The sequence below is a fragment of the Cololabis saira genome, chromosome 11, assembly GCF_033807715.1.
Source record: "Cololabis saira isolate AMF1-May2022 chromosome 11, fColSai1.1, whole genome shotgun sequence".
NCBI lineage: Eukaryota > Metazoa > Chordata > Actinopteri > Beloniformes > Belonidae > Cololabis > Cololabis saira.
Window position 1 is genome coordinate 9,018,104 of NC_084597.1, and position 137,322 is coordinate 9,155,425.

Sequence of the window (137,322 nt, forward strand, 5' to 3'; positions counted from 1 at the left end):
TGAGGGGGGATGGCATCCCCCCCTGAAATAAAAACGGTCAAAATCATCCCCCCTGTAAAACTGCCATCCCCCCTTTCTATCCCTTATGTCATTTCATCAATGAATTTGGTTTTACTGCTATTTCAACATTTAGAGTCATCACCAGAAAAATAACACCAGAAAAATAACTTATTTGACAATTTTCACCTGTTTCAAGTAAATTTTCACTTGAAATAAGTAGAAAAATCTGCCAGTCGGACAAGATTTATCTTCTTATTACAAGCTAAAAAATCTTGTTCCAAGTGAAAATCTACTTGAAACAGGGGAAAATTGTTGTTTTTTCCAGTGATGAGTCTTTTTTTAAGTGTAATGAGACTTTTTTTACTAAAGTGAGACATTTTAACTAGAAATAAGACAAATATTCTTGTTAAGATTTGGGGTTTTTGCAGTGATCCATTTCACTTATCCTGTGAAGGACAGAATCATATTGATAAGTTCAGAAAACAGTTTTTTATTGTTGTGTTTTGATGTATTTGATGTAAGCCCAGTGGATATTTAAAGCTTACAGAAGGCTGCATTTAACTGCTGCTATGTCATTCCTGCAGTATTTCTGCAGGTGTTTTGGTCACTGCTATTATTTGTAATATATTATATTATTTGTAATCAGCACAAATTATCTGTCCCCATATGATAAAATCCACCATCCCCCCCGGCCTTTTTTTTTTACAACTCGAGTACTGCATATGAGGTCACCTGCATTTCCATAACTTTTAAAATCCTATTTTGTTTTGTTGTCTCTGTTTGCGTTACAATATCAGGCAGCTAAAAGAGGAAGCGGGTTGTCAAAGCTTTTGTTTTTCAGCTGGAAAAGGGAGAAACAACCTCAGTTAAACAGATTCCACTTGTGTCTTTCCATGCAGCACAATTTGATAGTATTTAAACCCCCCTCCTCCCAGAGGTGTGCAAGGATCCTAGCGTTTACTGATTAGCTGTCTTTGCTTTGCTCTCTCTCCACACTTGACCAGTCTCCCTCGGCAGCTGCTTACACCTTGACCACCCCCGGCCTGCCCCCCGGATGGGAGGAGAGGAAGGATGCCAAGGGAAGAACTTATTACGTCAACCATAACAGCCGCACCACTACTTGGACTAGGCCCATTGTGCAGGTACAGCAGGTCCGAGGGCCGGCTGCGTGCATGGGACCGCACATTATCTTGGTTCCTGTCTTGGTGATGGCCTGTGTGTTGGACCTCTTGTCCCTCTATTCCTTCCTGTATTTCTCCCTGTGTATCCATAAAGAATGGCGGAAAGAGACGCAGCTGTAGCGTCTCTTGTTTCTGTCTTTTCCCACGTCCCAGTTTTCTGCTCCGTCCAACCTGATACTTCCTTCCCTTATCTAGAATTTTGCTTTTATATTAGGATGAAGTGCATCTGTGTGTTGGTAACACCAGTTTTAAACCCTGGCATGGATCTGCAACTATCACTCATCCCTTTTCCTTACGTCTGAAAACGAGGCAGCTGAACAAAGCCGCTACGTGAGACGTAGTGATTCTTGTCGTCGAAAATTCACCTCTTCTTCATTTCTCTGATCCTCGCCAGTTGTGTTTTACCTGTTCGTTGCAACGTTGTCTTCTCTTTTTCTGCTTCCCGTCTGTTTGAGTTGTTACTCAGATGCAATATGAGGCTTTGCCTTTGGTAGACGCGGCTGCAATAACACATCATCTATGTGGGTTTAGGTACAAAATCAACAGTAACTCTTAAAAGTGGCTATATGATTGTATTTAAAGAGATGTACATCTTTTTTTTTTTTTTTTCTCCCTTCGTGGGCCAGAATGATCCCTTACTTTTTGAAATTTCAGGAAATCATTTCCTGACAGAAAAGCTGCCATCCAGACCGTCCCAGTGCTGACAAGCATCTTTTTTTTCGACAAAATGGCTCATCATGATGCAACAAATGCTTAATTCCTACCCCGCGTAACTTCAAAAGTGCTGTTTTCACTGACAGCTCACCGAAGACGGACCCAGCACCTCGGCCGCGGCGTCAAGAGGAGCCTCTGCCCTGACACCCGCCTCCACCCCTCCCTCCTCCTCCAATGCCTCCAACAACCACCTCCATGAGCCCCAAGTCCGACGACCTCGTAGCCTCAGCTCCCCCACCGTCACCCTTTCCACCCCCTTGGAGGTGAGAATTGGTCACCTGTACAGTCCTGCTCTGCCTCGCCCGACTCATTTACCCACCGTCACCCCCCCCTGAGCCGGACTACCTGCTCCTGTCCTCTTCCTCCTCCAATCTTCATCCTGCCATCCTCTCTTTTTTTTCTCTCTTTTTTTCCTGCAATCTAAGATGGGTCATAAATAGTTTTTACATCTTTATTTACTAATCGCACACTTGTATCTGTTCCCATTTTCAGGTTAACTCTGTCTTGATGCTGCATTTCTCTCTTTGTGTCCCTGCCTGCTGTAAAATGTAAATCTTTAACAAATCCTTTTTCTTTAAATTTTAAAGGAAATATGCACTTTGTTTACACTCTAATTATGTAAAATATATTTCTTCAGGGTCTTTTTTTGAAATTTATCGTTTTTTCCAAATTATGTAAGATACTTTTAATTAGGGCTGTTTTTTTTTTTTTGGGCGATTTTGCCCAAAAATAAAATCTCAATTTTTTTCTCTCAAAATCCGATTTTCGATTACGATTATTTTGTGAATTGACAAAAGGCAAAGAAATGATTTCAAATATGCTGTTTTTTAATTGAACATTTGCCCCATTGGGCTTTAAGTGCAAACTTTGCTCTTATTAAACCAAAAATGAATGAATAAACTGCAAAACTCTGTAAAATAAGTTGAAAAAAAGTTTTAAAAAATATAATAAAATATAAAGTTTTATCTCTGAAAAAAAAAATCAGCAAATCAGCACTTGCAAACAGACAGTAAGTTATATTTCCAATTAAATAAAACAAGACATTTTCTAATTAAACTAAACTGGGTCTTTGCATGCTAAATAATAATCAACCCATGAAGGAGGTAGAGGTGTGTAATGTCAGTCATTACATTTGCTATTCACATTTGCAAGTTTTTTTGCAAGGAACACGAGGTATTTCCATCAATCATTAATATGGTATCAATCATTAATATGGTCATTAATATGGACAGACAAGGTAAAAAAAAAATTTAAAAAAATTTGTAAAATATATTTCTTCAGGGTCTTTTTTTTGAAATTTCTCGTTTTTTCCAAATTATGTAAGATACTTTTAATATTATTTTACAAAGATAAACAGAAACAAGTATGTTTTTTTTATATTTCGCTTTTTTATAGGAAATTTAGTTAAAAGCAACATCTTTCTTATTACATCCGAGAGTGTTTATTTGTGATTTAGAGATTTTTCCAGTACAATTAAATGTATTTATTTTTAAAAATTGGCACGGATATTTACGCCGAAAAAGTCAGCACTTCTTTTTTAACTGTTTTACTTTGTCACTATCCTCGTATTCAAAACTGAAATTCTCTGAACAAATATCTTCTATCATCTTTTTTAGCAGTGATATTTTTCCTGCGAAAATATATAATAGTAGTCAGTTAATAAAAATAAATGACCGTCTACAAAGAAATAAAATCAGCAAATGCATTCTAGAAAACTTAAAAAAATGTCGAAAACTGCTCTATTTGTGTAATAACGATGGATTTGTAGAAGAAACATATTATCGGATATGCTGCGATTCATGGCAATTATTTATGCCTTCCTTTTTAGTAAATTAACATTTCATTTTTTTGCGTTGGAAACTTCTCGCGGGCCGCATGAAAATCTAATCGCACACTTGTATCTGTTCCCATTTTCAGGTTAACTCTGTCTTGATGCTGCATTTCTCTCTTTGTGTCCCTGCCTGCTGTAAAATGTAAATCTTTAACAAATCCTTTTTTTTTCTTGTTTTTTTACCCTCATCTCCTGTCTTTCTTTCTTTCTGCATCAGAGATGATTTACTTCCCCTAATGCTCCTGTCTCTTTATTCTCCACAATGAATAATGAGCTGATCTTTTGTAATTTGTTATTGCGTGGTATGTGTCAAAGTTGCATCCGATGCACCGATGCCAGGAAGCAAAGATTACTGGCAGAGCATCGCATTATCACCACACGATTAATGAGCAATGCTACCACAGTTGTCGAAACCAGCTCAATCAATGCAGGGATTTTATCGTTGATCAGTTACACCAACCGTTGACAGGCGTCATCTTACGGACTATTTTGAGTAAGCCGTTGAGCCCCGACAGCCTGCTGGTATTTATCATCAGTATTCCTGGTTGTGTGTTCGCAACATTATGGTTTTCATTAAGCCAGCCTCTTACTCACCGGTTAAAGATTGTTAAAACTCTTACTTAACGCCTGAGCTGTGTACATTTACAGGTAAACTATTGAAATTTCACCTTCGCGTTTTGACCTTTTTTGAGCATGTAGTTTCTTGTTGTTTCAGGTTAGGGCTGGGCGATATATCAAGATTTTAATATATATCGATATATTTTCAAACGCGATATGGTACGAGACAATATCGTTTATATCGATTTAAAAAAAATAAATAAATAATGATTTTGATATAGCTTATTTTGTGACAAATTGACTTGAATGTTTTATTTGAGATTTGCACAAACGTTTTGTTATTTGCACAACTGTCAACCTCAGTGGAAAAGTCTGCCTGTTACTGTCTACGTTGTATTAATTGCACAGTGTATTTTAATTTAATTGTTATGCAGGAAAGGGATATTTGTTTTATTTTATTCAAGAAGCATTTTTATTCTATATATGCAGGCAGTTTATTTTTATTTCATTTGTTTTATACATTTTGATATTGTGCAGACCTCTGTTAATAAATGAACCTGTGTGACATTTGGCACGAGGCTTTGTATTAAAACTGACTGTTTTTTAAGGGTTTGCCTCAGAAAAAAATGAAGCTAACAGAAATGCTATGCTATAATGCTTTGGGGGAAACCGCAATTATGGCACAGAAAAAATATCCATATATATCGAGTATCACCATTCAGTTAGAAAATATCGAGATATGACTTTTGCTCCATATCGCCCAGCCCTACTTTAGGTTAAAACTTTGTGTGCAATGTTTTAAGAAAAGTTGTAAAAATAGATCCGGTTTATCTTTATGGTGGTTATGTTTAACTCTATACAATCCTCTTTGTCCATGAGGATACCAAAAGGTCAGCTGACTGAGACTAACCCGTTGTTTCTAAAAATGGACCTTTTAATAACTTGGCTCTGCTGCCAAGGGAACACACCTGAGGGGATTTAATTAAAGTGTGTGAGAGCATGTGTGTATTATAACAAGTGTGTGCAAATGAAGTGCTCACATCAGAAATGGTGTAATTACAACTTTTCAGTGGAGGTCGAAGGTCTGTGGTTAATTAATCCAGTGGTTTCTCCTGCTAAAAGAGGGCTCGGCCGGTCATAATTGCTCCTGGGACGCAGTAACACTCATTAGTGCGGGCAACTTGGGTCTGATTAAGGTACCTTAAAAGTCCAGAAGATGCCAGATACAAAGTTTCCAGTGTATTAATGGTTTCTGGGTTATTATTATGGGTTGTTTTATTATTTGTGCTTTGACTAAAGCCTCCAGCCACCGCAAAACATTACTTGGAGGCTGGTAGTTTAGTCTTGAATGGGGAAACCAGGTGTTCCATCGTTACCTTGGAAAGATTTTCCAGGAAATTTGTTAAAGCTGCCGTCTTTTATTAGGGCCCGAGCACTGACAGTGCAAAGGCCCGATTGTATCTGTAGGAGATGTTCTCGTTCTCGTTTTCCTCATTTTTATTTTCCTCGTATTTCTTCCGACGAAAGGAGGGCCTTTTTGTCCCCCTAAACGTGCCCCAAAAGTCACCAAATTTTGCACGCAAGCCAGGGATGGTGAAAAATTTGATATTTAATGGTTTGCATTAATGTGCGTGGCCTAATGGCTCAACAGCGCCCCCTAGAAAACTTTGTTCCTCAAGCTCCACAATACGGTTTGACATACATGCACGGAAATCGGTACACACCTGTATCATGTCGCAACTTAAAGAAAAGTCTCTTGGCGCCATGGCCGAAACCGAACAGGACGTCGGCCATATTGAAATAATTGTGTAATTTTGGCGCAATTTATGCCATTCCTTCGGCCGTTAATACGGCCCGAACCGTAACGTGCACCCAGGTGTATTATACATCAAAATGTGCGTCTCCATCCTGCAACGACGCGCATTACTTTTCTCTTTCAAAAGCGTTACCGCGGCGACGATAGACGCCAAAAAGCGCGCCCCCCTTCATCTGATTGGTCCATATTTGATAGTTCCTATTTTCTGCCATAACTTTTGAATGGTTCGACATAAAGAGTCGTGGGTGGTGTCATCGGACTTAGTTTTCAGTCCTTGACCTGTTATTGGTGAAAATTACACGCGCGAGGGCCCGTTCATCGCTGCTTGCCGCTTTAATTTCTGTTTATATTTCCAATAACGTATATTACAGCGTTGGGTTTTCTGTGTTACACTGGAGTTTCTTTCACAGGTAGGATAATGGTGATGATGCACTTGATCACGAAGAGGAAAAATAATTGCATTGGTTTTCTTTAGTAGTAGATATTAGCAAGTCTCAGAGGCCAGGAGTCTGAGCTTCTTGTTGTCACGTTGTTACTTGTTTTTCATTTTTCTTTTCTCCTCCAGGGAGCCAACAACATCCAGGTGCGAAGGGCGGTGAAAGACACGCTCTCCAATCCGCAGTCTCCCCAGCTGTCTCCGTACAGCTCCCCGAAGTCCAAGCACAAGACGCAACAGAGCTTCCTGCCCCCGGGCTGGGAGATGAGGATAGCCCCGAACGGAAGACCTTTCTTCATCGACCACAACAGCAGAACCACCACCTGGGTGAGCCCACACGCCGGGGTTACGGGGAAATGGATGGATTTCTTTTTTTTTTTTATATATATATGTTTTTATTGGCAGATTGTTTCCACAATACAGAGCAAAACGGATGAACATACCTTTTTTTTTTTTTTTTTTTTTTTGTCTCCCTCTGCCCATCCCTCCCCCCACGGTTATCATCATTCATTTTCCTTTGGGAATAGCAAAAAAATAAAATAAAAATTAAAAATAAAACAAATAATAATAAAAATTAAAAGAATAGTAAATAAATACAAATTTAAAGATACTAATATAGTGACATAACAAAAAATTAGTAGTAGTGCAATGAATGTAAACCCAAATAAGAAAACAAAACGAAAACGAAACCGAAATGGGTCATCTAGAGATGAACAATTATTTCTTAGATCAATAATTAGCAATTCCAGTAGTAGTCACAAGTTATACTAGTAAACACTTGAGTCGGAATGTTGTCATATATCACCCCCAGAGTTATATACCAATTGGGCTGTTACTATTTTTAGGGATAGAAAAACGAAAAAGTTTGGAAGTACCCTCAAATTTTCAAAATAGGTAATAAGTGGTTGCCAGCTCAAATGGCTGGATTTCTAAGACAAATAAAATCTAATTTATCTCCTTGTGTCCATGTTTCACATTGTGAGAGATCCAATAAGAGAAAAAGGGCAGTGGTTGTCCGTGTTCATACGGGATCTTCTAGTGACACCTGCTGGTGCAAATGTTCATCATACCCTCGTCGTTGTTGGGGTTTGTTTTATTGGAGAGAGCACCTGCTTCATCCTTCAGAAGAGAAGAATATACAACTCATTGTTTTGTTTGAAGTCCCTTTTAAGTCTTTTCTGTCTTTCCCTTCTCTCTGACGCAGGAGGACCCCAGGTTGAAATATCCTGTGCACATGAGGAATAAGAACTCCATAGAGCCCGGCGAACTCGGCCCTCTCCCTGTAAGTACAGACACGGTTGGATAGACATCTTTTCGGCCCCCGAACCACCATTAGCTATATTTTATTTCCAACAGATGTAACAGATCAACTTTTTAGTATAAACATATCTTATGTGTTTTCAAATGTGAATATAACAAAAGTATTTATTCATCTTTGTTTCCACTTGTAATTGTTTATCTTTATCCTCTTGATTCTTTGGTCCACTTATGTTGAGGTTCAAGTATGAATCATTTTTTTCAGTAAAATATAAAGCATTATTAGTCATTTGAGTCTGAGAGCTCTAAAAAAAATCTTTATTACGGGTTGAAAACTCCCAAAAAATGTGGATTTATGGTTTGATGTCATCAGTCCAGACTGCTGCTCTGTTGTGGCGCCGTATCCTGACTAACTGCATGTAAACTACAACCATGACGACTAGGGCTGGGCGATATGGACCAAAAGTCATATCTCGATATTTTCTAGCTGAATGGCGATACTCGATATATATCGATATTTTTTCTGTGCCATAATTGGGGTTTCCCCTAAAGCATTATAGCATAGCATCTCTGTTAGCTTCATTTTTTTCTGAGGCAAACCCTTAAAAAAACTGTCTTGTTTTAATACAAAGCCTCGTGCCAAATGTCACACAGGTTCCTTTGTTAACAGAGGTCTGCACAATATCAAAATGTATAAAACAAATGAAATAAAAATAAACTGCCTGCATATATAGGATAAAAATGCTTCTTGAAGAAAATAAAACAAATATCCCTTTCCTGCATAACAATTTAATTAAAATACACTGTGCAATTAATACAATGTAGACAGTAACAGGCAGACTTTTCCACTGAGGTTGACAGTTGTGCAAATAACAAAAAATGTGTGCAAATCTCAAATAAAACATTCAAGTCAATTTGTCACAAAATAAGCTATATCAAAATCATAAAAAAAAATATATATATGTATTTTTTTAATAATCAATATAAACGATATTGTCTCGTACCATATCGCGTTTGAAAATATATCGATATATATCAAAATCTCGATATATCGCCCAGCCCTAATGATGACTGTGAATGCTGCACCCACTGTTGCATTTTAACATGGCGTCATGTAAAAAAAATATAACTTTTTAAACAAAAATGCAAAATCTAACCTAGCTGACTTGAAATACTAGAGCTACACTGAGAAAAACGTGCATAAACGCCATGTGGTAGACAGAGAACCCACAGTGACTGCTCGCTGCAGCATGCGATTCCCGAGAAGAGTGCAGCCCCTTTTCTTTTTTCTGTTCATCTAACGATGAAGCGTAAATCGAGCTTTATCTGCTAACGCAGTCAAGGTCCCGACGAATGGGCCAGACGTTACTGTAAATGGATGTTTTAATAAACCGAATGTGATGTAGAGTTTGTGCATCTCACAGGCTTGTGTGCTGTGTGCATGTGTGTGTGTTCTTTCTCTCTCTCCTTCTTTTTCTTCTCTCCGTTTCTGATGGATATTATGTATGCTACTTCTTCTTCTACACCTGGCCATGTCTGTTTAGCAGAACCTACCAGAGGAGGTTGGTTGGTGCCTCCCTCCCTCTGCCTGCCTGCCTCCCCGTCTGATCCAGTCTGTTCTGGTCAAATGCCTGCAGACAGCCTTGTGTTTCTTTTTTTTTTTTTTATCCCTCTCTCTCCTTCTCTCTCTCTCTATTCTCTTTTTCTCTCATAACAAGCATGGGTGGATTGTACAACTCCCCTCCTTTTAGGAATGGGCGATATTTTACTGTTCACGATATACCGTCAAAAAAAATCCTCACGATAAGAATTTGTCATCTCGCGGTAAAAACGATAAATTCCCCTTGATGACGTTTTTGTGTAAAGCTGATTTATAGTTCTGTGTTAAATCCATGCACAACGTACGTGAAGGAAGGAAGGAAGGAAGGAAGGAAGGAAGGAAGGAAGGAAGGAAGGAAGGAAGGAAGGAAGGAAGGAAGGAAGGAAGGAAGGAAGGAAGGAAGGAAGGAAGGAAGGAAGGAAGGAAGGAAGGGAGGAAGGGAGGAAGGAGATAGCAGGAGGAAGGAAGGAAGGAAGGAAGGAAGGAAGGAAGGAAGGAAGGAAGGAAGGAAGGAAGGAAGGAAGGAAGGAAGGAAGGAAGGAAGGAAGGAAGGAAGGAAGGAAGGGAAGAAGGAAGGAGAGAGCAGGAGGAAGGAAGGAAGGAAGGAGAGAGCAGGAGGAAGGAAGGAAGGAAGGAAGGAAGGAAGGAAGGAAGGGAGAAAACAGGAAGGGAAGAAGGAAGGAAGGAAGGAAGGAAGGAAGGAAGGAAGGAAGGGGGAGAAGGAAGGGAAGAAGGAAGAAGAGAGCAGGAGGAAGGAAGGAAGGAAGGAGAGAGCGGAAGGAAGGAAGGGAGGGAGGAAGGAAGGAAGGAAGGAAGGAAGGAAGGAAGGAAGGAAGGGAGGAAGGGAGGAAGGAGATAGCAGGAGGAAGGAAGGAAGGAAGGAAGGAAGGAAGGAAGGAAGGAAGGAAGGAAGGAAGGAAGGAAGGAAGGGAAGAAGGAAGGAGAGAGCAGGAGGAAGGAAGGAGAGAGCAGGAGGAAGGAAGGAAGGAAGGAGAGAGCAGGAGGAAGGAAGGAAGGAAGGAAGGAAGGAAGGAAGGGAGAAAACAGGAAGGGAAGAAGGAAGGAAGGAAGGAAGGAAGGAAGGAAGGAAGGAAGGAAGGAAGGGGGAGAAGGAAGGGAAGAAGGAAGAAGAGAGCAGGAGGAAGGAAGGAAGGAAGGAGAGAGCGGAAGGAAGGAAGGGAGGGAGGAAGGAAGGAAGGAAGGAAGGAAGGAAGGAAGGAAGGAAGGAAGGGAGGGAGGGAGGGAGGAAGGAAGGAAGGAAGGAAGGAAGGAAGGAAGGGAAGAAGGAAGGAGAGAGCAGGAGGAAGGAAGGAGAGAGCAGGAGGAAGGAAGGAAGGAGAGAGCAGGAGGAAGGAAGGAAGGAAGGAAGGAAGGAAGGGAGAAAACAGGAAGGGAAGAAGGAAGGAAGGAAGGAAGGAAGGAAGGAAGGAAGGAAGGAAGGAAGGAAGGAAGGAAGGAAGGAAGGAAGGAAGGAAGGGAGGGAGGGAGGGAGGGAGGGAGGGAGGGAGGGAGGAAGGAAGGAAGGAAGGAAGGAAGGAAGGAAGGAAGGGAGGGAGGGAGGGAGGGAGGGAGGGAGGAAGGAAGGAAGGAAGGAAGGAAGGAAGGAAGGAAGGAAGGAAGGAAGGGAAGAAGGAAGGAGAGAGCAGGAGGAAGGAAGGGAGAAAAGAGGAAGGAAGGAAGGAAGGAAGGAAGGAAGGAAGGAAGGAAGGAAGGAAGGAAGGAAGGAAGGAAGGAAGGAAGGAAGGAAGGAAGGAAGGAAGGAAGGAAGGAAGGAAGGGGGAGAAGAAAGAAAGAAAGAAAGAAAGAAAGAAAGAAAGAAAGAAAGAAAGAAAGAAAGAAAGAAAGAAAGAAAGAAAGAAAGAAAGAAAGAAAGAAAGAAAGAAAGAAAGAAAGGTGGAGTTAAATTGGTATTTTTTTAATTGTCATTTTTATCGTTATCGGGATAAATGCCAGAAATTATCGTGATACATTTTTTAGTCCATACCGCCCATCCCTACCTCCTTTCAATATTTGACCCCTGCTTTCCCTCCGAGCATCCTCTTCGTACCACGACCACTCCCTCTGTTAACGATCGGACTGCCCCACGTTTGTTGTTCCTCCATCAGTGTCTGAGGCGCAGTATGAAAAGTTTGGCAAGTAGAGCAAAACGAGATGCTGATGTTTTGTTTAGCGAGGAAAAAGGAAACTTAAGAAAAGATGAACCGATGGAGGAGGTGGGGCTAACAAAGAGCCGAAGGAGAGTGAAAGAAGGAGGGGGGTTTCAAATGGAGCAAAAAGGAGCAGTAAACGTTTATGTGAGAGGAATGAACTGGCTGTTATGCTGCATGTGTTATCAGCTTTTTAAACTGGTCTCCACTCATGCAGCAGTAGCGTACTTGGAAACAGAGGTGTCAAGAAACGAAGTACAAATACTTTGTTACCTTACTTAAGTAGAAATTTTGGTTATCTATACTTCACTAGAGTAATTATTTTTCAGACGACTTTTTACTTTTACTCCTTACATTTTCACGCAATTATCTGTACTTTTTACTCCTTACATTTTAAAAACAGCCTCGTTACTCTATTTCATTTCGGCCTTTAATAAAAACTATCCAGTTAAATTGCTCCATCCGGATAGAGTGAATTTGGTTGTGGTTGTTTCAGATGTTCTTGTCCAGTTTTGTTCTTACATCCGTTCCCTCAGATTCTTGCAACTAAACTTGGATGTACATTCCAATAAAGGTTAGGATAAATGATAACATGCCTCTGAAGTTTGACTTTTTGCACCATTACAATACTTATAGGCAACTAGTCATCATATCTCCTGCTCTCTGAAACACATGTTAATGCTCAATAGTACACATATATGGTTCTTTAATATATTTGCATTATACTAAGATACATTCATTTTCAATGGCTTTTGTCCTTAATGGCTTTTTTCCCCCTTACATTACTTTTACTTTTATACTTTAAATAGTTTTGAAACCAGTCATTTTATACTTTTACTTGAGTAAAAAACTTGAGGTGATACTTCAACTTCTACAGGAGTATTTTTAAACTCTAGTATCTATACTTCTACCTGAGTAATGAATGTGAATACTTTTGACACCTCTGCTTGGAAACAAACATACTGTAAACACACCCCGTGTGACACATTGTTGGACCGTGTTACTTCCCCCCCACCCCTTTTTTAAATCGGCTGTAATTATTTTGACTTGCTTGATTGATTGATTGATCGATTGATTGATTGATGGTGCTGTACCGGTTGTGGCCGTGTGACTGTACTGAGTGGTCACTTAGTGGCGTGATACTGGTTTCAACAAGTCTCGTCTCAAATAGGACAGAAAATCTATTCATTTCCTTTGCGGTGTTTGATTGAGCTTGCCTCGCCTACAGTTGTGGGACGTCTGTGTTTGGACCATTTAATGGTTAGTCAAGTTCAATTGAACATATATGTATATGTATATATGTATAATTTTTTATTTTTTTTTTTACAAAGGAAAAAAAAATGAATGGATGGATTTGAATCACTATTTGAGCACAAGGTTTTTAACGGTATTTAGCAGTTTTCTTACATTTATCACCTTTTGCTTCTTTTTCAGCCTGGATGGGAGGAAAGAGTTCACTCAGACGGACGCACCTTTTACATTGACCACAGTAAGATGACTCGCGTTGGATGTCTTTGCATTCGCACCATCAAAATCAGTGTCTTTAAGAGAGTGAAGTGATTAAAACAATGTGATTACGCTGTATTTCACGCAGATACAAAGACCACACAGTGGGAGGACCCTCGTCTCCAGAGTCCAGCCATCACCGGCCCTGTGAGTAGCTCCCTGCATGAAAACATCAGTCACTTACTGTAACTCGTATGAACATCCTCAGTTTAGTGTCTACACTGCAACGGGGGACCCCCTAACTTATAACAGTCCTGCATCTTGTTTGTCGTCTGTACAGGCGGTTCCCTACTCCAGAGAGTTCAAGCAGAAATACGACTACTTCAGGAAGAAGTTAAAGAAACCGGTGAGAAAGGATTTCTGCCCCTGCACTTCTGGTTGTTCCCCAAGGGGCTCCCCCCCCCTAATTACAACTTACAACTTCCTCTTGCATAAGAAGTTGATTTAGTCCACTTCTTTTCTGAGTTCACAGTACAGTATTTGTGTTGTAGAAAGTTAGCTGCAGTTTGTTTTGGTCATACACACACCTACCTCCCTTCCTGGTACTAGTTGATTATTATGGGCTTGCCAGTAGTGGCGATTGTGCAAAATGGCCCTTTGGGCTTCATTATGCCAATTATTACAGATATTTAACTTTCAATAAAAAAAATAAAAAAAATTCAATTTTATTTTGGACGCTTGTTGCTAGGGAACAAGTTATCGTGGAGAAACCTTTACAACACTGACAAACGCGGGGAGGCGTTGTACTACGACATATTTCTGTCTCATGATTCTGGCTATTACGGTTTTTGAGATATTTTGATGCTAACGGAACTTTCGATGCTTGTTGCTCGGCAACGCGATATCGTAGAGGCATCAATCCAACTTTTAAAGACTCTGGTTACTGTGGACTACAACATACTGAGATCTCATTGGGCTGTTGTTTACAGTTTTTGAGAAATTAAAAGCCAAATGGCCCCATTCTATCCTATGGGGCTTGTTGCTATAGCAACAAAAACCTATGCATTTCAATGGTGGAGCACATGAATGAATCGTACGTTAAAGCGACCCGTACCGCAACGTGCACCGAGGCAAGGCATACATCAACACATGCATCACCATGATGCCTCGATGGGCATTTCTTTTCTCAGTCAAAAGTGTTACCGTGGCAACGCTGAATGCCAAAAAGCCCAAAAAATTACGAAAATTCTAACGTTGCTGAGGCCGAACTTTATCGTAGAGACATCATTCCAATTTTTAAAGACACGGTTGGCTTCGGACTAAATGGTAATTAAACCTCGCTAATTATTATAGTTTTTGCAATATTTAACTTTAGATTTTAAAAGAGTTTCAATTTTATTTTGGACGCTCGTTGCTAGGCAACAGGTTCTTGTAGAGACATCATTACAACGTTGACAAACCCTGGTCGTGTTGTATTACAACATATTTTAGTTTCATGATCCTGCCTATTACGGTTTTTGAGATATTCACCTATGCTCATTTTGATGCTAACGGAACTTTGGACGCTTGTTGCTCGGCAACGCGATACAACCCTTATTGAACCGCGCCCCCAAGGCCGCGTTCAGACTGCAGGCAAATCTGATTCATATCTGATTCCTTCTCATATCCGATTTTCAGGGCTGACTGTCCACACAGTTTTTAGCAAGTGTCCATATCGGATCTGGCTCTGTTCAGACTGGGCCACATCACTGACTGATCTGACGGGTTGCCGTAGCAACGATGTCGGAGCGGAGGCGTCACCCAGCGCGTGTATTGTGTGAACAATATGGAGCCAGCTCACATGCTGTTCCATACCTGTAAAGCTGGGCATACACTGTGCAATATTTTAAATCATTTGACACTGCCCCATCTCTTTTTTTATAATTTTATAATTTTATTTTTTTATATATATAAAAAAATCCCAAAATATCTGTACCGTTTCTGATTGGGTCGGCACTGCACATCATTTTTAGACATAACAATGAACGCATACCGCAAAAGTTGTGTCTCAGCGGAGGGACCCGACGTCCCAGCAAAGTGAGGACAACAGAGAAGAGAAGTGTTCAGAACAAAACCACCAGCAAACTAACAAACCAACCAACAAAGCTCAGAGTTAACAAAACGAACCAGCAATGAACAACTGGCAGCCCCGCTCCATAACCTCTCCTCCTGATGAGCTGACGGGCTGCAGGTTCAGGCTCTCAGCGCGACTGATAGGAAGATATGAAGGCTGGTTTATGGTTCCGCGTTACACCAATGCAGAGCCTACGGCGTAGGGTACGCGGCGACCGTACGTGGAAATGCGGTCTTTTTTTCTGCTATTAAAACATGTTGTAATGTGAATTTGCAACACTTAAACTACAAATAATAGTTTTTGACGTGACATCAGAGATTATGCTCTCTGTGAAAGGATGAGAGAGCTGCTGAGAGGACTGTTCAGACTTCAAAAGAGTCATCCAGTTTCAATCTGGATGGGCTAAAAATCGGATATTTGCCTGCAGTCTGAACGCGGCCCAAGAAGCCATTATTAACTACCCCAAACACAACCAGAACCACCCCAAACAAAAGCAGCAAGATGGCACTAATGGGCATTAGGGCATGCCCATATCAAAATTTCCTGACATTTTCTAGTTTTGTATATTATCGTTGTCTTATTGTGTAATTTCTAATCTCTAGATAACTTGAGAAGGACTGTGTTGAAAACTGTTTTGCCTTAATTTGTAAAAAAAAAAAAAAGAAGCAGTTTCCGCATATTTTCCTCTGATCTACTGCAGGCTGACATCCCAAACCGATTTGAGATGAAACTGCACAGGAACAACATCTTCGAGGAGTCGTACCGTCGAATTATGTCCCTGAAGAGGCCGGATGTTCTGAAGGCCCGGCTGTGGATCGAGTTTGAATCGGAGAAAGGACTGGACTACGGCGGTGTGGCCAGAGAGTGGTTCTTCCTCTTATCTAAGGAGATGTTCAACCCCTACTACGGCCTGTTTGAGTACAGCGCCACGTAAGTCTCTGCTTGTTTGTGTGTGTTCCTGCTTTAAATTCACGGATGAAAGAGGCTTAGACCTCTGAGACATTTAACAGCTTACAGGACAAAGGGGTGATGCAGAGCCAAAGCAGTAAACGGCACCGACCTTGATGACGGCAGCCGTCTGTGCCCGAGTCTCTGGCGAGAGGCTGCTCTGTTGTTTCCCCAGTGAGACTTTGAAGGTTTCCTTTTGCTTTAATTAACTTTTCCTCTTATTCAAAAAGCCATCCTGCAACAAAAGTTTCTTACATATGCTGATGAAAATGTGGGGAAACCTTTATTTGGCACCACTACGAACACATCGTGACTGTTCTCCCTAAGTTTTGCCTATAGAAGATGTAAAAGTAGCACATGAAAATAAATACCGTATTTTCACGACCATACGGCGCGCCGTACGAAAATGCGCCGTCCTCACACACAAATGGCGCACCGCCTTACAACAACACACACACAAGCATACAAGTGTGCGTATTTAAAAATAGAGCAGCGCTTCCTCCTCTACGTCGCTTACGTCAGACTCATTGTCAGCTGCAGTTCCCCTCTTGTGTTTAGTGTCAAAATAACATGTGAAATGATCAACCGGTAATAATGTGCTAATAATTTCACACATACGTCGCTCCAGAGCATAAGTTGCACCCCTGGCCAAACTATGAAAGAAAACGTGACTTAAAGTCCGGATAATACGGTAATAGGAGTTTAAGTTAAAGGGGACCTATTATGGCATCTAATGTCTATTTTAAACAGGCCTTGAATGTCTTAAAAACAAGCTTTTGATTGTTTTTGCTAAATAAATTAGAAATTCAGCCTTTGAGCCATGTCTTTATCTTCCCATTCTCTAACCTCATTATCTATGAGGGATTCTGAGTGGGCGGGGCTATGATAATGAGGCTCTGTGCTGATTGGCTGCCTGAATGACACAATACACCGCTACAAAAAAATGGCGGAAGCTCTGGGCGACGGAGTTGCTTATGGGCGTGGTTTCACGCATCGCTCCCGTCGTTACGTAACGACGGGAGCAGAATCTTATTGGCTCGTAGATCCACATCACACTGGACGGCTCATCCGGGCGGCTGTACAGACACTGCAGAATTTGGTTACTTTCCTCCTTCTCTGAGTTGGCAGGCTGAGGGGAGACCACTTTATATATGTTAAAGCATAAAGAGCATCAAAGAAAAAAATTGTTTTTCATAATAGATCAAGACTCTTAAACGTTTATTTTACAGTATGTTAGATGTGGATTATTACGCTACATACTGTCATGCTTTTGTTTTTTGCGTTCCCTGCTCCTTGTTTATTTTGTGAATACCAGTATTATTGCTGTTGATTTATTTGTCAATTCTTTTATTTCCTTGGGGAGGTGCTTTTTATAAGCCCGTACAGGGTTTTTTAACCTCTCCCGTACATATTACTTTTGTCTGTAATTGTTGTTTTTGTTTTTCTCTTTTATGGTGCAAATAAAAAAAGTAAAAGTAAAGTACTTGTAGACGGGCTCTGGATCATTGGGCTGGTCCCTTAGGAGGATGATGAAAACACTTCACTCTGAAATTGAAGCCATGTACATGCCTGCTTGTTAAGTTTTAATATTATCACGCATAAGTAGTTAAATGACAAACCAACTGGGTTTTCCCACTCGGTGGTTGTCTGTGCACAGAGACTGGACCTCTGCAATATATTACGCAGAACATCTGCAGTCAAAAAGACAAAAAGAGAGAGAAATAACTCCCGTTCACTGGTGCTACTGTGTGGTCTGAGCATAAGCTGGAAGTGAATTTTCTTCCTCTGTGCTCTCTTCCTTCCTCTCTTCAGGGACAACTACACTCTCCAAATCAATCCCAACTCAGGCCTCTGCAACGAGGATCACCTTTCTTATTTCAAGTTCATCGGGCGTGTGGCGGGAATGGCCGTGTTTCATGGAAAACTGCTGGATGGTGAGTTGTTTCATGCTCTCAAAACGTCGTCTCATACAGTCTCCGTGCGTAAGTTCCTGTTCCATCATAGTCAGTGTGGTTTTAACGTTCCTTGTTTGTTTTTTTCCCCACACATGATTGTGTATCACAATGTTTTCTTGTTGTTTTTGTAGGTTTTTTCATTCGACCGTTCTACAAAATGATGCTGGGAAAACAGATCTCTCTAAAAGACATGGAGTCCGTGGTAAGAACCAATACCAACAATGTATTTATTTTTTACTTGATGTCCCCACGATCCAACCTCAGATAAGCAGTGAAAGACGGATGGTTTGATCGATGGATCCAATAGTCCAGAGTCCAGAGTAGCTGAGTTTGATGCTGTGATGCTTTTCACATGTGTGCAGTGATTTGTTGCTGTCAACTGATCAGATATGTATTTTCTTCATTTGTATGATTCTGTATACACGAATCCGGCGACCGGTTTGTGTGTGCCGCCATCTTGCGGCGGGACCATTGCTGCGGTGGCAGGTGTCAATCAATTCATGATGCTGTTATTGTAACCTCTACACAGCATCATGAATAGCTGGATTGATGATGTTAGACAGTGGCCTCCCATAACTAATGAAGGTATCTTAAATTAATGCTGATGTTAATTTATAAATAATGATTTGTTTGAGCGATAAGCAGGAAAGAATAGAGGAATAGGGAGATAAGGGAGTGTATGATTAAACACTGTGCTGACGTTAGCAAGCTAGCAGCGCAACATTTAATCATTATGGAAAGGCTACGTGAATTAAAAAAAACAACAACAACACCTGTTTATGTTTTGTTTTATTTTAGGTATCCAAGAATATTTTATTGATCGCCTGGCGTCCGATGACCAAAAAAAACACAATTACAGGTCTCTAATTGAAGGGCAGAACTATCTCAGCTCCGGATGATACAGAATACATACATACATAACCCCAATCTTCAGATAAAACTAGTTTGTTGAGGAAAAAATATCAACTCTATTTGTAGCTGCAGAAGAAAAAAATAATCTCACGAGGAAAAGAAAAATATTGCTCACGCCTCGGAGCCTCTTCAGCATAATATAGCAGTCAAAAAAAAAGAAAAGGGAAGTAAGAGTAATACAAAACATGTACTGTATGTTGTACTATTATACTAATTTATTGAAACACATGTTGAGTCAAACATTTACCAAAGCAGCTGCCAAACACTCCTAAACAAGGTAGTAAGACTTGGGTTGTGCAGAACTGCGGCAGTAAATCCTCATCGGAGCTTCACTCTTTTAGGGATTTCATATGGATCCAGACCGTTAATAATCATTATTTTCTCCATATACCGCTCCCTGGCTTCCTTGTTTAAGGTATCCCGGTAAATTCCACTTCCTTTCCAGCAGTTTAACATCTTTTTTTTTGCGTTCCATATGTTCATTTGGTGAAACAGAAAAGTAGTTTTGAAAGTCCGTCCCGTCTTCATTCGCTATCAAAACAAATGCACGTGACGGGGACAGGAGTTTTGCGATGATACAATTACATTAAGAGAGCCTGGCAGGGAGCCGCCACCGCAGTAATGGCGGCCGCTCGACTTTTTTTTCGACGTTTTTGCTGGATTCGTGTATAAACAAAGATTTGACCAACCGGACAAAAGCACTATAAGGTCACAAAAAAGCAGATGAAACTCTGAAATTTCTTTGTGTTTCACCTCTGCAGGACAGTGAGTACTACAACTCTCTTAAGTGGATCCTGGAGAACGATCCCACTGAGCTTGACCTGAGGTTTTGTATTGACGAGGACAACTTTGGACAGGTTTGCTGCCGTCACATCAGTCATTTTTCAGCAATGGTAGCAGCTTTGCTTTCATTTGTAATAATGAATTCATTTATGTATCTAATTTTCTCTTTAGACTTACCAGGTGGACCTGAAGCCCAGGGGCTCAGACATGGTGGTAACCAACGACAACAAGAAGGAATACATAGAGTAAAGATTTGTTCTCTTATTTCTTTATTTGACTTAACAGAAAGTGCTTCAGAATTGACAAAGAAAACATTTTTCTAAACAAATCTGCATCATTTCTCTTCTATTAGCCTGGTGATCCAGTGGAGGTTTGTCAACCGGGTCCAGAAGCAGATGAACGCCTTTTTGGAGGTAGTTATGGTTAATGATTACAGTCGCCACCAGGGGGCAGTGTAACTGCAATGTTTGTATTCATGTCAGAGATGAACGCTGTCTCTCTAAGGTGAACATATTGTTCATGTTTTCAGTCGTCACTAACATCCTCAGTAGGCTTTGAAAAGTTTACTATTCATGCTTTGACTGTTACTTAACAAGACACATGACTGTTTGAATTTCAGGGCTTCACTGAGCTCATTCTTGTTGATCTGATCAAGATCTTCGATGAAAACGAACTTGAGGTATGGATAAGTCGTTCATAGTAGCTGAAACAATTGGTTTATTTTATTGTATTTCATTTTGGGTTTTTTTTGCATTAATCATTTGGAAAAAGGCATATTAGTCTCTTGGACTAACCCAGTGGTTCCCAAACTGTTTTTGCCAGGCCCCCCTTTTGTACATAACAGAATTTTCGAGCCCCCGACACAGACACAAAACATCTTTTGCATTCAAATGCGACTGCAATTTATTTCATATATTAAACATATGTGCGAAAAAACTGTCCATCTCTGTAAAAATAGATTTTCAACCTGACCAGCTCACAGAAATTGAAACAACAACAATACAAACAGGAGCCAAAATCTGAACATTTGCTCTACAAAAATGACACCTTTAATCCCCACATGTTTTCAGTGATGTGAGTGGGCTTGCTTCATGTGTGCAACACATTTCTTTTTTTTCCTTTTTACTGTACAATACAGTATGCATTAATCTTCAACAAATAATCAAAATTTCAACAATTGCTCTGCAAAAATGTCAGCTTTAATCCCCACACCTTTTCAGTGAGTGGGGTGGACTTGCTTCATGTTACAGATCCTCTCAAACCGGGGTTGCAGGTGAGAGATTTCCACTTGCATCTTCCTTCCAGTAGCACCGGGTAGTTGTGGGACCTGAAGCAGCAGGTCCCCGGTTAGATTCCCGCCGGCCAGACCATAACTTCATGACATTCCCCTTCTCTCTTCCCCCTATTTCCTGTCTCTCTCTCACTGCACATATGTGTTGAAGGCAAAATCTTAAAGAAATAAAAAATCTTAAAAATGTTTTTAAAAAATCTTTTTTTTTTTTTAAATTAATCTACCTTCCAACCTCGCCGCGCCCCCCCTAGGGGGTGCGCCCCCAAGGGAACCACTGACTTAATGTATCTCCACTTCCCAACCGTTAACCCTTGTACCGTCTTTGGGTCAAAATGACCTAATTATCCTGCCCTTTTTTCCTCCTGCTCTCTCCTTCCTTCCTTCCTTCCTTCCTTCCTTCCTTCCTTCCTTCCTTCCTTCCTTCCTTCCTTCCTTCCTTCCTTCCTTCCTTCCTTCCTTCTTTCCTCCTGCTTTCTCCTTCCTTCTGCTCTTCATCTTTTCTTCCTTCCTTCCTTCCATCCTCCCTCCCTTCCTTCCTTCCTTCCTTCCTTCCTTCCTTCCTTCCTTCCTTCCTTCCTTCCTTCCTTCCTTCCTTCCTTCCTTCCTTCCTTCCTTCCTTCCTCCCTTCCTCCCTTCCTTCCTTTCTTCTTTCATCCTGCTCTCTCCTTCCTTCTGCTCTTCATCTTTTCTTCCTTCCTTCCTTCCTTCCATCCTTCCTTCCTTCCTTCCTTCCTTCCTTCCTTCCTTCCTTCCTTCAATCCTTCCTTCCTTCCATCCATCCATCCTTCCTTCCTTCCTTCCTTCCTTCCTTCCTTCCTTCCTTCCTTCCTTCCTTCCTTCCTTCCTTCCTTCCTCCTGCTTTCTCCTTCCTCCTTCAATTCCTCTTTTTGCCCTTCCTTCCTTCCTTCCTTCCTTCCTTCCTTCCTTCCTTCCTTCCTTCCTTCCTTCCTTCCTTCCTTCCTTCCTTCCTTCCTTCCTTCCTTCCTCCTGCTCTCTCCTTCCTCCTTCCCTTCCTCTTTTCGCCCTTCCTTCCTTCCTTCTTTCCTTTTTTCCTTTTTTTGTCCCCCAGTTTGGGAACCACTGGACTAACCGATGGATCAAAAACGTAATAAAACAGATTTGAGCAGTTACAGCTCTACTAGTAACTGTCGTTATAAGGTCTTTTTTTTCCTCTTTTTTTTTTTTTAGATAAATTTAGATAAAATGCAGCACTGGCTGTAAATGCATTGTTTGTGTCCCTGTGTTTCTGTGCAGCTGCTCATGTGTGGTCTGGGTGACGTTGATGTAAACGACTGGAGGCAACACACTGTTTACAAGAACGGCTACTGTCCCAACCATCCGGTGATCCAGTGGTTCTGGAAGGTTCGTTCACACACACTATATATACGATCAGGCTTCTAGGGTGGGAATATGATCTTGGAATATGACACCAGCTAGACCTCGGAATCAGTTATTTTAACAATATTTGAAGAAATGAGGAGACCAGGGGATATATGTGCTGAAATAAGCAAGTCTTTCCCCGATATTGACACGTGTGAAGCAACAGTTGTGGATGTAACCGACACCACATGAACTCTTGAACCGGCACACATCCCACATGCTGGCTGTTTATCTGCGCTGTGATAGCAAGACAGATGGTTCCTCTGTTCCTTATCTAAGAGGAGACGGTGTGGACAATTTTCAGATGGAATTTCACAGTTTGCTTGATTTAAAATCGGTGAAGAGTTTTTGGTTTTAAATGTTTAGTTTAGTTTATTTTGCACATAAAACATAACAGTAAAAAACAAAGGTCAAATGAAGTATTGTGCTGGAGAGGTGGAAGCCAAAATGGCTTATGAAAATGCCTCCCCTTTATAAAACAAACATAAACAACAATAACAACAGCAAAAGCAAAAAGACAATATAGAAATAGATAATATAAGACAGAAAAAGACAATTTAACATGAAAAAGAAAAACACTACTGAACTATTGAAAGATGGGGAAAAAAATGAAGGAAATGTAGTATAATTGCATGAAAAAAAGTACAATTTAAAAACTCCATATGTGTTTCTAATCTTAACTAAAAAATGATTTTTTTCAAGTGTTTTTTGAACAAAGCCAGTGAAGATATTGTGAAGAGAAACAACCCACCCTTTGATGCCTGGGAATGTTTGCCAGGAGTTTTCTTAAACTTGCAGAGATGCTCGAGGTCCGGGAGATCGGGACTGTTTAGTAACGTTCTTTACATCTGAAGATTTCTTTATTTTTTTTTACTCCAGATCCATACATTAGTTTTTTCCAAAACTCAGTTCCTCTACGTTTAGGATTTAGCTAGTTCCAGTCATGTTTCCATCCGTGCGGCCCGTGACCAGTTTACTGGCCTCACTTTTGAAGATCAAAGTCTGTTTGGAAGAACAGGCTTGTTTGCTCTGATGAAAGAGCCTGAAGTATCACCTGCCCCGGCCACTATCTTGACTGGAGCGTTAACACAACCGCACACATCAAATACACTTCTGTTTGTATGTGTGCTGCTCTTTTTTTTTTTTTTTTGTAAATGATTTTTGTTTTCCATAAGGGCACAGTGACATACACGTCCTAGCTCCGTTACCAGACTAAATACCTCGAACTGACCTTACGATAACTTTAATATCTTTCTATTGTCAACACTAAAGCTAAAGCTGAACCCCGACAGTCTTTGAAACTGCGTCCTCTCATAAATGGCCATTCAAGAGCCTAAATTGTTTGCAAAAGCTTTAAAATTATTCATTGATATGAAAAAAAAACAATTTCTAATCCATTTAAGATGTGCTTGATATCATTGTTTAGTTTGGAAGGTTTACGTGTGCTCTCTCCTCAGGTCGTCCTTTTGATGGATGCTGAGAAGAGAATTCGACTCCTCCAGTTTGTGACGGGGACGTCACGAGTTCCCATGAACGGCTTTGCTGAGCTTTACGGTACGTGCTCCGTTACGTTACTCCATTTGTCTCGGTATTTGCAGTGGATTGGTCCAGACGTTGAGCAAAATTGTGAAAATTGTTCCTCGCTTTTGCACTACAACAACGTTTTCTGGGGAATGGCATCTCAATCTATTGTTTTTTGTTCGTTCGTTTTCGTTTATTTCGAACATGTAAAAAAAAACAAGAAAACTAATACAGGTGGGCATTCCACCACATAAAGAAAAACACCAACATCAAAACACACATTTCAAGTTACATGTAAGAAAAGGAGTGGGAGTATAGTATACACTTATTTAATCCCACCTCCTTTCCACAACTAAACACAACATAACACAACATAACACAACATAACACAACATAACACAACATAACATAACATAACTGTCCTAACTGGCCGCTGCGTCGCTGCGTCGCTGTGGCCAGTTAGGACAGTCCAATAGAAAATAAAGCAATGGAATTGATTTTGCCGCTGACGCTCGCTCGCATCGCATGCAGTTATGACTAGGGCTGGGGATCGATTCAAATGTCAAGAATCGATTCGATTCCAATTCTTAAGATTCAGAATCGATTATCAAGATTTGATTCGATCCGATTCGATTCCGATATTGATTTGGGTTAGTGTTATTGAAACTGTTTTTTGAGCTGTTGCATGAATTATATGACTGTAGTTATGCAAAATATTACTACTAGTATTATATTGAGATTAAACGGCAAGTATTGGCAGCTAATGATGCTGTAAGGACCAATCAGCTCCCAGAATGCTGATAGAACTGCTTTCAAAAACATCATGGGTCAGAATTACCAAACAGATCCAGGGCAGCAAACAGAGACAGATGAAATTCCTTTTTTGGGGATAAACAAAAAAATAACCAAAAGTTGTTATGTAATGATAAAAATACATAAATTTAAAAAAAAAAAAAAAAAAAAAAAAAAAAATTAAATAATCGATCTTTAGACATATGAATCGATTTTTAGGAATTAATATGAGAATCGATTTAGAATTGGGAAATCGATTTTTTTCAACACAGGCCTAGTTATAACACGGTGTTAGGACACGGTAACTCCGCCGGCCGGAGCTTCCACCATTTTTCTGTAGCTGTGTATCGCGTCATTCAGGCAGCCAATCAGCACAGAGCCTCATTATCATAGCCCCGCCCACTCAGAATCCCGCATAGATAATGAGGTTAGAGAATGGGAAGATAAAGACATGGCTCAGAGGCTGAATTTCTAATTTATTTAGCAAAAACAATCAAAAGCTTGTTTTTAAGACATTCAAGGCCTGTTTAAAATAGGTATTAGATGCCATAATAGGTCCCCTTTAAATTATAACGCCCTTCCCTCCCAATGAATAATTTCTGAATGTTATCGGGTATCGAATGATTTTTTGCTTTAAACATTACTTTTGCAGATTGAAATGCCCCTAGATCCATGAGTTTTAGTACCGTATTTTCCGCATTATAAGGTGCACCTAAAAGCCTTTAATTTTCTCAGAAACCGGCAGTGCGCCTTATATATGATCATTACGGTAATTTCTGTTACTGTTGTCAGGGGGATTGTGGGTAATGTAGTTGGTGTCGCAGAAGTAATGGCGCTAAAAACGTCAGGGATCGTCACAGACGTTCAAGACAACAGCAGCGACGCTGACTCGCATAATGGCGACTTTGACGAGACTGAGCAAAGCTGGTTTTTATTTTGTTAATAAAGTTTCACATACGGTATTTTTCTTGTTTTTTTTTTGCATTTGCTGCAGTATTTGGTGTATATGGTGTTTGGACTGTAAGAATAGTAGGGGTGTAACAATATATCGTGCCACGAAATTTCGCGATACAAAAACGTCACGAAACGTGTCGTGGAGGTGACAAACTGTATCGCGATATTGGGTTATTAATATTAATCTATTGTGTTGACTAGTAATGCGCATCCGAGCACGCGTGCCGACCGCGCCTTGACCCGCGGACCAAAATCTTACTCCGCTCAGGAGAAACTAGTAGCGTTTTGCAGTCCCGTTTTGAGCTCTGAACCTTTACTTATGTAAGACTGGTATTAGAGTTAAGCCTTACCTTATTAAATTAAACCTTTTTCGGGTCGGGGAAAACTTCTGCTGAGTTCCAGTGTACTTTAATGTCCGCTCAACAGTGTAGGATTTTAGAACATCAACACAGCACCTAGTGCCGTACTGTGGCGTATCACTCCGCCCAATCTAAAACAGACTAATCACTACAGATAAACTGACTAGTGTCATTATAGTCCCTGATTTACATCAGAATATAAAGAATATATTTATAAAATAATGAACCCTGAATTACCAAAATAACCTTCTTAACAAAAACAAATCTCCTCTTACACTTATAAGGTGAGCATGAATCAATCTTTTTTATGATGTAAAATTGTATGTATTTATTTAATTCTATTTATTTATTTACTTAATTTTAGTTACATTTCTGGAAAAGAAAAAAGTAAAATCATACATGAGAGAAACTATTCAGTTTGTGGCAAAATATTTGTACTTGTATGAAACTGAAGATGCATAATGCAAACCTGACATTTACTTTTAGTTCAGTTTGTGGAAAATGGTTGGCCTGGCTTTCTCTTTAAAACTTAAAACAGTTATAAAGCATTACAAACTGTAACAATAGGGCAAATGCTCAGCATTGTTTTGTATTTTGTGTCTTTCAAATAAAATTTATAATAAAAAATGTATAATAATAATAAAACATTTTTTCCAGTCATATGTTCCTCATTCAAGGTTGTTAAAAAAATACTGCTATAATATCGTATCGTATCGTTATCGTGACCTCAATATCGTGTATCGTACCGTATCGTGATTACTGAATCGTTACACCCCTAAAGAATAGTGAGTTAGCGTGATCTCGATATCCAGCCTTATGAATGTATCGTATTGCTCTCTTTTCCCCCTGCGACAGGATCTAATGGACCTCAGCTGTTCACGATCGAGCAGTGGGGAACGCCAGATAAACTGCCACGAGCCCACACATGGTATGCAGCGAGCGTCTCCACCACTGTCTTGTACCAGTATTTACTGTAATGTTCTTAACTTGCTCATCCTCTGTTCATCTTAGTTTCAACCGCTTGGATCTGCCCGCCTACGAATCATTTGACGACCTGAGGGAGAAGCTCCTCATGGCTGTGGAGAACGCCCAGGGCTTCGAGGGCGTGGATTAAAACGGCAGCTGACAGTAAAAAACAAAACGACAAACGCCACAGGGACGTCAAACCAGCTGCTGTAGCAGTTCTGTGCAAGCATGTTGTACTGTAATGCCCGACTGCGAATCCCCTTCCCTCCCCGATAGCACGGCGGTTTGAGACTGTACAGCGACCTGTTGAGCCAACATGCCTACGATTTTCTATCTTCTCAGTGTGGGCAGTTCCCTCCTTTTATACCGAAGGTGCTGGGGAAGAAAAAAGGAGTTGTTGGGCTGTTTGGAATGCTGAAATCTTCTCATCCACAGGCATAAACGACAAATGACAGGAGCTGGCCCTCTGATCCGCTGTTTCTTTCCCCCCTCCGCCCTCATCATGTGAAAATCTACAGTGCTGGAAAAACACAGGTGCATTTCAATAGCTCCTTTATGTACACTATAGTATTTGAGCACCCTTTACTGCAGGGGGGGTCATAGCATGGCCTTAATCTGGCTCCTACGTGCACTATTTCTCTGCAACGGCAGCGCGATCACTGCTTTTTTCAAATCTTTAGACCAACACCAGTTTACCTTAGGAATGCTAGCCAGTCACATTTCAGGAAATCGGCCGCGCCCCTTTCTGTCAAGCCTTCTCTGTCTTCAGCGGTCAGATATTCAGCCTTTGGAGAACGAGGTTAATGATTCAAGAGTGTGAAATGGATTCCCCCATGTTTTTTTCGTTTCTTTTAATACATATACATAGTTTTGTTGTCACGGAAGAGATTTCCTTTCAATAATTATTTCTTTTATTCTCTTAGTGCTCCAAGTTTATTTTTACTGATGAAGGTGTTGTTTACTGTTTTGATAACAATATAACGACATGGTTGTTTGAAGTGCAAGAATCTGGCTAGTCTGAAACCCGGTGAATCCATATCATTTGTTACAATGATGGAAAACGTGTTCAATTCAATGTTTTTGTTCATTATTATTATTATTATTTTAGTGCTTTGAAAGCTACGACGGAGTATTAGGGCCAAACAAAAAAACAAAAAAAGGAAATTACGAGAATAAAGTCATAATGTAATGAGAATAAAGTCGTAAAATTACGAGAATAAAGTCATAATATTACGAGAATAAAGTTGTAATATATTATAATTTATTCTCGTAATTTTACGACTTTATTCTCGTAATTTTACGACTTTATTCTCGTAATATTACGACTTTATTTTCGCAACATTACGACTTTATTCTCGTAATTTTACGACTTTATTCTCATTATATTATGACTTTATTCTCGTAATTTCCAATGTTTTTTGTCTTAGTTTGGCCCTAGTACTCCGTCGTAGAAAGCAGCATGAAACAGTATCTTTTTTTTTTTAAAGATATTTTAAAGATTTTTTGGGCTCTAGTGGCCCTAAATTCACAGGAAGGGAGAAGAGGAGAGAATGGGGATGACATGCAAAGGTGTGCAGGCGGGATTTGAACCTGCGACCGCTGCAGGAGGAATGTAGCCTCAGTATATGAGCTGCTGCTTAACCCACTACGCCACCGAGCAGCTCATGAAACTCGTGTTTATATCTTGTGTTTTGCTTTGACTACATACTAATTTGAAACTTTGGTCGGTCTCGAGGTTGTGAAGGGAACCTGCCTGTTGCTGTTCATAATGCTGTAAATTGTTCCCGAGGAAGGGAAAAAAAATGTTTAAGTTCTTTCATGATATATAAATATATGTATGTATTACATTTAACAGAAGTATTACTGATCAACATTAAAATGAAGCTGTCCGTGTGCGTGAATGTTTGTCTGAGAGAAAAGCTGTGATTGTCACTGAATATAAAAGCAGCACGTTTCTTACAAAGGAAAGAAATGTGTTCATCTTTTTTTATGTTCTTTCTCTCCTTTTTTTAACACTATTGAACCTAAAGGGCACTTTATAGATCACTCTGAGGTCATGTCGCCTGATGTATGTCTTCTTATTTACTTGAATGTGATGCTTTTTTTTTTTTTTTTGGTTTTGTTCTTTCCTCCCCTTTCAGTGCACTTACTTGGTGCAATATAAATAGTCTCTAAATCTGGGCTGCTGCTACGGTAGAAAAAGAAGTGAAACTGAGATTTCTTTATCTTTTAATTTTCTCCCTTTCATCTCCTATATATTTTCCCTCTCGTGTTTTTTTTCCTTCTTTGATCTCACCCTTCTTATCTGCACAGTTTCTTTTTAAAGCAGGTTTTTGTTTTTTTTGTAAAGATTTTTGTCCACTAATTTCTGCAACTCTTTGTGGTTCAAATAAAAGCAAAACTTCTCAGAATGTGTCGTTCTAAATTAATTGAAATTTTTTTACTTGTCTCGGGTGCATAATTGGAACACAAATAAAATAAGTGTTAAAGATACAAGCAACTATTGACTCCCTGAACGTGTGACTGGAGGAACAAGGTCTTCAGATTGGTAAACGGGTATACTGACTTGCTCCTGAACTAATGTATTTATGGATTTACTATCATTAATTTTACTTCTGTAATGAATGCTTACAAGAAAAAAGAGCCATAAGAATAATCAGTAGAAAACATATATAGAGATATAGAGATCCAACAAATCCATTATTCCTTCAGTTAAAATTGTTGAAATTTCATGAACTAGTAGACTATAGTATTCTGCAAATTATGTTTAAAGCTCATAAAAAAACTTTACCAATCAACGTTCAGAAAAGATTTGAAAAAAGAGAAAGCAAGTATAACTTAAAAGGAACAGAGATTTAAAAAAAACCAAGATGCAGGACAAAATTGATGGAACGTTGTGTTTCTGTGAAAGGAATCAATTTATGCAACAATCTGAATAGACCCCTTTCCGTGTTTGTAAACAAGCAAGCTGCGCGCGCATTGTTGCGGCAGAAAGACGGAGTTCATCACAGTTTACACCAGCCGATTGACGGAAAAAGATCGTGGAAATTACGTTACTAAACTAACTTTGGCGGATGGAAAGCAACTTCCTTCCCGGAGGAAGATATCACAAAGTGGCCCGATGTCCAATGGCCGGATATTCATCCGTATTTGGTTGAGAAACCTAGTGTTTACACTCAGGAGAAGCTGCGACACTGTCAGCAGCTGTCACAGCTGAAGTTTGTAAAGAATTATGACAGTCAACTGAATGTATTTTATACACTAGACATTTTAAGTTATTATATTATTTCATATTTATTTATCTTATTATTTTTGTTAATTTACTGTGTCCCCTTTGTTTCTTAATGAGTTTCATTAAGCATTGCCTTTCAATGAAAGCCATGTCATGTGTACCTTTGTCTGTGCTGGCTGAATGAAGTTGATAGTTATTTAAAAAAATAAAAATAAATAAAAATTATATGAGCTTTATTGTCCATCCTGCATCTCACATTATCACCATTAATTTACAGAAACCTATTCCCACTAATATGATAAAAAGAAAAACATTAAAAGGCATATAATGCAAAATAGTTTTTTAAAACTTAGTTCATTATTTTTAGGTAAATTCATTATTTTTATTTGAGGGTTTGTGGGGATTAATATATCTATAATATACCTGAGTTTGATATACAACACATATAGTGAATATATGTATATTTGTGCAGCATATTTACAGCTGTGGAAGTTGGATGTTTGTAGCTTTAAAAAGAGGAAAATCAATACATTTACACAATCAGTGAGGAAAAAACAAATAACTCCGGTAGTTTATTAGCAAAACTTTAATAGTCAAGTAAATCATTAATGGCTGATATTCAATTCATAGTCACAGCTCCAAATCACTGATGAGAAAATAAAAAAATGTCAAGACTTGATGTTATTATTCAGAACCCTTATTTCTTAGATTTTTTCGGAACAACACTTTTGCTAAGGTTTGTGAGACTAGCACACACAATAACAATATCATCTAGAAGGTCAGCCTGTGACAGTGGAATTCTTGTCTGCAAAATTCTGAAGTTCTTCCATCTCCCTATAACACGTTCGACATGTATCCTGACACGTGACAGTTGTCTTGATGTGTCGACCTCCTGTGCAGAAAGTTGCCGTTTGCCTTTGGTGAAAGCTGGAATGCGAAGGGTGGCAGCATGAGCTGCAACCTTAATTTCATTAACACTATCAAAAGATGATCCTGTAGAGAGAGCTTCTTGCTGAATATTTTTACACTTCCTGCAATTTTGGTGCACAACCAGTCAAAGAGCACAGATGTTATTCTAGTGATAAACAACAGTTGTACCATGTTGCACTTAATATTTGAGTATGAAAATGTAGACTTCTTCAGCTCCTCTTTAAGTCTCTCATTTTCATCTCGCAGCTGTTGATACTTTTCCTGCAGGTTGACGTAGTCACTCTTCAGCTCGGTGTACCTCAGGTTCAGGTCATTGTATTCTGTCCTCGTGACTGGGATGTCCTCTTCAGCTTTAGCAGAAAAGAGAACAGCTGAGAATTGAAGACGAGATGGATGGATGGATGGATATAGAGGTGTATAGAGAACATAAGAGGGGCATTGGAATCAGTAGAGGACAGTTGTGAATAGGAGAGGAGAAAAGGACAGGGACAAGGAGATTTTATTTGTCACATACATAGACATAAGATTAATTGCAACTGTGTTAGTCTACACTGTGCATAAATATGGGTTGTAAAGAAAAGAATGGATGTGGAGATCAGCATAGGGGGAGAATACTCAACATGGTTGAACCATTATACAATGCAATGAGACTTGAAATGACACAACAGTGGCTACACTTACTAGGACTGTGATCCATGCCAGTGACTTCCTCTGGAGTTCCAGGAGCAGGAGCAGGTGGATTTGGTGGAGCAACCAGAAGTCTTTCACTCCATTTTTTCCCTTTTTTCTTTGGTACCTTCACATAAAAAAACTCAAATGAACAAAAATACTGATCTCAAGCTGTAATACAATACATTCCCATCTTAATTATCGGTTATGGTTTGCTTAATACCAAAATAAGTAAACCCTTAATATTCATGAGTTAATCATGTCATTAGGTTAAGGGTCAAAGACGTGACGCTTACTTTTTCTGTCCGATGGAACTTTCTACCTAATAATAAACATAAAAATGAATAAAAAATATAACATGTATGTCTAATACGTTCCTTCTACATGTGCCCACTCTTATTTTATTTAAACATGTTGGTTATTGGTCATTTTCTGCCATCTGAAGTGTGAAAATATCATGTGGGGTGACCGTCCGGCCTTGACTTCTGTTTGGACAACTGGTTTTAAATCACATTAAAACAATTTAAAAATAATGCTTGCCCTATTGGGCATACTTTCAAACTTGTTTTAGATTTATTGACAAAGTTATGGAACATTTGTACACACATTTCAATCATAATACACAAACTAATCTTGTCCGAATATGTTCATTGTCTGAATTATCATCTGGGGTGACCATGAAAAAAATACAATTGAGGGACTTTTATATTGACAATCATCTCAAAGAGGATGTTGCATCAGCCAGTTACTCCATGAGGGTCCCAGAGAGACAACCTGCAGGTCAGTAGTCTCTCTCTCCTTTACAAATAAATCCTCTTTCTACCTGCTGCAGTGTATACGTCACATTTTGATATCATGTGGGGTGACCACCCTATTCATTTTGAGATAAATGGTCGCCCCAAATGACGGTTTAAAGGTTTAAAAACACTAAAATACCTTTGTTTGAAGTTTTCACATACATGTATGTGTACACTACATTTCAAATGTTTGGAAAATGGCCAAAAATATCTTTATTTTAAGTATTTTAAAAATGGGCTACTCAAAGGCCTTATACGTCTTTGACCCTTAAGCTAAAAACACAAACAGCTAGGTCTCATTTATTGTATTTTACCTTTTGATCTTTGCATCAGGGTTTTGGTTTTGTTTAGTGTATGAAAAAATAGAGGGCACAAAATCAGGACTCTCGTGGTCCAGTGACATCTCACCTGTAAAAAGAAAGAAACACATTAGCCAAATAACACCAGATAACCACTTTTCAAGTTTCTTAAGTGTTCTGAGATGCTCAAATCAGAGAAAAGACAACCAGGGCACACATCCTAAACAACAATGATGCTAGAGCGTTACAGCTGTTAAGTTACGTGGAGCTGCTGTACACCCATGGATCTATAATATTAATAATATTAATAATTATTATGTACACCACACTGAAGCTCTCAGCTGTATGAGTTAGCTACTAGCTAGCACCAGTAGTAAACTTACAGTCTATGGTAGCAAACACTTACAATACACTTACTCTACCTACAGCTACTCAATTAAAGGCATTCAAGTAAAGCTAAACCAGATAGCCACGATAACTCACCAGATATGAAATGAGCACTGCAAACGCGGGCATGCTTGATGATCCTCGGTCCAGTCGGTGCTTTTGAAATGGCCTGTTTCCTCTGGGAATTGCAAAAAAATTATGTTCCTCGGGATTTCGATTTGTACACCCGTACACACAACAGCTGGTGGGCATGTTGTTCTTCTATAACGTTACTGCAACTCCAAAAACGCAACTTAAGAAAAAAATCTTCCCTCGCTCTATTCAAACTCATACAACTTCTTCAGCACTTCCGCCGCAACAATGCGCGCGCATCCTGTGATGACGTGGGCTGGAAAGGGGTCTATAAAGAAAACAAAGAATCCAAATCAAACATTACATTCAAAAGAACAATTAAAGCCTGTATGTTAAGCAAATATAATGAAAAAAAAAAAAAAGCAAATATAATGAAATATGTTAGTTAAGTTTGATTGACATACCCATAGACAGCTGTAATTTTATTTTATTTTAGTTTTTTATTCACTCAGTTGGTTTTTTTTTTAATTTTTAATTTATGATATTTGTGAAGTTATTTCTTGGAAAAAGGGGCAGATCAGATAAGATTCTTCTTCTTTCTGCTCCCTTTTCATTCACAATTTAAGAACATTTGTATTTGTATTGAATTGTTTTATTTTTTTGAATGAAATAAAGAAAAAAAAATGCTTCACGGTCCATGTCTTAGGAACCAGAGTTATTAATGAAAATTAAGACTAAAACTGAAACTAATAGCGAAAAAATAATCTTGTTAACTGAAATAGAAATCAAAATAGATAAAAACTAAAATTAACAATGCAAAACTAACGGGAACTGACTGTATTTGCAGGTAAAATTAACAGTTTTGGTTTTTGGTGTCATTTTTGTAATGATCCAAATTAAAGTGAATAATTTTTGTAATTTTTAATCTAAAAGTACCTATGTGCTTGTTAAACTAAATATAAACTGAAATAAACAAACAAAAGTTTCCTCATATGGTCCACTAACTTAATTAAAATGCATGGGAGGACGATATCGACACTTGTATTGACTGCGGTCCATGATGGCTGTAATACGTATAACTAAGACTGGTGTTGCTCTGTAGGAGTGGATTTATTGATTTTGTAAAGCTATTGTATTACATTTCATAAGTGTTTCCTACCTGATAACGTGGTCAGCGGTTGAGTTCGATTAAATAAGTGAAGTGGGAAATAGAGTCTGACAATATGCAAAATCACAGGACTTTTGACAGAGTAACACAGCAATTACTGTATAAGTTTATTATGTCAGGAAATAAAATGGTCTTTTGGAAAATAAACCCTCAAAGTACTTTGAAATGTGGTGAAACAACACTTGGTTGGATCCCTGGCAGTATGTCATCTCAGACCTGACAACTTTTTGATACGACAGAAGTATCAATCAATCAATTAATCAATCATTTATTTCAAACCAACAAAACCACAACTCTCGTACTACAGAACAAGAACAGAAAGTTACAGGACACCATTGAACAGAACAAACAACAATAGCAACAACAGACACTATAACAAAACAAAAACACTGTTTGAAAAGGTGATGGCAGAAGCAAAGCTTATTCATGTCCATCCCCCGCCAACACGCATATAACAAAGACAACCATAACACAAAGTTACTCCCTTAAACCCATCTTCCCCTCAATCATTTCATTTCTTTACATCAGTTTATCTCCTCATCCCTTTTATACATTTCAAAGACTGCTTTTCTGTACTTACTTTTAAATTGACTTAATTCCATCTTCTAAGCTGTTCCACAGAATAACCTCTCCGACAGAAACACACATACTTTTAAGAGTTGATCTTACACTTTGTTGTTGCAATTTAAGTTTTCCTCTTAAGTCATACCTTTTACAACCTTCCCTGTCATGAAATAATTTTTGAATTATACTTGGAAGAAGATAGTTTTTCGCTTTATACATGATTAGTGCAGTTTTCAATTTTACCAAGTCAAAAAACTTTAATGCAGAGGCCTTAAGAAAAAGTAAATTAGTGTGATCATTGAACCTGACATTGAAAACTGTTTGTATGGCTCTTTTTTGTAGTATGTATAGAGGCAACAGGTTGGTTTTATACGCATTACCCCAGACTTCCACACAGTGACTCAAATATGGCAAAACAAAAGAATAATATAGAATAAGTAGAGACTGTTGGTTAAGTATGAACCTAGATCGCCTCATAACACCCACACTCTTTGCAATCTTGGGACATTTACACAAGTAATGTAAAACTTTTTTTATTTTTACTCATAATGATTAAAATAATATATTTTTCACAAACCTTAAAATTTCATGATGAAAAAAATTTGAAATGGAGTATAAATATGTGTAATTTGCATCAATTATGATCATGAAATTATGCAAAAATCATGTAAATGTATCATAATTAGTTTCAGCACCGCTTACTGAAATGTAATTTTGATAATAGTACTTTAAGTGCACACTGAAGATACATTTAAATATTAGATAAAGTTGCCTGGATGTAAACATAATTAAGCTTTCATTTTGACTTATTCTTGTTTTTCCTTATCCAACTTTATTTCATCATGTGGACACACATGATGAAATAAATTAATCATCATTTCCTCTAATTCTTCTTTCCTAAATGTTGTAATTGGGTTAAAGGCCGGTGCTGCTTCAGGAGGAGATTCATTCATCAACGTAAATCCCGCGGGGAAACTTGGATTCCACTCATCTGAATAGTTTCTCGATTCTTCTGTGCCTCTGTGTTTAGACTTTATTGAAATGTACAGCCCCCTGTCTCTGTTTCTGGTGTGTGTGTGTGTGTGTGTGTGTGTGTGTGTGTGTGTGTGTGTGTGTGTGTGTGTGTGTGTGCACACGGTGCGGTTATGGTGAAGGGACCTCAGTTCATTCACACAGGCAATCTAAGAGTTATCAGCTCCAAGGACGAGCAAATAGAAGCCACCCGGCCTGTCCGGGGACATTTTATCACCTACCCTCCATCTGGTCACAAACAAATCAAGAGCCAACTCGTCTCTACATTTTAAATATTCCATTTGTTTATATCGTCGAGACAATTAATAAAATAAAATGGGAGAAAGTACAATAAAATAAAACAGACGTTTCATTTGCTGGAGTGGATTCTTGTCCGTGTCTCTGTGGGTCTGTCCGTCTGGGTTTGACCTCTGTCTGCGTTACATCACAGCCACAGTGACCTCAAAACTCTGAGGACACGTTTGAGTAATCCGCTGAAAGAAAAGGAGAACATGAGGCTTTTCGAAGGTTATAATTAGTTCTGTTTTTTTCAGGTTTCACATGATCAACAAATCTTCAAGAATTAACCTGGAAGGTTTTTGTGGCAATAATATTCACGTACAATCAAAAATAAAAATGGGACTTCTTTGCATTCACGTCACAACTGTTTTGAATTTGCATTAGCCCCTTGATGCCTGATTAATGAAATAATACACTGAAAATGGTAATTTTCTGTGTTTTTTTGTCTTAAAAAGTTTTCTGATTAATATTTTTTTGTTTCTAAGACTATATTCGGTAATGTTTTATTTTAGTCATATTTTATATATTTTTTTCAATCATACAAGACTTATTTAATTGTTTTTTATTCTGCAAGGGAGTGCAGAAATCGTGAATTATAACAGTTATTACAAAAGTCAAGTGTAAATAAACCAAACATTCATATTTATTGTGATGGACATTTGCAGCTTTGATTAACAGCATTTGCTGTATTGAATCCAGTACCTAACAGTTTGAAACTTAGAGTCAAGTTTAAAATTTAACAAGTGACATTCTTTACTGGTGTCTAATTTGAGAGCAGAGGTGTCAAAAGTATTCACATTTTGAAGGTAACATGTAGACTGCACCTTTATTTTAAAAGTCTTTTTTATTTTTTGAGGAATGTTTGTTATCCCCACAGAGGCAATTTGTTTTACTGGCAGTCTTTCTCTTACTTTTTGCTTTTATTTCATTAATTTAATTAATCTTTTTGAGGGTAGGCAAATAATAAGCTTTGCTTCAGCCTACACCTTTTTCGGTCTAGATGTTATTTGTTTATTTGTATATTTGAAAATTTTTTGTTATGCTTTGAACAGTGTATTCGTTTTCTTGTTGTCAGTTTTATTCTTGTTTTTTTTTTTTTTTTTTTTTTTTGTGTCATGACCGAAAATAAACTAAATAAACTAAAAAAAAAAAAAAAAATAAAAAAAAACTAAACATTCATTACTCAGGTAGAAGTATAGATACTAGAGTTTAAAAATACTCCTGTAGAAGTTGAAGTATCAACTCAAGTTTTTTACTCAAGTAAAAGTATAAAAGTAATTTCAAAACTACTTAAAGTATAAAAGTAAAAGTAATGTAAGGGGGAAAAAGCCATTAAGGACAAAAGCCATTGAAAATGAATGTATCTTAGTATAATGCAAATATATTAAAGAACCATATATGTGTACTATTGAGCATTAACATGTGTTTCAGAGAGCAGGAGATATGATGACTAGTTGCCTATAAGTATTGTAATGGTGCAAAAAGTCAAACTTCAGAGGCATGTTATCATTTATCCTAACCTTTATTGGAATGTACATCCAAGTTTAGTTGCAGGAATCTGAGGGAACGGATGTAAGAACAAAACTGGACAAGAACATCTGAAACAACCACAACCAAATTCACTCTATCCGGATGGAGCAATTTAACTGGATAGTTTTTTTTAAAGGCCAAAATGAAATAGAGTAACGAGGCTGTTTTTAAAATGTAAGGAGTAAAAAGTACAGATAATTGCGTAAAAATGTAAGAAGTAAAAGTAAAAAGTCGTCTGAAAAATAATTACTCCAGTGAAGTATAGATAACCAAAATTTCTACTTAAGTTAGGTAACTAAGTATTTATACTTCGTTACTTGACACCTCTGTTTGAGAGCATTCCCTTTTTGGCATGTTTCCCCCCCTCTTTAAATCCTCCAAACTTCACATTGTATCACCATCACCTACATAATTCCAGCTCACAGAGACTCTCGGTGAAACTTCAGGTTTTAGGCCCTGACCGGTGCAGCCATCCCGTCTCCCCCTCCTCCACCCTTCACCCTCTTACTGGTGGTCAGGGTCGATCAATACTTCCCCCGTAGCTTATCGCTGATGTGCAACTGGCTGTTTGTCCTGACTCTGCTCTGTCTACATAAGGACCTGGATGGGACGGCGCCTAACCCAAATGCACCAGGTATCAGCACGGGAACCCTGCGGTTGTTGGACATGCTACCGGACATAAACTGACATTTACAGAGACGATGCAGAGAGCAGAGTAACAGCGGGAAGGAGAGCAGGAGAATGACTGCAGAGGATGAATGAATGAGTGAATGAATGAGTGTGGAGAGGACTCCTGAACGTGAGGTGAGTTGGTATCATCCTACAACAGGCTTGTGTTATTCAGTTTGCATGTCCTTTTTTTAAAAAATATAACAAAATGATTTCCTTTGGGACGTTATCAGCTCAAAATTGTGATGAAAGTATCATTGAAAGTAGAAACGACACAAAAAGCCTCCAGTATTGTGTGACTTTAGTCTGGATTATATATTTGTCACTGTGATTTTATAAAACATGCATTGTTTTGTGACCTTTAACAAATGTGTTATTTGACTTTGCTTCTGTCGCACACACACACACACACACACACACACATGTTCACAGCTGCAGTTATCCCACAATCAGTAAAAACCTGACGAGACTGGACTTTAGACACAAGGATAAGCCTCAAGTATTTATTTGGCACTTTTTTTCTCTGTAGTTATCTGCTTTTTTCACTCATTTTTCCCTTGTTTAATCCTACCCAATGTGCTTTTATCTTCCACAAAATGTAAGAACTAAGTTTTACTGTTTTATATCAGTTTTTATAAATATTAAAGGAGCATGAGGCTCCTTTTAAGAAATGAGACTCTCTAGCGCCACCCTTCACCACGACGGCCGTCGGGGGTACTGCAGCCAACAGCGAAGCCGGCACGGGAGAACGGGGAGAACGTGCATGCAGTGTCATGTGACGTCACATCCGCAGGACAGCGCGGGAAATTTGGGCCCGAATTGCAGCACATTTTGCAGCACACAGCCTGTTCAAGGCAAAGGAGAGATACACTAGAGGGCTCATTCTTTTTGATTTGGAACGCTTCATCTGACATTATTACTAGAAAACTTAAAACGTATACTAATTTTTTTCATAAATCCTGCCTCTATCCTGCCTCATGCTCCTGTATTTGCTTATCTTTCTCCACACATTGGACAATCCTTCCCGCTTTCTTTCTCCAGGTCATCCATCCATCCATCCATCCATCCATCCATCCATCCATCCATCCATCCATCCATCTCCAGAACCCCCTGTCCTCCAGAGCTCTGGAGTGTGACAATGGTGTTTGTTTCCTCTCTATCAAACGCCATTATCACACTAAATAGTTCCAGTGTGAAAAGGACTTCAGGTTATCCCTTCGGTGCTGCGCAGGTCTGGGATGGGTTTGCTAGCTCCTGCATAATCCTTCCTTTCCCCTCAGTCGCACCGTTGAGCACGAACACACGTCCAGATGTGTCACAGGCGGCGACAGCTTGAGACACTTTACACCACTGCAGGAGAGGCAGGGATGGAAATAGACGTAAAGAGTGTTGTAACACGATGTAGAGCTTACTGGATGCGTGTGACCTACTTCTTTTTGCAATCGAGGTGGTAATTTGCGGCAGGAGACCCTCTCCCTTATGAACAGGTTTTTAAAAAAGGGGACACAGAAGATTTATTTCATAGTCATGTCATTGTTTAACACTTGTAATTTGTCATTATGCATGCCATAAATAAATAAATAAAGAGCTTGTTTGAACCTTTTTGCTATTGAGATTCATACAAATTCTAAGAACACACAATGTTCACATTTCCCAGATCAGTCAAGAAATACTTAATGTTTCATCGGCAAATATATATAATTAAAATTAATCTATGCGAAAACAAAGTATTTGCAACCATGTGACAACTATTCAGCAGCACAAATCTGCTGCCTACACTGTCAGAATAATGGCTCAGGGAGTTAAAAAGCAGCAGTACAGAGACTTTAGTGACATAACTGGAACACTTCATAGATCATACTGGTGTCAGGTCATGGGAGGGATTGAATGAACATTTCACTTTCCATACATTCATTGGCCTCAGGCTGTTTTTCAAATCATGCCATTCAGCCAAAATTATGTGTGGGGACGACATGAGCTAAAAAATGGGCCGAAAAATGGGCTTCGCGTTGATTTGTCTGCAGGTCAGAGGTGGGTAGTAACGAGTTACATTTACTCCGTTACATTTACTTGAGTAAGTTTTGGGAAATTTTGTACTTTTAGGAGTAGTTTTGAATCACTATACTTTTTACTTTTACTTGAGTAGATTTGTGAAGAAGAAACTGTTCCTCTTACTCCGCTACATTAGGCTACGTTGAGCTGTTACTTTTCTTTTATCCCTTTTATCCGCGTACGCGTCAATCTCATGACATCACTGGGTGATTCTTTGGGAAAAATGTTTGTTTTTGAATGGTTTTGAACATTTACACAGACTCAAACACACACAGAGTTTATCTGGTTAAAAAATAAAATTAAAAAAGGCTTGAAATTTTGTGCTACTTGTGCTTAATTTATTTTTTTATTTATTAAAGTACTTGAATTTACTTTGAGATTATTCTAATTTAAGCTATTTTTTATTAATTTTAATTTATTTTATTATTTTATTGATTTAATTTGCCTGAAGATGATTATTTTATACTTTTGTCTGTTTGAATGGTTGTGTTAAAAAAATAAATCAGACGTTACTCAGTACTTGAGTAGTTTTTTCACCAAGTAGTTTTTTACTTTTACTCAAGTAATTATTTGGATGACTACTTTTTACTTCTACTTGAGTCATATTATTCTGAAGTTACAGTACTTTTACTTGAGTACAATTTTTGGCTACTCTACCCACCTCTGCTGCAGGTTATGGTCTTTTAAAAGACTCTACTTTTGTTTTTGGTGAGGCTAAATTGGTCAATTTTCTAATAAAGGGCATATGTGTAACTAAAAAGATGTGGGACTCACACGACCCCCCCTCTTCTTAGTCCATTTAGTCCGCTTGTATCACACAAGCTTCCAATCTCTCCAAACTGGCTGAGAGACATTTAAAATCAATGTTACAGTAAAGAAAAACTAAAAGCAATCAAGAAATCGTCACATTTTTCATCAAATACGGTCAAAGTTTCCATAAGCTCTAAGTGTACACAATGTCCTTGTGTTGTTTCCAAAATATATAAAAGTGAGCTCATCCAGGGCCTCACTAAATCAATAAACTATTGTAATAATTTATCTTCTTTGCCACCTGGCAAACCAATCACACCAGGAGCACCCGCTCGCTCTACTTCAGGGCCCCTTTTTCTAATCAATCAAATAATACGTCCATTAATGTAATGAACCAAGCTTTTGAAAACATCACAGAAGTAAAAAAAAAATGAAAGCAAATCATTGCAACTCATCAATCAAGCTAAGACATTATAGTTCACCACCTGGGACAAACTTGTTCTGCGTTCCTTAAAGTGATCGCAAGGTTTTCCTTGAACTTTTGAAGAAAAAGGATGAATTCTAACCAAGGCCTTCAGTACAGATCAAACATCTGCTGGTTGTGTCCAGAGTAGGTAAAGACAGTCCCCACCAATCAAATGAAAAATAAAACCATAAATCCAACATTCTTCTTCCATTAGGATTTGCCTTTGATTGGTGGCCCACATGTTTTCTTCTTGGGTGCAGCAGAGGGCGGTGGTTTCTTTTTTGGAGCAGAGGGCTTTTTGGCCTTGGGCTGCATGGATGTGAGCCCCAGGATCTCACAGTACTTGTTGCACTGATGCAATGCCTTGAACTGGTCAATGAAGGAAGTGGAGCAGTTGCCTTTGAATCCCTTATATCTGCAAGGAAAAGCAAAATTATTAATTCACTTTGAGTGAATCAGTTTGCATGTACAGTGGACCTATGACGCTCCCAGACCCCTGATTTCATCTGGATCAGGGGCCGGATTCACAAAACAATGTTAAGAAAAAAAATCTTCTTAAGTGTCATTTTTTTCTTAAGTTCAGTCTTAAGAAGAAAAAAAGAGAAGAAGTAATATTCTCCAAAAAAGTTCTTAAGTATTTTCTCAACTTTCTTCTTAAAGGAGCTTGAGGCTCCTTTTAAGAAATGAGACTCTCTAGCGCCACCCTTCACCACGACGGCCGTTGGGGGTACTGCAGCCAACAGTGAAGCCGGCACGGGAGAACGGGGAGAGCGCACATGCAGCGTCATGTGACGTCACATCCACAGCCCAGCGCGGGAAAATCGGGACCGAATTGCAGCACATTTTGCAGCACACAGCCTGTTCAAGGCAAAGGAGAGATACACTAGAGGAATCATTCTTTTGGGTTTGGAACGCTTCATCTGACATTATTACTAGAAAACTTAAAATGTATACGGATTTTTTTCATAAATCTTGCCACAATCCGGCCTCAAGCTCCTTGTTTCTTCTTAAGAAAAAACTTAAGAATAAATGGTATTCTTGAAATAAAAATTCTCAAATTTGTTTTTTTCTTAACTTTAAGACAACCTTGACCTGTCTTAAAATTTCTTCTGTGAAAAGTTTAGCCTCTAATATCACCTTTTTCAACACATTTTAGACAAGTTTAGACTAGTAGGTCATAGTTTGAGGATATACTTTGTAATTAATTACACAAGGAGCCTGTTAACTGTTTGTTAGCATGTTAGTTAGCGTGCTAGTTAATTATTATTAATTTTCCCCAATAGTATTTTTTTTTCGCACATTAATCTCATCCACCATAACCTCAAGCTCCTGGCTTCTCCATGTTTAATGAGTGACTTACTAAGACGCAAACTACCTGTATAAATGTTGTTTGTGGGCGCGTGCAATGCAATGACATATTTTAAGAAATTCTTAAGTAAGAAAAATAAGAAATTCGTAAGAAATTACAGTTCTTAAGACGGTTCTTAAGAAAATATTGAGGAATTGCACTTAAGAACTTTCTTTTGAACTTCTTAATTTTAGGTCTTAAGACATTTCTTAAGATCGTTCTTAAGAACATGGTGAATCCGGCCCCATTTTATTTGTTATCTACTGTTTAATTGTGTCTTGCTGCTTTTAATGTTGATGTAAAGCACTTTGAATTACCTTGTGTTGAATTGTGCTATACAAATAAACTTGCCTTGGCTATAGTTAAAAAAAAAAAATAAAATAATCTCACCCTTTCTTGCAGGTGGAAATCCCCACATCAGTAAGCCTCATCCCGACTCCTTACAAAGAAAAAACCAAAACACAGTCATACATGATAATCTGAAAAGCAATCACTTGCAGGTAAAGGTGCTGCTTGTACCTTGCATGTCAGTGACCAGCAGGTTTCCCTCTGTGTTCTCGTAGACCCAGTGCTGGAAAGCACAACACTTCTGTCCCGCCTCCGAGTCCCGTCTCCTCAGGTTGATCTCTTTGCCATCCTTGACTGAATACTTAACAAAGTCGCCAATCAGCTCCTCTTCCAGTGTGGCGTAGGGGATGTCGTTGGATGGGCGGTGAACCAGGTAGATGGGAATGATCCTGGTGGGAACATGAAACAAAGTAGTGTTTGGTAAAAGGGCATCAGTGACTACGTTTACATGCAGTCAAAATTCGGGTTATTGCTAATATTCCGGTTACTGAAACATTCGGAATATTCCGTTTACATGCGAGAGCAAACAGGGTTATCCTTGTTTACATGGTGATTAATCATTTGGGATATCTGGATCAAACCAGCGATGCGCGGAGAACGTGATTAGCGTCATTTCCGCTTCTTCTTCCTGTATCCAAATTCAAAACAAATACTGCTTCGCGCAACTTTTCGCTCACCTTCTTGTAAATCTGGCTATTCCGGTACTTTCTACCGTCTACAAATGCCAAAATGTTCATATCCTTCATTACATTTATAAAATGATTAGTCTCCTTTTCACTCCAAAAGTGTGGCGTGGTCTTGCGTTTCCCCGTGTTTATAAGAACTTCCTGGACTCAAAAGACCAGGATTCCTTGTGAACAGAGCATGCGCAGAAAACAAATTCATGTTTTTAGTTTAATCGGGAAATTCCGTTTGGCGTTTACATGACTGAATATTCCGGTTTTAAAATGAGTAACCCAGGGATCATATTCGGGTTTTTAAAAACCGGGATATGAGCAAATTCAGGTTATTCAAAAGGGTTATTGGTGTTTACATGGCCGTGCAAATTCGGGTTATTGCCAATATTCAGGTTTTAAAAGGGTTATTGAGTTCATGTAAACGCAGTCGAGTTAATGTGAGTTAAAAAATGCGAAAAAAGAAGAAAAAGAATGTGAGTTAAAAGGTTGTTGAACGGGTCACTCACTCCGGGATGTGTCCGAAGGCTTCGACAGACTGAGCTGCAGCGGTGTACGCTTGGATGTACTCCCTCGCAGTATTCTGAACCTGACACTCCTGCAGGGCACAAGTCAATCATGTCAAACTTTCTGGTGATAATTCATATACAAGAATTGATTTATAAAACATCATTCACCCTTCATTGTTCTTTTTTGAATGAAGTGTAATTTATAGTCAAAACAGCAACATCTGAAGATAAATAAATTACATCTGGTTTTAAAGTGGAAAACTAATAAAAATAAATGCCTGATATATGGGGATGATTGAAGGAGCAATGCGTAAGTAGGTTAAAATATCCCCAAATAATAATCCCCAAATAATAATTTTACCCATTTAGAGTGCTAAATAACTAGCTTAGGCATATGTTTACTTTTTAATTCTCATTAATATATGTCATTAATATATATATATATATATATATATATATATATATATATATATATATATATATATATATATATATATATATATATATATATATGTATATATATATATATATATATATATATATATATAAACATACATATATTAATGAGAATTAAAAAGTATTGAATTAAAAAGTAAATACAGAAATGAATGAAAACATTTAGAATGCGATTGTTATATCTGTCCTAAAATAAAATGTATTTAATTTGCATATTTGTATGCATTCATTTGTCTTTATAGGTCAATGTATTATTATTATTATTATTATTATTATTATTATTATTATTATTATTATTATTATTATTATTATTATTATTATTATTTATTAGTTTACTCATGTTTTATTTCTGCTTTTATTTTTATTCATTTACACCCAAAAATATTATGGCACTCAATTTTACATCAGAATAATTTTGAAAACGTATCAAGTGCATCAAGTTCAGGGACACTAGTTTCATAAATTTGGTGTTCATGATACCTTTTTTTTCTTCTGGTCCTAAAACTGCAGTCTTCATTAACTGCAGTACCTCAAAAACTGAAGCCATGATTCTCTATTTTTCCCTTTAATCTTTATTTTTTCAAATCATTCCACACATATCATATCTTGTGGGCTCAATGTCTGAGATACCTACTGTACATTTCCATGTACTCAGGTTCAAGATTCATAGATCGCTCAACTCTCAAACAGCAGAGTTTGTGTTAAAATATTGTGTACTTTGGTGTTCTTACCTCCACAGCCAAACTGAAGTTCTTCTGAATGAGCTCGTCATTGTTTTTGGTCCCGTAGCTGATAGAGTTGTGCACCTTGAGCACACACGAGTGTCCTGACACTAACAGGGGCATCTGACCCGTCTGCAGCTTGGTCCGGAAAGCCCGCCGATGCATCCCCTCTCCAAAGTGAATCTTTTCAGTGAGGATGCTGATGGGATGTTTCTCTCCAAAGTATTGGTCTGACAGGAAATCCTTTCTGAACAGGAGCCTGGAACAGTGGACATCCTCTTCTTCCCTGCACACGTCTTCAGGGGCAGCTGGGAGAAAAAGAGACAATCAGTCCACTGCGGTTGAGCCCGATTTTGCAGATAGAAGACCACGCTCCTGGAACTGCTGCTTACATGAAACGTTGTTCGGAGACTGGGGGATGACAATCTCACTGAGAACTGAAAAAGAGTCACAACAGACGGACACTTACATTTTTGCTACTGATGCTTTTTTCCTGTGCTGCCATTTTTCTTTTTGGTACCTTCATACGTGAGCAGGTAATCCAGGCTGACAGAGCCGTGTGAGCTGCTGAGCCGACACTGGTACTTGCCCAGATCTTTACAAGCAGCCTTGCTGATGGTCAGAGACACTCTGCTCTCATCTCCTCCACTTTAAAGAAAGGCAAAGTGCCACCAATTCAACAATGAAATGATCACATTGAGAGAAATAAAAGGATTTTAGATGAAATTCTGTGATTTTTGTGCAAAACGAGGTGAAAAAATGGTATGATGGTAGGAACTGCAATAGTGTCCCTTGACTTCTGTTTGGCAGAGGTGTCAAAAGTATTCACATTCATTACTCAGGTAGAAGTATAGATACTAGAGTTTAAAAATTCTCCTGTAGAAGTTGAAGTATCAACTCAAGTTTTTTACTCAAGTAAAAGTATAAAAGTACCGGTTTTAAAACTGCTTAAAGTATAAAAGTAAAAGTAATGTAAGGGGGAAAAAGCCATTAAGGACAAAAGCCATTGAAAATGAATGCATTTTAGTATAATGCAAATATATTAAAGAACCATATATGTGTACTATTGAGCATTAACATGTGTTTCAGAGAGCAGGAGATATGATGACTAGTTGCCTATAAGTATTGTAATGGTGCAAAAAGTCAAACTTCAGAGGCATGTTATCATTTATCCTAACCTTTATTGGAATGTACATCCAAGTTTAGTTGCAGGAATCTGAGGGAACGGATGTAAGAACAAAACTGGACAAGAACATCTGAAACAACCACAACCAAATTCACTCTATCCGGATGGAGCAATTTAACTGGATAGTTTTTTTTTTAAAGGCCGAAATGAAATAGAGTAACGAGGCTGTTTTTAAAATGTAAGGAGTAAAAAGTACAGATAATTGCGTGAAAATGTAAGGAGTAAAAGTAAAAAGTCGTCTGAAAAATAATTACTCCAGTGAAGTATAGATAACCAAAATTTCTACTTAAGTAAGGTAACAAAGTATTTGTACTTCGTTACTTGACACCTCTGCTGTTTGGATAATTGTATATTTAACCTACTAGGGTGCAATTCATTTTGTTGTTGATTTGGGTCCCATTAAGAAATTAGATATTATGACACGGACAACAAAACATGTGACGCCAGGTCCCAAGAGGTTAAAGATATACTGAACTCAAAAGAAAAATGCTGGTGGCTTGAAAAAAGTTAAAAAACCTTTTTTTGGACTGGGTTACATTCTAAAAAACACCAACGCGTGTCGGCTTACGCCTTCCTCAGGGTGTATGGATATGTTGTGGGGACACCAGCAGCGCTCCTGTTATTCTGTTTTTTAGGTAAAAGATATAGTTTGACATTTGGAAAATTGTTAACTTTAAATTGAATCTAGTATCTTATATCATAATTAGTTAAAATATAATATATTGATATACTTCAATATATTGAAGTATATCTTCACGACTATTATTCACTAGTCTGATTAGGAATCAGATACAGCAGATTCATTTGTTTGTGACTAATTTGATGTTTTAAGTGAAGTTTTTTTATTTTATTCTCACTTCTCTCTCACACAGACACACTTCCTCAGCCCCCCATGCCAATAACCAAACTTGTTTTTCATCCAGTTTTTTTCATTTTTTAGGGGGGGGGGGTAGCTTGAGACCTCAAGGAAGGGAAGGTCCAAATCTATGGAGCCAAATTAAGGCCAAAAGTTTTGCTAATTTGAAAATAAAATTTGAACCTGAAAATTCTTTTTTACAGTTTACATTTTTTTTTATCAGATCTTTTTTTCAGTTTCAGAACTTTTTATTTCAGTTTTAAAAAGCTGTTTTAGTCCGTACTTGGTAGTATGTGGAAGTGGGAATTGTCAAACTTTAAAGTGTGGCTGTTGCCAAGTACGGTCTAAAACAGCTTTTTAAACAGAAATGTGTCACTAGTATCCGTTTTTTCCACTGCCAATCACGTGAATATGGTGTATATAAAGTGTTGAATCATACTTCTACTGATAACTTCTGCAACCTACGTTTCCTGAAGGCAACATGACTGAGGAACGTCCCCCGCCTTCTTTCTTATTATTATGCTGTCACTCATGATGCCACGCCCCCCACGCCAAATCGGGGCCGAAAGTCTGAAACTGAAAAAAAAAATTGAAACTGAAAAAAAAAGATTTGAAACTGAAAAAAAAGAAGTGAAACTGAAAAAAAAGATGTGAAACTGGAAAAAAAGATCTGAAACTGATACCGAAAAAAAAAAATTAAACTGTAAAAAAGAATTTTCAGGTTCAAATTTTATTTTCAAATTAGCAAAACTTCTGGCCTTGATTTGGCTCCATACAAATCCACCTGTCCCTGCTCTTGTACGAAAGGCAGCAGTGAATGAAGGTCACTGCTGCATCAAGGTAAAACATTTGAAATCTAATGTAGGTGCAGTTATACATAAAGTATTGATATGTCTCTTTTTCTGGTATGAAAAGGGACCACTGAGTGATTCATAACAGGGATCTTTGTAAATACTTGGTAAAAATGAAGTATACAGTAATGTAATGTAATATAATTCAAGGACTGGATAGCTAATGGTATAACAGCCTTATGTGGTGTAGTTTTGAAATGCTTAAAAGGACACACGTTTTAGAAAATCAAGATTCCTTTCGATGTTTGCAACTGCAGCATTATGTTGATATCAAGGCGAAAAATGCAACAAAGACAAGCACATGTTTGATTGAACTGTTTACAAAAGCTTATAAGTCAGAAAATATGGATTGTTTCATACTTGTATAAGGGTCTGTTGAATCTGAAACCAAACTCAATTTCATACATTAAGAAGGAAGGATAACTCTATCGGAGGAAGAATGGACAATGATATGGAGGTGTCAATGGACTTGTAGCCTACTAGCTTACAGAAGTGGTGGGAGTTTGGATGGAAAAGTTCGATGAGGTATTTTATTACACCCTCCCAGAAGTCTCATTATGGTAATAACTCCTCTGTCTGTTGGAGAAACTGTGGTAATCAAAATGCAAATCCATACCGTGTTTTCTGGGACTGCCCTGTCATGAAGAATTACTGGAAAGAGACACAAAGCCCTACACGATATCTTCAAATGCGAAATATCCCTCGAGAGTAAGACCATGTTTTTTGGACACATACCCCAGGACTGGCCAAGAAGAGATAAACATTTAATGAATATCCTGCTAGTGGCCTGTAAAAAGACTATTACAAGGAAAGGGTTATCTCAGGAGAGCCCAACTTTAAAGGTGTTGATAGAAATTACAATGGACATTTATAAAATGGAGAAGATAACGGCATTTATTAATTATGAATTGGAGAAATTCACGTTGGCTTAGTGTTTAGCACTGTTGCCTCACAGCAAGAAGGTCCCCGGTTCGACTCCCAGGCCCGGCAGGACCTTTCTGTGTGGAGTTTGCATGTTCTCCCCGTGCTTGCGTGGGTTTCCTCCGGGTACTCCGGTTTCCTCCCACAGTCCAAAAACATGCTATTAGGTTAATTGATCATTCTAAATTGCCCGTAGGTGTGAGTGTGAGTGTGTCTGGTTGTTTGTGGGGACTGCGGGTGGAAACTAGCATTTCTGCTAAAGCCGGTGTATTTACACTGCTTAATGTAGTGTTAATTAATAGGCATTGTCCCATCTAAATAAACTTTGAACCTCATACTGGGTTAACTACGTCACGCTCCATAGGCCTGATTTTATTTTCGCAAGTCAATGACTGTGTTATGTTGAAAAGATCACTCCCAACTTGTACATAGTAGTTTTTGGTGGTTTGTCTTTCTTTTCATTGTTTGGACATAAAACAAAAACATTATTCTGACATTTAAGACAGACAACAGATGCAAAATGTATGCATACAGTACATGATGTATTGGATGTGAATGTCTAATGCTGAATGTCAATAAAAAGAAGTATAATGAAGGTACCTTCTCTTGGTCTCTGCAAGGACGGCCCCCTCTCTGCTCCAGGTCACAGTGTAGTCCGAGGATCCTGCAGCAAACTGACACCACAGGCAAAGACTCTGGGGGTCTCCGCTCACAGACTCTGCCTGAATAGGCTGCAGCACCTTGATATCTGAAGAAATTGATGCCATTATGATGAATATTATGAAATGTTGTAGGACAATGAGCGGTTGTATGAAGATCACCTCACCTTCTCTTGGTGGGATTTTCTGTTTGACCGCCTCACTGTAGGCTTTCTTGCGAGCTGCTCCAACATTTGCTTGGCTCTCCTCTCCTTTTGCCGTTATGGAGGCATCCGTCTTTGGGAGTTTAGTCTCCAAGTTGCTGATAATCTTCCCGAACGTATCCCCAAACAGGCGCCGCCTTTTGATAACGTCGTCATTCAGAGGCTTGGTGAGATTTTTTGACTGGTCTTTGTGATCTGCGTGACGCTGACCTTGTTCCTCCTGTGGCGCTTTAGCCTCTGGTTTATCATTCCTTTTCTCAGTGCCATCAGTCTGATCACTATCCTTGTGAACTTTCCCAGCTTTAGTGCCCAGCTTGGCCTCAAACATGTCAACCTTTCCCTTTGCAGTCTTTGGCTTTGTCCCATTGTCCACATCAATCAATGACTCCCCTCCACTCTTTACTGTTGTGTTTTGTCCATGTTTCTTTTTCTTTTTGCCATGGTACTTGCTTGTACTCTTTTCATTCCTCACAGCAGTTTCAATCACCTGTTGTACATCCTTGGACTCAAGCCCAGGAGGACAGTTGTCACTGGTATGATTTTCTCCAGTGGTAGCAAGACTTTCTTGCTGTTTGCTTATCTGCTGAGGAGAAACATGATGAGGACTTTCTGGCATTTTGGAACTTTGTACATGATGATGATGATGATGATGACCAGCTGATTTCTCTTTTTTGGAGCGCGCTTTGCTGTCCTTGTGCGTTCTGTGAGGCATGTTCAGCTCTACCTTCTTAGGTTTTGTAGCTGTCTTGACCGGTTTTGCAGGCCTGGGGACAAATGGGTCATTCAAATCTAAAGTGATGTATGCAACACGGTTCTCCTTGGATATAAATAAATTGTCAGCAGGGTCAAGAGTGAAGTCTGCCGGTTGTCCACTGAGATTGCTGCTCCTCTCAGTTGGCGTTTGTCTTGCAGGGAGGAAAAACTTTGTGGCGTCACCAGTGTGGATCTCCTGCAGTGGGTCCAGTGAAGATTCCTTTGTGGTGTTTATTATATTCTGCCTTTTATGAATCAACTTCTCACGACCTCTCAAAAATGACTCCATAGTAATTCCATCTGGGGTTGGGGAAAGTGTGTTGTGTAGTATGTGATGACAACTGATACTGTCATTGACAGACCGTTTTGTATGGATTTGATTTGCCTCCAAATTGCTGTTTGTCCGACAAACAAAGGAAGCACCCGTACAGAGTGGAGCTAAGGGCACAATAAACTCAGGACTCCCCAAATGTCGCTCCTCGAGTAATGCTCCATCAAAGCCTCCTAAAGTGTTAGATCGCGGGTGTGTTTGCAGGTCAGGTTGTTTGCCCACACCAGGCAGGTCAGACTTTATCTCGCGGTCTCTGGTGAGGAAACTGAGATCTGCTGTCGTCTTGTTTCCCCTACAATCAAGCTGCTGCAGGGCCACAGAGTCCAGCTGGAGGGGGCCACATTCATCTGTCACTTGACACAGTAGATCTCCAAATGGCTGGCAGTGAAAATGGAAACATCAGGATTACAAAATCACACATTGATGTGCAAGACAATATATTTCATTGTATGTTCCTTAAAAGCAAAGGTGCATAAATCAAAATAAAGCCAATTCACTGGCATGCATTGGGTTAAAAGACTAATTATTTTTTCCAAAACAAACCTTTCAATTGAGCCACAAAGCAGATGTTTATGAAACACCATGCTTCTACATCCAGTCCAACAGTCCATACGTCCTGCATGCAACCTGTTACAGTCACAGTCCAGATCTGCTTTGGAAAAGCAGTCGCCTCTGTCTCAGGACCTTTCTGCGTTCTGATCTTGGGTTTTTAAAGGAGATGGGGTTGGAATGGATGTTTTAAAGGGCGCAAAAGTGCGGCAGAGCAGCGGGGGGTCATATTTCAGTCCTCAGCTGTGCTGTCCTCTCACCTCTCCACCCTGACAAGCCACAGATGCATGCTATTATCACTGAACTCCCAGCTATTATTAGATGCCATTTCAGTCTGTCTGAAGCCTCTCTGTCGGTCTTTGAGATGTAAGCCAACTGACTTATCTAGTAACTCACGATCAATGCTGGGTGCTAGTCCTGAGTGGCTCCAACCCGAGCGAGCCTACAATACTCATGAGTCTCACACGAGATGACATACATGGGTTTGTTTTCATGTTCACCTTCTAGCTGGCTACCAGCACTGAAGGAAATGGCAGCAGTCACAAGGACAGCGGGAGTGTTTCTTAACATGTTGGCTCTGTTTCCGTTCGACGTGACGGATTTGTCTGTTTGTAGACAATGTAAGGTGATCGCTGTTCCGAGTATTTCCACTTTCTCTCCCACATACTCATTGAGATTGGTGTGTTTGTAATAATTGATTGATTGAAATTCTTTATTCAGTCACTTCACCAAACAAACATTGAACACAAACATCATCAAAATAAAATAGTGACTGAAAAGGCACAGGCAGAAGAATAAGAATATTTCATGTTTTTTTCATAGAAACTAGAGAGTGAACCTTCTCGGTTTCGCAAGAACAGAGATTATAACCAGGGAAGTCTATGAAAAAAAAACCTCTTACCTTTTCAAAACCAAGCTCTGCAGGTGTGTTCAAGTCTGCATCCTCTGTTATATTCAGGATAATTTGATCGTCTTCACTGTGGTCGGAAATATCTGTCTCCAAGAACTTGATGTATCCACTAAACTGAGAAGGATCTGCATCACCAGAAGAAGTAGATCCAGCGGTCAGTGGAATCTCATTTCCGTCAACACTGTATAATCCAGGAGGGATGCCAGGTTGATCTCCATTTCCAGAGGATGGACCCATGGATGAAGAGCACTCTGCCTGGCAGCTTGGAAGATCACCTGCCTCCCATTCATAAGGGCATTCGGTCCTCTGGGAGCCTCCGTCAAGGAGTTCTGGTCCTGCAGCTTTGAGGCACAAAGAGAGACCGCTTTGCTCAGCTTGGATGGAGCTCTCTGAGATGTTTTGAGTCTTTAGATGCTGATCCTGTACACCCATAGTTTGCTGGCGTTCTTCCTCCACTGTTGTTTCCGGACCTTCTCGCAGTGCGTCTGACTCTATGTTGGTATTTGCCTCTTCTAAAGCCTGTGTTAGAGCATCTATCCCTGCCCCTATCTCTGCAAAGACAGTTGTGATGTCTTCTGGTGAAGCCTCAATGATTCCAGTCCAGTCTGATAGTGCCGTTGCCCAGCTGTCTACTGATGGCCACCTTTCAAATGGTGGCCCCCGACCTCTAGTGTCATCGCTGGACCAGCCAATCCCCTTGCTACTAATAGGGTTGTAATCCGACACTTTTCTCTCTTCTGCAGTAATGAAGGGGACACTTGAAGCTGAATGATCTCCTTGCATCAAAGAGTAACCTGTCTTGTCCAAAACATCCCAATCTTCTGCATCTTCATCCGTCAGATACTGGCATGCGTCCAACCAGATCTCAATAGGGCTGTTGTGCCGCATTCGGAGGGTTACATCATTGACCTCTGGTTTCCCTGATCCAGCATTGTTTACTGACATTGAATCCACCTTCCCGGTATCCACAGCAGGTGCTCGTAACTCCTCATGTTGGCTTACATCTGACACATCATTCTCTTTATGTCTTTCTTCACTGGAGCTGCCATGACATTGTGTTACAATGCCAGCTGAATTACTCATTAGGACGTGCACGTCACAGTTCGCCTTCTCCACACCTGCCTGTGATGATGGCAGGTATTCAGGACATGTAATCTTGTTGGCATCTGCAGCTTGACTTAGGGTGAAGTCATGTGTACCACTTTCAAAAATATAAAGGTCTGGCATTGGTTCTACAGCTGTATCACTGTCTAAACTATCTGATAATGACCCAAATACAGTTTTGTATTGACTGTGTTCAGACTCAGTAAAAGAGGGCTCCATTAAATTGTCTGATCTGGATTCAGGTGTAGACATTGCTTGCGAGCGAGAGAAATAGACAGACCCTGTGAAAATGGATCGGGGTGAAATAAAGGCACGAGAGACTTGAGGTAAAATGGGTAATTTAGACTCTGATGGACCCAAACAGCTGTGAATCCTGACGCCATCATCCTTCGGTGACTGGTCTGAGATAAGTGAGCAACGCTGTGATGATCTGCAGCCCGGCGTCAAAGAATTCACACCGTCTGGGTCTCGGCCGTGAGAGGAAACATTTCGTGCGAAGTCCACCTTGGAGTCAGAGAGCTCAGACACGGCGTCTATCCCTGACAATTCAGAAACTGTGTCTGAATCCTTAATTTGACAGTCTGTGAGTGTTGGCACTGACCAGTTTTCATCGTCTGTGGAGAGAAGATCCATTGAGATCCCTTCTTTTCCCTTTGTCAGAAAGCTGAACTCAGCTGTCAGACAAGAAGTTGAGTCTGGGGACTAGATTCTTTGTGCAGTGATGAATTGTTTTCCCCTCTTGTTTCTGGCTTCATTTCAACTTTGAATGCAAGTTGTGTTGTGAGAGTCAGTACCTGCAAACCAAATGAATTAACAGTGAATATAAATATTTTGCGAGTGAACTGCACATTTAATCTGTCACCCACTATCTACTTCTGGCTGTCTCTTTGTGAAACATTTTTATCTAAGCTTTCGGAGATGGCCTCTATTTTAGGAAGCTTCAATGGACCATTCGCCCACCTCATCAACAGGAAACTTTCCCTTTGCCTTTACTTTGTTGGAGATAAAACTAAGTGTTATGTGGCAGCCTCTCTGCTCAAGTTTAATCTCTCTTCTACAGTAATGCATCACTCTGAAATTGAAAAATTCCCATTAACTATTATGCTACTTATAGATTTCACTTTTGGAGGATGAAAATATTATTTCCATCCAAGCTGAATTGTTGCAAAAGGGAATCATTTTTATTGCACTTTGACATGCCTGATTTAAGATGAATATATCTCAGCAACCACATGGTGTATTTCAATAAATTTGGTATCAAAGGCTTGAATCAAGACAACTGGACTCTTTTCACTTTGTTCATAAAGATGTTTCAGCTTCCATCCAGACAGCACCATTAGCTGATTATTTTCCAGTTGTGCAACAAAAAGTTTTTTAATGAACATTTTGAAGAGGATAAACAAACGGCTTGAACGATGTCTGTGTTTACTTTCCTTAGATTATGGAGTTCTCTAGGAATTATGTGCTATGTATCAGGATATTTGAGCTATAGTTATCTATCATGAAAGAAAGAAAGAAAGAAAGAAAGAAAAAATAACATAAAGAAAGAAAGAAAGAAAGAAAGAAAAAATAACATAAAGAAAGAAAGAAAGAAAGAAAGAAAGAAAGAAAGAAAGAAAGAAAGAAAGAAAGAAAGAAAGAAAGAAAGAAAGAAAGAAAGAAAGAAAGAAAGAAAGAAAGAAAGAAAGAATAACATAAAGAAAGAAAGAAAGAAAGAAAGAAAGAAAGATAAGCAAATTCAAAACATTTCTTAATTTAAACAAAATGTTCCTTCATGCTTCTGGTTTGAGGCATCAAATAATTGAAAAACTTCCATGATGTGTAATGCTAATAAAAGATGGTGCATGACTCAGGATAAAATGATGAAGAGTCATTCACTACTCTATTAAAGACTCGTTGGAGAATTGACACAGCATCATGTTCTCCGTGGCGTTGCATCACAACGGTCTCAGGAGCTCTAGGGAAACCAATAGCGTCAAATTTAAATCTTCTTTTCGAGTCCGTTGCAATCTCAGATGTCGTTCTGCCAGTATCTGGCGCAGGTCATAGCTGTTGGGGTTGGTTCCACCAGGTCCCGGGGCGGCACTGGGGGGCATCGTAACAGTCCAGTAGATGCGTGTGTCTTCTGTCTGGTAACTCCATGTTTTAATGAGTGCTTTGCCATCCCTTGCTCCACTCCACTAGTCTGTTGAGGGTCTTCCAGGTCGGCCATGGGAGGTCATGCACGCTGGCGAGGCATTCAGTCGGGATGATTCCTCTCTCCTTCCAGTCATGGGCTCATGTGTTGAGCTGGTTCCATTCATCTTTCCAGATTTTGGCCCTAGCTGTTTCTTTGGTTGGAAACTGGTTCTGGATTTCAGTCGAGGTGGAGGGGCTGTGTGTCCATGCAGGGGGTCTTTAGGCATCCTGCGGCAGGTGTCTTTGAGGGCGGTGTCAACCAGTTTGGTGGGGCGGGTGCGGCTCCAGCTTGAGCATATTTGGCTGTGGAGAAGCACAGGGCTAGAGCAGTTGCGCGGATGGTTGATGGATCAGCACCCCACTTTAAGTTTACCAATTGGCGCAGGATGTGGTTTCGAGTATTGACCTTGGCTTTGGTGGTCTGAAGATGGGTTTTGAAAGAGAGTGTCCTGTTGAGGGTGACTATGAGGTACATGGGTTGAGGATGGTTGGAGAATTTTTGGCCATCCCATGAAATGCTCAGTTCTTTTCCTGCGTTTCGATTTTTAAGATGGAAACTGCATAGTTGGGGTTTTGATGGGTTGGGTTTCAGGTGGTTGTTATTGTCATAGTTTGTCATCTCTTGGAGGGCTCTTTCCAGGACAGACTCAATCTTCTGGAAGTTCTCCTGTTGGGTGGTAATGGAGAGGTCATCAGCATAGATGAAGCGGTGGCATTGTTGGGGAAGTGGTTGGTAGTTGGTATAGATGTTGAAGAGGAGGGGGGCCAGTACGCTGCCTTGTGGTAGGCCGTTCTTTTGGGCTCTCCATTTGCTCTTCTTAAAAGGAACCCTGCATATTAAGACATGTAGGTCTTAAAAGATAAATGTTGGTATCAATTATAACAATGTGATATAAAAAACCTTGTTGATGTCTTCGTTTTTATAAAATTTGAAAATATAATTTAACATGTAGGTCGCCATTGTTTTTTACATTCTGGGTAGTACGTCACACGGTGGCACCTGCTGGCCCCCGTCCACTGTTCTGACACCCAGAAACAGATGAAAACACAGCTAAACAGAGGACGGCGCACCAGAAACACAGATGAAAACACAGCTGAACATTAAGGTGACGGCGCACCTACAAAAAAGTTAAATAAAATTAAAAAAAAGTGCAGCCCCATACAGCATGAACTATAAAAACACCATAAAACTCAGATAGACTAACAGACAACACGTTTCAATTAGCAGATAACCGATGCTACAATAAAAACCCCAGTAAAAACCCCGTCATTAAATTAAATAAAGATGTTCTTGCCTATTTGAAGCGAAGTCTGCGCCTCCCGTTTCGTCAAAGTCCCGGGCCAGTCCCCTCAGCCTCCGGTCTGTCATCACACAGCACCGAGGCCGGTTTTAGGGGGGAGAGGGGGGGGCTATGCCCACTCAAACGTGCATATTGCCCACCGGCGTCTCCATCCCGGCGGCGGTAGCGAGAGCGGAGAGCGGAGAGCGGAGAGCGGAGAGCGGGTGGCGGAGCGCTGCGGGCTGTAGAGCCCCGGCTACGGCGTAGCCTACGCCGTCTACGCCGTAGGCTACGCCGTCTACGCAGGAGCCTAATGCACTGGTAAGATGCGCACAACATTGATCATTTTTGCAGATCTCCCGTGCATCACAGAACTTTGATCCAGTTTGCCTGAACCGAGACGTCTTATGGGCTCCCTCGTCAGCCTCCACGGCCGGGAGAGAGCTGCTCAACTATGTTTTAGATACCTGTCCCAGTTAAACTAATGGGGCTTATCTTCCCAGAGCCACCGCTCTACGTCATCGCCCCCAGAATGCATTGCGCAGGTAAAACATGGCGCCTCCCGCAGGTCAAAATATGTAATAAACATTGTAGATTTTTAAAGCAATTAGATTATTTTATGTGTTTCTAACAACATATTTTAGTACAAGAGAACAATTGTGGCTAATTAGGGACTACATGTCTTAATATGCAGGGTTCCCTTTAACGTTTTGCTGAACGAAAAGCCGCCTGTTGCTGAGGAGACTTTTGATGACTTGGCACAGGTCAAGGTCACTAGTCATGGCAAAAGGTTTCCTGATCATGGTGCGGTGCTGGACAGTGTCATAGGCAGCCTAGTAAGCCTAGTAAGGTCTATGAAAGCTGCTCCAGTGATGAGTTTGCACTCAAAATCGTCCTCAATGTGTTGGGTGAGGTTCAGTAGCTGCCCAGCACAGGAAGCCAGCTTGATCTTTAGTAAAAGTGTCATGGGGTGTTGGAGTAATAGCCTCTCATAGAGCTTGTAGGTGATGCAGAGGAGGGAAATCGGTCTGTAGTTCTTGTGGGACGATGGGTCCTTTCCAGGTTTGGGAATTGCGAATGTCTTGGCCTTTCACCATACAGCTGGGATTGTTTTCTGTGCCATGCATGAGTTCAGCATTGCTAGGTCCCAGGTGCTGTATCATTTCCGCCAGTATGTACTTGATTCCTGCTGCTTTCCCAGATTTCAGCATGCTCATTGCAGCTTCTAGTTCTTCTAGGTTGAAGGGCTTGGTGAGAGTGCTGGCTGGTTGTGGGTGGTCTGATACGGCAGTATTCTCCTGTGGGTCTGCAAGGGTTTTTGCTCCAACTGTTTTCCGCCAGCTGTGCTGCAACTGAATTTACTGACTGTTGTCAGCGTGGGTGGTGTGATATGGTCTTTACCGAGGCGGCGGATTGTGGCCCATGCCTTCCAGCTGTTATTGGTCATGTTGGTGTTTTCTATTTACTCCTTCCAGACTTGCCTGCGATTTTCCCCGAACTTCAACAGCATCTCTCCGACTTCCGTGGTGGTGGAGGTGAAAGGGTCCTGGTGGTATTCCCTGTGGAAGGCGTTCAGTAGATCGCTGAATGTTTTTGACAACCCACAGACGTACCAGGTCTGGCATCCTCTTGGTATGTGTCGCCTGGCTAACCTTTTCAGCAGTTCTGTGAACATGGTATAGTTGTTGGGGTGTGGTGAAATGCTGGGGACTCTTCGGTGTCCTGTTGGAATGACAGCCAGTCAGCCTTCTGCAAATGGAACCTTCTGCGGAAGGGGACGGTGGTTGTTTGTAGAACGGATTGGATGGTTATGGTGATTGGCCGGTGTTGCGTGTGGGAGATAGGGTCCAGGACCTCTTTCACAGCTCTGGATGCTAGTTCACTGCCCACACAGACAAGGTCGAGGTTATATCCTCGTTTCCATCTCTTGCTGTGGAAGGATTTTGGCAGTTTGGCCTCATGAAGTCCGGTCGTTGAAGTCCGGCTCAAAACTGTCAGTTAGGTTTTACTCTATGCAGAGCCGTCTGGGAGATTTGCAAGGCCCTGTGCGAAAGGGCCGGGGGGGGCCCTCGCGAAATTTTTGGGTTTTTCGGGTCGGATCGGGTGTCTATATGCGCAATTTTAACTTTCCAATTAGCAAAATACTGGATACCTTCCCCTGCATCATCATCATCTCGGCTTGCCTCAATGCGGGGCCCCACGGCTGCTTGAGACCCGGTCGGATCGGTGATTTTTGCAACAAATTTATCAAACGAGCCTTTCAGAGAGGCATTAAACTCTTCCATTTTCTTTAGTTTATTTTCTTTTTTCATCCCCTGATGGAAATTTCCTGAATCTGTCTCGTTCTCTCGACATTGTGTGACAGTTTGTTCCACACTCCACCCGTCTGGATCAGAGCACCTTGTGTCTGCGCTTGGTCTGACGCAGTTGTGTTGAACAACAGACACGCGCATCATTGCACATATATTTATTGATATGCACAGACTAGTACACATTTAGGTCTGTAATGGAACGTGAATGTTGATATTTATGGGATATATTACATTTACATTTAAGGGAAAAAAGGAAAAAAAAACGCCCATAGCGCGAGGCCCCGTGCGGTCGCACGGTTCGCACACCCCTTGCGGCGGCCCTGACTCTATGTTTTGATGACTGTGCATCACAAAGTAAAGGAAATGGATCATTTTCAAAATGTGGTATACTTGTTTGGGATGACACACGTTGAGAAGGCTAGGTGAGGTGACTGTGAATGCACAGATGAAGAGTGGAGGCAGAATGAATAGGAGATCTCCATCTTTATGTTACAATACTCCTGATGAAAGTGGCTGGTGAGCCCATGTGTGCCAGAGGAATTGATGCAATTTGACACATATTTACAACCAACTGGTTGGCCATTAGATCCAGCAGGTTCCCACGACTTTGAAGAGGACTTAGCAAGTGTAGATCACAGATTCATGGATGGTTGGCTTCAGCATTTCAATCTACCTGGACAGGAAGACCACGAGCTGCCTTTCAGGAAGGTCCTCAGTCAATAAAAAAAGCCTCAGAGCCTTTTGGCCCACATGCAGCTAAATATGTCATCTTGGTAGCTTCAAAACCTGTTAACATTACCATCATAAATGTGTATGTTATCCCATAGAGAATCATAACAGGTTGAACCATTTCTCTCCTCTTAAGGAAAAAAAAGGAGTTTCAAGTCTTTTACAGAGCAATTAACCCCTCCCCTTTATTCTCAGTCATGATGTTGTTGCCAATTAATCAAATTCATTTTGAAATGTACCAGTAGGTGTTGTTTATCACATTACGGCACAAGATTTTTTTTTTTGTCTTTTCTTTGCTTATGTTCGTATTTGCCATTGAATCAACAATTTTAACGGTTCGGGCCGCTGGGGGATCAGTGGTTTAAGCAAGTGGCCCATGTACTGAAGCTGCAGTCCTCCTGAAGTGGTCGCAGGTTTGAGTCCCGGCCTGCCACCCTTTGCTGCATGTTGTCTCCCTTCTCTCTCTACCCTCTTCCTATCTACACCTTTAATAAAGGTCACTAGAGCCACAAAACAAATCTTTAAAAAAAAAACAAGATTTTGGAGGGTTCATTTGGAAGTGGGGTCACACGTGTGCAGGGCTGGTGTGTTGAAGTGTTGAAGGGGGAGGGTTCAAAACATGCACTCTGATATATAAGATGGAAGCCGGTGGCAGAGACTCTGGAAAAATACCGGCACATCTCCCCCCATGACCTGAATTCATCACATTCCAGCTAAATGAAGGACACCTAGCTGAGCTCTGCAGCCACCAATGTTTACTATGAAACGTACATAAATCATGAACTGAAAAACTGCATATCTAGCTGCAACAACAATTATGAATATATATTATAAACTTTTTTTTTATTTAAGATAAATCTGTTTGTTCTTTGGAGTGTTAGAAAAGACATGAATCATGGATCATAAAAAAAAAAGTGAGAAAAAAACAATAAAGCTGTCGGCACCTGAGCACACTGCGGTGTAATCTGATATCGTTTTTAACGTCGGTGCTGAAATAGATCCATCCTCAGTTATGCACCCTCCCAAGAACCCGATGCGTCTTTAAAACCTTTGCATGTTGAAACGTAAAAGGCAAGAAGCCCCAGAAGTGGATTTGTACAAATTATAGGCAATAATGACACAACCTACACTGAAACCTTCTCAACTATGCCAGATCACAAATAAGAAGCAAAATGAAGAAGTAAAATGTGTTGAAATGAATTGTGTTTGCAATGCAATTATAAAAGGAGTTCTGATTATTAATAAAGTGTTGTCATGTCATGAATCATGCAGCCTAAGGAGAGTGCGTGTTTCTGTCTTCCAACTGCTCAGACAACATTCACCTCTCAAGCAAAGTCCACAATACCCACAAATGGTACATCCCAGATAAACCATAGCTGACAAATGTATTACAACTATTACTTGAGGCATTAAAACAGTTGTTTCATCTGTGAGGGGGATTTCCAGCCATGCAAATGCTACGTACCCTTTTCATAGCCGTGTGCTTGAGGATATAGACCTATGATGTAGGACTTCAGTATGAGCTCAGGCAGAGCTGGTGGTCTTGGGGTGAGGGTCTATTTTTAGATGTTGTCCCCCATAAGTACAAAGTCAGTTACCTGATATTATAGACATGTAACACTATATATACAGTTCGTTTCGTGGATGACCTAGTTTACGGAGCAAATTTAGATGCCATAAGACATTTTATTTACTACAACTTCATCTTTGGAGCTTGTTTTTTTTTTTAATTCAATACACATTGGCCATTATAGTTTTGTAATAAAGTTTAAGAAGAGAGGAATTAAAAGTACAAAAACATATGTAACTAAAATTATGGATAATTATGGAAGTAAAACTATCATATACTGTTATATATAAATAAACATAGCCTCAACATTAGTGGTGGGTATTGGGAAGGACCTCACGATACGATACGCATCACGATACTTGAGCCACGATACAGTACAATATTGCGATATCCCGATTATGCGATATATCCCGATATATCGCGATATTCTACATAGTTCACCGAAAAATTTAAAAATGCATTACACATCTTAAAATCCAAGTTGTATATATGTACATCAGATGATAGTGATAATTCATTGGACAGACTGAGTCAAAACAATGTAATTCAAACTTTCCATTTTAATATGCATATTTGCATGAGAAAACACACTGAAACACAATAAAAAGTGCAGTGTGCATTATTCTTAGATACAAAATACTCAAAATAAAATGCAGTGTCTCACCCACACTGAAATTGAAATCACAAAAATACAGTACAGCTAGGGGTGGGCAAAAATATTGATACAGCAATATATCGCGATACATACATTGAATATCGATATCGTATCAGGAGACTATGTATCGCGATATATTATATCAATATTTTTGCCCACCCCTACTCAACATTGAGGGTCATATTCCATTAGCAACACTAACTGGTCTTGCAAGTCAACAAACTGTCATTCCCTCTAACCAAAGCACCAACACGAGGTTTCTTTTAGCTACTTTAATCATCTCACCATCAGTAACAAATTCAAGCAAGTCACACATGAGCTCAATGGAAAGCCAGTTCCCTGTAATTATATAGGTAAAAACAACATTTATTAGTAAAGTAAAGTGACTTTCCTTGGGAAGTGACAATCGATTGTTTTATCCATCAGCTTACATGACTGAAATGTATGTATCTTATTTACTTCAGATTTATTTCCATATATGAATTGCACCTAACATTGATCGGGGTAAATCTGAATCTTTTCAGGGTTTTCTCTGTTTATAGGTCCTCTTATATGTGAGCTATGCCTCATGGGAGGGAGAGTTGGAATTGGGTCACTTGAGTGTGACAAACGAGATAAAACCCCATATACGCTCACACTCTTAGATTTAGAAGAATGACCGCTCAAACTCATGTGAACGCTTTTTGATAGTTGGAAGAAGCTGCAGTACCAGAAGCATGGTGATAACGTGCAAACCTCAAAAACTAAGAGCTTGCAGTCGAAGTTTGAACCAAATCATTTTTTCAGCCCAGATGGTTTCAGGCCTCATCCATGTGTGGAAATAAATCTGATAAGAACTGGATATGAGCACTCAGCTGTCTAAGTGGACAGTTCATCAACCGAGTTTAAGTTTCTAAGCCAAATGAAATGATGAAGCAGTTCAGATATCTGGGCTCTGCCTTTCAGAGGTGTCAAAAAAAGTATCAACTCAAGTTTTTTACTCAAGTAAAAGTATAAAAGTACTGGTTTCAAAACTACTTAAAGTATAAAAGTAAAAGTAATGTAAGGGGGAAAAAAGCCATTAAGGACAAAAGCCATTGAAAATGAATGCATCTTAGTATAATGCAAATATATTAAAGAACCATATATGTGTACTATTGAGCATTAACGTGTGTTTCAGAGAGCAGAAGACATGATGACTAGTTGCCTATAAGTATTGTAATGGTGCAAAAAGTCAAACTTCAGAGGCATGTTATCATTTATCCTAACCTTTATTGGAATGTACATCCAAGTTTAGTTGCAGGAATCTGAGGGAACGGATGTAAGAACAAAACTGGACCAGAACATCTGAAACAACCACAACCAGTACTCGAGTTGAAGGGGGATGAGGGGGGATGGCATCCCCCCTGAAATAAAAATGGTCCAAATCACCCCCCCCCCCTGTAAAACTGCTATCCCCCCTTTCCATCCCTTATGTCATTTCATCAATTAATGTGGTTTTACTGCTATTTCAACATTTAGAGTCATCACCAGAAAAATAACTTATTTGACAATTTTCACCTGTTTCAAGTCAATTTTCACTTGAAATAAGTAGGAAAAATCTGCCAATGGGACAAGATTTATCTTCTCATTAAAAGCAATAAAATCTTGTTCCACATGCAGATTTTTCTACTTATTTCAAGTGAAAATCTACTTGAAAAAGGTGAAAATTGTTGCTTTTTCCAGTGATGAGTCTTGTTTTTAAGTGTAATGACATTTTTCTTTTACTAAAATGAGACATTTTAATTAGAAATAAGACAAATATTCTTGTTAAGATTTTGAGTTTTTGCAGTGACCCATTTTACTTATCCTGTGAAGGACAGAGTCATATTGATAAGTTCAGAAAACTGTTTTTTATTGTTGTGTTTTGATGTATTTGATGTAAGCCCAGTGGATATTTAAAGCTTACAGAAGGCTGCATTTACCTGCTGCTATGTCATTCCTGCAGTATTTCTGCAGGTGTTTTGGTCACTGCTATTATTTGTAATATATTATATTATTTGTAATCAGCACAAATTATCTGTCCCCATATGATAAAATCCACCATCCCCCCTGATTTTTTTTTACAACTCGAGTACTGACCACAACCAAATTCACTCTATCCGGATGGATCAATTTAACTGGATAGTTTTTTTTTAAAGGCCGAAATGAAATAGAGTAACGAGACTGTTTTTAAAATGTAAGGAGTAAAAAGTACAGATAATTGCGTGAAAATGTAAGGAGTAAAAGTAAAAAGTCGTCTGAAAAATAATTACTCCAGTGAAGTATAGATAACCAAAATTTCTACTTAAGTAAGGTAACAAAGTATTTGTACTTCGTTACTTGACACCTCTGCTGCCTTTCCTTTGATCTCATTCAGCACTGGCCTTCATTCCTTACTGATGAGATGAGTAAATTAGCTAAGATCCTAAATAGAATGTATTAATAGTAACACTAGTTAACAAGCAACTTCTGCAGCTTTGCTAACAAACAACAGCAGTTGAATTGATTTGTAAGGGTTAAATCAGTCAACTGTCAGAAATAAGATTCTTTTTCATATTCTATTTTAGCTCAACATTTTTATTGACAGGCATTCCTTTCTTATTTGTATCTCATATTAGTACATTGGAGCAATGCAACAACTTCCTGAGCGAGATGAATAAAGTGTTCTGATTCTAAGAATGTTTTTCTTAATGATTAAAAATTGGGGTTTTAGCATCTAATCTCTGATTTAATCAATCCATATATATATAAGATATAGAACTATTTGGGGTGGTGAACATAATTCACCTTCAAAGAATCTGAGCCTGCAGGTGGAGACTTCGATGAAAGTGAGATTTTTAGGGGTAACAGTGAGCTTTAAAGGCAAAAAAGCGTGAAAACATGGGAAATGAGTACCTCTTGCTCCTAAAACAGACTTCTGAACAAGATTGGATTCATTGAAATAAACCATACAAAGACGTGTAGACAAGCTTAAAACGCTGCTTTTTCAATCACACATCCTAAGCATAAATGGGATGTTGCCAAGGCAACAGTGGAGAAAAACTCCCTTTTAACAGTAACAGAACTCCATCAGGACCAGACTCGTGGGGGACACACGGTCAACTACTGTTTGGGAGTAGCGAGACATGAGAGAGATGGCAACAAACACGAAAACAACATGATATGATAATATGAAACTATGAGATTGATTTGGGGGAGATTGGACATTGTACTTATACTGGTATGTCAGGACATAGAATTGCCTTATACTCTGATATGAACAGGGAATCTATGAAGAGAAGCTAACCTTTATGGAATATGATTTCCCCTGGTGGATATTGCGGCGTTATAAAACTATAAAACGTGCTTTTGCATTTTCAGAAACCACCTTCACTTCCACCATCCTAAAATCTGTGAATCTGAGTAATAGGGATGGGCGGTATGGACTAAAAAATGTATCACGATAATTAAAAAAAAAATACAAATTCAACTCCACCTTTTCAAATCTATCTCGCGCTCAGATCCGCCATGTTTGTTACACAAAAACATCATCAACGGGAATTTATCCTTCTTTCTTTCTTTCTTTCTTTCTTTCTTTCTTTCTTTCTTTCTTTCTTTCTTTCTTTCTTTCTTTCTTTCTTTCTTTCTTTCTTTCTTTCTTTCTTTCTTTCCTCCTGCTCTCTCCTTCCTTCTTCCCTTCCTCTTTTCTCCCTTCCTTCCTCCTTTCCTTGTTTTCTCCCTTCCTTCTCCCCTTTCCTTCCTCCTTTTTCCCCTCCTTCCGTCTTTCCTCCTGCTCTTTCCTTCCTTCCTTCTTTCTTCTTTTTTCCCTTTCTTTCTTTCTTTCTTTCTTTCTTTCTTTCTTTCTTTCTTTCTTTCTTTCTTTCTTTCTTTCTTTCTTTCTTTCTTTCTTTCTTTCTTTCTTTCTTCCTTCCTTCCTTCCTTCCTTCCCGTACATTGTGCGTGGATTTACCGTAACGCAGAACCATAAATCATCTTTACACAAAGTGTCATCAAGGGGAATTTATAATTTTTACCTCGAGATGACAAATTCTTATTGTGAGGAATTTTTTTGACGGTTTATCGTGAACGGTAAAATATCGCCCATTCCTACTGAGTAACATAACTAATCACAGACATTTCTTTCTGCTCAGAACCCATTCAGCAAGCTAAAGACCCCTGTTTCTTTCTTATCTCCTTTTTTTTTTTTTTAAAGTGCATTAACTGCAAATGTTTGTTTCATATTTACTTAGCAATTCACCTGTTGCAGGCTTTTGCCTCTACATTTTCTCAAAACAAAAACATTGTCTCTTAGTCATGTCTTGCTGTCACGTGATCATTCAGTGATGAGCAGTTTTATAACTCTTGCATGTCTGTGACATGGCAGGTGAGTGCAGTCCGTCATTTTACGACCTTAAAATCAGCAGGTTGTAAATCACAGCCCAGTAACAGCAATCTTCCAACATAACAACATGCCAAGTACACAAAATAAACTGTTTGCAGCAACCCAACCACCTCCTGAGAGCTTTAATAAAATGTGGTTTTGTGGTTAGGATAAGCATTAGATCGAGAGTGGTGTAAAGTTTAAGGTTAGGCCTTCAGTTGTGATCGTTAGGGGGAAAGGAATTCATTTATGTTTATATATAATAACAAATGAGTGGTTTTATGAATGAGTGTATGGGGTCACCAGTTGTTAAAACTGTGTCATGTCCTTCAGTTCTTTTGTGCCATTATGTAATACTTGTTTCCAAACACCTGCTCTTGTTGTGCTTGTAAATCTACCAGGCAACAGATGGAACATTGATGGACCTCAGGTGTGTTTGTGTGGATAGGTGTTGACGGTCATTAGGGATTTCTTTCTTTCCAGAAGATCTAATCAAGAAAACAAATCACTTTTGAGATACTTTTTAACCTAAGTTTTTAACCCAAAATACAATAAAAACAATGCAATGAAACAATGAAACGGGGCTAAGGTCTTAATGAATCGCATCATCTCTGACTATGACGTTCACTGAGTCACTTTGAGCACTTTGGACAGGACTTGTCACGATGCAGCTGTTGTAGGATGTGCATATATTTGGGTCAGTGGCTTCTCGGAAGCACATTTTAGCATTTAAAGTCTCTAAGGAACAGCTGAGCTGAGATGTTCTGGTGGCCCTGTTGAGCAAGAGGCTATCAGACCGTGTCATAAACCTTAAGGGGGCTGCTGCGTGGTTGTGGAGTGGACGAGGCCTCGTGGAGTCATGTAGTCATGGAGAGCCAGGTGTCATCTTACAAAAGCAAGGTGTATTTTTACACCGTGTTGTTGCACAGACTGCTTCAGCTTGACGTTTGCAATCCATCCCGAGACTTCCAGGACAAGAGTGAGTGGGTGAACATGTAAAACATGTGCTTCACGAGTTCTTTTTCTTAATGTGGGTTCCAAACAGTACAGAAATGCAAATTACGAGACACAGAAGACTTCGGCCCCGTTTACACATAGCCGGGTATTTACAAAAACGGATATTTCCATCTCTACGTTTTGAAAAATTCCATCGTTTACACGAGATCGTTTTCAAAATCTCTTCGTTTACACGAATCCGCATAAATACGCTGTTAACGTCGTGCCAGCCAATCAGAATCCTGGAAAAAACATCAACAAATGACACGCGTAACTTCCAGTTAAGGCTGATTTATGGTTCTGCGTTACACCAACGCGTACCCTACGCCGTAGGCTCTGCGGCGATTTAACGCGGGACCATAATTCAGGCTTTACTTCCAAGACGGAACGAGAGTCTTTCGTTTGGAGTGACAGAGAAGTGGAGTTACTTTTAAGTGTGACTTTAGAATATAAAACAGGTAAAATACAAGAAAATATTGACGGTGGCCAAACAAATTGTAAACACAGGTCGCACACATGACGCTGGTGACGTTTCTGTTGCATAATGTGACGTTCTGAAGCCTAAATCTCTGTTTTCCTCTGTTTAGACGCAAACGTGAAAACTGAGTTTTTGAAAATCTCCACTTTGGCCGGAGTTTTCAGAAATGATCGTTTTTGGTGACTTTGAGCTCTGTTTTCGTGTAAACGAACGGCCAAAACGCATGAAAACGCCTCAGTTTTTGCTCCGTGTAAACGGGGCCTTAGTTTAGACACCAAATGACCCATAAATCATGTAAGGCCCCTAAAAAACAGTCCTCCATAATCCTGATCCAAATCCATACAAGGAGGGTTTATCTGAGTATTGAGTGGCGACAAACGGCGGTGGGGAGATCAAGGTGCTTCATTGAGACGGCTCCCCGGAGATTTGTCAGCTTAAGACAACACACAGCAAAGCTCGTGACCTGCATAACTGAGGTTCCTGGGTGAAAACGTGGCCGAAGGTTTTTGCATCACCAGAAACTGAAAACCTTTGCTATGATCTCACAAGTTGACGTGGTGGTTTTGTATGGTTATGACCTGCGGCCAGGAACAATGCATAAAAACGTGGTCCATTTGTTTTATCTATCTGGAGTAAATGACCAAACATTTGCACACGTGAGTGTTATGGTGAATCTCTTGATATGGAATTACACCATTTCAAACCAGTTTCTTTCATTTGGTATGGGCCTGGGCGATAAACCAAAACATTAGATACAGTACATACACTCACTGCGATGACCGACGTCAATTTTCCCATGTTGGTGTAGTCTGGGTGAGAATGTCTTATAAGAAAGTAAAAGACATAATTATCTTAAAAGAAAGAGAAATCAAAGTTGTTTTAATAACAATAAATAAGGTTGTTTGCATAACAATTAGTAAAATGATTTCATAACATTTAATACGCAATTCAATAAATAACAATTCATTAAAATATTAAATATTTCAGTTAAAAAGGTTAAAAAATGCATTTTAAGTTCACTTGGAAGATAAAGGCTTAAATATCACAAAAATTGCATCCTGGGATTTCATGTGATAAAATACACCACCCACGAATATTTATGTCAAACCATTCAAAAGTTATGGCAGAGAATAGGGACTATCACATATCGACCAATCAGAAGAAGGGGCGGGGCTAATTCATGCCAATGAAGGTCAAGTTCTCAATACCAAGTCCGATGACACCACCCACTGCTTCTTTATCATAACCCGTTCAAAAGTTATGGCAAAAAGTAGGAACTATCAAATATGGACCAATCAGATGAAGGGGGGGCGCGTTTTTTGGCGTCTTGCGTCGCCACGGTAACGCTTTTGAAAGAGAAAAGTAATGCCGCAGGATGGAGATGCACATTTTGATGTATAATACACCTGGGTGCACGTTACGGTTCGGGCGAAGAAGCGGCTGAAGGAATGGCATAAATTGCGCCAAAATTACACTATTAATTCAAACTGGCCAACTTCCTGTTCGGTTTCGGCCATGGCGCCAAGAGACTTTTCTTTAAGTTGTGCCATGATACAGGTGTGTACCGATTTTCGTGCATGTATGTCAAACCGAATCGTGGGGCTTGAGGCACAAAGTTTTCTAGGTGGTGCTGTTGAGCCATTTTGCCACGCCCTTTAATGCAAACCATGAAATATCAAATTTTTTGCCAGGCCTGGCTTGCGTGCAAAATGTGGTGACTTTTGGGGCACGTTTAGGGAGGCAAAAAGGCACTAATTTCGTCGGAAAAATAAAGAAGAAAGAAGAAAGAAAGAAAGAAAGAAAAAATTCCTACAGATACAATAGGGCCTTCGCACTGTAAGTGCTCGGGCCCTAATAACAGAAACATGTATGACAAACTTGGTACTCTTGTAAATGAATGGAAAACAACTTACACCTCAGATCAGGTTATAGTGGGAGGTTACTTTAAAGTGGCACTATGTAACTTTTCCACCTTAATATAATATGTCCAGAGTCATTGTGATGGTACATCAACTTACAACAGGTTTAATGACACCTCTGTCATGGTCTGAGGGGTCTGTATCACCTTCACTGGCGCTATGTAACTTTGAGGAGCATGGTAGGAACCCTGCCACACTAAAAAACTACAAATCGTTACGACTTTGACTGCTTTACGGCATACGTCACTTCCCCCTCCTTCCCGATTTGTAGTCGAGATGAAAATGGGCGGGGCTTGGAGCGCAGAGCTCAGCAGAAGCTGGTAACTCGTTGCTGTGTTGTAGCTGCAGCAGCTCCACACAACAGACGTGGGGAAAAGATCGCTAATGGTTTAACTTTTCACCGCTTTCCTGCTCGGAGGCAGAACCACTGAGATAATAAATTAAAAGAGTAAAAGAGTCGTCGGCTCGGTTGGATCGCGGCTGTAACGAGTCCGACCAAACATAACGTTCCTCAGTAAACAAACTAACACGCACACAGACGGGCGTCGGATCAAAACACGGGTTTATTAAACCACAAACAAACACTCACAGACCGGGGTCGGATCATTCAAACGGGTTTTATTGCCCACTTCTCCAGCTAAACGCAGTTGTTGGCCAGCTCTCTGCGGTGCGATTAATTTTGTTGAGGAAAAACAACAAGCTGCAGAGGAAAAAAATAATCTCACTAGGAAAAAAAAATATTGCTCACGCCTCGGAGCCTCTTCAAAGCAGTCAAAAAAAAAAAAAAAAGTAAGAGTAATACAAAACATGTACTGTATGTTGTACTTTTAAAAAAAACTATCCAGTTAAATTGCTCCATCCGGATAGAGTGAATTTGGTTGTGGTTGTTTCAGATGTTCTTGTCCAGTTTTGTTCTTACATCCGTTCCCTCAGATTCCTGCAACTAAACTTGGATGTACATTCCAATAAAGGTTAGGATAAATGATAACATGCCTCTGAAGTTTGACTTTTTGCACCATTACAATACTTATAGGCAACTAGTCATCATATCTCCTGCTCTCTGAAACACATGTTAATGCTCAATAGTACACATATATGCTTCTTTAATATATTTGCATTATACTAAGATGCATTCATTTTCAATGGATTTTGTCCTTAATGGCTTTTTTTCCTTTTACATTACTTTTACTTTAATACTTTAAGTAGTTTTGAAACCACTACTTTTATACTTTTACTTGAGTAAAAAACTTGAGTTGATACTTCAACTTCTACTGGAGTATTTTTAAACACTAGTATCTATACTTCTACCTGAGTAATGAATGTGAATACTTTTGACACCTCTGCTCTTCAGGGAATGGACAATGTTCAAGACTGGGCTATTGGCTTATCTCTGATGGTCTACGCGAGAATATTTTGAAATATGAAATCTCAGCCCCTCCTCTCACGGATCATTGTATGATTACACTGTCTGTACTATTGTGTAAGGAACATCAGACATCTGCTAACATATGGACATTTAACAATGAACTACTCAAAAATGCTGGGTTTAACAAAAAGGTTAAAGTTCTGATCAACAAAGTTAAAAATCTCGAAATGTGTAATAGAAGTAAGTGGGAATGGTTTAAATTTGAGGTGCAAAAGATAGCAATTATCATAGGTAAAAACATATCAATACAGAGGAAACAAAAACAAAAAGAATCGATGGATGAAATTAATTCACTGGTAAATATTATGCAAATGTCCATAGAAAACCAAACCTAACTGCAATCCCTACAACAAAAACTAGATGATCTTTACAGAATGAAAGCAAATGGGGCTTATAAACGTTCAAGAGATAAGTGGTGAAAAAAGGGAGAAAAAAGTACTGCTTTTTTTTAGGACTTGAGAAACAAAGACAAACCAAGAAAAAAATAACCAAGCTCAAGGTAAACAACGCCATAATAGAAGACCAAAAGATGATCCAAAGGTGAAATATGGAATTTCTACAGTGACATATATAAATCTAAATATGATAAACCTAAATGTGACTTATTTTTTGAAATGATCAAAGATAACATTAAAAAAATAAGTGACGATTACAAAAACCTGCTAGATGAAGAATTAACCGTAACAGAAATTGAACTAGCGATGAAACAAATGAAAAATGAAAAAGTCCCCAGGAATAGACAGACGTACATCTGAATTTCCGAAACATTTTTGGGACGATATTAGGGACCTAATCAGGGGCGGAGCAGGGGTCCCAGCCTAGGGGGGGCGAAACATTCTTGATGGGCCCTTGTGGCCTAAACATCCCCGTTAAAACATAATCGCTAAAAAAAAAAAAAAAAATGCCGAAGATCAGCCCCTCTGACGCACAACCACAGCAGCAGGTGCACACGGTCAGAACCATTCAAATTATGTTTCAGCACCATGGATTTTGTCAGTCATTATGTCAAACCTAATTATAAGCCTAAACTTTAAGATATAAGTATAGAGATAAAAATAAAAAAAAAGTACACATTGAACGATCCAAAATGCAAAAACTTTAATTTTAAAACGTTTTCAAATACAAACTATTTACAGTAGCCTATGTGTGTGGCCTCATCATAACGCCATCAGCCGGTTCTTCATCGCCGCAAATCTTTCAATCACCTTGGTCTTATCTATGGGGATGTCCCTCTCGATGGAGAGCAAGGTGAGGTTCGACAGTTTAGCCTCATCCATGCATGCCCTGAGATAGTTTTTAATTAACTTCAGCCTGCTGAAACTCCGCTCGGCATTTGCGCTGGTGACTGGTAAAGTCTGGTAGATCCTGTACAAAATGCTGACGTTGGGGAAAGCCCTTTCCATGTCACTGCTGATCAGGAATGGCAGAACAGCATCTGTCGTCTTGAGCCTGATATCGATGTCGCTGCACACAGTACGGAACGAGTTGAATTCATCCAAGACGCGCTCAGCTGTGGACACGTCTCCAGCATAGAAGTTGGCTAGATCCTGGATCTTTATGGCTGCGTCTTCTGTGCTGAAGTTTTTTGGATTTAAAATGAAAAAAAGTTTAGCCATTTGGCGAAAATCTGTGAAGCGTTTCTCAAACTGCTGTAAAATAATGTCTAGGACATGGAAATAAAATTCCTCTTTGAAGCGCGTTTTTGGATCCTGGATCACCTCACATTCCGTCATGTCGTCATGGAAGCGTTTGCGTCTGCGGCCTCTGACGTCTCTGAACTCTGTGGAAGAGTTGCACCTCATGGCCATGTCAGTCCCCGTTTTAAGTGTTTCTTCAAACGAAACATCTGTGCGCATTTCCTTGATCTGTCCCATGCAGCTGTCAATCAGCTGAACAGCGGTGTTAATGTCCAGAGATTCCTTTTGGAGGTAGTTGGACAATGTATATGTCTTCCCCAGTATCGCGTTCCAAAAGCACAGCATAATATTGAACTCAAATGTGTTTATTTTGTGAAGGAGTCCATCTGCTTCAGAGGCTGTCTTTGGTGAAGTGTGGTTATGATCTTTAATCCGTTCTAATGCCGCAATTATAGCAGGTAAACTGCGCATTACCGCTTCGGTGGCCTGCTTCCTGGATGCCCATCTTGTATCAGATAATTTTTTTAATGTTAATATTGTTTCCTCTAGTTGCATGTTGGCCTGTTCTTCCTCCAGTATCTTAAATCGTGGGAGGCTGGAAGTGAGGAAACAGTAGAGGGATTCCAGTGTGCCGAAAAACAGTTTTGCGCTGCACGAGGAACATGCTGCATCCAACAGGATGAGATTTAAATTGTGCGCACAGCAGTGCACATAAAATGCTTTTTGAGAGCACTGTTGTTTGACCCTTGCCTGCAGCCCTGATAAGTGACCAGACATTGTTCTTGCTCCATCATATGCCTGCCCCCTGATGAGTTTTACATCCAGTCCTAATGCACTCAGTGAATTCACGAGTAGGTCATAAAATGTATCAGCGTTGCTATTCGGAAGTTCATCAAACTGAATGAAGCGCTCGATACTTTTGCCATCTTCACTTACGTATCTGAGGGACAGAGAGAACTGATCGATTCGTGTTATGTCGATGGTGGAGTCAACAATAACAGAATAAAATTTAGCTGCTTTAACCTCTGATATTATGTGGCTGATGGTCTCGCTGGCGAGCGCTGCAATTATCTCATTCTGTGACTGGTGGCTCAGATATGAAACACGCCCGCCCGCTGGGCTTCTCATGTGCTCTTCCAGGAGAGCATCATACCGGGCCAGCAGCTTCAGTAGCTCCAGGAAATTTCCCTCGTTAGAAGAAGGAGCACCTAGTCCTGCGTTCTCCCTGTGGCCCCGAAATGCCAAACCCTGGCGAGCTAAAAACAGGGTGCTGTCAATTAGTCTCATTAATATTTTCCGGTTTCTCTCAACCTGCTCCCTCTCAGCTTTGAGTAATTCACCAACAACTGTGCTGTCCTGACTGATGCGAAATTTAGTCATCAAATAGGTTTTTTCTGCCTGTCTATGAGCACTCGATTTCTCATGTTGTTCAATTTTTTCTATCCCCTTTTTAAAATTGGACATTCCGAGTCTAGGGTCTGACCACTGCCTTCCCGGTCCGTCGCTTTTACCTCCAAACAGCCAGCAACAAAAGCAAAAGAGGCGATTACATTTTGGTGAATAAATCAACCACTGCCTGTCCACTGTGCATGTCTGACCAATGGTGCGCTTATACCACACTGGATTGAAGCGTCTTTTATCCTCATCAAACGGGAATGTGTGGCTGTCCTTAAGCCCTGGCTGGCAGGGGCCATGCTCCATCAGAGCTCTGATCAGCTCAGGTGTGAGAGGCTTCTCCTTGAAAAGGAATGGATCAGTTGGGTACTGTTCTTCGGTGTGGAGTTTTAAATCAAATGACTGATTAGACTGAAGGGCGGTTTGCGCCGTCAGATCTGCAGCTGCAGTTGCTTCATCATCGTCATCCACACTTACTTCATCCCCACTGCCAGCCTCCACCTCTCTCTCATTCAGGCTGGAGGTGTGAATGGTTGTGGAGGTGGAGGGTTGAGCTGTCTCCTCAAGCTCATCCTCGCCGCTGTCAGCTACCTCCCCTCCCCTCTCATCAATTAAGCTAGCTGCGTGGGTGGTCGCTGCAGACTGGCTGAGTGTCGTTGAGTTGGATGGTTGAACTGGTGTGGATCGAAAGAAGTTTGTCAGGGGGACACACGAGGCCACCACATTCTTCCTCTGCTCCTGATCTTTTCTTTTTTGCGCTCCCGACTTGTGCTTACCCATTTTTGCAAACCTGCTTTAACGCTACACGTCTGATGCGACAACGTCGACTAGTAAACAGGCAACATGCGCACGCACGTACCCGTGCATGACAGGCAGACACACAAGGGGAGAAGGGACTATTTCTTTCATTTTTATTTTTTAAACAACTGTATCTTTATGAATGAAAGTGTTCCTTATTTTATTCAGCACACTTTTTTTTTTTTTTTTTTTTCCCCTTCGGAGTGGGCCCCCCCTTCGGAGTGGGCCCGGGGCGGCCGCCCCCCCTGCCCCCCCGCCTGCTCCGCTACTGGACCTAATACATAAAGCTTTTTTAGATTGTGTTTGTCAGTGGTTGACATTTCCCCCAGTTTGTGTTTCGGTTTTGCCCCGCCTGTCTTCCATCTGCCATGATTGCTCACACCTGTGTCTCGTTACCCCCTTGTGTATGTCTGGTCTTGTCTTTCCCTTGCTCCTTGTGGTTATGTCCTGTTTCTTTCCTCCATGTGTCCTGCCAAGTTTTTGCTTAAGTTTTTTGATCCCTGTTTTTGATCCTGCTAAGCAGCGCTTTTTTTTTTTGGTTTTTGTAAAATAAACCCTTTTTTGTTGAACTCCTGCCTCTCGCTCTCCTGCATCTTGGTCCTCACCACACCAGCCTGATAGTGTTCAAGATGGATATTTATCCCCCACCATGAAAACAGGCCTAATAACCTAATAGCTTCCTAAACCATATAAAGACCTGCTGATGTTGGACAATTGGAGACCAATTACACTGCTCTGTAATGACTATAAACTTCTCGCCCTTGTATATGCAAATTGTCTAAATTGAGGAATATCAATCCGCCTTTATAAAAGGCAGACATATTCACAACCATGTGAGGCTAATTATAGATATGATTGATTATGAATCCCTCATTGAGTCAGATGGTCTCATTTTGTTAATAGATTTTTGCATTTGATACCGTGGAACACAAATTCATGTTTACAACTATGTAAAACATTGGGTTGGGAGACGGGTTTTGCAATATTTTTTTAAATGTTTTATAATGGTATTTATAGCTATATTTTCCTAAATCCAGGAATGACACCAAATTTAAAAATTCAATGTGGCATAAGACAGGGGTGTCCGATTTCACCATTATTATGTATTTTATGTACACAAATGTTTGCTCACCTTATTGTAAATCAGCCAAACCTCAAAGGAATATATCTTTGACCATGAATTCCAAATCAGTCAATTTGCTGACGATACAGTTATTCTATTAAAAGATAAATCATTGATTAAAAAAGCTCTGGATACAATTTAAATTTTTTCAAAAGCTTCTGGTCTTAAATTACATTTAAAAAAATGTGAACTGTTTCCTCTGTATTCATGCACTGAAGATTATATTGAAAGCATCCCTGTAAAGAATGAAGTAAAATACTATAGGTATAACAATATGTAAAGATGAAAATAAAAGAGAACAAATCAACATAGAAAAGAAAATAGATAATGTAAAAAAAATCTCTAAATCACTGGCTTATAAGAGATCTGTCTATTCTAGGTAGAGTCCTATTAACCAAAGCAGAGGGAATATCCAAATTAGTTTATCCGTGTCAATCTCCTCAAATGATCCAAACAGCAAACTCGGTGATCTTTAATTTCATATGGAGAAACAAATCCATCAAATCCCACTATCTAAAAATATCTCACCTAATCAAAAACTACAACCTTGGTGGTCTGAAAGCCATTGAACTTGAATCTATGAATGGAACTTTCAAACTGAATTGGATTAAAAATTACTTGGCAAAGCCTGATTCTCTATGGTTCCACATACCAAGGAGCCTATTCCAGAAGGTTGGAGGGATAGAATTTGTGATGAGTTGTGACTTTGAAATCTCTAAATTACCTATCAAATTATCAAACTTCCATAAACAAATTTTGCAGTACTGGAAAATGATATTTACACACAATTTCACGCCACATGCCACCACCTTGTGGAATAACAGGACCATTACAATCAATAGGAAAACCTTATTTAAACAACAATGGTATTGTGGCAGGATGAGGCTCGACTCCAGAGGTTGGAAACAGGACTTTACTCCAGACAACGGAATCACAACTGACTACAGAAACTGACAGCAGACAACTAACAGCTGACAACTGACACAGAACACGCGTTGCTAATGTGGCGAGACGTGGTGCAGAGGGGGAAGTTGTCCAACAACGCCACCTGGGGAATTGCACCCAAGGAAATAAACTCGACTCGGTACTGGGACTACTATGAGGTCACACAGATTCGTTACACCAATGGTTTACTAGATTTAAAATGAACATGTTCTCTGCAATCCGAGTGTCTGCTATAACCACAGTAGGTTAAGGGGGAAATAAACAAAAAAAAGGGGGAACAGGGCCAAACTCAGGGAGGCGGACAGAGTAAAGAAACTTAAAACACACAACAATACTACAAACCAAACCACCATGTCTGAAGCGCCGGATGTTTACGAGGTCTCGGCGAGACGCCTTCAAAATAAAAGCGCTAAATATCGGTCTCCTTAATATATAACAAATAAAATAAAAGCCTGGCTTTAAAGGGATTGTGACATGAAAAACACATTTTTCTTGATTTTTTGTGTTTTGTTGGGTGTCTTGACATCAATTACACCCAAAAAACAACGAACTTTTAACATTCAGTGTATTGTGTGCTTTCTGGGATTTTCCGCATAACTATGCAAAAACGGCGCATCTGGTTTGGTGGCGGGCCGTTAGGTAACGGCCCGCTAAATCACCGCCCCCTCCACCCAGCTCCCTGTCTCCTCTCCTCTCCAGCGCACCATAAAGGCTGATTTATGGTTCCGCGTTACACCGACGCAGGGGCTACGGCGTAGGGTTACGCGGCGACGCGCACCGTACGCTGAACCCTACGGCGTAGGCTCTGCGTCGATTTAACGCGGAACCATAAATCAGGCTTAACACGGAGCTGTTTATAGCCTCTTTTGTTCTAATCACCGGAGGAAAACTGCTAAGAACACCCGCGGCCACTGACTGGACTTAAGATAAGGTGACACTGCTGCTTGCATGATTTTATTTTTATGATTGTTTGCTGTGGACTGTCTGCTTCGCCCTGCTGCTTTTCCGTGCATGCTTCGCCTGTCGCTCCCGGCTTAACTCTCCGACGCCGCTGTGAGCGTATGGCTGGAGGAGGAGGAGGTTTGGAGGAGGAGCGGAGCAATGATTGACAGGAAAGGGGGAAAAGGAAGCATTTTTCACGGCGCAAAAAAACACTGTAATAAAAAGCCAGGAATGGAGTACTAGAGTGAAGTTTTTCTTGTTACACTCTTTTAGACACATTTGAGGGATGTTGGCCAAGACTTTTAATAGTGTTAAAAGCATGTTAAAAATGATGTCACAATACTTTAAATAACGTTAATTAGACATAAAAACATAAAAACACATTTATAGAAATAATTTTTTTAATTTACAATTTCCATTATTTTATTTTATTTTTTCGAAAATTATTATTATTATTATTATTATTATTACTACTATAGAGAAAATACCACAGTTTTTTATAGGACCTATAGCAGTGGTCCCCAACCTTTTCTGTACCGCGGAACCGGTTTAATGTTTAATTTTCACGGCCCAATCTAAAGGTGTAGTTGATAAAAACTAAATTAAGGTGAATAACAAACTCCAGTGTTTGTCACTGTAGCAACCTGTTGTGCTTGGCTTAATCTTGTTCTTACAGTACTGTCCTGGCCATATGTTTATTTGCCACCTAACCCATGGATTGTCCTGCAACTGCACAGTTCTTCTGGTCTTATCTGAAGAAAATCAAATCTGCTCACCGGCCAGTTATATTATTTTCATTACAAATTCACTAACTGAGTAGAATCAAGAAAACCAAAAGCAAAAAACCAGCCATGCGTGTGAGATCAGCTTGGTACAGGTCTAGGACTAGGACAACGCAAACCTTTGTACTCAGTACTCAGGAACTCTCCTTCCACATTAAAGTGTTTCCTGTCCTCCGCTGGAGCAAATTTGTCCCCTGTTGTTTTCCTTTGCTCTTGTTTGTTACTGCTTGCTCAGTCCAGCTTTGGACACTATGGTGAAGACAAACATTGAGATCAGCTCTTGACTGGCCATTTTCAGTGTGGTCGGATGCCCAGCTTGACTGCGATTGACAGATGACGTTGCAGGAAGCACGAAGAGGCAGCACCTTTGATAGAAAATGCAACAAATTTGGCAACAAACTGTGAGGATCTCTGCCACTATGGAGGATTTTTTGTGCCAAAATTAAATAAATAAATACATCATTAATTAATTAAAATGGGAATGAAATACATCATTAATTAATTAAATGTGTCATTAATTAATTAAAATTAGAATGAAATATGTCATTAATTAATTAAAATACAATTCATTTTAAGTAAAAATATATATTTATTATCTCAGCATTTAATTAATTAATGACACATTTAATTAATGATTTCGTGTTACGTGTGAATCATGAAATGTAAAACTGCATTTAATTAATTAATGACACATTTAATTAATGATTTCGTGTTGCTGAATCATGAAATGTAAATGTAAAACTGTCAGTTTCACTCGTCAAACTCAGTGGGCGGAGCTAACGCGAATCCAGTGGAATCCACTGTCTGCTTTGGTCTGAAACTGGAGGTGGAAGGGGAAGCCGTTCTAAACATGACAGCTGTGAGTTTGTAGGATTTTCGTGAACTTTGTAGAGAGTTGGTGAGCGATATCTTCGACCTTGCAGAGTATGTGGAAGCAGGATCTGCTGACCCCGAGCATGTAGCACGTAAAGCAGAGGAAGTTCCTCTGCTTCCTCTGCTGGATTCGCGTTAGCTCCGCCCACTGAGTTTGACGAGTAAACTGACAGTTTTACATTTACATTTCATGATTCAGCAACACGAAATCATTAATTAAATGTGTCATTAATTAATTAAATGCAGTTTTACATTTCATGATTCACACGTAACACGAAATCATTAATTAAATGTGTCATTAATTAATTAAATGCTGAGATAATAAATATATATTTTTACTTAAAATGAATTGTATTTTAATTAATTAATGACATATTTCATTCTAATTTTAATTAATTAATGACACATTTAATTAATTAATGATATATTTCATTCCCATTTTAATTAATTAATGATGTATTTATTTATTTAATTTTGGCACAAAAAATCCTCCATATGCCACATGTGGGGCTGTTCTTTTGCTTTTAGGCTTCTTGCTTTTGCAACCACAAGTTATGTATTTGTCTGCAAGAAAAATATAACAAGTACCAGAGAATGTGAAATGTACGGAAGAGTATTAGGGCCGGGCAGGAGAAAAATAAAAATAATATTTTAGAGGAGGAAGATTTTTTTTTTCATTATGCACTTTGAGAAAAAAGTCGAAATGCCTAGAAAAAAGTCGAAATGTCGAGATTAATGTTGAAATACAATTTCGAGAAAAAAGTCGAAATGTTGAGAAAAAAGTCAACATTTTGTGAATAAAGTTGAAATGTCGAGAAAAAAGTCGAAATGCTGAGATTAATGTTGAAATACAATTTCGAGAAAAAAGTCGAAATGTTGGGAAAAAAGTCGAAATGTTGAGAAAAAAGTCGAAATATTGAGAAAAAAGTAAAAATTTCGTGAATAAAGTCGAAATGTTGAGAAAAAAGTCGAGATGTCGAGAAAAAAGTCGAAATGTTGAGAAAAAAGTTGAAATTTTAAGAAAAAAGTTGAAATGTCGAGAATATTGTTGAAGTATAATTTCGAGAAAAAAGTCGAAATGTCGAGAAAAAAGTCGAAAAGTCAAGATTAATGTTGAAGTACAATTTCGAGAAAAAAGTCGAAATGTCTAGAAAAAAGGCGAAATTTCGACTTTTTTCTCGAAATTGTATTTCAACATTAATCTCGACATTTCGACTTTTTTCTCGACTTTTTTCTCGAAGTGCACAATAAAAAAAAAAATTTCGCCTATTTTTTCTCCTGCATGGCCCTAATACTCTTCCGTAGAAATGGGCCTCTGAACAAAGGACATAAATGTTATGGCTTGTTTATCCAAAAGTTCACAGACATGGGCGATTACAGGTCGTGCACCACCAAAAGAGCACGTCGGAAAGGGTAATATATTGCAACTTCAAAAAGAAACAAAAAATAATAGCCTATTAATTATTTTCTGAAACTGTAACTTCATCAATGGTAAAACAACCTCTGAAATTTGAAAAAACTTTTATTGTATACAAAAGCATCTCTTAAAGCAAAGCAATGGAAGAGATCACAGGTCACAAACAAACAGCCTTAAGAATTGAGGATATGAGCATCTTCATAGCGGTTGTATTTTTCCTAAACGCGGTCCCATTTCAAGAGGAGATAAGGCTTCTCCACCAGCAGAGTGAGAATGTAGCTCGCCACCAGCGTTAGCACCAGGTGACCAAAGAACAGGTACATCTGCACACACATAGTTGTACAAGGACATGAAGACTTGTGTAAAACAAGCACAAAAGCTGGTTTATGAATAAATAACTTACAAAGTTGATATCCGTGTAGTGGATCGGAGTCTCTTGCAAGCCATTGTAGAGGATGATGAAGACAGGATGTACTAGATAGCAGGCAAAACTAATGTTGGAGAGAGGAATCCAGAAGCTTAGTGATAAAACTTTTGTGATAAAACCTGAAAGAAAAGGATATACAGAAGCAAAGGTTGTAGGGGATTACTGTAAATGCACTGCATTGCTTTGCTTTTACATATTCTTACTGAAATACTGACAAGAACAAAGCCTCTTCTGGCTTGTTGAGTATCTTGTAGACGTGATAGTGCAGTCACGTTACAGAGAAATGAAAGCAAAAGTCTTTTTTTTCTTAAAAAAAAAGATGTGTTTTCATCTATTGCAGATGGGATTTGGTTCCTCCATGTCTTACCTCCATAACCCTCCTCACAGGCCACTATGATCCAACTCACGGTCAGTGCCCAGAGGGGTCTGTGCAGCCCCTGATACAGCGCATGTGGCAGAGATGGGTAGGCTGGGGTCTCCCTGAGGATGTAGGGCAATCCCACCAACACTGCCATCAGTGACAAACAACAGAACCAGCCAAGGGCTGCCTGCCACTGCACCAACATGCACACAGGATAAGTGCATAAGTGTGATTGCAAATTTTGTCTGGACCAGGGGTGTCAAACTCATTTCACATCGGGGGCCACATACGGCCTCGGTAGATGTCAAGTGGGCCGGACCATTAAAATTATACCATACATGCTATATTATAGCATGTATACAAAATATCATGTCTTTCCTTTGTTTTGGTGTAAAAAAGCGCAAGAACATTAGGAAAATGTTGAAATTCAATGAACATTCCTTTTACAAAACATTTCATGGAACACCTCATATTTCCTTAGACAAATGTGCAATTTACTTTTATCATTCAAAATGTATGCATTGCAACTGATCCCACTGATTGTGCAAAGGCACAAAACTTTAACAATGAATTGGTATTGAAAAATATAGTAATGCACTTTAAGATTAAATGAGATTTATAAAGAAGCAGATGGCGCATTGATACCGCTGTTGTCTTCTACTCTGATCAAAACAGTGCGCCCCCTAGCGGATAATACATGATTTGCATCTTATTAAAAATTTGAATTCCATGTATTTTATGCATTTTTTCACTGTTAAATTATCCCGTGGGCCTGATCGAACCTCCTTGGGGGCCGGTTCCGGCCCGCGGGCCGTATGTTTGACACCTCTGGTCTGGACTATAAACAAAGAGGTAAATAGCGTGTATAGCTGCTGTCAAACTGTACCTTTTTCTTTAACAGGTGCTCTTCCTTTGTTGTCAGGTATATTCCAGTCATGATCCCCAGTAAAAATGGTCCATATCTTGTGTAGGGTTTCACATAATAATACAAAACATAGTTCTCAGATGTCCTGTAATGATAAAAAAAATTAAGTAATCACTTGAACGTAGATGCAGTAAATGCATACTTGCACTATTTCACCTTAGATTTAAGCCTGTGGCTCCTAAAATGGAGCCACATGCTCTTAATATTAAAACATGCAACTTCATGATTTTTAGTAACAAAAACAAAACATCTCTCAAAGAAAAACCTAGAATTATAATCAATGGCTCTGAAATTTTCCAGGTTACTCATACCAAATTCTTGGGTGTCATTATCGATGATTGTTTAAATTGGAAACAACATATTGATACTGTATGCATGAAATCTATGAAGATGCTTGGTATTTTGAGAAAAGTTTGTCCTTTTGTTCTATTATAGTTCTATTATAGTTTAATATTCCCTCATCTTAATTAGTGCAACATTGTTTGGGCTTCGACACATTCAACATATATGAATAAATTATTGATAATTCAAAAAAGGTTTCTCAGAATTATATCACACGCAAACAGATATGAGCCATCTGCTCCCCTTTTCATTAATTATTCATTATTATCAGTCAATAAAATACAATTTTTTAAAACATGTTTATTTATGTTCAAATTTAAAAATTATATACAAGATCTTCCTTCTTCTTTTCATAATTTCTTTTGTGTTAATTCCGATATTCATTCTTATGCCACAAGGCACAAAGATGATTTTAATTTACCGTTTTGTAGAACATGGAAACATCCATCTTTCATCACTTACAGAGGCCCCCACTTGTGGAATTCACTCAATAAATCTCTTAAATCATCACCATCCTTGCCAATATTCTTTTTTTTTTTTTTAATATTTTTATCCCTTTTTTATTTCCCATTTTTACCACCCCGTGCTCCTACCTAAGTGACAGTCCTGTCACTTAGGTCCTGTCCTCCCCACCCCATCTGGCGCCCCGGTTGGCCAGAGGGGGCATGTATAGCCCAGGACTGTGTGAATGTTTTTTGTGAGGGTAGCTCACACTAGCTACCCAGGGGAACACAGGGAGAACATACAAACTCCACACAGAAAGATCCTTTCGCCAACCCCACCCATGGTGTGGGCACTGAAGTCATGGGGGAACTAACACGCACTTCAGCGCCCACAGCGTCCCCCGGCGGGAATCGAATCCAGGACCTTCTTGCTGTGAGACCGCTGCACTACCAGCTGCGCCACCGTGCCCCCTAATCCTTGCCAATATTCAAAAAACATTTAAAGAACGTTCTTAGTGTTTCATCTTTGTAATGTTCATTATTTGATCTGAGTTACCTTTTCTTGTGTTTTTTTTTTTTTTTTTACTCTCCCTTGTGTAGCTTTGTTTTGTTTTTTGTTCATATATGGAAAGGATTCTATATAAGCCACCAGGCTTCTTCTTTTCCTTGCATGTTATTTCATTGTTTTTCATTTTTTGTTCATATTTGTCTTATATTGCTAAATAAATAAACTAAAAACTAAACTAAACTAAACTAAAAAACTAAAAGGATCGGCACCAGATCAACATCACCTACACTTACATTGTAGATGGCTGGAAAACTGGTAAATGAAGGAGTGCGGTTGTAACAGCGCCGGCCACAGTGGTCATCAGCAGAAGACCTCCTGCCACAACTACAAACACACCCCTGTTGCTGGTAAAGGAAGGACAGGATTGGTGAGATTGCATCACTACAGTCGGTCTGGTAATCAGAATTATACTTAAGCATTTGGACATACAGTCTGTAAAAATACACCAACACAGGGGTGGTGGTATAACACTGGAAGTCTAAAGACAGGTACCATGTCCAAGGAATACACTGAGGAGAGAGTTGGAAATAAAATATTATGAAACAGAAGTAAATTGTGATAAGTTACAGCCCACTTATTACAGTATGGAGTACTGCTTAAACTTACTATCTCATGGACTGGGAGGAGATTACTAATCAGCAGTAAGTTAGCCCACCAGTATGTCTTACAATCCATCATTGTGTCTATAAATGGGAACCAGTACGGCCCCCACTGAACCAAAGAGATGAGGCTGATGGTTAGGCACATAGTAAACAGATGCAGGGGCTGAATTCTGGAGAAACACAAAAGACAAACATTCACTCTCAGTTCAAGATCACGGTTATCAGTGATAACAGTAAGTTTCTGGAAATCAATTCATTCCTTCACACAATCAGTATTAGAAATTAAGTTAAGTTGAGTTAAGCTCCAATTTGTATTTATTAAATGACACACTGGATCTTCAGTTAGACCGGAAAAAAAGCAGGATATTAATTATAATCACATACTTCGCTAAGAAATGCATACTTTTACTTTGGAAAGATGATTCCCCTCCAACTTTCAAGTTTTTTTTGGATCAAATTTCTGTTTTTTTACCATTGGAAAAATTAACTTTGGAAAAATACAACCGTGGTCATATTTTTCAAGAATTTTGGTTTCCATTATTTTCAAAACTGGAGAATTTTTCCAAAGGGGACCAATGAGTATCTCTGTTTTCGAACTTGTGCCTTATATGTATGTATGTTTGTATGTATGTATGGATATATAGTTTGATATCGCTGTTGCTGCCATTATATATTTTTGTTATTTATTTATTTATTTTTTTAATATTTATTTAATTTTGTTCTCCCTTAATGTATGTTTTTTTTTTGTTTTGTTTTGTTTTTTCTTTTCCCTAGGGTAATTATGGGGAGGGTAGGAATGTGGGTAGAATAGAAATCGTGAATGTGAAAATTTGAATTGTGAAAATTATTGTGAAATAAAAAGATATATATATATATATATATATAAAAAAAAAAAGATCACGGTTATCCTGACAGGGGCAAGCATTCTGGATCTGGTGGTCAACTATCCCAAGTAAAATACCTTTTAAGTCTTTTGAAGAGGTAATTTGCAACCAAACTGGCACTCAGTTTGTCTTCAGCCTTGTTGATGGAGCTCAGCAGGGACCTGGCACTGAGCAGTCCTCTGAAACACAAGCATCAGCAGGGGCGTCAATTGGGTATGAAGGTACGGCAGCCACCACACCTGGGCTTCAAGGGAAAATGTAAATGTTTGTTTTTTAAATACATTTATGGAATTACTCTGTGTCCATTTGTATTGAATATTCTATTACTTAATACATATAAAATAACTACAAATGCAAATCAGAACAACATGATCGATTTCACTAGTTATTATACACTGCAAAAACTCAAAATCTTAACAAGAATATTTGTCTTATTTCTAGTTAAAATGTCAAATTTTTAGTAAAAAAAAATCTCATTACATTTAAGACAAGACTCAAAAACAACCATTTTCACCTGTTTCAAGTAGATTTTCACTTAAAGGAGCTGTATGTAAGAGCAATAATAAAACTAATCATAAAATGACCCCGATATGTCAACAGACATTTAAAAATCATGTTCATTTCAAATACTTATGTCACTGACAACAGCACTCAAGCCAGGATATTCCAGTTTAAAAAGAGGAGTTGCAGCCCTCAACTGATGTTTATGTTGTCATTTTTGTGTTTTGGCCTGAAGCTCCACCCTCCACCTATCTCCCAATCACCAAGTCAGTATTGTTTCTGAAGCTCCACCCTCCACCTATCTCCCAATCACCAAGTCAGTATTGTTTCTGAAGCTCCACCCTCCACCTATCTCCCAATCACCAAGTCAGTATTGTTTCTGAAGCTCCACCCTCCACCTATCTCCCAATCACCAAGTCAGTATTGTTTCTGAAGCTCCACCCTCCACCTATCTCCCAATCACCAAGTCAGTATTGTTTCTGAAGCTCCACCCTCCACCTATCTCCCAATCGGTCAGAAGTCAGTATTGTTTCGGCATCCGGGTTGCCAGCTCGGCTCTAATTATCGCAGCAGCCGCTACGAACGTGTTGGATGAAAAAAATGTTTAGCTTTCCAAAAACGAAAGACCTCGTTATGAATCCGAGTTAAAAGATCTTTCATAAAGCATTAAATACAGAAAATAAACTTACTGTGTAGGACTCGTCGCTTGCCATGGCAGCCTACGTTCCTGCTGCATTCTGCAGCCTACCTGGCAACCTCTGGTCGGGGGGAGGAGGGGGAGGGCACACGCCGCTCAACAATATTTTGAAAGTGACTGCAGTACCAGTTTTGGCCATTTCTTACAGACGGCTTCTTTAAAATAAGTGGAAAAATCTGCCAGTGGAACAAGATTTTTTTTTGCTTGTAATGAGAAGATAAATCTTGTCCCACTGGCAGATTTTTCTACTTATTTCAAGTGAAAATTTACTTAAAACAGGTGAAAATGGTCAAATAACAAGTTATTTTTCTGGTGATGAATGAAGTGTAATGAGATTTTTTGACTAAAAATGAGACATTTTAACTAGAAATAAGACAAATATTCCTGGTAAGATTTTGAGTTTTTGCAGTGAGCGAGACTGCATTTGAAAAACTTCCAATTTTCTTGACCACACAGATCAGCTACATAGCAGACTTCTGTGATGAGTATTTGCTGGACGTGTTGATTGATACTCTAGTTAAGTTCTGTGACTCGTAACCTTGCCATACCTTAGCTTTCACTGAATTGACGCCACTGATGCATCATATTTACAATTTAGAGCTCCCAAATGTGATGGCAAAAAGCACATTTCAGCCTCACCCCAGCAACAAGAAGGTGTCTACAGCCAGAAACACCGGCCCGCTGATGGAAAGCACGTAAAATGGGCTGCTCTCAACTGTTTTCTTCCAGGTTTTGTAGTTATCTACAACAGAAAAATGGCGATTTGAGTGAAACAATTTGACATGTGAGGTTGTGTACCGACTGTCTGCGGCCTCTCATACCCAGGTTGTTAATTACTGGGAACTGTGCGGAGTGTCCACATATGATCCACAACAAACTGAGAACACGGATGCCGTTCAGCGAGGAGTAGCCTCCACCGGGGATGGAGGAAGAGTTGCTGAAGAGACCCTGGCTGGTAGTCTGCAGAGAGAAAGCCTGAAGCCAGCCGTACGCACAGCTTCGAGAAATCCACAGCCGCACAGGATTGGCGCTGTCTACAAAAGGTAATGCTTGATAAGGTTTAGTCTGAATATAAACAGTGCTCGGTAAATTGCAACTTGCACATACAGTTTTCTTCCAATACACTGCTATGCATTTCAGTGCTGGACGACTCATCGGTCTCCAAGGTCCCGTACACGTTGAGGCCATTATTTATATGGGAAAACTCTGCTGCGGGGTTGACCGGTTCACTCCGTTCGGATTTCATCAATGCTGTAAACAGCGTAGCTGCCAGAGGAACTGCAATCATTACACAACACACAAACCTGCACAAGAAAAGAAAACTCACTTCAGACAAACACTGCTGTTTAAAAAGGGTGGAAAAGAATAAAATAAAACTGTTTTACTGACAAGCTGGTTATATCAGATGCATCTGGAGCAAATGTGTCAGCCAAACAGTGAGTCATGATCATCTCCTGACTGGACTGGTTGATGAGGATGTGAGGTATGGGTTTAACGAGGGACGTCTGATTAAACTTAAGTTTGCCTGTTAAAAGATGATATAAAAGTCACATGTACGACAGTCCAAATAATACCATGAAGACCAAACGGTATTGGGATTAAAACAAAACTTTTTTTTTTTAGATGATTTACCTTGAAGCACCAAGGTTTTCACATCCTCTTCTGTGCAGGAGTCAGGAACACAAATACCCACAAAGTACTGGACTGGTCCCTACAGTGGAAGTTAAAAAGAAAAAAGGTTGTTTCATCAGGTAACATCCATCCAGATGGTATTTCACAGTATCCTCCTGAGACCCTGCGTTCTCATATGAGGACATTACATTTTTGCTGTTCTGCGCCATGATACTTCATTTGTACGAACATTGACCCATTGTCCTCAACCGGGACCCCCGCCTGCACCATCTAGTGGTCTCATAATGAAATTACATTAATTTGGGAAAAAACAAGATGGCTGGGATCTCAATGAAAGTCTTTTATGGCAGCTCCCGACAGAAATATGGACATGGTAAAAACGATTGAAACTAGTATATTTATGCACAATAGCGTCTGCAGCTTCACATGGCATGCGTTTTTGATATATTTGAGTAATATTAGCAAGCTACAACGTCTGTAAACATGAAGTACTCGTTTGAGGACATCAGGTCTATCTTCACTGCAAACACATAAATTCTTTCCAAGAACATTTGTCTTTATTTCTTGCCCAAATGTCCAATTTCTAGTCAAAATAAGTCTCATTACACTTAAAATACTTGTTTTTAGATTTCCATTTGTTTAAAGCACATTTTCACTAGAAATAAGTAGAATAATCTGCCAGTGGAGCAAGTTTTTATTTCCTTGTAATAGGAAAGAAAGCAATTGAAAATGATATATAAATATAAATGATATAGAGATATAACCTAATACCCATGTTTTTACTCTGTAGCACTTTATTTCATTCAAAATGCTGAGTATATGGCAAATAAAATGTATCATATTTTTATTTTTAGAACCTGACCAGGATGTGCAAGGATGCAGGGTAGGACCAAGAAAAGGCAATAGAGAAAAATAAACCCATTGTCCTCATGTGAGGCCATTGGATTTGACATAGTTCAACAGCACATAGAAAGCAAAAATTTAATTTCAACAAAAATTAGGTCCTACTGATCCCAAATTGTAAGGAAACATAAAAAATGCACTTCAAACAAAAGCCCGGGTCTCAGGAGGGTATAGTTACCTGCCGCAGAAACACCTGGCAGTATAGTCCAGAGAAGCTGGGGCCGACAGTGGAGCGGCACTGCTGCAGAGAGCCGGGCTGGTTGACATTTCCTGCTTCAACATTGCTGCCCAGCTTTCCAGCTGCATCGTACACTGTTAAGAAGAAATGCAAAAAAAACCCAACAAAAATCACTTATTAAATTTCAGCCTAGCTGAAAGGACAGTACATTTCCATTGCGTTCTGCCTTCCTAAAGATTTGAACACACAACAATATCCAGAAATGTTGTAGAATAGCATCATGACAGAAGCAGTGATTCTCTTGTTAGGTTCCTAAACGCTCCAGAAGTCTCTGGGGTGAGATGATGAGTGCATGGTCCAATTAAACATCTAGAAGATTCACTGTGAGTGAGCGCATGTGCTTCATATTTTTTTTCTGTCCTGCATGTTACTTTTCTCTTCTTTTCCTCATGCAGGAACATTTGGATTGTCCAAAATGTCTCTGGTGTGCACAAGTGAAAAAAGTCACTTGCACTTGGAAAATGCTGAGAGATATAGTTCCTGTATAGTGTTTTGTGGCAGAGGCATTCTGCTGAAAGCAAAGTGCTGCCAAAAAAAATCTAAAATCTCTTTCAGACAAAAACAAAACAAAAAACAAAATGGACTTAAATAAAAGGAAATGCAGAAACAGCCCGAAACAAGACAGGATATTCAATACACTCAATACATAATATATAGTAAAACATTGTCATGACTGATGGAGTTATGGTGTAAAAACAGGTTTCCAATTTAATTCCTTTATCCAGACTTTTAGAATGACAAAGTTACAACGCACCTTGACGACTACCCAACATACAGGTGATCCTGTATGCACTAGTCCTCTAATTTGGTTTCACTCTGCTTAACATTTCATGATTTCTTGATGCAAATAAATCTAGAAATTACAGGATGAACCATAGAACCGTGCTCTGTTTAGTTCCAGATCATCATCATCATCATCATCATCATCATCATCGTCATCATCATCATCATCATCATCATCATCATCATCATTTACCTCATCCACATAAACATTACTGTTCTGCTGTTTACTCTGTATAAATGTTTAAGTATTTGCATGGACTTATACAATTATCATCTATTGTGAGCAAGAAAAGAGTCAACAGAGTTTTGTGTTGGGAACTCATGTTCATAAAAAAATAACAGACTATTTGTCCAATGTGTTATAAAGAAAAAAAATGGAGCACACTATTTAAGAACTGGTTACAGTAATTTCAGATTAAATATAAAATAAATTAGTCAAAATAGCAATAAAACAGCAGAATAAAAATCAATCATCACTTCATAGTAGTACTTCATATTTTATTTTATTATTTTTATTTTATTTTTTTCATTTTTTTATTTTAATTAATTATTTTATATATATATATATATATATATATATATATATATATATATATATATATATATATATATATATATATATATATATATATACATATATACATATACTTATAAGTATATATATATATATATATATATATATATATATATATATAGAGAGAGAGATGTTTGTCTGGATTCACAAAACTTACAGCAAACAATTCAACACAGAAATAACTTGGTTGATCTTCACAAATGAACATTAAGTAAGACATTTATTTATCAAAAGCAGGTCACTACAAAAAAACTTTCCCAAACAACCCACACTACCAAACAAAGAAAAAACAAGGGCCCTTGTAACATACATATGGAAAAACTGTAGATGCACTGAGCTGATTGTGATTAAAGGAAATCTGTGTAAAAGCCAGTAATACTTACTGAGAACTGCATATTCCTTTGGTTTGTCCTGGTTAATTTCCCAGAGGAAAGTGTTGATATCATTCATGCATCTTTGTGACACAGCGAAGGTCTGCAACTTTTCCAGCGCTACGCCACTCCCCACGAACACAACCAACATAACCCAACCGAGGGCCATTTCAGGACCAAATGCAACTTTTAAGTGAAGAAGGTGCTTATATAACAGAAAAGGCCACATAATCCGTCAGAGAGCAGCGTGAAATTCATCTTCCCCAGCTGGATTGAAAAACTGCATTCACCGCTTTACCTTTCCCCTGGCTGAATTTCTGTAACATGTGTGAATAGGATTAAATGTCTTGAAAGAACAAAAAGATCCACACTGAATGCGTCACCACACAGGAACAACATAATTGAAGTTCAAGCCCAGTCATTGTGGTTGACCTAAAAACAAGTCATGTCCTTGTTTTAAAATACTCAGCAAGCTTAACCTTTTAGTGCCTGACATATGAAATAACACCCTCCAAAAATACTTGTATTGATTGTATATTGAAATGAAAAAAACTTTTGTATAGAACATTTTTTGAATAATTATTTTTCCTATCATTATGAATTTGTTAGTTAAGTTGATGTATTTTTATTTAGTTGTTAATTAAAAAAAATTATTTGGTTTGTATACAACTTTATTTCTTTCCCCTTTTTGATTATTGGGGTGGCTCAAAGGTCTCAGAAATTAATCTATAAAATATGATACATCTGGCATAGGGTTAAAATTATTTTATATTATTATTATTATTATTATTATTATTATTATTATTATTATTATTATTATTATTATTATTATTATTATTATTATTATTGTTTACATTAAACATTATGAATTACATAATTTCTGAACAGCTTATTTAACATTAGATTTGGCTTTGCACAGTTCTGAATGAAGGCGCACCAAGTTGCTTTTAACCCACACATTTTTAATAGTTTGGAAGTACAGTAAGAATTTATTTTGAAACCACCACTGATGTGTTTCATGAAGGTACAGTGATATCATACATTTATTTGATGAAGTGTGCAGACCTAAAATATATATCACAACAAAGCACTGGTCACTAGAGGGGGAAGTTGTCTTAAAAATCTGCATGGAGTAGCAAACTTTTGCCTGGCAACAGTGAAATGTCCACACATATACAATAGTGTAGTGGGATATGTCTAATTAATAGCTAATCTTAAAGTGTGTAACAGCTATGCTAAATAGTTATATGATGATTGGAAAAAACTTCAGCTCCACACTGAGCAGTTTTTTCCCTAATTAGATAGAAATTACCTTGTAAATATGATCTAAACTTTAGGAACGCAGTAAGTCTTCCTCTTTGTGTATATCAACAGCTTTTTTCAGTTTTAAACACTTGACAAGTGACAGAAACAGAGAGACAGATGCTTTAGAGCTCCTGACAGGGAAACTTGAGGTAAACAGACAAAAAGACAGGCAGGAAGACGTTCACTAATAAAGATGCTTTTTTAACACATTTTTTAATTATTATTTTTGTTTCATTCCATTTTAAGTTTTTTTTTTATGTAAATATTTTGTATCAATGTAACAAACATTAAGCTTTGGACATAGAAGCAACTTCTATCTTTCTAAAAATGGTGTATATTTGCTTACATGTGCTATTGTTTTTTTTTTTCAAGTTTTTATACCCAGTTTTTTACCCATTCCCGTTTTTTTATTAAACAGCTTTGTGAAAGTTAAGTAGGAAAGTTATGTATATTCACTTTCAACATACCGTAGTTATTTTGACAATGATACTATAGATCAGTCAATGTCTGGACTCAAATTGAAATTGGAAAACATTAACTGGAAAATGAGATCTTTTCCTAAAGCCTTTATTTAATGCTAAAGCCTATTAGCTAGTTCCTTTCCACATTGATAGCAAACAATTAATTAAATGCTCTCACTTTAAAACAAAAATATATTAATCACCTCTGGAATGAATACATTATATAAAGGAGCTAATGTATGCGCATTCAGTCTTTTTTTTTAGAAAGGAGAAAGAGCTCAAATGGCTAGCTGTCATCACTTTAGCTAGAGATTAATACATGAATGATTTTCACACAGAAAAGTTGATGTCTCATTTGCATTTGGCAACGTGTTGCTCCTGGCAGATTTCATCCTTTATTAACATAAAGAACAACTTTGTACACAAGTATCAGGTATGCTAAAAACAGCAGCAGCAGCAAGACACATTCTAGTCAACACACAATGCACAGACTGAGTCTCACATGCAGTTTTACAGCGTCAAGCGTCAGAGTCTTATTGGAATTATGGAGAAGCATAAAGTGATAGTTTATGGAAAGTTTACATTCAAAGAAATCTCCTCTGTGATTTCTCTCAGTCAACATTCAGTATAATCCACATTAACCCCAAAACTTAATAAAAGGTTTATAATAATAATAATAATAATAATAATAATAAAAATGTTAATAATAATAATAATAATAATAATAATAATAATAATGAAAGTATCACGTAAACATGGTTTTCAGAGACCGTCATTACAATTCTTTATTGACCGTAAGACTAATTCACACTTATGTTCTGTAAAGAAAACCACTTTCCAAAAAAACCAAATGCCTGGTTTTCATGGAAAAGTGTAATTTCAAAGAGCTGCCATTTACAGTGTATGAGGAAATCAACCTAAAAGGTTTTGTAGTCTTGTACAAAATATGTTTTAAAACACAAAATTGGCCCACATTTATCTTTAAAATATATAACTGTGTTTGCAATTATTATCCATTAACTGCTGTAAGTGGCTTTTACGTGTAAATGTATATAATTTAATAAGTCGAAGATGCAGCTTTTTGTAACTGATTGTCTGGATTTTTTTTCTTTTTAAAGGAGCATGAGGCTCCTTTTAAGAAATGAGACTCTCTAGCGCCACCCTTCACCACGACGGCCGTTGGGGGTACTGCAGCCAACAGTGAAGCCGGCACGGGAGAACGGGGAGAACGCGCATGCAGCGTCATGTGACGTCACATCCGCAGCCCAGCGCGGGAAATTCGGGACCGAATTTGCAGCACATTTTGCAGCACACAGCCTGTTCAAGGCAAAGGAAAGATACACTAGAGGAAACATTCTTTTTGGTTTGGAACGCTTCATCTGACATTATTACTAGAAAACTTAAAACGTATACAGATTTTTTTCATAAATCCTGCCACAATCCGGCCTCAAGCTCCTTTAACTGTTCTAGGTTATTGCAGGGATTTAATTTCAGCACTGACGGCGAAGTCAGTATCTTATTATAAAAACTGAGCTTTGAAGAAGTACATGGGTTGTGCATAAGACTTAAAACATAGGTTGAACTATAAGACCTCAGTCATGGACATTGGAAGCTTCGAGAGTTTTATATTTTCCTGTAGAAAACATTTGTTGAACATTAGCAGCACTGGAACTTGAGAATACTGCTGATTATATGACAAATAATCATATCACTGCAATAGTTTCTTACGTGATCTACTAATAGTGACAAGACAACATTGGAAACAATTTAAAATAAAGGGCTTTCTTTAAAAAAAAGGTATATTCAAGAGTTATAGAAACATCTCTATCTGTACAAAAACTATCTTGTTCATTTAGTGAAAGGTACATAAAACTTTGATGAAGGCTTTGATGTATAGGACATATTCCATATGTATACATATTGTCATACACTACAACACCATGTATTTACAGAGTAACGACAGTGATAGAAGGAACCTTAGGCTTCATGAACGTATGGAATGATTACAGAGGGCGTACCACTCATTTTTCGGCTGCACTCAGTCTCTTTGACTTTATAAACGCCATCCCATGTGTCCTCATATGAGTGTTCAAGTGTCCTTCTGTTTCAAATATCTTCCCACACACTTTGCATTTTGTATTTGGCGTCCCATCATCGTTCTCGTCTGTAACATCTAACTGGTTTTCTCTTTGACTTTCTTCATCTTCTTTGCCCCGTCCGTTGTATCGGCCGAGACCCCCTGGCTCCTTCAGCCGATGGACGATGAAGAGGTGTCTGGCCAGTGAGCGAGGGGAGGTATAGCACAGGCCGCACTCCTTACACTGGTAGGACGAGCCGTCGGATTTGTGTTGGGGAATATGCTCATGGAAAGCAGGGATGTCCTCAGTGGTGAACCCACAGACTGCACATTTGTGAAGCTTGAGGATGTTCACCTTGAGCCTCTTCAGTGGTCGCGAGTCTGAACTCCTGCAATCTACCCCAGGAGACCCCTCCTTTTCCTCTGGCTTCCTTTTAGGACTCTGGTCCTGAAAATGAAATAAAGGTTTTAGAAGGTGCAACTAAATTCAAGTTCACAAAACACGGGAAAAAAACAAGATCAGAAAACAAAAGAATAAAAAATAAAAACACAACAAAACAACAGTAAACACAATTCAAAAGCAAGTAGGAAGAAAACACAACATTTTACAAACCAACCAACAAACTACAGAACATTTCACAAATTTCCAATCAATCATTGCATTATTTTACAGAAAAACTTTCCTGAATGTCTAAAGCAGGGGTTGGCAACCCGCGGCTCCAGAGCCGCATGCGGCTCTTTAGCGCCGCCCTGGTGGCTCCTGGAGCTTTTTCAAAAATGACCTTTTTTTTAAATTTTTTTTTCTCCTTTTTCCTTTTTTTCTTCTTTTTCTCTTTTTTTCCTTCTGACCTTTTTTTCTTCTTTTTTTCCTTTTTTTTCCTTTTTTAATCTGGACATTTCGACTTTTTTCTCAACATTTCAACTTTTTTCTCGACATTGTACTTCAACATTAATCTCGACATTTCAACTTTTTTCTCGAAATTTTGACTTTTTTCCCAACATTTCGACTTTTTTCTCGACATTCCTTCTTTTTCTCTTTTTTTCCTTCTGTCCTTTTTTTCGACATTTTGACTTTTTTCTCGAAAAGTGCACAATGAAAAAAAAATCTTCCCCCAGTTCTAACTAATATAGATACATGCAGCATGTGTTGTCTTCATTCTAAGGCTTATACAAGACTTTTCATTTTGCCGGCTCCAGACATATTTGTTTTTTGTGTTTTTGGTCCAATATGGCCAACATTTTGGGTTGCCGACCCCTGGTCTAAAGGCTGGATTATGGTTCTACGTTACACCAACGCAGAGCACACGCCGTTGCCGCGACGCCGTCGTGAACCCTCCAAACTTCTCCGTCACTCCATTTCGCCTTTTCCTGAATGGTTTAACCGACTTTTCCGGTCACAATGAATCAAAGAGATAAGGACAACTCTTTGACAAAACAAAACAAAATAAATCACACATACACGAAGAAAAGAGCGCTGAAAGTTCACTACTGCTTCACGAACCGGAACCGGAAATGCGTTGCTACCAAGCGAACCAATCACAGCCCTCTCGGTCTGCGTTTGGTCTGCGACCTCTCGACGCATAGTTACAATTTGAGGGAAGCACGGCGTGGCGTGCGGCGTGGCGTGGGGTACGCGACGCGGCACAACCTGCGGCGCACACTCTGCGTCGATTTGTTGCAGAACCATAATCCAGCCTTTAGACCCCTATTCACTTCTGAATGTAAAATAGAGATTTTAATCTTTTTGAAATGTAGTGCAAATTGAGGCGATCAAAACTATTACCCTCCATGGAAATTTTGGCTTCAAACCAAACCTGAGCAATCAATCATCTTTTAATTTTGAAGGACTCCACAAGCAGAGCTCATGCTCTTAAAACCTCACTAAAAAGTAATATCACTATGCCAAGAAGTAAACAAATCAGACTGAAACTCAGATAGAAGATAGAGGATGCTCATCTAAAGGCGGAAGGTTATACTGCCATTTCCACGCGTTTCACTGTGGCTGCAGAAACTCTACATTGAGTCACTGTAAAGTACAGGGAGATAAATTAGACAGTGCAAGATTATCACGGAGCAACGTAGCAAGAGATATTAACAGCAATCTGCAAAGGCGGACAAAGAAGATATTAGCTGAAGTGTTTTTTTCTGGAGTTGATGACTGTTGGTGCCCTTTGAGATCGTCATCCAAGAAGCACTCCACTGCTCCTACACTGCACATCAAAACCAGACTCAAGTTTGCCTGCAAGCATCTGAAACAATGGGATTCATTTTAAAAGTCTGGTCTTGGATCTGATAAAACCAAGATTCATTGGTTTGACTTTGAGCACATGGATGCTGCTTTCGTTTGGCGATGGAAGGGAGAGGCCTTCAATACGAAGAAATACAACACCCAGACTGAAACATGGCAGTGAGAGTACAATGATGTGGGACTGCTTCAGGCACCGGGAACTCTGTTCAGGTGCATGGGATCATGACAAAAGAGGATTATGTGAAATGTTATGAGGAATAATGTAAATAATGTAATCTACTGCTGCTAACTTCGGACAAGGCAGCAGTGTCTTGCTGGAAGATGCTTTGGGTCTTTTTAGATGTTGATGCCTAAACATACATTTCCATTTGTGCAAACCTTTTTGAAGGACACCAAAATAACAGTCCAGAAAAAGTTCTGTCATAGATTCTCCTATTCACACTCTTGGAGTTTAAGGGTAAAGTCCATGCTCAGAAACCACACAGTTCAGAACGATTTGTTGTTGAAAAATGGGCTAAGATCCCCTAAGAGGCACGTGGTATGAGACACTAGCGCAGGGGTCGGCAACCCGCGGCTCTAGAGCCGCATGCAGCTCTTTAGCGCTGCCCTAGTGGCTCCTGGAGCTTTTTCAAAAATGATTTTTTTTTTCCTTTTTTTCTTCTTTTTTCCTTTTTTTTCTTCTTTTTTTCTTTTTTTCCTTATTTTTTCCTTTCTTTTTTCCTTTTCTTTTTTTCTCTTTTCATTTTTCCTTTCCTTTTTAATCTCAACATTTTGACTTTTTCCTCGACATTTCGACTTTTTTCTCGACATTTTTACTTTTTTCTCAACATTTCAACTTTTTTCTCGCCATTTTGACTTTTCCTCATCATTTCAACTTTTTTTTCGATATTTTTACTTTTTTCTCGACATTTTTACTTTTTTCTCGACATTTTTACTTCTCAACATTTCGACTTTTTTCTCGACATTTTTACTTTTTTCTGACATTTTGAATTTTTTCTCGACATTTCCAATTTTTTCTCGAAGTGCATCATGAAAAAAAAAATCTTCCCCCAGTTATAACTAATATAGAAACATGCAGCATGTATTTCCTTCATTCTAAGGCTTATACAAGACTTTTCATTTTTTTGCGGCTCCAGAAATATTAGTTTTTTGTGTTTTTGGTCCAACATTTCAACATGTTGGGTTGCCGATCCCTGCACTAGCATCAGTAGTAAGTCACAAAGGCAACACTGCTGATTATTTATTGTCAGTATGCTAATAGTTTCGATCTTGGATGTATCAGTAAAATATTTGAGGATACATAGTGATTTGTGCCACAGTACCGCTCGCTTGTCGGCTCCAGTGTCGACGTTATCAGTCTTTCCTCCTGGGCATTTAAGTCCATGCATCATCTGAATGTGCTGATCCAGGAGCGCCCTTTTAGTGTAGGTCTGGCTCAGAGCTGGACAATGCCTTTCAAAAATAAATAAACACATTAAAAACAAATACACAGTTATAAGGGTTACATTGTTTTTAGTGACTTTTGTATGAATATTGTATGCATTTTTTGTGTGCCTTTTCAAAGTAATTGGAGCTGCTTATAGAGGCATGAAATGTGAAAATGTTTATCAAATGTCTGCTTTTACTATCATTTACTTAGAGTGTGAAACTTGTCGATTAAATCTTGACAATTCACACAGACTTATAAAAGAGGTGATGCATGGTTTTCTGTGAAGTTAATTAACAAATGTAAATACTCACGAGCAAGTGTAGACCTTCCGTAGTCCCTTGTGTTTGAGTCGGTTGTGTCTGCACAGACTGTGTGAAGAACTGAAAGACTTGTCACACTGTTGGCACGGATGTTTCTTCAATATCTGCAATTTGAAAGCAAGCATGTCTGATTGAGATAAGTTTTAAAAATGCTCCAAAAACAAAGTGGAAAAGCATCCCTCAAAACGATTTTCTGAGTTAAATATGGCATCTGCAATACAACTTGCCTATGGCCTGAACTGTTAATAACAGATGTAAATTCATTACTTTTGTGGAGGTGCATACATTAGGCAAATCAGCCTTTTGTGTCCCTTCCCTTTTATCTTTTGTTTCTTCATATCTCTTCTCACTTCATAGGTTTTTCTCTCTTTTTTGACATTTTTGTTTAAATCCATGACTTAACCACAAAACTACAGTAGGTACTGACAGTATTCAGACCCCTTTATTTTTTCCCTCTCTGTTTCATTGCAGCCACTTGCTAAAATAAAAAAAAAAAGTGAATTTTATTTCTCATTAATGTACACTCAGCATGACAGAAAAAACAGGAAAGTAGAAATTTTTGCAAATTCATAAAAAAGAAAAACTGAAATATCACATGGTAGAAGTATTAAGACCCTTTGTTCAGTATTGAGTAGAAGCACCCTGTTGAATGAGTACAGCCATGAGTCTTCTTGGGAATGATGCAACACGTTTTTCACACCTGGATTTGGGGATCCTTTCCAGTTCTGTCATTTCAGTCATTTTCAAATCTCTCCAGAGATGCTCAATTGGGTTTAGGTCAAGGCTCTGGCTGGGCCAGTCAAAAATAGTCACAGATAGTCACAGAATTGTTCCGAAGCCACTCCTTTGTTATTTTAGCTGTGTGCTTAGGGTCATTCGGTGCGTCCGAAATGCCATACTAAACTAAAAAGTATACTTAAGTTTGGCACACTTTTGAGTAAATATCAGTAGTATGCATTAATTTGGACGTACTATTAAGAGCGCACATTTCACTTCCTGTCGTTGGGAGGAAGTGACGTGTCACAGCAGCAGTAGCAGCGCTCCGCTATTTCCCGTTTATCCTGGCTGAAACAAGATGACATTATATAATTATATATATAATTATATACAAATTTTATAATATTAATATTATATAATAATATTATTATACTTAATATTATACTTATGACATATACGTATCACTTAGCAACCAAACACTGCTGCATTGCATTGTGGGAAGTTTCTGCTTAGCTAGTGTCCATCAATCCATACTAATAAATTTCTCCGGAATGAGTATGGATAGAGCATACTATTGAGTACGTTCTAATGTTTCGGACGCACTAAAAAATCTCGCATAATCATTTTGCATACTCATTAGGGTGGAAGTATGCAGTTTCGGACGCAGCCATTGTCTTGTTGGAAGGTGAACCTTCGGCCCAGTCTGAGGTCCTGAGCACTCTGGAAGAGGTTTTCTGCCAGGATATCTCTGCACTAGGCCGCAATGATCTTTCCTACATTTCTACATTTCTGTTTTTTTTTCTGTTAATTTGAGGGTGCTGAAGTGCGTGTAAGTTCCCCCATGACTTCAGCCCCCACACCCTGGGTGGGGTTGGCGAAAGGGCCTTTCTGTGTTGAGTTTGTATGTTCTCCCCGTGTTCCCTTGGGTAGCTAGTGTGAGCTACCCTCACAAAAACATGCAGCAGTCCTGGGCTACACACTGCCCCCTCTGGCCAACCGGGGCGCCAGATGGGGTGGGGAGGATCCGGCCGGAATAACGTGATCCTTCCACGCGCTACGTCCGGCCGGAGAAGCCCCACCCTGTCTGGTGAAAAGATGCGGCCTGCTCACTCCTCAGAGTAAGGAGACCTGAGCTCAGTGCGGGGCCTCCCGGGGTTGGTAGAGGATGGCAATGCCCAGGACTGTCACGTAGGTAGAGCACTGGGTGATATAATGGGAAAGAAATCGGGATAAAAATATTTTATAAAAAAAAAAAAAGTTCCAGTCAAAATACCAAATAGGAACCCTCTTAAGGGTGTGGTTTCAAACCTTCACCTTGCCATGTTCTCGCCTCATGTGTGTCACAAAGAGCTCCCTGGAGCTGAAGGGGCTACTGCATTCTCCACATGTGTATCCTAAACTGGGAGGGCCCTTGAAGTCCGGTGAACACCTGCTCTTGGTTTTCCTTGGCGGTGAAGACGAAGACTTCTTTTCTCCCTTTTCTTGCCCATTGACATGCCCGCCATCTTTGCTGATGTTAATATTGGGGCAGTTGCCGTTGGTGGGCTTTGTGCTGAGCGGGAGATTGAGACCCAAGTTTGGTGGACCCTCTATGGTCTTTAGGGTTCCATGGATGGCCTGAAAAATAGCACAATTATGACTTCAGCTTCTGACATGTCATGAAGCACTTAACAAAATCGTTAACCATGTGGCTGACTTTAAATGTCACAGAAAATGGTATGATTTCAAGTTAATTGGAAGTTAAATGTGGTTTCATTATATAGCTTTGTCAGGATATATAATAACCTTCAAACATATTTTTTGAAAGCCTACCCTGATGTGATCCAACATGAGCTGCTTCTGTGCATAGTGCATTGAACAGTCAGGGCATTTAAAAACTGGAACTTCATGATTGATGACGTGCTGATCGAAGTGTGTGCACAGCAGGGACTGCAGAGTGAACACGGTATCACACATGGAACATTTATAGATCAACCTGGAAGACAGGAAACAATATTTACTGTACAAAAAAAACCCTGCCTCTCATCTCATGGACAAAAAGTCTCAACGTATCAAAAGTAGCTGTTATTGGGCAAATGGTACTGTTTTTTTTTCTTATTCAACAATGCAGTATTTGGCTACACTTGTAATTGCCTCACGTAATGTTTAAATCACACAAGAAACAAAAGGGACACTTAAAACCGTGGAGTTTGTTGCAAGATGAAACCCAAAACTATTATGACACAATCAAGGTTAAAACCTCACATGGCTACAAGAACAGCTGCTCCTGCACAAGTGTATCATCAGAGCTACGTATGTCAAACATTGTATAAGGCAGTAAAAGGTTGCCATGTGGAAAATGAACCCCAAGTTAAGCCACCACATCTAAAATCCACCAATCATGTTATTGTTGAGACAACAGGATTGATTTTACACACATACAAGAAATGGACATGGGTATTAGGTTAAAACGGGATAGGCTTTTGTGACGCAAAGAGCATGTGGTTGTACAGTCATATGAAAAAGAGAGTACACCCTCTTTCAATTTGAGGGTTTAACCGTCACAACGTAATGAAAAATCTACTATAATACTATAATACTGGATGAACAACATGTTACAGTCATTATTAATTCAATAAAAGCTCAACTAGAAGCACAGAAGCAGTTTGTGAAAAACTCTATATCCCATGATTTGGTAGCTCATGGAACCACTCTGAGGAGCTGTAAATTTATCAATTGTATACATATATATATGCAAAAAAATAAGAAATCAGGAACACTTTTTCACATAACTGTACACACATATATATACACACATATATATATATATATATATATATATATATATATATATATATATATATATATATATATACATATTAAAAAGTGTTTGCCCCCTTCCTGATTTCTTATTTTTTTGCATGTTTGTTGCACTTAAAAGTTTCAGATCGTCAAACAATTGTAAAGGGGACCTATTATGGCTTCTAATCCCTATTTTAAACAGGCCTTGAATGTCTTAAAAACAAGTTATTGATTGTTTTTGCTAAATTGTTCAGCCTCTGAGCCATGTCTTTATCTTCCCATTCTCTAACCTCATTATCTATGCGGGATTCTGAGTGGGCGGGGATATGATAATGAGGCACTGTGCTGATTGGCTGCCTGTGCTGATTGGCTGCCTGAATGACGCAATACACCGCTATGAAAAGATGGTGGAAGCTCCGGCCGGCGGAGTTACCGTGTCCTAACACCGTGTCATAACTGCATGCGATGCGAGCGAGCATCAGCAACAAAATCAATTCCATTGCTTTATTTATTTTATTTTATTTTATTTATTAGCTGGCCATTTCCTGCCGCTCACGTTGAAAGCCGGTTGAAAGCGCTGTAGGAAACAGTCATGGATGAGGAACGGCTGATCCAGTTAATTGAAATGAGAAGTTATCTCTATGATTCCTCCTCATTTCACTACAAAAACCTCAATAAAGTGGCAGCTGCTGGAGGGAGATGGATAGAGAGTGTCCGATGTCACGCAGTGCGACACGATAGTCGGACGCTCGTATGCAGTTACACGGTTTCATAGTTGTGGGCGTGGTTTGCATTTTGGTTACGTAACGAAAGGGAGCAGAATCTGAACTGCTCGTAGATCCACATCAGACTGGACGGCTCATCCGGGCGGCTGTACAGACACTGCAGAATTTGGTTGCTTTCCTCCTTCTCTGAGTTGGCAGGCTGAGGGGAGACCACTTTATATATGTTAAAGCAAGAGAAAACCTGTTTTTCATAATAGGTCCCCTTTAAATATTAGACAAAGATAACACAAGTAAACACAAAATGCAGTTCTTAAATGAAGGGTTTTACAGGGATTAAAGTTCTCCGTACTGGGTACGGATTTCCGTCCTGGGGATTTTTTTGGGATATTTTTTTATGAGATCAGCGCAAATCCGACAAAAAATATGAACACCGGGGTGTCTGTAGCGCCGCGGTGACTTGTCGAACGGCGCCCACTGCAGTCAATCAGCTGTTGGCTGTGCACACACAGTAAAGTTCTCCTCTGGTTTTAGATGCACGTAACCTGACACCTAATAACCAGGCATCAGAATCTTCCGCGGATTTTGGTCTCAGCAAAAAAATTTCCGCGGAACGGGGGAAAAAAAAAAGAATCCCTAAACAACGGACTCGAAAACGCGATGCGCCAGGCCAGAAAAGAAAAACATAATATGCAAAAAATAAGCGACGTATCTATCCATTCATTCAGAAATCCAAAATCATTTCCATTTGGGAGCCTCTGTGCGGCGCTGAATATGCAATGCAGTGTTTGCGTGTGCTTCTCATTGAAATGACTGGAGGCAACACGTTGCGGCAGTGAGTGAAGCCTGAATTATGGTTCTGCGTTAAATCGACGCAGAGCCGGATCTGGTCACGTTGCGAATGAGCAGAGCCGGCAGGGAAAAAAAGTCAACAGTGCCGCGTGTCCGTGTGTAACCTAAATCTACCATGGCCTCAGTGTTAGAGCTCGGCCAGGTGGGGCTTTATAAATATATGGGCTTTATAAATGTATTAAATGAGCGCGGAGTCGGCGTGGCGACGAGCCGGGCGCGCGCCGGCGGACAGTGGAGTCGCGCTGTGAAGCCTGAATTATGGTTTCGCGTTAAACCGACGCGAACCTACGCCGTAGGCCTCGGCGTAGCTTACGCGGCGACGCGCGCCGTACGGTGCGTGTCGCCGCGTAAGCTACGCCGTGTGCTCTGCGTTGGTGTGACGCAGAACCATAACTCAGCGCCAGACCTCGTCGCATGTCGGTGTGCCGCAATGTAAACACTGCGGAGCTACAAGCCTACGTTGCATTACGAATGTGACGCGCTTGTATATCTGCATTTTAATTTCAGATGCTTTGTTCAAAGTTATGTAGCGAGTCTGTAGTGCAGTGCCTCGTTTAGAAACCCCTGTCATTATTAGTCTACATAAAAAGTATCTACTAGCACGGATATTGCCACTGGATTAAAAAATGAACTCTCAGGAATGGATTATAACGTTTTCAATCGCAACGGGGGGGGGGGGGTCTGAAAACTTTCCGTCCTGGGATTTTTTTTTGCTTTAATCCCTGGGTTTTATTATTAAGGGGAAAAATCCAAGCCTACATGGCCCTGTGTGAAAAAGTGATTGCCCTAACTGGTTGGGCCCCCCTTAGCAGCAACAACTGCAATCAGGCATTTGCCATAACTGGCAATGAGTCTTTTACAGCACTGTGAAGAATTTTGGCCCACTCATCTTTGCAAAATTGTTGTAATTCAGCCACATTGGAGGGTTTTGGAGCAGAACCGCCTTTTTAAGGTCATGCCACAGAATCTCAATGGGATTCAGGTCGGGACTTTGACTAGGCCACTCAAAAGTCTTCATTTTGTTTTTCTTAAGCCATTCAGAGGTGGACTTGCTGGTGTGTTTTGGATCATTGTCCTGCTGCAGAACCCAAGTGCACTTCAGTTTGAGGTCACGAAACAGATGGCCTGACATTCTCCTTCAGGATGTTTTGGTAGGCAGCAGAATTCATGGTTTCATTTACCACAGCAAGTCTTCCAGGTCCTGAAGCAGCAAAACAGCCCCAGACCATCACACTACCACCACCATGCTTTACTGTTGCTATGATGTTCCTTTTCTGAAACATCTTCCAAAAAGATAAACTTTCATCTCATCAGTCCACAGAGTATTTTCCCGAAAGTCTTGGGGATCATCAAGATGTTTTCTGGCAAAACAGAGACGAGCCTTTATGTTCTTTTTGCTCAGCAGTGGTTTTGGTCTTGGAACTCTGCCATGCAGGCCATTTTTGCCCTGGCTCTTTCTTTTGGTGGAGTCATAAACAATGACCTTAATTGATGCAGGTGAGGCCTGCAGTTCTTTGGATGTTGTTCTGGCGTCTTTTGTGACTCTTGGATGAGTCGTCGCTGCTCTTGGGGACATTTTGGTCGGCCGGTCTCCTGGGAAGGTTCACCACTGTTCCATGTTTTCTCCATTTGTGGATAATGGCTCTCACTGTGGTTCGCTGGAGTCCCAAAGCTTTAGAAATGGCTTTGTAACCTTTTCCAGACTGATAGATCTCAATTTCTTTGTTTCTCATTTGTTCCTGAAAGTCTTTGGATCGCATCATGATGTTTAGCTTTTGAGGATCTTTTGGTCTACTTCACTTTTTCAGGCAGGTCCTATTTAAGTGATTTCTTGATTGAGAACAGGTGTGGCAGTAATCAGGCCTGGCTGTGGCTAGAGAAATTTAACCCAGCTTTCCAAAGATGTGATAGACCACAGGTAATTTATGTTTTAACAGGGGGGGAAATCACATTTTCACACAGGGCCATGTAGCTTTGGATTTTTTTTCTCCCCTTAAAGGTATTCTATGCAACAAAAATCCCTGATCCCTGATCAGCTAGCAAGATTTGAAAGAGGCACCTCTAAGCCCCGCTCATTCGGTCCGAATGAAACGGATTGGTCCAGGTCCAGGAAGGGAAAGAACCAATCAGATGCCTTCATTTTAAAAACGCCCCCCCGCCCTGTCCCATGCGCGCACTCGCTTCCAGCCCCCCGTGTCCACTTCGCACGGGTCCTCCTGGGCTCACAGTGTCCCAGTGTAACCCCCCTCCCTCCCCTCTGCGGGGAGCAGAGCCGTTAGCCGTCCGGGCTGCTGCAGCACTCTCTGCCCAGCAGCAGCCCGCTGGGACACGAAGAGCCGCAGCAGCCGTGAAGAGCCGCTGCAGCTCCGGCTCGGAAGCTGCATGGGGTCCGTGGGGATGTAGGCGTCTCCATCACGGCGAGAGCGGAGAGCGCCGGTGCACGGCTCCGCCAGCCGCGCGGCGGAGGGGTACGCCGTAGGCTACGCCGTAGGGTACACCGTAGGCTTAATAATCGTATGCGCGTTCGTGTTTGTGGGGGCGTGGCTTTGGACGGAGCGCTCGTGGGTGGGGGCGGGGGGGGCGGGGCTTAGAGGAGGCGCCACTTTCAAATCTTGCTAGCTCTAGGAAGTTGCATAGAATAACTTTAATAATAAACATCTTCAATTAAAAACTTGTTTTGTGTTTACTTGTGTTATCTTTGTCTTATATGTAGATTTGTTTGATGATCTGAAATATTTAAGTGTGACAAACATGCAAAAAAAAAAGAAATCAGGAACACTTTTTCACATAAATATACCGTATATATATATATATATATATATATATATATATATATATATATATAATACAATATTATATATATATATATATATAATACAATATTAATACACCGTCGCATGGACCTACTTGGGCTCTCCTGGCTTCACTCCTAGATGTTGTGTGTATACATGCGACTGTGTTCCCGGTGCAGACTTGAAGGCCATGGGGCAGAGAGGACATTTATAGAAGATCTCACAATGAGTCTTGTGGATGTGGGACTTAAGAGTTGTGACATCAGTAAAGACCACACTGCAGTGGACACAGCTGGAGGGAGACAGGATGGAGACATGGCGAGAATGACTTCACAAACTTCACAGACATAAATAGTTTAACAGTTTAATAGTTTAGTGTAGAAGTTAGCGTAGCTCATTCCTCTGACTAGAAACATTAGTTTATAAGTGCATTTTTCTGACCAATGAGTGCCCGGCCATCTGAATCGGAACATGATGTATCAGCAACTTGATCCTTTGAGAAAATTCTCTGTATTACTCTTGTGTTTTACTCTGAGAAGACCAGTTTATGATGGGGAGCAATCAGCGCCCCTTAGAACGTAGGATGATTTCTAAGGTAAATATATTTGATCAATATTATATATAAGTATAGTAAACAAATACAAATGTGTTTATACAATAGCAAGCCAGTATACAGATATGTTAAATCTAAGTCACCTAACACATTTTTGCCAGATTAAGAAGTTAGCCACTATGGTGCTAACGGGCTCAATACTGTGATTCTGTTTCTGCTGCATCCTGCAAACCAGTTTTCTGTTATCATACAATATTGTAGGTTAAAATGTTATGCTTTGCATTAGTGTTTGCCAGCTACACAATTCAATTCTAAATGAAACAATTTGAGTGAGTTGAAAAATCATCTAGCCTGATCTTATGCCAATTTATGCTTTTCTAAATGAAATAAACTGTATGATCTTTTGTTAAAGCCACGCAAACTCTGATCTGATAGTAACAAATTGATCAAATTGTTACTAAGGTGAATAACATTCGTCACATTTAGTCATGCCTTAAACAAGGATTAGTCGAGATTTACATCATGCCAACACTATTAAAGCTGACAAGCTAATATTAGCTTAGCTCAAATTAGCTCAAATTGTTTTTCATTATTTCATTTTAATTATTTCAGATGTATTTTTATATATTTGTATTTAAAAGAAAATACATTGGAAGTGATCTTTAAAGGCATTTTAGATGGTTTGATGGACGAGTCATAGATGGTGTGGATGGACAATAAGTGTCCAGACACATTCAGTATCAGGGAAATATTCATTTTTAATGGCTTGTGTCTTAAATTATTCAACATAAAAGTAGTGATTTTCATTTTTGGTCCCCTTAATAAGTTTCAATTTCACCCAAAATTAATTGTCAAGATGGATCAAACCTAATGTAAAAAATGAATAGCTGTAATTAAAAATGACAATTTAAGTGGCACTTTGAGTGGGAAAATGGAGAAGCAAGAGACATTTGAGTTTTCTTATATAAAAAAAGACATAAGCTTTCAAAATTTGGAAACTATTTCAACACAATGGAAAATGCTAGTTTACATCATTCTGGTTTTAGTTGAGATAGCCTCACCGGTAACCGACGCTGCGGGTGTAGTGCAGGCAGTTCTTGGTGACGTGGGACTGGAAGTGAACAGAGCGACAACTGGCACCACACTCGGGGCAGATATAAGGAGACTTGTGCTGGTGGATTCGCTGGTGTGATAGGAAGCTGCACTGATTTGGAAGAAGCATTTTGCAAATGGTGCATGTCTTCTATGAGATAAAAAAAAAATAAGAGATATAATTATCAGTAAATCCTCATAGTTTTCTGGAATGATAATAATTCTTAACATAATATAATCTCTCATTTGCCGACAGTATGATGAAGTCACTCAGAAATGCATGATGCTACACTTGTTAAATTCAACTAATATAAGATTAAAACCCTGCTTAATACCTTTTAAGCACACTGACTGAGCTAATGACTTAAATTAGTTTAGGCTTTCACTTTGAATTGTCTCATTGCCTTTGGTGCAGAATATTCTTAAGACTGGTGAAAGGATGTTTTACTCAAATGTACTGTGGGATGCAATTGACATTCCTTTTATTTATTTATCTTTCTTGATATGACTAGCAAATCAAAAACGATTCAGCCATTCAGATTTTGCAGATGTCTATGAAAACACAGAATGAACTTCTCATGTTGCTTTTGCTATACCTAGGTAGGCACCTCAAAGTTATAACAGTTTTGCACAAGACACAACTCACAGAGGAGGGGAACTGCTCACTCCACCCCCTAAAACTCTTTATATTATGTGCACACACCTGACTGTTGGACTCTGTCACTTGTTGATAGTGCATGGCTAGCGAGTTGTAATCCTGAAATATTTCATTACACTCCATACACTTTAGGCTGTGCCGGTAGAGCTTTGATGCATCATCCTCTAAGGGCATGACTGCTACAAGAGGAACGTTGCATGGAGCTGATACAACAGTGTTTTGGTTCCCACTTTCAGAAACTTTCCCTTGATTTTGACCTGTAGGTCCTTGAGAGGTAGAGGTGGTACATGTGACAGTAGCTGGTCCTGATGAATTTGATGTACTTATCATCTGATCTGCAGGGATGGGTTTTAAAATTAGGTGTGAGCACTGCATGACCACCCCTTTGTCCTTGTGGCTTCTGGCATGAGACAAGAGGCTGCATTTATTGTAGAACACCAGACTTTTGGCACAGTGGTTGCAAGTGACCTCAATTCGCACACTGCGGCGTCCGTGATGCTGTGTCAGGCTCTTCTCAAGGGCAAATGAATCTCCACATTCGAGGCATGTGTAGCCCCGTGAAGGTATAGAGATACAGGCTGAGGTTGGTGGGGAGAGGTTTGGGACATACACAGGAACGGGATTCATGCTACTCAGGACTTTATTGAAAGCATCCACTACAGAGCTTTGAGAGCTAGTGAACATTTGGACCCTAGAGACATTCTTTGTGGTCTGGCCAGTGACAGTTATCTGTTGTTTGACTTGCTGTGATTGTTGATGGGGAGGTTTTGGGGAGGACAGAGCCTGCTGTATAACACAAGCGGCAGGAGACACTGTCTGAGGAAGAAAATTGATGTTACTAAGATGGACTGTCTTGGGGATAAGTTTGGCATTAGCCAGACTGGAAGCAGGTACCATGACAGTTTTTTGCTTGATAACATTAGCAGCTTTCAAGATGGCAGTACTAGCAGTTTGCACCGAGGCAGCAGGGATGACTGTTGCTTTGACTGTGGTGTTGTTAGCCAGTTTAAGGTTGATGACTTGTGAACCAGCCGTCTTGACTGCTGAGACTGGCAGGAAAGCTGTGGCCACAGGTTTAATTTTCATTTGCTTGGTTATTTCAATTGAAGGTCTGCCACTGGTGGCTACAACTGTCATTGGCAGTGAGGGCCTTGTTTCTGTTGAGAAAATTGCACTGGTTGTTGCCATAACGCAGATATTATCAGTTTTTTTCAGACCATCAGAATCGAACTCAGGGAGAACACTGGTGACAGTACGTTTGATCTGCCCAGATGAAGTTTTGACTGTTTTGATCCTGACCTTCGGGATGATGAGGGTGGTGTCTGTGCCTGAGGCAGGAGAACCTTTGCTGCTGCCCTCACTTGTGATACTACAGGGGCTTTCTGGCAATCCTGTTACTGCTTTCTTTCCAAACTCTTGGGCTGATTCTTGCTCCTCTAGTCTCTCTGTTGCTTGGGGTTTACTTACAAGCTTGACAGATTCTTGCTGTTTTGTAGGAGAATTCAGAGCACCTAAGTCTTCAGCACTAACATTGTTGGCACTGAGTGCTGCTATTGCTGCAATACAAGATGAAAGTTTTGTGGAAGTCCTGGCTCTGACTTTGGGGATACTGGACACTTCAGCAAGCCCTAATGACTCTTCGGCATCCTTCTTCTCTTGACTTTGAGATTTGAGGATGGTCCCCTCGAGGTCTTCTTCAGAATAATTTGATTCAGTGGGATTGTTAGACTTTGAACCTCTAACAGTCCCGTGGTTATTGTTTTGATCAGTTTGGTCATCTCTGTTTGCCTTGGGCTTAGTTGCACTGTCTGCTAGAGAAGGTGTGTGTTTCTGGTCCTTTATCTTAGCAGCAGGCCTGTTGAATGTCTGAGCTGCTTGCTTGTCTGTAGGATCATCTACCTCAATTTTATCATCATCATCAAACTCTTCAGCACTAGAGATTGGACTGAACTGACTGGCGGTAGAGGAAGGATTGTTGATTTTATGTACCTCTTCTCTGGGAGTTTTCAGTCCATTCTTGGTGTGACCAACAGGTGATACCATAGGCAAGCGGCTATTATGAAGTCCATTGTCAATGGAACGTTGTGGGGCGTGGGGGTTGAATTGTCCATCTTTCCCTAATCTTGTTCGACCATGATCACTTGCGTCCTTGTTTCGGATGTTTTTAACAATCACGCTGACCCCAATGTCATGTACATTTAAAGGGTTGTGGGTATCATTTTCATTTGGAATTATCCCACAACTTGGTTGCTTGAGTTGTCCACCATGTTCATCTTGGTGGCCAGATTCAATAGCGGCTTGAGGATCCACTATGTCAGGGATGTCGAAGGCCGCCAGCAGGTCGTCAAAGTCTGGTGTCTTCATATCTCCCATGTTCCTTCTCCTGGTCTGATGAGAAGGTCACCTGGAAAACACAGATACATTACAAAAAATTATGGATTTTTAAACTTTTATAGTCTTTGTCTGATGTGGGGCAGCACGGTGGCTTGGTGGTCAGCACTGCTGCCTCACAGCGAGAATGTCCCCGGTTTGACTCTCAGGCCCAGCAGGGGTCTTTCTGTGTGGAGTTTGCATGTTCTCCTCGTGCTTGCATGGGTTCCCTCCGGGTACTCCATCTTCCTCCCACAGTCCAAAAAACAAAAAACAACGACGTACAGGCATCGTCTCTCCCTCCCTCGCCCTCTCCATCTCTCTCTCATACAACGCATACACATAAAAATGTGAACGGTGAATCTCCAAATTTAATTTGACGAAATTAGACAGACCCAAACATTCCACATTTGCGTAATAATAAACACCAAGGCTGGCGCCATGAAGTCAATTAAATGCATGTGTCACCTTTAGAAGAGTTGCACATCTTAATTTTCCTATTTAATAATAATAATAATAATGACTTGGATTTATATAGCGCCCTTCTAGGCACCCAGAGCGCTTTACAGAAATCATTATTCATTCATACACATTCTCACCAGTGGTGGTAAACTACATTTGTAGCCACAGCTGCCCTGGGGCAGACTGACGGAAGCGTGGCTGCCATATCGCGCCTAACGGCCCCTCCGACCACCACCAACATTCATACACATTCACACGGGGCAAGGTGGGTAAGGTGTCTTGCCCAAGGACACTACGACAGCAAACTGGGACAGAGCGGGATTCGAACCGCCGACCTTCGGATCATTGGACGACCCGCTCTACCACCTGAGCTACTGCCGCCCCATCTATTTCACCATAGATCACACTTTGGGAAGCCTTCTTTATATTTTAGCGTTATTTCCGCGTAGATAAGAGTGAGTTTGATGCTCCTTAACAAGTTTTGTCCGCGGATCAACATCAACCCAGCTCCCCCAACCCCTTGCTCCCTGATTGGCTGATTTATGGTTCCGCGTCACACCAACGCAGAACCGACGGCGTAGGGTACGATGCGACGCACACCGCACCGCGACCCTACGACGACGGCTACGCCGTCGATTTAACGCAGAACCATAATTCAGGAGAAGCTGCAGTCTGTCTGCGCTGATACAGACACACCGGGTCGGAGCGGATTTGGTCATGATGTTTAACCTGTGTTTTGTGATTAATAAGCACAGGTTTTAATTAAATGTAATTTACGAAGGATGATTTCACGTTCAATAAGATAAGTAATTAATAAAATACAAAGTTTGGCACAAAGGCTTGGCCTGCTTGTGGGCGAGTGGAGGGGGGCACAATAAAAGAAGGTGGCAAGATATAAGGCGAAGAACTAAAGAAAAAGTGGCCTTTAATAAAACTTGTGCAACCATTTTTAAAATAGCATGCAGCAGAATAAAGACTCTCTCTCTGCGTATTCTTTGATTTTGGCGATGTCGCCTCCTTGCCACAATAACAGCAGCACCAGATTAGCACCTTCCTTTCGAACGTATTAAATACAGACGCAATCACAATCCCCGCAATAACTTTCAGGCTTGGTAAATCTCATTGCGTGAGGTAAATGGAGCAATTTGCATCTTCCCCTCCCAGTATTTAGCGATTTCTGGTGGGTACGCCCCATATTGATTATTCATCAGGGCAAAAGTACTAAATGAACAGCGTGTGCTATTTTGCTCATTTGAGAGGCGCAGTCCTCTTTGCACGCTGTTAGTAGATAAGCTTGCACATTGGTTTGCGGGTGATGTCAAGTTTGCACACGTTTTTACGTACGCAAACCTTTAGTAAATCAGGCCCCAGGTATTTTGCTGAATTATAAGTGTAAATGTAAATACGAGGGCATTGTATCTATTTAGCCTTTCAGATACAACCAGTATTAAAACCTATTTCTGAATTTAATCAAACAATAATCAAGAGATAAGGGGATACTTTTTCACCAATGATACTTTATTTTTGTTGCTTCATTTTTGCTTTTTTTTGTTGCACAGCCAGCCTGTGTGCTTGTTTTATATCTGTTTGAGATAAAAGGTGCATCCATGTAGCTGCTATGCTTGTATGTTCGAATATACCAGTGCTACTCTTTAATCCAAATGCATGGCAACCACATCTACATACATACTGTAGACCTTTAGCCTATAGCATCAGCTTTGCATTAAAAATATTGGGTGATTGGGTTATGATTGTCTATAATCACAAGGTTGATATAAATAAAACTAGAGAAGGAATGAGAATTGCTATGAAAGAAGAGGGCAGGCAACAAATGCAGTGAGGGGGAAAAAAATGGCTGCTGAGCTGTGTGAAGCTGCAGCAGGAAGAGAGAAAGGCCTGGTGGAAAGAACAGTATGTCACAGCCATGAAAGCAAGAGCAACCTTATTTAGGGATTAGATGATTTAATGCAGAGAAATATGAAGAAAAAAAACCCACACAGAATGCCTAATGACATCACCAGTTTAATGCACATGCACTATTACCACCTGAAATCTACACACTAACGACAGCTACAATCTCAGGAAAGTGTATTGGTGGAGACATAGACATGCAAGTGAATCAGTTAACTCCTCACCCTCTTGCCTCCGTCCCTGTCCAGCCACTATAAAACCCCTCTTTTCTTCATTCCATCCTGTAACACACAGAGTCACAAATCTACTAACACACAAAAGCATTTACCCCACCCTGCCTGGAAAAAAAAAGAAAGAAAAAAGTATTCCCAACCAGGCAAAGGCCCTGAATACAGGGTCAGGTTACATGCAGGGATGTTGTGAGTGTTGGTGGTCCTGGTAGGGATCATCTTCAGCTATTTTCTGCCCCACTTGCAGCACACAGACATGTAAACAGACACGTAAAAAAGGCATGTGCCTATGTGTGTGTGTGTGTGTGTGTGTGTGTGTGTGTGTGTGTGTGTGTGTGTGTGTGTGTATGAGGGAGGCTCTCAGCCTCAAGATTTGCAGACACCCAGACAGCCACATCCCCCCAGCCCTCATCCCTTCCCAAATCTCCCTGCTGCCCCCTGCAAGGAGCTGCGTAGCGCTCCGACATGCAGCTAGTAGCGAGCGGCGATAGCATCTGTGTTGTGGTCGCCGGTGGCTGCACTGTGAAGGGCTGCCATAGATACAGTCTGGGCTATCTCTACCCCCGTGGAGCACAGAGACGGCATTGTTCCTGTCAACCTTCACGCTGCCTCAAACCGGTTTCAGCCGGTTCCAGTCATCCAACATAAAGCACGGCCTTGGAAACACACAGGAAGAAGCAGTGTTTCCATCCTTCAGGTAGAAATGCAGCACTTTTTACTGAACTAGGTGCAATTTGTCATGTATGTTTGGTAAAACAACAAATTTGTTAAGAACAGGTGGAAGAATCAGTCATTTGTTTCCTCCACAGCCTTGAAATTAGACCAAAATTAAAAACAATGTTTAGTCGGGCACAAAATAAAGGATGTAATGAATGCAAAAAGAAAAAAAAAGCATTAGTGATAGCATTTGCCTTTAAAGCCCAGCAGAATCTGCTTCCAAACTACATTCAGGACCTGTTCCAGATAAAAGAAACCCGCTATGACCTGAGGGGGAAACTCATGTTTGAGATGACGACAGCAATAACTAATATTAAAAAGAGATGTACATCAGTTAAGGCTAGAGAAATTTGGAATAGTTGTAATAACAACCTAAAAATGTGTCGCTCTATCGTCAAGTTTAAGAAATTGTTTAAAGAAAATACTGTAAATAAATATAAAACACTATAATTATAAAGTATACTATCAAAAACATTCTAGGATGTGAAACGTCAATTTTATATTTTGTCTTACTTATTTTTTTCTTCTTTATGTATTGTTTGTTTTCACTGAGTAAAAGCTAATGTCTCATATTTTTGCTGATCATAAGAAAAAAGGGTAGGCCCTATAAGCTACGGCTTCAGCCTACACCTTTTCGGCAAAAGAAATGTTGTTTTTTCTTCCTTTTCATCTTGTTCTGTACAAGCCGAAATAAAGATTCATAACAATATAAACAAAACAGTGTCCAGATTGTTTGAAGAAATAGGGGAAAAATGATCCACGACTGTATTCCTTGTGATGTAAGGAAATAATAGTTAAAAACACTGCAAAGAAGAGTTGGGTAATGATGATGGGAGTTGAAGCTTAGTCTTGAACGCTGGCCTGTTCTTTAACCATTTCCCTCCTACCTTTCCCACCAGACGTGACGGTAGTCTCTTTGAAGACTAAATATGTCCACGTAGCCCCCAGCAGCAAACCCACCACTGTGGTATGAGGACTAAGAATGTAAACAAAAGACAAGGCACATTCATGCACCTCCCGCACCAGATCTCCATCGACCTCATGCCACACTGCTCCACTTTCATCCCCACAGAAACAAGCATAGACGTAAAACATGCACTTTCATGCATATATAGAGGTAAATATGGCATACCCGTGTGAGATTTTTTTTTCCACTCTTAGGGATAATCAGGAGAGGGGGAAAGTCTTCCTGTAGAGGCCTTAGCACCTGCCTCCAACAGCCCCAGCCATTTCAGCCTCACCCACCTCCCCTTCCTCCCTCATTTCCCTCTCTCCTTCAGTGGGGTCAGTCCTAGATTTTAGTCCCAGTCCATGCAGGCCTTGTTTTTTTCCTAATGCCCCTGCCACCACCACCAACACCAGGACCACCACCACCACGGCTGTGCATGAAGGAACGGATGGAGAGAGGGGGCAGTGTTCAGCAGGCGAATCAGGCCTTTTGTCTCTGTGTGTGCAGTGGGGTGAGGGGACTCTCCACTCCGGCTCAGGAGCAGCAGCTGGTGGTGCAGAGAAAGAGGAGAGAGAGGGAGGGAGACGAAGGCAGGGGGAGGTGGGGGAGATAGAGAGGAAATGGAGGGAAAGGAAATAAGCAGGGGAAAAGAGGGAATAAGGGATTGGATTTATACACTTTTCTGATGTTCACCATACAGCAAACTTTCATGGTACAGACCACATATTTGAATACCTGTGTATAAAAACGCAACAGAAAAAAAAATATTGTATTCCGTTAGAAAAAAACCTAGAGACGTTGACCTTATTTGGGGACCTTTTTTGGATTTTTTGCTTTTAATGGACTGATGATCTGAATCATCGACTATATTAATGAATGTGTTTACACAGGACTTGATTATTTAATGTATTATTCATTTTTGTTCTAGTATTGATAGACATATGTTAAATGATTTTGAATGATGTAATCTATTGACCATATGGGAGAGAGGGTGTGCTGTTGTTTTTTATTTTTATTTACTTTTTTTTTTTTTTTAATTATCATTATTTATTTATTTTGGTTTAATTAATGTTATGACAAGTAAAAAAAAAAAGGGGGGAAAATATTGATAATTATATTGTTATTGTAACTCTTATTTCTTTTTCTTTTAATGCCCTCAATAAAGACATCTATACAAAAAAAAAAAAACGCAACAGAACTGCAATATATGACAGAGGTGACATGACAAGGACACAATTTACTGTTGCATATGACTATTTAATGAATGCCAACGACAGTTTACATCTGCAAACTCAAGCTGGAATGGCCTCCATTTTCCCCATTGTTTCAGTCTACATGTACAGACAGAGGAATAACACATCGATATCTTCCACGAGGTGAAAATATGACTTCATACGGCACTGTGGTTGTCAAAAATTGGTACAAATTCAGATATTATGTAACCTACCTGGGAAACTGCAGAGAGGCTCTCAGCAGAATGAGACTGACTGTCTTGGGCCTGCTGCAATTCCTTGATTCATCTTGGAGATCTACCAAATGCAGCCAAAAATGCTGCACACTGGCATATTCTGCTTCATTGTGAAGAGGGCCGTACTAGATTTAATAATTTGACCACCAAAATGCATTTTAAAAACTGCGAGGGGGGGCTGAAGTTGAGTATATTTATGTATATACGATAAAGGCCCTGGTGGTTTCCCCTGCCTCCGACACTGTGAAAGATTCAGTGCAGGAGAAGAGGCTGAGGTTGCTACCCACCCCTTTAGAGAGTCACATGACATCAGGCTGCCTCCATTCATGCTGGATGTAATAGTTTCTTATCCCAGCACTTCCTCCCAGAGGAAAGCCTCATCTAGTGACCATGAAAAGAGACATACAGTAGCATGTTATCTTACACTGTGTTTTTGCATTTATGCATTTATAGAATCAGGCACTCTTTGTTCCAGTCTGAAATCCTGAATATTCTTCAGCTTTTAAAAAGACTGCATTTTTGCAACATCGCCTCTGTAATGTCATGTGTAACCAAGATGTGTAATTGTAGAACCTGAAAACATATCTCATTTTATCTTTCCCTCTACATGGGTTTTATGTTGATTAAAAACAGCTGCTGCCCCCATTTCTAAATTGTAAAATGAAGCAAGGCAACCAACCAGGGAAAAAGTGACAATCAGTGGCCACATGTGTAATAAGAATGTGTTTTTCTCTTATTCCTTTTATAACCTGTGCTTTCAGATTCATCCTCACATCCCCCAAGGAGCTTCGGATTCACAAGTTAACCCCTTCAATGCCAGTGATTTCCAGGTGGATCGGTTTGTGAGCTGTATTTTTAGAGCAATGTGGACAAAATGACGTACAAGATAACATTTTTTTCTGCAATTATGTAAGTCCTCTTGGAATCTTTTACTCTTTCCCCCTTTTACTCTTACCCATACTATATGTGCATGTTGTCTAAATGTGTCAAATTATTGTTCCAACCTCAAATGAAAAAAAGAAAAACAGACAGAAATAGGAATAAATCCATACCATAAACATTTGGAGGTTTGTATTGTGTCCTTTTCTGGTTAAGGTACACAGCACTGCATTTGGACATCATAGAAACAATTTGTTGCTTGCATGACGATATGACAGCTACATGTTTCTTTAAATTTCTTTGCTGACTTCAGAGACTCTGATGAAAGAATTGCATCGTCATTTCATAGTCAAAACAATGACCAAGTCAAGACCACATTATATCAATCTGTCCATTTTAATGAGTGCTTTCTCGACTAAAATGCCCCTCTGTAATTGATTCTCGCTCTCTCTCTCTCTTTTAAAGAATGTGATTGATAAAACCAGTATTATTAAGGCCACGACACCACCATCAGATCACTTAATGTATCATTGACATTGAAAAGAATGAAGAAAATGACTAGAAAAGAGAATATTATTGCAACAGTTCAAAAATAGAGAGCTAGAATGTGCATGAATTACATCCTGTTACCGAGGGAACATTTCTCCTGATGCATTAAAAATATGATGCGTTAACACTGAAAACTATTGACACATGGAGGTCGTGCTAATACATTAATTCATCTTAGAAGAAATCTTTAAAGTCAGCAAGTCAATGAGTTTCATCCTTCACGATCATGAATTTTTAACATCATAGTATATGTTTGCATCATGATGCTTGAAACTATTGTAGATAATACATCATCATTTAGGAACTGAATCCTGCCCAAATTCACCCCACAGTGCCATCTGCTGTTTCTGCTCCCATTTTTGAGCACTGTATACCTGACATTTACAATCGCTCTGCAGGAACACCAACACGTGTACAGTAATAGTTTTTCAACATGAACACTTTTTTTTTTCTTATTGAGATCAATAGCCAAAGTAACAATGGTACATACATCTTCATAACTATTTCGAAGAAAAAAAAAACAATAGAAAGATCACTACATTCAGTGACCGTAGTGTACCAAGTATCACTAAAAGAAAATCACAAGTCAAAGATTTTTTTCCCCCCTTTTTTTTAACCCCTCCAACATAGAAGCATAAAAATAAAATAAAAATAAATGGATATAAAATTATAGCAGGATAAGAATTAATTACGCAAAAAAATAGAAATTAAATAAATAAAAATAAAAATAAATAAATAAATAAAAAGAAAAGAAAAGAAAAAAAAGAAAACAGCTCACTAAACTATTACTCTAAACACCATAATGCAAATACACACCCACACATAAATAAAATTGCAAAGAGGAAAGAAAAAGTATATGAAAACACCTGAATGAGTGCCAAGCACTAACAGGCACCTCTAAGTGGGTACATGAACACTTTTTAAAAGCTCATCTCATTCCCTCAAGCACTACATTTACTGACGTATGATTTGGTTTGACTGTACAGCCCGAAAATGATAAAGTGGCTCCTTATATGAGTACAAGCGCCTACAGATATAAGTGCCTGTGAGTGAGGTTACAAATGAAGTAACCCACTTCTTCACCCGTCTGTGTGTGGTCATTTCACCGAAGGTCTCAGCATGAATCTATGAATACAACATAAAACAAGTATCACTTGAGATGCGATTTTAAGAAACACAGAATCCCCTATTTCACTGGGTACATCTTCCCACCGTGCATCTGGTATTTCTTTTCTTGTAATCGCGATAAAAATAACTAACATGTATTTAAGATGGCACTGTGTTGCGTATCCTACCTGTTGCTGCCCTTTGAGCATACGTGACTCATCCTGTTTTGTTAAGGTCATCCTTGGACGAGGACAGGGTACGTTTCGAGCCATGTATACTTTTATATCCCACGGGGGATGTGTGTGAGGTTGTGACCTGACAATACCCAGAGGAAACCTTCAACCTTTTCAACACAGATTGTTATTTACCTGTGTAGGCTCCTTCTCTGTCTTCACCTATTCTCGTTCTGTGGCTGCCCGGATGTCAATACTGTCATGAAGGAATCAGTCAAGTATGAGAATCTGGCACGGACTCATGCTGAAGTCACATTGTGACCTTTCCGGAGAATACTCTGTAATAAACTGTTCACATAAATGATCTGGACTCACAAGTTGGCATATGCTGCTTGTATTACATTTGTGTAACTTAGAATACAATGGGTGTTAATAAGAATAAATAAATAATAAAATCATCATCATTGTTAATAGCATTTTATTAGACAGTGTTTTTTTTTTTTTTTTTTTAACCTGGATGTAATTTCCAGTTCACCCAAACTATGAAAGAGATCTGTAAAGTAAAAAGCTGCAACTGAGCATATGTATAGCAGTTAGTCTTTAAGATAAATGCAAATATATGCCATTCGCCTCATTTACATATTGGCTTCAATCTGCAGGTTTTCCCAGAATGTACTGTGAATAAATGGTTCATCACTTTAATATAACCTATAGATGGGCATATTATCCTTTTGTCTTGTAGTAACCTACCTTTTTTCTACCTCCTAACAGAGACGGTAACCATTGTTCTTGAGAACCAGAAGAAAAGTCTCCTGTGTTCTTTTTCTGCGTCACCAGATCGTGTGATTCATACTCCCCAATAAGAGATGGGAGTATTAGAAGACGTCTGTTGTCCATCTGAACTGGTGAATTAAACTGTCTGAGCAGGAGTTAACATTTACTTATCGTTTATTATAAGAAAGTTCATACTTTCTTAAAAGAGAGAGATGGAAAGAAAGATGTTTCTGATACCTTCATTCCAGCATATTTCAGCTGTTCTCTACAATTGCCTCAGAATCCAAAACCACATATTAGAATTACTTCCATATGATTATGTGATCATCTAACTTTATATAAAAGGACAAGCTTCATACAGACCTTTTTTTATTCTTTCTTTGCCTGCAAGCAATATCCTGACAATGATGGAGAATAAATGGTCCAAAAACATCAATGAGTTAACACTGTCATTTACTACTGATTAGCATGTACTGTAGTGTAAGTAGCTATTAGTAAGCAATGTTAGTAAGTGGTAAGTGGTACTTTAATGATCATATTTCCCAAAGCACGGGCCGAGGCGAAAGGAGTAGCGGCGATCTATAATGAAATCAAATTTTATTTATAAAGCACCTTTCATAGATAAAATGCAACACAAAGTGCTCTACATAAAACAAATACAAACATAAAACGTATTAATGCCCTGCCCCCCTCGCCCCTCCCCTCACACACACACTAGATTTACATGCAGTTAAAATTCAGGTTATTGCTAATATTCCGCTTACTGAAACATTCAGAATATTCCGTTTCCATGCGTGAGCAAACAGGGTTATCCCTGTTTACATGGTGATTAATCATTCGGGATATCCCGATCCAACCAGCGACGCGCGGAGAACGTGATGATGCAATTAGCGTAATTTCCGCTTCTTCTTCCTGTATCCAAATTCAAAACAAATGCTGTTTCGTGCAACTTTTCGCTCACTTTCTTGTAAATCTGGCTATCCTGGTACTTTCTACTGTCTACAAATGCAGAAATGTTCATATCCTTCATTACATTTATAAAATGATTAGTCTCCTCCTCACTCCAAAAGTGTGGCGTATGTTAGATTGAATGAATCAACTCCGCCCGGCTACTTTAATCATCACATTCCTAGAAGCACGGGCCGAGGCGGAGGAGTCGCAGCAATTTATAACTCCGGTCTCCAAACAAAAATTGAACCTAAGTGCAACTATAATACATTTGAAAGCCTCATGCTTGGTCTGAAATTTCCGAGCAGGAAATCAGAGAAGCCAGTTGTGTTAGTGGTAGTGTACCGGCCCCCTGCTGGTGCGTATCTGGAGTTTTTGTCTGAATTTTCAGATTTCCTTTCTGGATTATTGATCAGCACAGATAAATTCATCATAGTGGGTGATTTTAACATTCATATGGATGTTGAAAGCGATAATCTTAAATTAGCCTTCGATTCTCTTCTAGAATCAATGGGTATCTCACAAAAAGTGGATAAACCGACGCACTGTTTTAATCATACTCTCGATCTCGTTCTCACCTACGGTGTTGAAACTGATGGTCTGTTGGTGTCACCTGTAAACTCCCTTTTATCCGACCATTACTTAATAACGTTTGAATTTAATTTTGTTGATGTTGAAGTGCAAAATAGGAGGTATTATTTTAGCAGATGTTTGTCTGATGAAGTTATTGTTAAATTTAGGGAGGCCATTGCTTATCTTACGACAGTGCGAAATAGTGATGTAGTCGAGGCCAGTGACCTGGGTTCTGCCTCTGCAGATGTTGATTTCCTTGCTAGTAACACTGCTGATTTGTTGCATTCAGCTTTAGATGAAGTTGCTCCTTTGAAAAGGAGGGTTTCTAACCATAGAAGCTTAACTCCCTGGTATAATTCAGATATCCGCATGTTGAAACAAAACGTGCGTAAAATGGAAAGGAAGTGGTACTCTTGTAGGTCTGTAGACTCTCATCGTGAATGGAAAGATATTCTAATAGTATATAAAAAAGCCATTCGCAAAGCCAGAACAGCTTATTATTCAACGTTGATAGAGGATAACAAAAGTAACCCACGTTTTCTGTTCAGCACTGTAGCCAGGCTGACAAAGAGTCACAACTCTGTTGAGCCGTGCATTCCTGCAGCTCTCAGTAGTGAGGACTTTATGGGCTTCTTCAACAGTAAAATCGCGAGAATTAGAGAAGAAATCAACCAGCCGGTTGTAGGTGTTTCTTCAGCTTTAGCGACTTCCCTAGGCTCTGACTTGTCTCTAGACTGTTTTGATCCTATAGACCTCCCTGAGCTGACTTCACTCGTTAATAGAGCTAAGTCAACCACATGTATGTTAGACCCCATCCCGACTCGACTATTCAAACATATTTTTTCTCTTATTGGTACGACAATACTGGACCAAATTAACTTATCCCTAAGTTTAGGATATGTACCACAGGTTTTCAAAGTCGCAGTAATTAAACCTTTACTTAAAAAACCTTCTCTTGACCCAGACACCTTAGCTAATTATAGACCAATTTCCAACCTTCCATTTGTGTCTAAAATTCTGGAAAAGGCAGTTTCAAGCCAGTTATGTGACTATTTGTATAGAAATGATCTGTTTGAAGTCTTTCAGTCAGGGTTCAGAATGCATCATAGCACAGAGACAGCACTGGTTCGAGTCACGAATGACCTCCTTATGGCCTCAGATAAGGGATTAGTGTCCATACTGGTTCTACTGGACCTCAGTGCTGCTTTTGACACTATAGATCATGGCATTTTACTGCACAGGTTAGAGCATGTTGTTGGGATTAAAGGGACAGCTCTATGTTGGTTTAAATCATACCTATCTGACAGGTTCCAGTTTGTTCATGTACATGAGGTTTCTTCAGAACAGTCAAGGGTCTGTTATGGTGTTCCGCAGGGTTCAGTGCTAGGGCCAATCTTGTTCAGTTTATACATGCAGCCGTTGGGAATTATAATCCAGAATCACGGCATACACTTTCATTGTTATGCTGATGATACGCAGCTCTATTTGTCTATGAAGCCGGATGAAACAGAACCGTTAGTTAAACTTCAGGCATGTCTTAGGGACATCAAGGACTGGATGTCCAGAAATTTCCTGCTTCTAAATTCAGATAAAACAGAGGTTATCATTCTTGGTCCAGAGCATCTTAGGAAGGGATTAGATGGTGTTGCGATGGCTTCCAGTGCAACTGTGAGAAACCTTGGTGTTATTTTCGATCAGGATTTGTCGTTTAAACCATATGTCAATCAGGTTTGTAAAATAGCCTTTTTCCATCTCCGTAATATTGCAAAGATTAGGAAAATCCTCTCGCAGAGTGATGCAGAAAAACTAGTTCATGCGTTTGTATCTTCTAGACTAGATTACTGTAATGTGTTGTTAGCAGGATGTCCAAGTAATTTGCTGAATAGGCTCCAGCTGATCCAAAATGCAGCAGCACGAGTACTGACAGGAATTAGCAGGAGAGACCACGTCTCTCCAGTGTTAGCGTCGCTCCATTGGTTACCCGTAAAATTCAGAATCCAATTTAAAATTGTATTACTTGCGTATAAAGCCCAAAACGGCTTAGCTCCGCATTATTTGCAAGACCTGATAGTGCCTTATGTTCCTGTCAGAGCTCTCCGTTCTCAGAGTGCAGGTTTACTCGTAGTTCCTAGAGTATCTAAATGTAGATTTGGAGGGCGGGCGTTCTGCTATCAGGCACCACTACTATGGAACCAACTTCCAATCTGGGTTAAGGGGGCTGACACCACCTCCACCTTTAAAACTAAACTTAAAACATTTCTGTTTAGTAAAGCCTATAGTTAGTGTTTAGTAAGCCTCTAGCTGGTGTTGGTAAATCTCTAGGTAGTGTAAACTTTAGTGTGTCAGAGTCGCTCCTGTGGTTTCTTGTGCTGGCCCCCCCTTCTCCTCCCTTTTCTCTCTTTTGTCCATGTTGCAGCATCCTTTGCCGGACACCGGAACCTGCAGGTGGTCGTGGGTGGCTTGTAGCTTGCATTACGGAGCACAAGTCTTTCCCCGACCCTGCACCCCAACCTGGGACTTGCTGATTGGGCCGGAGCTTCGGGAGCTGCGTGCTGGCCTGCGGTCCCCACCCCTGGTCATCCCGTTGCTGGCCCCCCCTTCTCCTCCCTTTTCTCTCTTTTGTCCTGCAGGTGGTCGTGGGTGGCTTGTAGCTTGCATTACGGAGCACAAGTCTTTTCCTGACCCTGCACCCCAACCTGGGACTTGCTGATTGGGCCGGAGCTTCGGGAGCTGCGTGCTGGCCTGCGGTCCCCACCCCCGGTCATCCCGTTGCTGCTTCCACCTGCCTGCTGTGCTGTTGCCGTCCCTGACCCACCAGTCTGGCCGTCGGCAGGAGGGTCCCCCCTGATGAGCCTGGTCCTGCTCAAGGTTTCTTCCCTCCTAAAGGGGAGTTTTTCCTTGCCACTGTTTGGCTTAAGGTTTTTCTCCCACTAGGGGAGTTTTTACCTGCCATTGTTTATGTAATAACTGCTCGGGGGTCATGTTCTGGGTATGGGTCTCTGTAAAGCGTCTAGAGACAACTCTGTTGTATTAGACGCTATATAAATAAAATTGAATTGAATTGAATTGGCGTGGTCTTGCGTTTTGCTGTGTTTATAAGAACTTCCTGGACTCAAAAGACCAGGATTCCTTGTGAACACAGCATGCGCAGAAAACAAATTCATGTTCTGTTTGATGGGGATATTCCGTTTGGCGTTTACATGACCAAATATTCGGGTTTTAAAAGGAGTAACCCAGGGCTCATATTCGGGTTTTTAAAAACCGGAATATGAGCAAATTCTGGTTATTCAAAGGGGTTATTGGTGTTTACATGGCTGTGCAAATTCGGGTTATTGTGGGTTATTGGGTTTTAAAAGGGTTATTGAGTGCATGTAAACGCAGTCACAGACAGACACAAGCACACCACAATTCACCCAAGTTCCACACACAGACAGACACACGCAGACACACGGTGTAGACATGGCTGAGCACTGAGGATCCAGGTGAGGAAACGATAACAAGGAGCCGTCCACACCAGGAGGTCCCATAGCCCGCAGCTACAAGGGGGGGCTCCACAGAGACCATCCCGGGGGGGAGGTTAGGGGGGGGGCCCTCCACAGAGACCATCCCGGCCCAGATGGATAGAGGAGTCCACACCACAGTGGTGAAGCCGTGGTGCAGAACTCCACAACCATCCAGGCCAGAACCACCCCCAGGACGACCCCCTGCAGGCCAGAGTCACTCCCAGCATGGAGGCTCCCCATGAGGAAACACTGGAGCTAAAAGTTACAAGAAAGCAGGGTAAGATACACTAAAGGAGTTTAAAAAGTATAACATACGGTAACATAAAATCCTAAAAGTATGTCTAGAAAGCATAAGACAATAGAATGTATAAAATAGACCATAAATAATGACTAAAACATTTAAATATAACATTGAGATAAAACAATGAAAATAAAATATGATAAAACAGGATAAACTAAAGATTAATATAAAACAGAGTAGTAAGATCCAATAAAAATAGGGGTGAGAATAAAAAATGTAAAAGAGTTAAATGAGTCAGTTAAAAGCCTGATTAAAGAGATGGGTCTTGAGCCTCTTTTTAAAAACATCAACAGTCTCTGCAGCCTGAGGTTCCCCTGGGAGGCTGTTCCACAATCGGGGGCCATAAAAACTGAATGCCGTTGTCGTGCCAAAAAGTGATTGAATAGAATAGAATACTTTATTGTCAGTGTACCTGGGTACAGTGAGATTGGAAGCAGCATCACCTCTCCAGTGCAAGACAAATAAGAACAATAGTGCAAACAATAAGAAATATAAGAAATATAAATAATATAAAAAATATAAAAAAGGTTAAGGTGCATTTGAATAGTGAAGACCTGAGATTCTATTTACAGATGATAGTATATGTAGTGGAATATTGCACAGATAGATTGCCTGCCAGAATGTGATCTCTCTCCTGAAAATGGGTCTTTTTACCTGCCAAAAATTGATTGAAGGCCAAATACAGTTAATGAAAGGTTGTTTCTGCCTAAATAGGATTTGATCTCATTCTTGAGCTTCATAAACACTAGAGCTCACAGCATTGCTTTTAACTCTTTTAAAGGACCATTACAACACAAAATAGGCATTTTCACCTGCCAAAAATTGATTGAAGGGCAAATACAGTTAAAGAAAAGTTGTTTGACTTGATCTCATTCTTGAGCTTCATAATCTGAAAATCTGACGTTTTAGCGCTATCGCTCAACGGGCTGCTGTGCGCGCTCCCGCGGCCACAAATCAGAAGAAATCAGATTCTGACAGGCAATCACTTTTTGGCATGACACCGCCTCCCCGTGTGTCCTGGTTCTAAAAGGCACCGGAGGACCTCAGGGTCCGTGAGGGTTTATAGGGTAAAAGTAGTGCAGGAGGTAAAAAGGCCCAAGACCATTAAGACACTTAAAAACTGGTAAAAGAACCTTAAAATCGATCCTGAAGCGGACGGGGAGCGATTTATAACAGGTGTAATGTGCCCCCTCCCTCTGGTCCTCGTCAGCACGCGTGCGGCGGAATTCTGTAATAATTGTAGGTTATAGGCTACGTTCTTTTTGGGAAGACCAGAGAGCAGGGCGTTACAATAATCTAAACGACATGAGATAAAAACATGCATTCACCTCCGTACTAGACTGAGAGACTCTGGCTATGTTCTTAAAATGGTAAAAACCTATCTTTGTTATGTTTTTGATATGTGGAATAAAAGTGAGCTCAGAGTCAAAAATCACGCCCAGAACTGATTTTGAGGGTTTCAACTCCTGTAATTTTGGTAAAAATTACAGGATTGGTAAAAGTTGCCTGCAAGCATAACTCCAATTCTTCAAATAAAATCTAAACCTAAATGTGATTATATACGTTACAAGGCCTCACCCTTAGTCCAAAACTCCCGAGCTGGAAATCAGAGCAGATAATCATAATAAAGCTTCTTGACAGGTTCCGCGTGTAAACAGAGCAGTCAGCTGACCGTCCGAGCGAAGCAGCTTCACACGTCATCAGTCACGTGACATGAAGACAGCTCTTCCACTGCTTCACTTTCGGGTTCAGTCGGGCTCTGTGCAATAATGTGTAGATTCTCTTGTATAGGTCATTTGTGCAATAATGTGGACATTTGTGCAATAGGTTCAGTTGGGCTCTGTGTAATAATTTTTTTTTCTTCTACTCAGGGGTATTGTGGAATAGGTTTTCTGGGAACTGGGAGTGGGAATTGATGTGTGTTAACTGTAGTGTGGTTTGATTGTATATGTGGGTAAAGACTTCGGGGTTGTGTTTCTATGTTTATTGGAGTGTGATTGTCGCCTGTGCCTCTCATGTCCAAGACAAATTTCTCCTAAGGGAGACAATAAAGATTCATCTTATTTAACAAGCATGTCGAGCTTGATTCGTGCTTCCAAAGCATCGGTGTTGGAGGTAGAGTCGCTACTGTAATTTACCTCCCAGTACCTGGGGGGAGGACAGCTCCAAGGCCAAATACTGCACAAGGAACCAACACTGTCACTCTTCATTGACCTGAAATCCAGCTTTACAGATAGTGTGACAACAGCAGAGCTTAATGTAAATAGACTTAGAAAACTTTATTTAAAATGCGTGTACAGGCCCCGCCTATCAACTCGTAACTTTATTAAAATTCTACAAGTCAGACTTTATTGACAATTCAACCAACAACAACACAGATAAATAGCTCTTAGCTGCTACTGTACACTCATGGTGCACCAGCCTCACCTGTGAAAACTATTGCAACTGGGAGACCAAAAAACAATAAGAAATTAAAAAAAAACAGTAAAACCACCGATATAAAACACATAAAACCACAGTTAGTTATGTAAACCTCCAACCTAAAATGGTATCCCATGAGTCCCAGCTGACAGAGCTTCAGCATGGACAGCTGCCACTACAGTCATATGTGGTTGTATTGGTAATTACACAATTTAAGTGATTGAGGTTAATAACTAAACACTTCTCATAGCAAACAAGGGGATTAAGTAGCCAAACATATTCAATTAGATGTTTTACTTATCCCTCCGGTCAATGGCGAAACAACTGAGCACCGAGCCCCGATGCAAGATCATTAAACCGGGCCCTGCCCATCACAATGCAAAACAGACACGCTGTGATTGACGCAATCTCACAGCAGATGCATCACCATTCAAATGACAACGGGCACTACTGACAGCTTTAACTCTTAACACAACCACAGCGCAGATAGATATGTTTAAAAAAAAATCCCATATATGTAGCACATATTAACCAACAGCATAACGCACATGGTGCGCCGGTGTGCGACAGAACACCGGCAGTGCAACAGCTGAGAATAAACCCACACAGCGCACGGATTGAAATTTGGTGGCACAGCGGCACACCACAAATAAAAACATCATAAACACGCATAAACACAAACAAACTAGTGATAGACTATCACTATAACAAATATTAATAATAATGGGTCATTACTTACAATTACAGTTTGACTTTTCAGGCCTTCCGCTGGGCAAAGTCATTAATTAATTCCTGACAACAGTTCAACTCTCAAGCCTGAATTATGGTTCCGCGTTAAATCGACGCCGTAGGGTACGGCGTAGGGTACGCGGCGACGCGCGCTGTACGGTGCGCGTCGCCGCGTACCCTACGCCGTAACCTGCGTTGGTGTAACGCGGAACCATAAATCAGCCTTAACTCCTTTCCTCTCCTCACTCGCCAACTCTTCCTCTACGCAAATATGGGTTACACATGCGCACTACACCGACATCATCCGAGATCATCTATAAATTAAATTTTTTATTTAAACTAGATATATATTTATAACCAGCCCATAACATTGATGTAAAAAAAAAAAAAAAAAAAAAAGTCCAAGCCCGCACGTCCCCAGGTCCTGCGCGTGCGGGCCCTGGACACGTGCGGGCCCCTATGCAGTCGCATTGTCTGCATATATGGTAGTTTCGCCACTGCCTCCGGTGTCCCAGCTGGAAGCCATTTTAAACTGACTGAAATTCACATCACATAGTGGTTTAAATGGCGTCATGTGATTGGCTGATGAATAAATCGTCCCCCACGTGGGGTGCGTTCTTATGATTGGCTGACACAAGGAAGATATGTAATTGGTTGCAGATCATTCCGTGTTTAAAAAGAGACATTTGTGGATTGAGGCAAGTCAGCAGGGGCGCCTCCAAAAAATTTTCATAGGGGTGGCCAGATGGGGCCACTTAAATTATTGGGATGGACACCAAAACTACTCATTCACTCATCACTCATCTTCTTCCGCTTGTCCGTTCCCGGGTCGCGGGGGCAGCAGCCTCAGCAGGGATGCCCAGACTTCCCTCACCCCAGACACTTCCTCCAGCTCTTCCGGGGGGAGTCCAAGGCGTTCCCAGGCCAGCCGAGAGACATAGTCTCTCCAGCGTGTCCTGGGTCTTCCTCGGGGTCTCCTCCCGGTGGGACATGCCTGGAACACCTCCCTAGGGAGGCGTCCAGGAGGCATCCGGTACAGATGCCCAAGCCACCTCAGCTGACTCATCTCAATGTGAAGGAGCAGCGGCTCGACTCCGAGCTCCTCCCGGGTGACCGAACTCCTCATCCTGCGGAGGAAACTCATCTCGGCCGCTTGTATCCGCGATCTTGTCCTTTCGGTCACTACCCAAATTTCATGACCATAGGTGAGGGTAGGTGCGTAGATTGACCGGTAAATCGAGAGCTTCGCCTTTCGGCTATGCTCCCTCATCACCACGACGGTCCGGTACATACATAACTGCGGACGCTGCACCGATCCGTCTGTCAATCTCACGCTCAGTCGTTCCCTCACTCGTGAAAAAGACCCCGAGATACTTGAACTCCTCCACCTGAGGCAGGACTTCTCCACCCACCCGGAGAAGGCATACCACCCTTTTCCGATGGAAAACCATGGCCTCGGATTTGGAGGTGCTGATTCTCATCCCTGCCGCGTCGCACTCGGCCGCAAACTGCCCCAGCACATGCTGAAGGTCCCGGTCCGAAGAAGCCAACAGAACAACATCCGCAAAAAGCAGAGATGAAATCCTGTGGTTCCCAAACCGGATCCCCTCCGGCCCCTGGCTGCGCCTAGAAATCCTGTCCATAATAATTATGAACAGGACCGGTGACAAAGGGCAGCCCTGCCGGAGTCCAACATGCACCGGGAACAAGTCTGATCTACTGCCGGCAATGCGAACCAAACTCCTGCTCCACCAAAACTAAAAGCCATTATTACAGAATTTTGTGAGCGGTAAACTAGTGGCTACAGAGGTGGGCTTAGGTCTGGAGAACCCACGTTCAAGCCCCGAAATGGCAACCAGGGTCAACCACATTGGGGCCATGAGCAAGGCCCTTAACCCTAATTGCTTGCTGGCTAAAATGGTGTGTTTGTTCTCTTAGATGTAAGTCGCTTTGGAGAAAAGCCCCCCCGAGAAAAACTAAATGACAGTAGTAGTATACATGCTCCGAAATGCCTACTGATGTGCTTTTGGCCCAAATGATTTGGGATGAACCGCATAACTGACGATATAATCTATGTGACCGGCAAGTGTTTTTTTTTGTTTATTGAGGCAAGTGGGGTGGTCAGCAAATTTGTAGGGGGGGCGGTGGCCACCCCTGTCCACCCCCTGGTGGCACCACTGCAAGTCAGGGGAGTCTCAAAATTAGTACACAAATGCAGCGAAGTCCAGAGACCAAAAACCGTTTGTAAATCAGGTTATATTTGTGTATCTTGTACTACGCACGTGTGAATTGTCCTGTGCATTAGGAATCGTCTGTGCATTTGTGACTACTGAGACTGTTCTAATGGCCCTTTTCCACTAGTACCTACTCAGCGTGTTTCTACTCGCCACGCCCCCGTCTTGAGCTTTTCCACTACGGGCCGAGGCGGGTGGAGCCGTGCCAAGCAGATACTTTTTCTGTACCGAGGCTGCCGAGGTTCTAAGACGTCATCACACTACACGCCACCGATTGGTCGGGGGGCGGGGCCGTCAGACGTTTGAATCAGGAAGCGGGAGTCAGCGCGAGAACGACTTTTATTATACAGCGCAAACATCTGTTTGCTGATCCAACTCTGAGGTGCAGATGTTCATAAACCTGGTGGCTGACGAGAGAATTAAAAAAGGGATGTAGACGGGCGATAAGGAACGATCAGATCCACCAGGTGCTCTGTTTTACTCTCAGCCGCTTGGGGTCCAGCTGATTTCTCATCAGCGCAGACACAAACAAAGGGGTTGCGCAATCGAGTACGTCACAGCAGCTTCACCCCAACCCGCCCACTTCTCACCTGGGTGTGGAAAAACAAACGAGGACGAAGCGGGTGGAGGCGGTACGAGGCGTGATGAGCCGTCCCGAGCCGGGGCGCGCTGAGTAGGTACCAGTGGAAAAGCGCCATAAGAGGCAGCATGGTGGCTTAATGGTTAGCACTATCATCTCACAGTGAGAAGGTTCCCGGTTCAACTCCCTGGCACGGCGGGAGTATTTCTGTGTGGAGTTTCCAAAAACATGCATACAAGGTTGATGATGTGAGTAGTGCGAGTGTGTCTGGTTGTCTATTCTATTGGCACTTTTCCACTAGTAGGCTACCTACTCGGCTCTACTCATCCTAGTTTCTTTTCCATAACAATTCAGCACCTCCACAACAAGTATATCCGCCCCATAAGATTTCTAAACGGGGATTTTAACTGAATGGCAACATATTCAAAGGAGTCAAATTGGCCGTAAGAGATTTTCTTGCATTGGAAGCTGTCCTTGAACAGAGTGGCAAGTGCTTCACTAAAGAAACTAGGGGGAAGAATTTCCCCATTGTGGCATTAATGTAATACATTTATTTATTTATTTATTTATTTTATAGACATGTTTGCCGTGTAAACAAGGATTCATTTGTTGTTATTTATGTGTTTGTTAAGGAAACTGACATGAGTCGTTTATCCGTTGAATCTAAAAAAGCAGTTGGGTCTATCGCTTTTATTTACACAGTTTGAGAAAAAGACGAAATAGCCTTTATGAGCAATTGACATCTGTTGCATGATATTATGAGGGAAAGAGTTAAAAGCATGAATTTAATCTTTGAACTTAGATTAACATACACAGACTTTGAAGCCATTCAGGATGTGTGTGCGTGTGTGTGTGTGTGTGTGTGTGTGTGTGTGTGTGTGTGTGTGTGTGTCTGTGTGTGTGTGTGTGTGTGTGTTTTATACACTGTGTAATGATCCTAATGAATAAATTATGCCTTTGTGTTGTCTGTAGTTTAAAGCTGGCATCCTGTGTCGGCCTGAATGAGGGTAATGGTTGACAAAATTGTCTGTAGGGTGACATAGCTCATGTTGGTCACCCTACACACAATCAAGGTACACAAGTAAGCCGTGTGATTTGATATAGCCTCAACCCATTTGTAATTTCACTGGCTAGCACTTGACGTGTAGCCGTAACTTGATTGGCTGATATTTGTGTCGATGCCTGACAAGTTTAACTTTTTTCACCCTTTGATGAAAACTGTGCTTCTTCGGCAATGATACAACTCTACAGTTCAGTTCACCAACACTTGACATCGCCCCATTCAAAGTCAATGGACAAAGCAGTCTTTATGGTTCCAACACATACATGTAAATGGGAGATAAAACCATAGACTGTATAACCAGAACGGTAATGTAACCCATAGGTTTTCTGAATAGTGCTTTTAAAGCTCTACTCAGATCCCCCTTGCCACTCATGGAGTTTGACTTATTGCAGTTGCCTGCAGGTCCATCAAGCATACTGGCGTGGGACTTGTAGGATGTTCAATGGTGGGTCCCTGTACACTTCTGCCTGGAAGACCCCTGAAATGATCTGTAGCTCCTTCAGATGAGCTGTTAAGCGACCAGTGGACACCTGCAGCCACAAAATGTGCCATTTCAAATGTAATTTCAGCGAAATGACCCCGGGGTTTAGCCAACACATCATTAGCAAAAGCTGCCTGCTGCTGATGCTTTTTCCTCGGCCCCTTCCAGCTCAACCCAGAGCCAGTCACAGCAGTCTGTTAGTGCTATTAACAGCACACCAATGTGTATTCTCTTTAAAATACTAATGATTATGCTCTGTGGGGTCTTAAATTCACAGCTCAGAGGCTATGCTCTGAAGTCAGTCAGCGCTAAGTGGAAAACAAGCCATTGGTTGTGCTGGCTGCCAATCAAAACACCATCGCCCTAATTATCCATACATTTCTTGTTTTCAGCTCCAAAGGTGCACATTTTAATGGTGGTCAAAGGAGACTGACTCGCCTTTGTATCCAGCTCCTAGTGGTCAGTGCAGAAACTGCAAGTCTCTATACTTCCACACTGTCCTCAACCCAGAAGACCAGTTGTTGCCCCTGGGGTAAAAAGAAAAATAATTAAAAATCAAAGCTGCAAGCAGCGATGAACGGGCCCTTGAGCGTGCAATTTTCACCAATAAAGGTCAAGAACTCAAAACTAAGTCTGATGACACCACCCATGACTCTTTATGTCAAACCATTCAAAAGTTATGGCAGAAAATAGGAACTATCACATATCGGCCAATCAGAAGAAGGGGCGGGGCTAGTTTGCACCAATTAAGGTGAAGGACTCAAAACCGAGTCAGATGACACCACCCACGACTCTGTATGTCCAACCCAGTCTCACATAAAAATGTACCCTGCCTGCGTTGGTCCAAAGTGCAAAAACGTAGAGGGGTTACAATAATAGCCCTTGAATTGTTACATTGTTAAATTTTTTCTGTCGTTTTGCGTCCAAGCCAAAAAACATGGCGGACATTTCTCACCCATCAGGACTGTATGGAAGGGTGCGTCATCACGGGGCGTTTTATGGTTGCTTAGCAACGCGTGTTCTGTGTCAGTTGTCAGCTGTTAGTTGTCAGCTGTTAGTTGTCAGCTGTTAGTTGTCTAATGTGACTACAAATATGGCATTGATTAGCATAAAGCTGTATAGTATGACTCTAGGGAAATGTAGTTCTTAGCAAATATTGTTTTTTTTTCTCACAAAAATGGAGGGTGTTAATACTAAAATAAGAGTGCACATAGTATTTTAAGGGCATGATACACACATTTGTGTAAAAATATTTTAAATATATAATTGTTAAATGTGTGAAAATTAATTTTAACCATGTTTTACCCTTATATTATAGCGACACCTAGTGATGACTACTCTGGCATGATACATTAGATCAAGAGCTTTCCATAACAGTTGGTTTCATGTCTGTAGTCCCTTTTATTGCGGAGTCATTTTGTGTTTTTTCACAAAAAAATGAGAAATGTCCGCCATGTTTTTTGCTGTCACGGCCAGAATCTTGAAAGTCTCGTGACTTGGACGCAAAACGAATAGGCAGAAAAAATGTAACAATGTAACAATTCAAGGGCTATTATTGTAACCCCTCTACGTTTTTGCACTTTGGACCAACGTAGGCAGGGTACGTTTTTATGTGAGAATGGGTTGGTATGTCATACTATTCAAAAGGTATGGCAGAAAATAGTAACTATGAAATAACGACCAATCAGAAGAAGGGGCGGAGCTAATTTACACCAATGAAAGTTAAGGACTCTAAACCAAATCCAATGACACCACCCACATGTCTGTATCACAACCCGTTCAAAAGTTATAGCAGAGAATAGGGACTATCAAATATTGACCAATCAGAAGAAGGGGCGGGGTCAATGAAGGTCAAAGACTCAAAACCGAGTCCAATGAAACCACCCACGACACTCTATGTCAAACCATTCAAAAATTATGGCACAAAAAAGGAACTATCAAATATCGACCAATCAGCTATTAGTATCACTTCCTGTTTAACGTTGAAGTTTCAGGCGGCACCACGGCCACGCCCTTTCACGAAAACTCACGATTTTGATAAGTTTTCATCGTTAACGTCGTTTGTGTCTCCTGAGCGAGTTTTATGTCGAACGGACGATCCTGCTAGGAGGAGTTCGTTAAAGTACGACACGTGAAAATGGCATAAATTTTGGCAAAATTACACGATTAATTCAGAAAGACCGACTTACTGTTCGGTTTCGGCCATGGCGCCAAGAGACTTTTCTTTAAAGGGGACCTATTATGAAAAACAGGTTTTCTCTTGCTTTAACATATATAAAGTGGTTTCCCCTCAGCCTGCCAACTCAGAGAAGGAGGAAAGCAACCAAATTCTGCAGTGTCTGTACAGCCCGGATGAGCCATCCAGTGTGATGTGGCTTCTACGAGCCGTTCAGATTCTGCTCCCGTCGTTACGTAACGATGGGAGCGATTTACATAGTTGAAACCACGCCCACAACTAACTCCGCTGGCTGGAGCTTCTGCCATTTTTTCATAGCGGTGTATCGCGTCATTCAGGCAGCCAATCAGCACAGTGCCTCATTATCATAGCCCCGCCCACTCAGAATCCTGCATAGATAATGAGCTTAGAGAAT

At 40.0% G+C, this 137,322-nt stretch overlaps 4 protein-coding genes across 5 annotated transcripts in view; 1 reads left to right on the forward strand and 3 right to left on the reverse strand.

Moving 5' to 3' along the window:
• LOC133454926 (E3 ubiquitin-protein ligase NEDD4-like) overlaps window positions 1-27,854 on the forward strand; it is an 84,199-nt gene extending 56,345 nt beyond the window's left edge. For both annotated transcript variants that reach the window (XM_061733664.1, XM_061733665.1), the window contains 18 exons: window positions 1,005-1,142; window positions 1,982-2,158; window positions 6,666-6,863; window positions 7,741-7,818; window positions 12,975-13,029; window positions 13,135-13,193; window positions 13,327-13,392; window positions 15,800-16,029; window positions 17,860-17,981; window positions 18,134-18,204; window positions 19,676-19,771; window positions 19,869-19,942; window positions 20,050-20,110; window positions 20,317-20,376; window positions 22,243-22,350; window positions 23,826-23,922; window positions 26,850-26,922; window positions 27,006-27,854. In XM_061733664.1, coding sequence (XP_061589648.1) covers window positions 1,005-1,142; window positions 1,982-2,158; window positions 6,666-6,863; window positions 7,741-7,818; window positions 12,975-13,029; window positions 13,135-13,193; window positions 13,327-13,392; window positions 15,800-16,029; window positions 17,860-17,981; window positions 18,134-18,204; window positions 19,676-19,771; window positions 19,869-19,942; window positions 20,050-20,110; window positions 20,317-20,376; window positions 22,243-22,350; window positions 23,826-23,922; window positions 26,850-26,922; window positions 27,006-27,108 — 1,866 coding nt within the window. In that variant the 3' untranslated portion in view covers window positions 27,109-27,854. The remainder of the gene's footprint in view (window positions 1-1,004; window positions 1,143-1,981; window positions 2,159-6,665; window positions 6,864-7,740; window positions 7,819-12,974; window positions 13,030-13,134; window positions 13,194-13,326; window positions 13,393-15,799; window positions 16,030-17,859; window positions 17,982-18,133; window positions 18,205-19,675; window positions 19,772-19,868; window positions 19,943-20,049; window positions 20,111-20,316; window positions 20,377-22,242; window positions 22,351-23,825; window positions 23,923-26,849; window positions 26,923-27,005) is intronic.
• Window positions 27,855-41,154: 13,300 nt separating this feature from the next.
• Window positions 41,155-62,239, reverse strand: alpk2 (alpha-kinase 2). The gene is made up of 11 exons (XM_061733666.1): window positions 62,201-62,239; window positions 53,124-55,030; window positions 50,554-52,051; window positions 50,328-50,475; window positions 46,434-46,561; window positions 46,306-46,350; window positions 45,923-46,221; window positions 44,736-44,824; window positions 43,724-43,941; window positions 43,595-43,643; window positions 41,155-42,271 (listed from the first exon to the last, which is right to left on the reverse strand). Exons 2-11 carry the CDS (start codon window positions 54,867-54,869, stop codon window positions 42,067-42,069), a joined length of 4,425 nt encoding a protein of 1,474 aa, XP_061589650.1. The 5' UTR covers window positions 54,870-55,030; window positions 62,201-62,239; the 3' UTR covers window positions 41,155-42,066.
• Window positions 62,240-82,269: 20,030 nt separating this feature from the next.
• Window positions 82,270-92,381, reverse strand: oacyl (O-acyltransferase like). Its single transcript, XM_061733263.1, has 15 exons — window positions 92,315-92,381; window positions 90,515-90,648; window positions 89,434-89,512; window positions 89,191-89,326; window positions 88,909-89,105; window positions 88,623-88,835; window positions 88,441-88,543; window positions 86,681-86,782; window positions 85,724-85,889; window positions 85,547-85,626; window positions 85,351-85,461; window positions 83,726-83,849; window positions 82,846-83,032; window positions 82,455-82,597; window positions 82,270-82,374 (listed from the first exon to the last, which is right to left on the reverse strand). The coding sequence occupies exons 1-15, from the start codon at window positions 92,379-92,381 to the stop codon at window positions 82,270-82,272; spliced, it is 1,947 nt and encodes a 648-aa protein (XP_061589247.1).
• A 3,143-nt stretch (window positions 92,382-95,524) lies between these two features.
• Window positions 95,525-118,471, reverse strand: znf532 (zinc finger protein 532). The gene is made up of 11 exons (XM_061733264.1): window positions 118,396-118,471; window positions 117,132-117,495; window positions 115,277-115,333; window positions 110,355-112,713; window positions 109,621-109,802; window positions 108,122-108,298; window positions 102,672-102,834; window positions 102,174-102,476; window positions 100,134-100,246; window positions 99,716-99,845; window positions 95,525-96,593 (listed from the first exon to the last, which is right to left on the reverse strand). The coding sequence occupies exons 4-11, from the start codon at window positions 112,680-112,682 to the stop codon at window positions 96,090-96,092; spliced, it is 3,900 nt and encodes a 1,299-aa protein (XP_061589248.1). The 5' UTR covers window positions 112,683-112,713; window positions 115,277-115,333; window positions 117,132-117,495; window positions 118,396-118,471; the 3' UTR covers window positions 95,525-96,089.
• Window positions 118,472-137,322: the final 18,851 nt, after the last annotated feature.

Excerpts from the sequence above, each read along its gene's own strand:
- alpk2 (XM_061733666.1), bottom strand. The coding sequence starts at position 54,869 with ATGGATCTTCTCTCCACAGACGATGAAAACTGGTCAGTGCCAACACTC. Across the intron at positions 52,052-53,123 it reads CAGAGCTTGGTTTTGAAAAG|CCATTTGGAGATCTACTGTG; the intron begins GTAAGAGGTTTT and ends TTTCACTGCCAG. Across the intron at positions 43,942-44,735 it reads GCCTTCGGACACATCCCGGA|GATCATTCCCATCTACCTGG; the intron begins GTGAGTGACCCG and ends TGTTCCCACCAG.
- oacyl (XM_061733263.1), bottom strand. The coding sequence starts at position 92,381 with ATGAATGATATCAACACTTTCCTCTGGGAAATTAACCAGGACAAACCA. Across the intron at positions 85,462-85,546 it reads TTGGTGTATTTTTACAGACT|CAACAGGGGTGTGTTTGTAG; the intron begins GTATGTCCAAAT and ends TTCCTTTACCAG. Across the intron at positions 83,033-83,725 it reads AGCACCTGTTAAAGAAAAAG|TGGCAGGCAGCCCTTGGCTG; the intron begins GTACAGTTTGAC and ends ATGTTGGTGCAG.
- znf532 (XM_061733264.1), bottom strand. The coding sequence starts at position 112,682 with ATGGGAGATATGAAGACACCAGACTTTGACGACCTGCTGGCGGCCTTC. Across the intron at positions 109,803-110,354 it reads TGACAGAGTCCAACAGTCAG|AAGACATGCACCATTTGCAA; the intron begins GTGTGTGCACAT and ends TTTATCTCATAG. Across the intron at positions 100,247-102,173 it reads TGAGGCGAGAACATGGCAAG|ATATTGAAGAAACATCCGTG; the intron begins GTGAAGGTTTGA and ends TTCAAATTGCAG.